Raw genomic sequence first — 144,179 nt, 5'->3', positions numbered from 1 at the left:
TTTAGGCAGCGGCCGATCAAACAAGATAAAAGGGAGGATATCATTATAGGTACACTCAATGTACAAAATGTGAAGTCAAACGCTCTCTGTATCAAACACTTGTTAAGGGGTGTACAGGTGTTGTGCATTCAAGAACACTGGCTCTTCAATGCGGAAAAGAAAATCATAGCTGAAGTTGCTGAAAATAGCGGATACATAGCTAAAAGCGTTGACGATAATGACGACCCTGATTTCAACGTATCAATGAAAAGAGGATATGGTGGAGTAGCCATAATCTGGAAAAAAGAAATTAATGAAAATATAGAGGAACTGATAGACGGTGGAAATAGAATACAAGCCATACATATTCAACAAGGAGACAAACCAATATGTCTTATAAATGTATATATGCCATCAGATAACAAAAATGCAGATATCGAATACAAAGACACTTTGGCTCAAATTGATGAAATGATAGAGAAATATAAAGATACACACGAAATTAAAGTATGTGGAGACATGAACGGGTCACTCCATAGAAGCTCTACACCTCATGATAAAATTCTACAAACTTTCTGCAAGGAAAAATGTATAGGAAATACTGAGAAATGCCCATTAAAAGAAACATTTTATCACCAGAATGGTAAATCGAAAGGACAAATTGATTACTTCCTTTTCAAAAGTAACTCGGAAATAATAAATAAAATCAGACAAATTGATGTCCTTGACACTGACCCAGTGAATACCTCGGACCATGTACCTGTTTTTCTGACAATGAATAGCCAACTGAAAAAAGTAAGGGAAAAAGCAACAACTATCATAGCAAAACCTAAATGGACTGACTGTGACCATCAAATTTATAAGGAAATCATCAATAAAGATCTACCAAACCTCATGCAAAAATCAAAAGGAATCATTGAGCAAGATATAAGAAATCTAGAAAAATTGCTACATAAAGCCGGAGAAGCGGCAATCCCAAAGTATAGAAGAAAAATCAAAATCAAATCAAAGGGAAAGGCGATATGGAATGAACAAATAGAAAAGGCATCAAAGCAATCAAAAAATGCATATAAAGTATGGAGGCAACATGGAGCACCTCAAGAAAGAAGTAACGAGCTCAAAATCAAAATGACAGCTGCAAAAAGAATACTTCGAAAAGCACAAAGACAAGCTTATGCCTCTCAGAGAGAATCAACAGCGGGAAAAATTATGAAAGCTTCAAATGCAGACACAAAACTTTTTTACAAGCTTATTAACATGCAAAGAAAAACACCACTTACTAACACCAAGATACTGAAACTGAATGAAAAGACTGCAGAAGATGGACCAAGCATAATGAACATTTGGCAAGAACATTTCCAACAACTAGCTACGCCAACATTAGAAAAAAATTTTGACACTGAAAAGCTAGAGCTTGTAGAAATACAAAACAATATAATAGAATCCATAGAACGGGAAAAAGGTCAAGGCATTGATCATGTCAATGTAAAGGAAGTTGATAAAGCTATAGAAAAACTTAAAGCAGGAAAAGCACCAGATGAGGATGGAATTTCGGCAGAACACTACAAATATGGGATGGATGAGTTAACTCCCTTTATAGTACATTTGCTTAATTTAGTTTTAACATATCTGGATGTACCAATCTTCCTAAAGACAGGGATTCTTACACCAATCCTAAAGAAAGAAAAAGACAAAACATTACCATCTAGCTATAGAGGAATAACTGTGACTAAAACCTTTGCAAAAATATTACAAAGTAAACTGAAGGATAGAGTTGACTCTGTATTTAATAACATACAAAACTCCTTGCAAAGAGGCTTTACAAAAGGAGTATCATCACTATGCGCAGCTTTCCTCACATCAGAAGCAATCGAAGAAAGTAAGAAATTAAAGATACTGATGATTTTAATAACTCTTGATGCAGAAAAAGCATTTGACAAACTAAACCATGAAATACTATTCAACAAGTTGTACCATTATGGAATAAAAGGAAAACTCTGGATACTACTGAGAAACATGTATAAAGGCATGAGCATTAAGGTCAAATGGGAAGGTCAATGTACAGAAGATGTAATGGTGTTACAAGGAATTCAACAAGGTGCAAAACTATCTATAACGCTATATAAATGCTACAACAACGTCATACTGGATAGCATTTTAAAAAGTGGACTTGGAGCATGTATTGGTAATATACAAGTCCCTGCACCCACATGTGCCGATGACATTGCTGTCCTGGCAAATAGTACTGCAGACGCACAAGGAATATTAGACATAGTACAGCACCATACAAGCAGAGATCTAGTTAAAATCAATCCAACTAAGTCTGAAGCAGTTTTATGTAATGCAAAAGGCTCAAACATAACAACACTGCAATTCGAAGACGATGACATCAATATAACCAATGAAACCAAACATCTAGGTATCAAAAGAAACGAGCAAAACCGGGCAAATATCTCTGAAAGAATAAGAACCGGCAGGGCAACAATATACAGCCTTCTCGGAGCCGGTTTACATGTCAGAAGGGGATTCTCACCCATGGTCGCATACAAGCTATGGAGAACATATGCAGTTCCAAGAAGCATCTACGGACTTGAGGTGATGAACTTACTTGCAAAAGAAAAGGATATGCTAGAACTGGCAGAGAGAAAAATCCTCCGACAAATTCAAGGGCTTCCAAATATAATACAGCAAATATGGCTGTCTATACCCTGGTAGGAGCAGAACCTATTGCCATCACATTAGACAAAAATCTACTTACCTTCTTCATGAATATTGTTCGAAATTCAGGAACCATAGAATGTGAAATCCTGCGTCGACAAATAGCATTCTCAGACCAAAGAGGAAAAGACTTTATCAACAGAGTGGAAAAAACTCTATCAAAATACAATTTGAAATCTAGTAGTTACTACATAGAAAAACCACTTAAGAAAATCGAATGGAAAAGACTAGTAGGAATAAAGATCAAGGAATACTGGAAAAATGAATGTCACTATGAAAAAATGGAAAAAACATCACTTAAATACATAGAGATACAGAACAATCCATTAAATGAAGCACACAATATATGGAAAAGCGTAAAAAACAATAGTAAAGATGTAAAGGCAGGAGAAATAAAAGCAAGAATAAGTACTCAAACGTACATATTACAAGCCAAAAGAGCTAAGTTCGATCCGAAAGTTAACCCGACATGTACAATCTGTGAACAGGAAAATGAAGATCTGGAACATTTTATTCTACGCTGCAAAGAATTGGAGCAAATAAGATCTAAATATTGCTCAAAAATAGAACAGACAATGGATGAAATCGATACCTCAACATACAAGAAGATCATACAAGAAGGGAATTTACTGCAGCTCATAATGGACTGTACTAGCAAGGACATAAACTGTTACTCAACTGTGTATGAAAGCATTGAAACTCTGGCTAGAAATATGTGCTACGAGATGCACATGCTGCGCACAAAAAGGATTAAAAACTTGAACACAAGTACAGTATAAGTAAACTTTTTTAAAATAAAATAGTTCCCTACTTTACCATCTTACTATTTTATGACGTATTAGGACCTAAATTAAATAAAAAAATTTGCAAAGTTTTAAGATATCCAGTTACCTTTAAAGAATAATGATAAGATCCGAAATAAGGTAACTTTAAACTGTGAAGGTAAACTTATGTATATATGATGAATTGTTCTAAACCCCAACCCTTTTACATAAGTCCTATAAAATAACCTTCTCATTATAAATTCTGATGTACGTATAGCACCTTTAACTAACAATTATAAGAAAGTTTAATTTAAGACCACTTAAATTCTAAATTCTTATTTGTAAATATATCCAGTTCTTACTTAACTTATTCTTACACTTCAGCACATTATGAATATTATTTTTAAAATTTTATGATGACAATCCTATGAATTAGTTATAATATTAATTTTTAGTAATTATTATTGCCTAAATTCAGCCATCTGTACATAATTAAATGCTTCCTTATGTTCTAAGGTGTATATAGTTGCTACAATTATACCCTATGGGTAGTGCTCCACAATTAATGGAGGAATATACAAGAAACTGAACTGAACTGTAGAAGAAGAAGACACTAGACTGAATTTTCAACAAAGACCCCACCTCAATATTATCAATATAAACTGTATTGAGCACCTTTATTATCACAGAGTTTATAACTTCGCAGACAGTGTGTAGGCAAGACACTGCCAGATGTTTTGAAGTTAGCTATGTACATGTTCAAACTACACTTTCCCTCAATTTCAAAGCTGCATCATGCAAGGTCAGTTTTTAGACATGCCAAAACAACAAAAATTCTAGATTTTTATTCACATAAAGACTTGAAAGACTTAAAATTAAGTGTAACTGTATGCTGATTGATTTTTTATTCTTTGGCTACCGCAGGCCAGATTTTTATTTTCTAAAGAAAATTTTGCATAGTACGTATACCTATTTGTCTGTAGTGTACAAAAAAATGTAGTACTTACTAAATAGAAATTCTTATATATACATATGTATATACATGTACCGTTATTTTATTCTGTATGCTACTTTGTACATCTGTAGGTACATGTTGTAGTTCTTTAAGGGAGCTATCATTTGATTTTTATGGGGGGGGGGGGGGGGGGGGGGGGGGCTAGGATGAAATTTGAAAAAAATAGGCAGGACAGGAGTTTTGAGTAAAAAAAAAGGCAGGATGAGATTATTTGCCAAAAAAAAGGCAGGATGACAGTTTATGTAAAAAAAAGTCAGGATAAACTAAAAAAAAAAAGGCAGGACCGAATAGAGTGAAAAATAAAAAGGCAGGACCGAATAGAGGGAAAAATAAAAAGGCAGGACAAATTTTTTCATGCTAGCCCCCCCATAAAAATCAAATGGTAGCTCCATAATATGTATATGAATAAAAGGAGATGTAGGGTAGGGTGTACATTGTTCATTGTTCATTGTTTGGGGGGGGGGGGGGGGGGGGGAGGGTCCTGGGCCCACCTTTTCTGGGGAAAATTTGGTTGTTTATATATATAGGAAATCACTGAAGCATGACTTGAGCGGGCCCCTTCTTAGGCAGTCTGTGCAGTGGGCCCCAACTTATGAAAATTTCTGGATCCGCCACTGAGATAGCATCACGTTCAAGAAATAAAGCATCACATGATGCTGAAAGACCCTCGGGATCGCGAACACTGGGTTGCTGTATGGCGTTTAATGCTAATTTGGTATAGGGGCCCCCTTTTGTTGGAAAAATTTGGTTGATTATATTGGGAATCACAGAAGCATGACTGGAGTGCCCCCCCCCCCCCCCCCCCTTATGTAAAGTTCTGGATCCGCCACAGGTCCTATATATAGATTCCAAAAAGGCGAATTACCTACCTAAAACCTTTTTGTTTCAATTTGGAGGCTGGAAACAAGCATTTAATTTAAATTTGTTTTGGCCTGAAGAAAATTAAATTAACAAACAATTTTTTTTTTTGCAAAAACTTGTTATATTGATTGTTAGGGACTGTTTTACAAAAATGTTAGGTGGATAGTGTTCAGTTTTTAACACACCATTTTTTCACAGAATTATTGCATGTATACTTGGAATACAATATAAATCATAAATGTTTATATATGAAAAATATTTGTATCTGTAATACTGCTTACTGGATGGGTTCTTTTTTTTTTGTGTACACAATTGTAAATTGTTTCTTTTTTATTATTACAGGTTCAAGATGACAATGATGCGAACAAAGATAAGCCTAACACGTACATTGCAATAAGTGACTGCAGAATGTATGAACAGATGGTAATCCACAAGCTTTGTGTCAAAATACGTCTTTTTCAACACATATTCTATCGTCATCCAGAAAACATGGAAAACAATGTGTTCAGGGCAATATAACTTTTTGAAATGGAATAAAGTTAACTTTCCAACCAGATATTCCACAGTGTGATCATGGTGATGTCAAACAGCATGTTAAAAATGGTTAAAAAAAATCTAGTAACATTCAGCTTAAAGGTTTAAGGAGGAACCAGTTATTGACACCCACCATTTCTTGCCTGTTTTTCTAGAGAGAAAGAAAACCCTCCATTAACACATGATTAATAGAATGCAGAAAGTGAAAGATATGGCTAATTGACTGTTTAATTTTAAAATTAATTGAACCTACAGATGGAAACGTGTGTAAAGCAAAAACTTCATTCAATCTATAAAGTAATTCAACATCTTGTAGCAGCCTCGTGGAGATCGTTCCACAGCCGTACAGGTTGATCTAAAGTGAACAGTTCTAACTTTCAACACAGAGATTAATCTAAACAAGTACGATTTGATCAAAAAAGAATTTGTACACATATACATATAGTGGAAAAATTACATGTGCAATTAATTACAAACCAAGACCAACATAAAAGGGCTAAAAGTTATAGATAACTGTAAATTTACAAAAGAACAGCAGTATCAACATTTGAACAGTAACTTCATCCATTAATTTTTTGTCAAGCATGTGTATCAAAACATTAATTTGATTAAATATTTCTTTTTATGCACTGTATTTACAATTTCATGAGTAAGTAGGTCAGATCAATTTCAGATTTTTATGAAAGTTATTGGTCTTTCATCACAATTATTTATAGGTCACTGTACAGCTTTCAACAATGAGTAAAACTCTTATCATGTGCATTTATACATATAATTACCTGAGTTATGCTACATTAAATACACAAATTAAAAATAAAGACAGACAGCAACCAAAAAAGAACAACATCAGCTTTAGCTTGAGAGACTGGCATATAAAATGTGACAGTTAACATGTTTTTGAGAGTTTTACTGTGACATTAACATGATTAAGAAAGGGCATTAAATATCATGTACATGTATGGGTACATATAAAAATAAGAAAATGTGGTTTCATTGCTAAAAAGACAACTCTCCGCAACATGGACAATCAACTAAATGATGTAGAAGTCAACAACTAAAGGTCATTGTAAGGCCTACAACTATGAGCAAAATTAAAACAACATAGCCATTTAGCTTAAATGCTCATCTTGTAAATCGTATAGCTGCCTTTAACAATTGAGGGTGTTACAGTACAAAATTCAATAAAAAGAAACCAGAAAAAAAGTTCAACCCTGAGAAATCCTAAGAAAATTAGTGTAAATAATGACACATGAAACATGCAGTGATGGATCCAGGTTTAAAGTTTGAGATTCAGGTTGTTCAATAGGAGGCGGTACCCCGTACTTTTAATTCCCATGTTACAGAAAGTTTCATGTACATTCACCAGCTAAATTTAGGATTTTTGTCGAGCCTGTGACCTTTGTCGCAGAAAGCTTGACAAAGGGATAGTGAGGCGGCGGCGGCAGCGTTAGCTAACTTTTTAAAAGCTTTATATTTTAGAAGGTGGAAGACCTGGACGCTTCATACTTTGTATATGGATGCCTCATGTTACGAAGTTTCTGTCAGTCACATGTCCAATGTCCTTGACCTCATTTTCATGGTTCAGTGACTACTTGAAAAAAAAGTTGATTTTTTGTAATATTAAATTTTCTCTTATTATAAGTTATAGGATAACTATATTTGGTATGTGCGTACCTTGCAAGGTCCTCATGCCCGTCAGACAGTTTTCACTTGACCTCGACCTCATTTCATGGATCAGTGAACAAGGTTAAGTTTTGGTGGTCAAGCCCATATCTCAGATACAATAAACAATAGGTCTAGTATATTTGGTATATGGAAGCACTGTTAGGTGTACATGTCCAACTGGCAGGTGTCATCTGATCTTGACCTCATTTTCATGGTTCAGTGGTTATAGTTAAGTTTTTGTGTTTTGGTCTGTTTTTCTTGTACTGTATGCAATAGGTCTACTATATTTGGTGTAATGAATGATTGTAAGGTGTACATGTCTAGCTGTCAGGTGTCATCTGACCTTGAACTCATTTTCATGGTTTAGTGGTCAAAATTAAGTTTTTGAGTTTTTTTTTTCTTTTTTCTAATACTATATGCAATAGGTCAACTATATTTGGTGTATAGAAATATTTTATGATCTATATGTCAGTCGCCCAGGTTTTATTTGACCTTGACCTCATTTTCACGGTTCATTGCTCAGTGTTAAGTTTATGTGTTTTGGTCTGTTTTCTTAAACTATAAGCAATAGGTCAACTATATTTGTTGTATGGAAGAATTGTTAGCTGTACATGCCTGTCTGGCATGGTTCATCTGACCTTGACCTCATTTTCATGGTTCATTGCTCAATGTTTAGTTTTCTTGGTACATGTTAAGTTTATGTGACAGTTGTAATAAAGCTTTATTTTTAGGACTATCAACATAATATCAAAGTAAATTAGTAGTAAAGAAGGCGAGACATTTCAGCGTGTGCACTCTTGTTTATATTTTTGTAATATATTTAAAAGAATCTACTATAAGGTGAAAAATGTCAGTCAAAATGAGAGATAATAAAAACCCTGGTGACTAGCTTAAGTATAGATATCAATGAATACCAGCAATTGACAAGTTCAAATTCCATGGACAATGCAGAAAAATAAAATAAATATATCAATAGCTCAATCAAAATTGATGTCAAACACACAAAATGTGCAAAAGGACATCAGTTATGGAAAAAGAAATAATTAAAGAAGTTAAACATAAAAGCAACGATTTGGTATTAAACATGAATCACAGGAAAAGTTGAACTTGTGCACGTATGTTCCATTAGATTGTATTTGGACAGAAAACATACTTTCAGTAGTGTTAAATTTACAGATACATGTAATAATACAGTATTGCCAATTCAAAAATCAAAATTAGATATAGGAAGATGTGGTATGAGTGCCAATGAGACAACTCTCCATCCAAGTTACAATTTATAAAAGTAAACCATTATAGGTCAAGGTACGGCCTTCAACACGGAGCATTGGCTCAACAGATGAGACTTCTATGCTTATATATTTTTCTTCCGTAAAGTTCCATTACACAGATTGCCCTTTTGCATACATTATATATATATGTACCACTCAAACTTTATATACTGTAAATTCAGAAATTATTGAATGCGAATAATGTGACTAGGTTAGTATCGCAATAATAATAACTTGCATTCTTATAACTGAAACATACACATTTATGCAGAATTATTTGAAATCACAATCAATAAACATTTTTTGGTAAAACTGAGAATGGAAATTGGGGAATATGCACGTCAAAGAGACAACCCAACCAAAGAGCAGATAACAGCCAAGGCAACCATTCTTGAATAATTGCAATAATAAATGCATGCAAAAATTTCAGTATTGACAGTTTTGAAAAATTGCTGGGTATCCTGATTTTACATGTTTTATAAACTGTTTTTATTTTAAATAATAAATCATTTTTTTTATAATAAAAAGTTGAAAATTGACATATAAATATATATATGTGAAATCCCATTTTAAATAATTCTAGTGTTGGTTATTATTATATATAAGTTTATCCAGATTTTTTTTAAAGAGGGGTAAACAAGAAATCTGTAAGAAATACATGGTCACACAAAGACTTTAATGCCATTTGTCTGTTTTTATATCAAAATTAGGAGATGTAGTATGATCGCCATTGAGACAACTATCCACCAAAGTTCAAAGGAAGTAGAATTTAGCAATTATACTTTATAGGCAACTACCGCCTTTGACAATGAGAAAATCCATAACGTACAGTGGGCTAAAAATGACTTAGACATAAAAAAAAAATTGAGAAATTTAACAGCCTAATTTATAACAAAACAAATATGACAGACATGAACCAATTTAAAGGAAGCCACTGAACAAATGGTCCCTTTAATACTGTAACACAACAACACAAATTCATTATTTTTGTCACAAAATGAAATGTGATGCTTGATAACACTTTATACATGATGTAGATAAAATGTATGCGAGTACTGACTGGGACATCAATTTTGAAAATGGTAAGAACTGGAAAAACACAAAATTAAAGAAAAAAAGTGAAAATAATTTTTCACACAGCAACCCCCAGAAAAAAATTTGTCTGTGTAGCACTTGTCTGATTGAACTTGTCATACTCATTTCCAAACATATTCTGCAACTGAATATGTCAGAACTGCTTCTTTTCTTTTATTCTTCTGTTATATAATTTTTAATGCATACCATTAGCATAAATTTGAAAACCCATATTTAATAAAGGATGTATATAGTTAGAGATCAAGGATTTCATTTATATAGTAAGAGATCAGTGATTTATATAGCAAGATCTTGCTATACACAAAATAAATAGTCTTATATGAATACACCTTATCGCTATTTGTCCGCCATTACTGGACATCACACAAGTTCCCGTAAAATTTTGACGTCATAATAGAAAATGTCTGACGCCACAATGGAAAAGTGATTATTGTATGACGTCAAAATTTCGAGCGGGACAGATTCTCGGGTCAAGCGGGAATAGCGATAAGGTGTACATAAACCACCTGGGGCTGGAGGAATGTAAATGGTTGATAAAAAGAACCAAGGACAACACATAACAGAACTCATATTACCAAACTATACACCAGGAGACTACTCTTCAAAGTTGAAGCGACCAAATTTGCATAGAGATTGGTAAAACAATTTATATTTATGTTGAAGGTGGAACTGCACATATTTTGTCAGTCCTTTTTTGAAGAAAATTCAACATTCTACATACAATTGAAGCCTAAAGAGGGGCATCAAACACAGACAACTTGTTTAACTATCGTCGGTTACTGCAAAGGTCAAACGATTTCGACATATATTGTCAATAAGACCAATTTATGTTGAGGTTTAATAATGTCAATATTCCCGCATCGTCAACTGTGACAACAGAGTTGCGGTTCTTTGATGACTGTACGAGTCCTTAGTGCGCTTTATTTTATCGAAACCATAGTTACCAATTCTAAATTCACAAAAAGCGGGTTACCAGAGACAATATTTCTCAAAAAAATAAACTGAAATAGAAAGCTATAGATATAACCTAATAGAAAAGTGCTGCGCGCTTATTGAATATGAAACTGTATTCAAAATAGGAACGAAACTATGTACAAATTTAACGTTATATGCTGCCGGGTAAACTAAAGATATTATTTTTATTTAATATGTTCACTTCTGGAAAATCGCGCAGCACTTTTAATTAACGGGAAAGCACAAGGATTCGTTTAAAAAAAAGTTTGTTGTCATAATTTTTATTCAGTGTAGTAACCCGTTTTTTGCCAATTTGGTTAAGGCATTTTACCCCTGTAGAAGGCACGTGACCTAGGCGATCATGACCAAAAATTCGGTTTACTGAATCCTTACTACACGAATATATAATTTCAACAACTTAGATTCCTGAATTTTGGTTTAAACAATTTTTATTCTTGATGTATCATAATTTTGCCACTATTTACGTTTCAAAGTTCCTTAACCTACCTTAAATTTAACAATTGTTTTCCAGAAAAGCAATCATTATATCTTCTTTTCCGCATCCCTGGCTTTCAAATGTTTACGTGTGAGTGTGCCTAATGAAACCAAATCCAGAAATGCGCTTCGAACAAACGAAACTTATATGTTATTTTTTTATTTGTAGACGGAGAGCAGCGATTATCTGTAGTACTAGTTATAATCAAAAGTACCCATGAAGCTGTGGAAAACCATATTTAAAGTCAGGTAAGGTTAAATTCTTCTTATTTTCATTATATTCTACGTTTTGCTGACAAGTGAAGTTTTGTGGTAGTGATTCCTAATAGTCATAGGGTTTTAATTGCATTTCATGCAATTTTTACTAAAACATAATCAATATATAGACCGTTTACAGTTCCATACATTCCAGTAACTAAAGACCTACCTAGTCTACTTGTTTTGAACTCTGGTGTATAGTTTTCCCATTTGCAATCATACCACATCTACTTATTTTTACACTTGTCCCGCAAAATTGAATTTGGTCAATGAACGATGCAATTAAGGTCAACAACAAAAGACCCTGCTAGAACATGCATCTTACAAATAATCTATAGACCACTATATATTGACTTCTGTACATTTTTGTTTAACGGATATTGTCCAAATAGTATCCAGTATATCACTGAGTGTACATAGCTTTTTGAGTAATTAAATTATAATTAAGGAATGTTTATGAAGAAATAACATCAGAAATGTGGGGCACACTGAACACTGGTTATTTAAAAATGTGCACCACATTTTTTGAGTTTTTTTTTAATACACAGAAAAAATATTATAGTCATTCCTGATAATTTCATTATAAATTCCATTTTTAAGGAGTGAATCATAAAAAACGTTGATGAAGTCACGGTCACATGGCAAAATCATGTCTATATATATATGAGCTACCGATAGACAAAAAACTTTCAGCCAATGAGATTACGTGTATCATCCAAAATTAGATTAAGTCGACAAAGACAACACTATAAACAAAATAAAACGGAAGAAAAGACCAACAACATTTTTACTAAATCTCACAGCACCATCAAGACATATTCGGCGAATGGAAGATAAAAAAGGAATAACTGGAATCGATCAGAAGAACCAGCACACACCTATATCCTGGTGCTATGGACAAGTCTTCATTCCCTGTAAAGTATTTGACTTTTGAAAGCAAAACTCTTTTGCATGTTTAATACCAGTACTGTATCAAGATTAGAAATAAGGGCCAAAAGAAATATATGCTTGTTTCCTGTCTCAGACCCTCCGACCTAATATTTAGTGCATTTGCAGAAATTTGCGGAAAAGTTGTCCGAATCTGTCAAGCAAAATGCAAGGGGTCGTCTCAAATATGAATTGTACGGTGCACTTGATTCATAAGATGTTTTTGAGCAAATTAAACCAGTCATTGAACGGAGCGTATAATCGCTCCACCGTCAAAAAGCAGCAAACTTTGAATTCACAGTTCCCTTAGGATGTGTTTCCTATCATCATTTCCTTGATAGAGGGTTGCTGCTCACAAGGAAGCTATTAAACCAAAAGTTACACATTTCAATTGGATGTATTGTCAAGTTCATAAACATAATACACATAATATTTGAAGCTAGATACGTACGTATGAATGATTTGTTTATCTACATAATGATGTAGTGTACACATAAAAAATAATCCGGTTTTCTGATAGAAATATTTTTCTGTTCCACAGGTACGAAAATAAAGGGAGGTTTAGTTAACCAGGGGTGGGAGGAGCGAGAACAGATAATCAGTGCTGATAACAAATTCTTGTGCCAACCAATTAGAGTCTGTTGCGGCCATTCTGGCAACCCAAGAAAATTTTCATTAAGTTTGGTTCGAATGGGCCAACAAGTCTTTGGCGAAAGTATGTCAACCAATCACAGGACATGGTGGCCACAGTATTAAATTTATCGTAATAATCAGTCGCAGATTTGGCGGAGGATCATTCCAGAAACATTTCTTCCGTCTAATTTCAAACATAGTAGATTTCGACGAGAAGTCAACTGCTCAAAGGCTGGGGTGGCAATTTTGAAAATTGGATAGGGCTGTAAGACATAGTTTTTGTAGTAAACCATCGAAAGAGCATGGTTATAAGGGTCATTTAAAAAAATGTCGAAATAAGCAAAATTGAATAAAATTTTTTTTTGAAACCATTCTCTTTATGTTGTCTATCCTGTTACTTAAACTATAGTAACAGGATATGTAGTAACACTATGATAGACAACTTTCTATATTTATGAATGCTGTTGTGAAATAACTTCTCCCTTTTTTGCAGTGATAATGTTTTTCTTCTGTGGTTTTGGTTTCCAACACGTAATCATATTTTACAAGTATAATATTGTTGTCATTTATAGAGTTATTGGTAACAGCATAGGCATGACAGAAGGGTACGCACTTAGTTTTTTTCAATTAAGTTCTTTTCACTACACTGATATGTGAGAAACGTGCCGTGTAAAAGTTTTAGAATGCTTTGTGCTTTTTATCACTGAGTAGTTGCTTATTTTAAAAGGAGAAATAATTTATCGGTTGATGTAGTATCAGAAACAGGATAGTCATGCATTTCATTTACGCCAATTGAAATTAGTTATTTTAAAAAATGTTACATAGAATAATAGAAACTGTCATTTTTCGTTAGTTGTTCTAAAATAGTTCATTTTGCATAATTCAAGGCAATCAGAAAACATTGGGGAACAATCTAAATTTGTTATTCTGACACTGTACGCACATAAATTACGCAAACATCCGACTTAAATATATTTAAATCTAATTAAAATATATCTTAATGGTGTTTGTTATTGATTTAAAAAAATCATAAATGCTACATACTTTCATTTAAACACTTACAGTTTCTCATTAACCATAAAGATTTAGCATAGGTGTCCGGAAATTCGACATTTTTTATACCAAGTTTTGTTCAAATACTATTTAAGCCTGCAAAACAACCGGTCAACGAAGGTTGCCAAGTGGTCATGGCAATAGTTCACATCTAACTTTGGTCCAAGTGAGCTGTTTCCATTCTCAATTTTAACAAGAGGGTGGGGTAAGATTTGTTAAATTTTATATGACAGTTTATTGTTTCATTCTAACAATTATTTACCTTTCAATGCTAAAAGTTTAGTACTTTGTTTTATTTTGAGACGACCCCCTCTCATGTCAGAGTAGGTGTAAACAGTCGGTACCGAGACTTTCTGTGAAATTCTAGTAGGCTAAATGTCAATCAGACAATTACCTAATAAAAATGATGGATTATATCTTTCTTCTCTCCTAAATTGTGCCGAAATGCTTATTTCGTTTTGAGTATTATCTGTCACAGTCTGAAATTTATCTGTATTTCAGCTAAAAAAAAAATAAGAACAAGAAATAAAATTATTTCCCTGCCTACCCCATTTTGTCAGCTTAGAGGCGGGAAACAAGCATATATATATTTCTTTTTGGTCTAACTTGATAAACATACTTGTTGTGATATTTTGTTGTATGTTCCTTTGTTAATCAGTTGAAGTAGTGGTGAATGTGTTCTATTTCCTGTAATTTTATGCCATATTACTTCCGGTCGGTAAAGAGGTTGTCCTATATCCATCCATTTCAACATTATTCCAGCAATTCCTTTACCAGCGTATTCTTTGGAGACTCTAACTGCCCTAGTAACTATACTTCTCCCATCATCTACAGTTGTCATTAAAGTAAATCCTACCTAAAGTATGAAATATCTTTTTAATATCAACACAAAATATGTTGTACCTTATAATTTCAGGCTCCTAAATTGACCTTTTTTCATATTTATATAAAAAAACAACCAATTGATAAAAATACTTAAGAAGCCCAATCAAAAACTATCAGTTTAAGAAAAAGACAAACAAAAGTCAACCATTAAACAGAGAACGAAAGATAAGCCACACGGCCCCCATAAAAACTGTAATGGTCTCGTCCATAGACGAAGATTCAGCAGTTTCTGTTCCACAAGTGACATACGACATGTAATTCCTATTTAGATTCGTTGAACATATCTGGTTTGAATAAATTACCAAAATTTATAATCTGAAATATTGGGATTTATCAGGACAAGAAAATAATTATTGTTAGGCACTGATAACCAAACCAAAGGTCATCAGTAATGAGATAAGAGAAGAGAGAATATTTGTAAATTATGATAGTTTATACACTAATTTTTTAAAGACATATAAAGGTTTTAAAAATGCATTTTTAATTGTTTGAAGTGTTTACAAACATTCAATTGTCATAAAATAGACCTTATCGACATGTATTCAAATCCGGATAAGTTATAAATTACACAAATTTGTCATGACGTCATAAACCAGTTGGAGCTTACAGAAAAATGTAAAATTCCTTTCTTAAATAAGTATGGCGCAAGATTTGCTTACCCTTCCGGAGTACCTTAGATAACCCCGGTTTTTTTGTGGGATTCGTGTTGCTCAGTCTTTAGTTTTTGATGTAGTGTTTGTCTTTATGTCGTTTTTCGTTTTTTGCCATGATTTTTTTCTGTTGCTCTTCGATTTTTTGGATTCTCCCTTTAATATCTTCCGCCTCTTTTCTAAATCATGCATTGTTTATGATTGAATAAATAGAAGAATGAACATAAGTTTTGACGAAGTTAAAAGATCAAACGGATAAAAGTAATGACAAACAATAAAACATCACGTGGAACGCATATACTGGGTTCATGACTTTTATCTTTTTTAGAAGACTGGTCTTAATATCTAAATATTTTGGTTCTCAAAATTAAATATGATCATACAAATTTATCTCCGATGACAGCAGCATACATCTCGTTGTTTGGTAAATCAATTAACATATGGAAATAATCAGGAAGAGAATCACCGCCGTTATATATCTCAGATGGGGGAAATATAGCCATCACTTTCTCATAGTCTTCTTTTGTCACCCTTTTACATCTTATCAGGTTACTGTCCATTGTGTTAACTTATACAGTTAAAGTTATCAAGTTCGTCTTTTATATCTGTCAAGATAAAGTAAGACTCCAATCATTGTGATCTTAGACAATTGAATACATCATGAATAGCTTACTTGATTCTTTGTTCCTGTGGCTTCACACAGAGAAGTATAAACAAGAATGAAAAGCAGATAGCATTATCCTTTAATTTTTCATTCCAAACAATCCTTTTTTTGTGTATCCATAACAATGCTCTAAATCTATAGATTCTAACCAAGAAACAAAAATCCGTGATAGATTGGGGATAAATGTACATTGTCATTGGTATTTTAAAATAGTAGCAACGAGTTCCATTGTGTTCAGTGACCATTTGATTTTCTGGGAACGGGGCAGGAGGAATTTAAAAAATGGATAACTTGCCCTGTTAAGAACTAAAAATGAGTCACTTTGCACATTAGATAGGATGGAATTGAATATTCTGCAACACAAAATTCAGGAAACTAATGTGTACAAAAGTTAGAATAAACGACCAATCCTCCTGCCTCCCCCCTTTTCCATCCCCCAATATCAAATGATCGTTCCCTAGATGCGTCAATTGTATTGTATACTATAATATATACATATATATATAAGGCGTATATTTAATTTATTCATTATGCACAGTATCGTTTTTCATTATACCGATCAGACGTCTTCGTAAGAAAGATCGTCTTATTATCTAGACATTTTATATTATACAAATAACACCAAACACACACAATCATTTCGTCGCTGTGCTGCTGTTTCATTGACTGCACCATTACATCTCATGATACTACTTACACGTGTTACTTTGTTTACGTATCTGACTATATTGTATGATAAGTACATGTATACATATAAATACAAGATTTTGAATGAGTGATCGTACCCTTTCGACTGTCTTTTAACTGGCAGTGAAATTAGAATTCATAATTGTTACACATTAAATCAGCAAATGCAACCACAATTTTCCGGAGAAGTACATTTTTAATAATTACTTACTTTGAGTCTGAAGTCCGCTGGGTAGAATTTCTTATAGATTATCGATCGTTACCTGGATTGTGTTGTGAAGAAATATGACCGTAAAGTATATCACCTGATATTTAATGGGAAAGATCAAAAATAGTTTTTGTATTTGTTTGTTTGTGGTAACTAAGTATGGTAATTATAGTGTGTGTCTGTTTCATTTATATGGTCTTTAACAAAAATTTGGAGAAATTCAAACATTAAAAAACTCAAATAGTATATTCTAACTTTCGCAAATATCCTCAAATATGATTATAACAAAAGGAAAGATTTCACTTTCGAGAATATTTTTGGTTTTGGTTTGTAGTGACATTCAATTAAGTTCTTATTTAATTGTTTGATAAATACTCGAAAGAAGGAGCCATGCTATTGTCGGTTCTTGAAATTCTAATATTTATTTAACAATCTTTATGCGGTTTTTATTTAATTTTTTTTTGTTCAACTAGTAAAACGGAGAGGGTTGAGATCTAAAATAAAACTAGTTTAAGCAGGCCATAATAATAAGCTGACCCTCTCCCTTGCAACATACGGGTATCTCAGACACCCCATAAAGGACAGGGAACCAGTCTAGCCATAATAATTGTATTTTCAAGTTCATGTTAGAACATGATTATTTAATGGTTGAATATTGGTTTTGTTAAACGTCCAGTGATAAATATTTCATTGATGTTCAGGACGATTTTTTTAAACATGGATTGCTTCCTATGTTTTGTTTTGAGACCATGTTAATTGATTAATTTGTGTTTGCTTAACGTTCAGTGCAAATATTTCTTGCATATTCAGGACAAAAACAAATTAGAAATTAAAAAAGAATGTTGTGCAGAGTTAGTTGACCAATATTAATTATGGAAGTTTGAACAACCACGTACTGGAGAGATAAAATCATACATCGAGGAAAAAACTACAATACCATGGCAAAACAGAAAAGGCGAAGAGTCAAACACTGGGCGTTTCTGGATATATGTGTAAAAATAAATGTCTATGTATGTGTGGATAAATTGTGTTAAAAAATGAATATTTGTTCGTTTTAGTCACTGGTCAAAATGATCTCATAATTCATCAAATTTGTCCTGGTCACATTGATGATTAACAACCACGTGTCCAGTACTCGTGTACGGGGTCACATTTTCAGAAATAAAATTAATTGTGTCTTGAAATCTGCACAGATATTTCTCAAAATTTTGTACATTTCTTCTTAAAAGCTTTTAAGGGTCTTTCCACCATGTGACGATATTGGCCTCGGACACTAGCTCATAAAACACGTCTTAGCTGAACGACATTTATCATCAAAGAGAGAGTAAACTAAAAAGGCGTTTTCAGACAACACTTGTACAATTCCGTATAAACATATGAAACTGATTACACACATAATAAATATATATCTAAATTCATGTATAGAACAATTCCCCTCTGTCAAATTGATTGGAAGGCAGAATCAAGTAATGTGCTCGTTACTACAGGAAACGTACGAAGGTAGCCATATATGATGATTTGATACTGCTGCCCATGAAAAACTTATATAAATAGAAACTACACAAAAAGCTGTATCCGATTACCTTTTTTTATTACAGTTTGTGTTTTATTCTTCTTCTGACACTTACTACACTTGTTCCATAAGATCTCGTTCTTTTAAATCCAAATTCTTCGACGGCGCAGTCCAAAAACGTCCAACTAGTTCCTTTGCTTGATATACCACTAAGTACTATATATTCACTCATTGACCGACAAAGAAACGTAGCAAAGTGTAAAATGAGGTGCTCTTTGATATTCTCAGACAAACAGCCATAAACGTTGAAAATAAGAACCATTCCAATTGGTGCTTGAAAGCAATTACTTATTGAAAGTAAAGTTCTTTGTGGACAACCTAAATCAGACACCACAACCGCAGTTCGTTTTGAAACGATCAGATGAGCATTAGATTTGATAGCCCTGTATGGTACGTAGTCAGCAACTTTTTCATCATCAGGGAATAAGTACTGCTTATGGTCAGTCGATGCTAACACTTGACCAAGCAGATTGACATCAATATATTCAGCTTTTAAAGATTGATTTTCATTCTCTATGACATTGTTCTTTATCTCTAGGGTTCTTTTATGCGTGTCGTAAACTAGAAAATCCTGTTGAAAAGAATAGATATTTTTAAATCATTTATAGCATATAATTATTTAACATTCCCAGTTCATCAAGCGAGAAGTTATTAAATAAACTGTTGACACAAAGATATGTTTCGCCTATCGGTATAAAATTCAGAAAAAAAACCTCAATCTGATGGACAGCAACATTGCTGATTAGTTCAGTCACTGGACCATGATCTAGTTGGCAGGACCTCAAAATCGTCGACAAACTGAGATGTACAGACAGTAGTGTAACTTTGTAGAAAATATCGATGTCTATTGTAAGTAATTCGTATCAAACTGACTTATGCAGAAAACTTAACATTGAAAATTGCTAATTAATTCAAATTCACTGGACCATGCCCTAGGGGGCAGAGCCTCAAAATAGTCGATAAACTGATATGTACTGATAGTAATGCAACTTTAAACAAAATAATATTGATCTGTCGCAAGTAGTTCTTATCAAACTGACTTAAGCAGACAACTTCATCATTGAAAATTGCTAATTAATTCAAAGTCACTGGACCATGCCCTAAGGGGCAGGGCCTAAAAATAGTCGTCAAACTGATATGCAGGACAAGGCCTCAAAGTTAGTCACCAAACTGATACGAACTGATAGTAATGCAACTTTATACAAAATATTATTGATCTATCACAAGTAGATCCTATCAAACTAAATTAAGCAGAAAACTAAACATTGAAAATTGCTAATTAATTAATAGTCACTCGACCATGCCCTAAGGGACAAGGCCTTACATTAGTCGTCAAACTAATATGTACTGATAGTAAGCCAACTTTATATAAAATATCATTGATCTATCACAAGTTGTTCCTATCAGACTAACTTAAGCAGAAAACGTAACAATTGTTGCCAGAAAAGCAATCATTATATCTTGTTTTCCGCATCCCTGGCTTTCAAATGTTTACGTGTGAGAAATGCGCTTCGAACAAACGAAATTTACATGGTATTATTTCATTTGTAGACGGAGAGCAGCGATTATCTGTAGTACTAGTTATAATCAAAAGTACCCATGAAGCTGTGGAAAACAATATTTGAAGTCAGGTAAGGTTAAATTCTTCTTATTTTCATTATATTCTACGTTTTGCTGACAAGTGAAGTTTTGTGGTAGTGATTCCTAATAGCCATATGGTTTTAATTGCATTTCATGCAATTTTTACTACTTAAAAATAATCAATATATAACTGAGAATTAATTTACAGTTCCATACATTCCAGTAACTAAAGACCTACCTAGTCCACTTGTTTTGAACTCTGGTGTATAATTTTTCCATTTGCAATCATACCACATCTACTTATTTTTACACTTGTCCCGCAAAATTGAATTTGGTCAATGAACGATGCAATTAAGGTCAACGACAAAAGACCCTGCAAGAACATGCATCTTACAAATATTCTATAGACCACTATATATTGACTTCTGTACATTTTTATTTAACGGATATTGTCCAAATAGAATCCAGTATATCACCGATTGTACATAGCTTTTTGAGTAATTAAAGTTATAATTAAGGAATGTTTATGAAGAAATAACATCAGAAATTCTATGTAGGCAGAATGCGGTAAATGTTTTGCACATTTTTGGATATCTTGCTTATTTCTAAGATTTGTTTCAATAATCCAATTTTTTTAAGTGCAGTGTTTTAGAGCATTGTAAATCTAAATTGTTATGCAATCATACATGTACAATTGCTAAATAAAAACCCTAAGGGGACATTTCAAGAACACTTTTATAAATGAAAAGGCTGATTATTGTTATATAAACAAATCTGTGTTATAATCTGAATAATTACACTGTACTTATTAATCATAGTGATGTACATATTAGTGTGCTAAAATTTAGTAAACCTCTTTTTAGCAATGACTCAATTATTGATAAAAAATTGTTAAAAAAAAGTCAATTTCCTTACACATAATTAGTTGTTTTTTCTTGATTTTAGTTATATATATTAAAAAAAAACACATACCAAATTCTTTGGCTTCGTGTTCACAGTTAGACCAATTGAGACAAAATGGCAAGTTAATAGATATTTAGGAATATCATCTATAAATCTCATTGAGAAAGCCCTATGTGTCTTCATGTGTGTTTTAGAGTTGAATTGCTGGATTGATACTTTCTCAGATTTACACACTGTATACTAAGAATCTCAAACAATCTTAAGTGAACTTATAAATTAAAAAACTATGTCTAATTTATTTCTTTAATGTATTGCTTTAGTGATTTATCACTGAATCCTCTAAGATTCCAGTCAGTATTTCATATTACCCAGTATTGCCAAGTATTACCCATTAAAATCCAGTAAAACCCGGGTTTTCCCAGTATTTCCCACTGGGCTGGGCAGTACTCATAAAGCCCGGGTTTTTGCCAACCCTGTTGAAAATACAATTTGAAATCGAGATGTCTTCAAATTTTCATGTGTGAGATTTCCAATTTAATGTAGCAATATATCAGCAGCACCTGCGCTATATTCCAGGGCTTTTTTCTTATGAAATTTCCTTAAAAATGGGATGCTGCTGAGAAGAAAGCTATTTAGTCAGGTGTTTTCATTCTCATTTATTAGAACAAATTTGGGAATTAAATTAAAATTGACTCATATATGTAACCATTTTCTAAACAATAAGGGTAATTATTCATTTAAGATTGAACTACTTAATGAAAATAGTTTATTTATTTGATTTTCAATAGTTTATGCTGACAAACATAATTCCTAAGCATGGGGGTCGAGTGTTATAAGACGTTCGTCTACTGTATCACTAGCCTATCATCAACGAGGTTTTTTATTTTAATTTTTTTCGGCTTGGAGCGTTCCTGATGAAGGTAAATCCAGAAAATGCTTCGCACCCATGAAATTTATAACGTATTGTTTTCATATTTAAGTTCGAACCTCAGAAGTGGCAGGCGCCTTCGACTCCAATCTAAATTGATTAGGGTTGCCACTTTTAATGCCAGCTTCCTCTACAATATAAAACTATCCGCCACGAAATAGCCTATAGTGCCGAAAGTGGCGTGTTAAACACCAAATATCAATAAATCAAACAATCCTTTTTTGTGTATCCATATCAACGCTCTGAATTAAAAGATACTAACCAAGAAACAACAAACCCTGTATAGACAGGGGATAATTGTCTGATAATCATACCATATTCCCTTGTTTTATTTTTATGTACATTGGTACTTTAAAGTAGCAGGAGCGAGTCCCACTGTGTTCAGTTACCATTTGATTTTCTGGGAAGGGGACTTCAAGGTTTTTGAAAATGGATAACTTGCCCTGGTAAGAACTAAACATAAGTAACTTTGCTCAAGGCAGTATAGAAATAAACATTCTGCAACACAAAATGCAGGAAACAAATGTGTACCAAAGTTAAAATAAACGATCAATCTGTAAAAATCCCCCTGCTCCTCCTTCATCCCCACATATAAAATGGTCGTTCCCTAGATACGTCAATTGTATTGTATATTATGATATATACATGAAAACTGGGGGTGATCTAAGGTGCTCCGGAAGGGTAAGTAGATCCTGCTCCACATGTTGCACTTTCGTGTTGCTCATGTTAGTACAAACACGGTAATAAATCTAATTCGGTAGGTCACATTCGGGGAAAAGGGGACAGGATTGTATTGATATTCCATAACGGTTAACCAACTCGTGATGGCGTCCGTAAAATTTACGAAGAGATCGTTTCAACTTCACCTCTTGGAACTCTTCGTTTGATAGCTTTCTTGTGAATAGAAACCCTGTATCAAGGAAATCATGATAAGAAATACAAGCCCTGGAATATCGTATCAATTGGAAGATATATACTCCGTATGCATTTATTTGTTTACAGGTTCAACTATTCGTTTTTCATTATAACGATCAGACATCCTCGTAAGAAAGATCGTCCTATTATCTAGACATTTTATATTATTCAAATAACACCAAACACACACAAGTATTTGCGTCGTTGTTCTGCTGAAATAGTGAATTGTAAATCTGTGTTATCTTTGAATAAATAGCTGTCTGTGACACAATTTTTTGATACAGTTATAGCTTGTAACTTTCCGTTTGACAAACAATGCACCAGGTGTATAAAATTATGTTCTTTTGAATCCTAATTCTCCGACTGCGCTGTCCAAAAATGTCTATCTAGTTCCTGTGCTTGACATTCCACTAAATAATATATATTCACTGATTGGTTCACAAAGAAATTTAGCAAAGTATAAAATGAGGTGATTTTTGATTTTTTCAGACAAGCATCTATATATATTGAGACTAAACTTCATTCCTACTGGTGCTTGGAAGAAATTATCTACTGAATGTAAAGTTTTTCGTGGACATGTAACATCAGACACAACAACATAAGTTCGTTTAGAAAAAAATGATCGTGGCATTGGATTTGACAGCACTGTATGGTACAAAGTCAGCAACGATTTCGTCTCCTTGGAATAAGTACTGTCCTTAGTCAGTTGATTCTAGAAATTCACCAAGCACATTGATATCTATATATTCAGATAGAAAACATTGATTTACATTTCTCAACATGCTGTATTTATAATGTAATGTTTCTTTGTGTCCGTCGTAAAAATGATAATCCTGAAAAAAAAAGAATAATGGAGCAGTAGTTTATAATCGGTGGGAATCAGCAAATGATAGCAGTTATATTAAGATACATAAATATGAAAATTACAATGACACTTTATAAATGTTTAGTTTTTGAAGGGCAACCAACATTTTGCAACACTTCATCTAAAATACGACTATAGTAAGGTGCTATGGAAAGGGTCACTTTCTGTAAGTGTATCCCTTTGGTTTTTATCAAAATACAAAGTATGACATAAATGCAGCTTAGAAGTAACTACATATACATTTTAGTTCTAAGAGTTTGTTGTGAGTTCCTTTCTCGATCTTTTGAAGTAACGGTGAGTGTATTCTACTTCCAGCAGATTAATAATATACGACTTCAGGTCTGTAAGGAGGTTCCTCTTTGTCCATCCACTGTAACATTATTCCAGCGATACCTTTACCAGCGTATTCTTTGGAGACTTTCACTGCCCTAGTCACTACACTACACTTATTTCGTCATCTAAGGTGGTTATTTAAGTAAATCCTACCTGAAACATGCAATCGGTGGTTTGATTGAACTACTTAAACGTTGAGTTTCCGGTACGGATGTGAACATGCATGATAAAAAAGCCCTAACCACAATTTAAGAACTATTCTTAAGGGAATCTGTACAGGTGGCCAGCTGCAAGGCTGAATTTTGTTCCTATCAAAATACCCATATTCCAGTGTCATTCTAAATTTCCCAACCTTCATCATTTGTTCATCCCGGTCGACCACCTATTGCAGGATCTACCTATCGTATTAATTGTAAATTTGAATTTTCCATGATTGAAATATTTGCCACTGGACGTTAAAAAAACCAATCAATCATTCCTTTTTCTATTATGGTACAATAATCGTGCACACATTTCAATATGCATACCAGATGAGGAAATGGTATAAATAAATGAACTCGAACAGTAAAGCAAAACAATAACACAAAATCTATCAAGCAGTAAAAACACATGCAGATATAGAAATTAGAAGATGTGGTATGATTGCCAATGAGACAGTCACATACAAAATGTGGCGGGATTACACTAGTTTGAAGGCGCCAACCCTCCCCTTACCTGGGACATTGATATAACAGAACAACATATGAACAAACTATAAAAATCAGTTTAAAAGGACTTTACTCATCAGATCGATACAAAGCAGAAATACATCTAACAAAACCAAAGACCGGAAGTGGCATGTACATATTAGAAAACGAAACAAAAATGCATAGAAAAATTTGAGAAGATGTAAAAAAGATTGACGGGCGGGAATTTCGACTGCCACTTGAAAAGATAGGTATTTTGGACTGGGGCTAACTCGTCCAAAGTATTAATAAGTGGTGAATAAATATATCAGAGACTTTCAAACATGTCAATGATCCGCCACTAAAAACAAATTAAAAAACCGACAAAAAAATCTGCCTTGCAATCAGTACATTTTTGGGGGGAAATTTACCTTTTTATGTTTTCAATAGACGACAAAATGTTCGGAAAAAAGAAAAATTTTCCCCTAAATTGCACCGATTATATGTTTTATTTTACTTCTTTTGGTTGCTCTTGCTTGACTGAGTACCAGGAGGTTCGACTATAGAGTAGGTAACCTGTTGAAAAAATGTTAAATCTGGAGTGAAAAGTCGGTAATATGAAAATAGTCGGTGCCTTTATGTCCAATCATTGTTCATTTGCCATTTTATCATGTTTACTGGTATTCGCATTTGTAAACTTAGTTTTGGATTTTTAAATATTTTGGCCTCGAGCATCATTGAAGAGACATTAATTGTAGAAATGCGCATTTGGTGCAAAAAAACTGGTACCATTAATGTTATTACAGTTTCAAATGTCCAAATTAAGCTAAGCATCATTAACAGTTTGTTACAAATATGCATAGGTAGATGTTTAAAGAAGTTCGCTACTCCTTGTTTTTGACCTTTGTCAGATAACCGGAATCCTCTAGATTTATCAATGTATTACCAATAAAAAAATTGCCTGATAACCCCTACTTTTTCTTTCATAATTTTATAACATATAGTCTAAAAGCCATTTTCCAAAATCATATTTAAAAATCCTTTTTTTCCATTTTTTTTTAGATAAAAAAGATGACCGTGTTAAATGTATGAAAAAAATAGAGAGAATCATTTCCCCCCAAATTTTCAATTGATTATATTTCAAAAACTCGGACAGGGACCTATTATTTTTCTGCTTTTTAAGTTCCTTTATATATAAACTATCAATTTATTACAGTTTTTTTTTAAAAAGCTTGTTATTTTGAAACAGAGAAGCGAACATCCTAAAGGACGAAGTCTAATGTTAAATGATACTGTTTTTACTGTAACGTTTGGCCACCCCCCCCCCCCCCCCTTCTTTAAAAATATACTTATATTAAAATAAAAAGATGTGGTATGATAAAACATCTGTATAACATATAGTCTCTATAATGTAGAAGTTAGCTTTTGGTTATTGTTCTGCCTTCATCAATAATCAAAACCCATACAGCATAGCAAGCTATAAAAGGCTAAGACGTGACAAATTCAAAAAAGAAAATTAATGGCATGATTAACGTACAAAGCAATAAACGAAAAACAAATAGGATATACAACAATAAACAACAACAACTTCATAAATTACAGACTCCCGACTTGGGACAGGAACATACAGAATGTTAGCTCAGTAACACGGATTATGTCATCTCGGTTGAAACTGGTTATTACAAATCTGAGTATCCGTTGAAATGAATAAGTGATTGTAAAATACAAGCGTTAGAATGACAGATTTTTCTTGAACACTTTTGATTCTTCCTTTGGTTTCTTTTGCCTTTAATTGTCCTTTTGGTGGCTCCTTATACTGTTTATCATGTAGCTACAATGTAATTTAAGGAAGTAATTAGGGAAATCAGCAAAAATTGTGATTTGAAGACAGCTGAATTGTGTATTTGCTTGGTCTACGTAAAACGTATCTGTAGGTTTTAGTTTTGCAAATTAAGTTTACCTATCACCTAAATAGTAAAACTAATATTGACATTGGCTGAGCTTCAGAGTATACGTATGCGACAACGTTTTTACAACATTGGCGTTTATATCTAAAACTTGAGAGTTATCAATCCGAAAATAACATATGAGTAAAAGTTCGACTTTCTTTAGATTTCAATGTTGAATTCCGTCAAAAATATCACATATATAAGAAGATGTGGTATAAGGGGCAAATGAGACAACTCTTCATCCAAGTCACAATGTGTAAAAAAGTATTCAATTATAGGTCAAAGTACAGCCTTCAATACGGAGCCTTGGCTCATACCGAACAGCAAGCTATAAAGGGCCTCAAACCGCAGACTGCTTTAATGATTATGTTTTGCTTGTTTGCATTTAGATTCTGAACACAGCGATTATTGTCAAAAAATTCTACTCCAACCTAGAGTTAAATCCCTAATGCAAAGTTACTTCAATGAAAATAAGACTTAATATAATTTTGGTGTGGTGCTTCCGAAGATCTTTTGTGGATTTCCTTCAACAGGAAGGCTTGACCAGTAAAAAATAAAAGCAAAGATGTATATAATAGAAAAACGAAGGATATGGGGTATCTATCCATGACACAAAAACAGTACATGCACAGCAAACAGCACACAAAAAGCAAAAAAGAGCGATTTATTGCTGTTCTTCATTTCACAGTCACAGTGGGCCACTGCAAGTTTAAGACGGCCCTTAGCACCGGGGATAGCATGAAAGTATGTAGAATATATATTGGTAATTTAGATATCAAATGTAAAATGAATGACTGGTGATCCTTGTAGAAAACATTTTGACTGATAATTTTGAATAATACAAAATGTATGAATGAATTTTGAAATTTAGGGCATACCGGGTATATTGCCTGTTTCTCAGATATGAAGTACCTGGTTTGGTATATCCAAAGTTCCGGTACCAAGTACGGTCTGATGTGTAAATAACGGTATATTGATTTCCGCCTCCTCCCAATAAATGATTGAAAGTGAAAAATTTAACGTGAACAGGAATTGGGGCTAAGAATAGGTGGTGTGCGTCTTATTAAAATTTTAGAACACAAACTGGCCTGAAATTTAGTGAATGATGTGGTACACATAAGAGAAGTTATCTCAAGAATAAATACACCATTACTTTGAATAAACATAAGAGAATATACCTCAAGCACGGGGAAACTCCACACAGCACGAGAGACAAACTCCGTTAATATAATATGCATACTTGAATACTAGAGGGCTTTATGCTAAAAAGGGACAAAAAAGAAAAGCAAATACCACCTAAGGTCAACATTGCCTAAGTGACTTGAAACCTTAGTCAAAACATTTTAAAACAGAGATTTTGAGAAAGATATGTTATAAATAATCCAAGCTCCAAGCACCGACTAATGTTTTAATGATACCCTTAGGGACGAATAGCATTCGACTAACGGAGGCAGAAGTACCAGTAAATTAAAATATCATTGTGATTTTTGTCTAATATAAAAGGCTCCGTTTATAATTTTAATTTTTAGAAATATATATCGTTAATTATGAGACCCTATAAATTTTTACCTAGTAGTTCATCTTTATCTGACACAGATAAACCAGACAACATGCAACTTTAATTAATGCAAGAATAAATTTGATTTATTATAATGTTTGATTGATGGATGAATTGTTGTTTAACTGATTAACTGCCATAGCTCTAGATTGCAAAAAAAAAACAATAAATTTCATCAAAGGCGACAATAGTAGCCCTTTTCGAGATACAGACTTTAGAAAGTTTGATTTTATGAACGAAACCTTGCTAGAATTTAAGAAAAATTAATAGGACAGTATTTTGTAGTAAAAAAAGATATGTTCTCGTTGCTTTTCTTAACGTACTTTGTACTTATCTCCCTTGCCTATCAATTTTGCACTCAAACACACGTGTCTTATCACAGCGTAGAAAAGACTACTCAGTTCTGTTAGGGCTAAGAAAAATATTATTTTACCTGTTGTATAACGTAGAGTTACGAAAGCAGGGTTATTGTCATGGTGTAGTTTTTATTTTTAAGTCGTTATAACGACTTAGCTTACTTTACTCGTTATAACGACTTAGCTTACTTTACTCGTTATAACGATTTATTAGCTAAGTCGTTATAACGACTTTAAAAAAAACTACACCCTGTCACTAACCGGCTTCCGTACAGAGTGCACGAAGAGTCTAGTAAAAAAAATACCAGCTGCACACATCGACCAATCAAGATTAGCCATACTCTTAATTCTGAATGCCATGTTATCTTATCTTCATAAAATGGCTGCGCCTATAACATTTAATGGTTGATTGAAACCCGTACGTTCCTTGTTCAGCAATTAATATTGAAAGTATATGCAGGACAATAACATGCATACTATTTCCATTCGTTCAGTTGGTTGATATTGTCGAAAGTTCGGTATTATTATTAATACCTTTATGTGCATGTAAAATGTAATGAGATAAAGATCTATGCTGGTTTGTACTAGACAGACACGGTAAGATAACATCCCACAATAAAACATATTACTGTACTCAGAAATATGTAAATATATATATATACATATATATAGCGATGGACATAGTGCAGGCGGTGTTGTCTCGATATCCCAAAAGCATGAGTGCGAATCCCGGCGAGGGAAAAACAAAAATTTGTTTCCGCAAATTTACAGATTTAACATTGTTGTGCTGATATTTAGAGTAGTTATGAATATAAAATGTGTTTTCAGCCGTGTGTCACCTTCACTAGTGATCCAATGGATGGATCTGTCGTAGAGTTGTCACTTGTTTAGACATACTTATCAAAATAATTTTTGTGTCACTTTATCATATGATCCATTACGATAAATATTGAGCTAATCTGCAATCAATCCCATCTTCATGCCTACTATATCATGTACTGTGTTACAACTCTAGATTCTACTGACCAGGATAGGTAACACTAGGCCACCGAAAGCTAAATTATTAGTTTAGTCTAGGTGGCTGAGTGGTCTAGAGCGATGGACACAGAGCAGGCGGTGTTGTCTCGATATCTCAAAAGCATGAGTTCGAATCCCGGCGAGGGAAGAACAAAAATTTGCTTCCGCAAATTTGCAGATTTAACATTGTTGTGCTAATATTTAGAGCAGTTATGAATAAAAAATGTGTTTTCAGCCGTGTATCACCTTCACTAGTGATCCAATGGATGGATCTGTCGTAGAGTTGTCACTTGTTTTGACGTACTTATACATATATATATATATATGTTGGATTTGCAAATTTGCCTTGGCAAATTTTTCTCCCCTCAGTGGGTACGAATCTTTGCTCCTATGACATTGTGGCAACTTGCACTGTGTCTAGCGCCATAGATCCAACGCCCTAGACTACTCGACCAACTAGGCTTGTACATAAAGAGGAGATACTAGCAAACATGATAAATATCATACGGTAAAACATTCAACCTCCACCATCAACAATTCGCTCTTCCGAAAAGTGGACATACAAAAACTAACAACAACAAAAAAAAACATGGACCAGATAGACTAACTTCGTACAGGCACAAACTATTGTGTGGTTCAACCCAGTTTTACGTGTGCGGCACTGTGCAGAAACCACCCATTTTCTTTTCTAGACCATTTGTCTTAAAACTAAAACACACAATAAAAAACATACACATTGCGACTATTAAAATGATGATCACAAAATAGACTATTTTCATATAACCGACTTTTGACTGCGGATTATAATTTTTTCGACAGGTTACCTACTCTGCAGTGTTTTATACGTACAAAATGTTTTATTTTACTTCTTTTCGTTGCTCTTATTTGACCGAATACCAGATGTCCTACCACAGAGTACGTAATCTGTCGAAAAATTATATAATACGGAGTCAAAAGTCTGCAGTATGAAAATGGCATATTGAACAAGGAGATAAACAAGAGGAACATCTGTGCCTGTATTGCTCACCTTTTAGAAACTTGCTGCTAATTAGGACCTTTATATGGATATACCTGTTATTCTTTGAGTAGCTGATCAGTTATACGTTTAATCTTGCTCTTGTAGTGTTTGAGAGCAGAAGCCAAACTGCATAAAACAGTAAAAATCAACATTTCAGGGGCAACAACTCCAAAACAGATTGTCAAATTTTCAGAAATTTTCAGAGTATATAGATCTTGTCATGCTGATCAGTTTTGCATTTACATTTTTAACGTTGACTAGCTCCTATGGGTCTTCGAGATGACAGCAAATAATTTAAAAAAGTGCTTATTTCCGGGGAGAATAACTCAAAAAAAAGAAAACAGATTTTTCAGGGTACATAGATCTTGTTGTGTTGATCATTTTTTTTCAATTTATAATTTAACCTACTTTTAAGATTAAAGCAATAAAAAACTGGGAAAATTGGAAAATAATGGTTTTTCCGGGGCAGTTTCTCAAAACAATTAGTTGGGATTGTCTCCAGTTTAAGCATTGATTTATTATGTCATTCAAACCATCATTGCAATTTACCCTTTCAACCTAGATCTTACAGTTATTATATAGCATAACAGTCCAAAAACTGTGATAATTGGTAAATACTACTTACATTTCGGGGCAATAACTCATTTAGGAGCTCGGATTTTTCTAAAACTTTTCAGATAGATAGAACTTGCCATGTGAATAATTTTTGAATTTTTCAGATTAGCTTGGCTACGAAAGTTTTCGAAACAGTAGCAAAGAACTGTCAACATATCAAACTATCAACATTGTAGGGCCAATAACACCAAAACATGTAAATAGATTATTCATAAATGTTCAAGGTAGATAATACATGTAGCTTGTTGTGCCATTTTCCCCAGTAAGTTTTCTATTATTCCTATACTTTTCGAGATATCAATCAAACTACAATTTTACCCCTATGTTCAATTCTTGGCCACGGTGGCCATGTTGTTTAATCAACCTGGACGAAAATCACACATTTCATAGTGGATAAAGTGGATGAAACAGACAAACTTTGATGTCAGTCCATTGAACAGTTTCGGTACTGAAGAGTTTTAAAGAAAAAATCCGGACAACAGATCTAGACGGAGGGATGACGGACGCCAAGGGATGGCAGAAGCTGACATTGCCTTTGTCAAATTGATTGAAAAGCAGGGTCATTATATGTTCGCTACTACAAGAAGCTTACATTGTGTGACGATATGGACCTCATCTTTTAACTTTAGTTTTTTGTTTGGGAACTAGCTCATAAAAACACGTCTTACATGAACGACATTTATTATCAAAAGTAAACAAAAAGGCGTTTCTGGACATATGTGTAAAAATAAATGTCTATGTATGTGTGGAAAAATTGTGTTATAAAGTGAATATTTGTCCGTATAAGTCATTGGTCTTAATGATCTCATAATTCATCAAATTTGTACAGTCACATTGACGAATAACAACCACGTATCCAGTACTCGTGTACTCAGAAAAAAAATTAATTGTGTCTTAAAACCTTCACAGATACTTCTCAAAATTTTGTACATTTCTTCTTAAAAGCTTTATAAGGTTTCTCCACCATGTGACGATATGGGCTTCGTCATTCAACTTAAAGTTTCGGTTTTTGAACTAGCTCATTAAACCCACACGTCTTAAATGAACGACATTTATTATCAGAGAGAGAGAGTAAACAACAAGGCGTTCTCAGACATCACTTGTACAATTCCGTATAAACATATGAAACAGAATTACACATATAATATATATATATATATCTAAATTCATGTATAGAACAATTCCTCTCTGTCAAATTGATTGTAAAGCAGAATCAAGTAATGTGCTCGTTACTACAGGAAACGTACGAAGGTAGCCATATATGATGATTTGATACTGCTGCTCATGAAAAACTTATATAAATAGAAACTACACAAAAAGGTGTATCCGATTACCTTTTTTCATTACAGTTTGTGTTTATTCTTCTTCTGACACTTACTACACTTATGTCATAAGATACCGTTCTTTTAAATCCAAATTCTTCGATGGCGCTGTCCAAAAACGTCCAACTAGTTCCTTTGCTTGATATACCTTGAAGTACTATATATTCACTCATTGACCGACAAAGAAACTTAGCAAAGTGTAAAATGAGGTGCTCTTTGATATTCTCAGACAAACAGCCATAAACGTTGAAAATAAGAACCATTCCAATTGGTGCTTGAAAGCAATTTCTTTTTGAAAGTAAAGTTCTTTGTGGAAAACCTAAATCAGACACCACAACCGCAGTTCGTTTTGAAACGATCAGATGAGCATTAGATTTGATAGCCCTGTATGGTACGTAGTCAGCAACTATTTCATCATCAGGGAATAAGTACTGCTTATGGTCAGTCGATGCTAATACTTGACCAAGCAGATTGACATCAATATATTCAGCTTTTAAAGATTGATTTTCATTCTCTATGACATTGTACTTTATCTCTAGGGTTCTTTTAAGCGTGTCGTAAAATACAAAATCCTGTTGAAAAGAATAGATATTTTTAAATCATTTATAGCATATAATTATTTAACATTCCCAGTTCATCAAGCGAGAAGTTATTAAATAAACTGTTGACACAAAGATAGTTTCGCCTATCGGTATACAATTCAGAAAAGAAACCCCAATCTGATGGACAGCAACATTGCTGATTAGTTCAGTAACTGGACCATGATCTAGTTGGCAGGACCTCAAAATCGTCGACAAACTGAGATGTACAGACAGTAGTGTAACTTTGTAGAAAATATCGTTGTCTATTGTAAGTAATTCCTATCAAACTGACTTATGCAGAAAACTTAACATTGAAAATTGCTAATTAATTCAAATTTACTGGACCATGCCCTAGGGGGCAGAGCCTCAAAATAGTCGATAAACTGATATGTACTTATAGTGATGCAACTTTAAACAAAATATCATTGATCTGTCACAAGTAGTTCTTATCAAACTGACTTAAGCAGACAACTTCATCATTGAAAATTGCTAATTAATTCAAAGTCACTGGACCATGCCCTAAGGAGCAGGGCCTAAAAATAGTCGTCAAACTGATATGTACTGACAGTAATGCAACTTTATAGAAAATATCATTGATCTGTCACAAAGAGTTCTTATCAAAATGTCTTAGCAGAAAACTTCCTTATTAATTGAAAGTTGCTGGACCATGACCAAGAGGACAGGGTCTCGAAATAGTCATCAAACTGATACGAACTGATAGTTATGCAACTTCATACAAAATATCATTGATCTATCACAAGCAGATCCTATCAAACTAACTTAAGCAGAAAACGTAACATTGAAAATTGCTGATTAATTCAATGTCAGTGGGCCATGCCCTAAGAGGACAGGGCCTCGAAATACTCATCAAACTGATACGAACTGATAGTAATGCAACTTCATACAAAATATCATTGATCTATCACAAGTAGATCCTATCAAACTAACTTAGGCAGAAAACGTAGCATTGAAAATAGCTAATTATTTCAAAGTCACTGGACCATGCCCTAGGAGGACAGAGCCTAAAATTAGTTAACAAACTGATATGTACTGATAGTAATGCAACTTTTTACAAAATATTATTGATCTATCACAAGTAGATCCTATCAAACTAAATTAAGCAGAAAACTTTACTTTGAAAATTGCTAATTAATTAATAGTCACTGGACCATGCCCTAAGGGACAAGGCCTTAAATTAGTCGTCAAACTAATATGCCAACTTTATATAAAATATCATTGATCTATCACAAGTAGTTCCTATCAGACTAACTTAAGCAGAAAACTTAACAATTGTTGCCAAAAAGCAATCATTATATTTTGTTTTCTGCATCCCTGGCTTTCAAATGTTTACGTGTGAGTGTGCCTAATGAAACCAAATCCAGAAATGCGCTTCGAAAAAACGAAATTTACATGGTATTATTACATTTGTAGACGGAGAGCAGCGATTATCTGTAGTACTAGTTATAATCAAAAGTACCCACGGAACTTAGGAAAACCATATTTGTCGGGTAAGGTTAAATTCTTCTTATGTTCATTATATTCTACGTTTTGCTGACAAGTGAAGTTTTGTGGTAGTGATTCCTAATAGCCATAGGGTTTGAATTGCATTTCATGCAATTTTTACAAAAAAAATCAATATATAGACCGTTTACAGTTCCATACATCCCAGTAACAAAAGACCTACCTAGTCCACTTGTTTTGAACTCTGGTGTATAGTCTCCGATTTGCAATCATACCACGTCTACTTATTTTTACACTTGTCCCGCAAAATTGAATTTGGTCAATGAACGATGCAATTAAGGTCAACGACAAAAGACCGTGCCAGAACATGCATCTTACAAATATTCTATAGACCACTATATATTGACTTCTGTACATTTTTGTTTAACGGATATTGTCTAAATAGAATCCAGTATATCACCGAGTGTACATAGCTTTTTGAGTAATTTAAATTATAATTAAGGAATGTTTATGAAGAAATAACATCAGAAATGTGGCGCACACTGAACGCTGGTTATTAAAAAATGTGCACCACATTTTTGAGTTTTTTTTTAATACACAGAAAAAATATTATAGTCATTCCTGATAATTTGATTATAAATTCCATTTTTAAGGAGTGAATCATAAAAAACGTTGATGATGTCACGGTCACATGGCAAAATCATGTCTATGAGCATTGTCGTCATTTATAGAGTTATTGGTAACAGCATAGGCGTGACAGAAGGGTACGCACTTAGTTTTTTTTTTTCAATTAAGTTCTTTTCACTACACTGATATGTGAGAAACGTGCCGTGTAAAATTTTTAGAATGCTTTGTGCTTTTTATCACTGAGTAGTTTCTTATTTAAAAAGGAGAAATAATTTAACGGTTGATGTAGTATCAGAAACAGGATAGTCATGCATTTCATTTACGCCAATTGAAATTAGTTATTTTAAAAAATGTTACATAGAATAATAGAAACTGTCATTTTTCGTTAGTTATTCTAAAATAGTTCATTTTGCATATTTCAAGGCAATCAGAAAACAGGGGGGAAAAATCTAAATTTGTTATTCTGACACTGTACGCACATAAATTACGCAAACATTCGACTAAAATATATTTAAATCTAATAAAAATAGATCGTAATCGTGTTTGTTATTGATTTAAAGAATCATAAATGTTACATACTTTCATTTAAACACTTACAGTTTCTCATTAACCATAAAAATTTAGCATAGATGTACCGGAAATTCGACATTTTTTATACCAAGTTTTGTTCAAATACTATTTAAGCCTGCAAAACAACCGGTCAACGAAGGTTGCCAAGTGGTCATGGCAATAGTTCACATCTAACTTTGGTCCAAGTGAGCTGTTTCCATTCTCAATTTTAACAAGAGGGTGGGGTAAGATTTGTTAAATTTTATATGAGAGTTTATTGTTTCATTCTAACAATTATTTACCTTTCAATGCTAAAAGTTTAGTACTTTGTTTTATTTGAGACGACCCCCTCTCATGTCAGAGTAGGTGTAAACAGTCGGTACCGAGACTTTCTGTGAAATTCTAGTAGGCTAAATGTCAATCAGACAATTACCAAATAAAAATGATGGATTATATCTTTCTTCTCTCCTCAATTGTGCCGAAATGCTTTTTGGTTTTGAGTATCATCTGTCACAGTCTGAAATTTACCTGTATTTTAGCTAAAAAAAAATAAGAACAAGAAATCAAATTATTTCCCTGCCTACCCCATTTTGTCAGCATGGAGGTGGGAAACAAGCATATATATTTCTTTTTGGTCTAACTTGATAAACATACTTGTTGTGATATTTTGTTGTATGTTCCTTTGTTAATCAGTTGAAGTAGTGGTGAGTGTGTTCTATTTCCTGTAATTTTATGCCATATTACTTACGGTCGGTAAAGAGGTTCTCCTATATCCATCCATTTCAACATTATTTCAGCAATTCCTTTACCAGCGTATTCTTTGGAGTCTCTAACTGCCCTAGTAACTATACTTCTCCCATCATCTACAGTTGTCATTAAAGTAAATCCTACCTAAAGTATGAAATATCTTTTTAATATCAACACAAAATATGTTATACCTTATAATTTCAGGATCCTAATTTGACACTTTTTCATATTTTTATATCAAAAACAACCAATTGATAAAAATACTTAAGAAGCCCAATCAAAAACTATCAGTTTAAGAAAAATACAAACAAAAGTCAACCATTAAACAGAGAACGAAAGATAAGCCACACGGTCCCCATAAAAACTGTAATGGTCTCGTCCATTGACGAAGAGTCAGCAGTTTCTGTTCCACAAGTGACATACGACAGGTAATTCCTATTTAGATTCGTTGAACATATCTGGTTTGAATAAATTACCAAAATTTATAATCTGAAATATTGGGATTTATCAGGACAAGAAAATAATTATTGTTAGGCACTGATAACCAAACCAAAGGTCATCAGTAATGAGATAAGAGAAGAGAGAATATTTGTAAATTATGATAGTTTATACACCAATTTTTTAAAGACATATAAAGGTTTTAAAAATGCATTTTTAATTGTTTGAAGTGTTTACAAACATTCAATTGTCATAAAATAGACCTTATCGACATGTATTCAAATCCGGATAAGTTATAAATTACACAAATTTGTCATGACGTCATAAACCAGTTGGAGCTTACAGAAAAATGTAAAATTCCTTTCTTAAATAAGTATGGCGTAAGATTTGCTTACCCTTCCGGAGTACCTTAGATAACCCCGGTTTTTGTGTGGGATTCGTGTTGCTCAGTCTTTAGTTTTTGATGTAGTGTTTGTCTTTATGTCGATTTTCGTTTTTTGCCATGATTTTTTTTCTGTTGCTCTTCGATTTTTTGGATTCTCCCTTTAATATCTTCCGCTTCTTTTCTAAATCATGCATTGTTTATGATTGAATAAATAGAAGAATGAACATAAGTTTTGACGAAGTTAAAAGATCAAACGGATAAAAGTAATGACAAACAATAAAACATCACGTGGAACGCATATACTGGGTTCATGACTTTTATCTTTTTTAGAAGACTGGTCTTAATATCTAAATATTTTGGTTCTTGAAATTAAAATATGATCATACAAATTTATCTCCGATGACAGCAGCATACATCTCGTTGTTTGGTAGATCAATTAACATATGGAAATAATCAGGAAGACAATCACTGCCTTTATATATCTCAGATGGGGGAAATATAGCCATCACTTTCTCATAGTCTTCTTTTGTCACCCTTTTAAATCTTATCAGGTTGCTGTCCATTGTGTTAACTTATACAGTTAAAGTTATGAAGTTCGTCTTTTATATCTGTCAAGATAAAGTAAGACTCCAATCATTGTGATTTTAGACAATTGAATACATCATGAATAGCTTACTTGTTCCTTTATTCCTATGGCTTCACACAGAGAATTATAAACAAGAATGAAAAGTAGCTAGCATTATCCCTTAATTTCTCATTCCGCTTCAAATATGACTATTTCTCGCGTAAATATAATTACTAATCTGTAACCGATTGCGTCCTATGTCCGATTGTGACGGTGGATGATGCATGCAGAAGACGCTTACCCTGTCGACGCACCCGGTCGACGCACCCGGTCGCGGTCCTTTTGAAGTCAATGCCCTTTCCTCCGGTTTTTGTTTGTTATCTTGATTCTTCTCTTTTTAATCGATTGACGAGATTTGACCATCGGTAAACTACTGTCGCCTTGGGGAATACAGGACTCCACGGTAGTTGGGTCTACTTCATACTTCGACTTACTCAGGACATAACACTGTCGGTCTGTATCGTTTGGAAATGCAATTTGAACTCGAGATATCTTTTAATATCCCTGTGTGAGATTTTCACTTTTATGTAGCAATATTCCAGCAGCACCTGTGCTATATTCCATTGTGTTAACTTATGCAGTTACAGTTATCAAGTTCGTCTTTTATATCTGTCAAGATAAAGTAAGACTCCAATCATTGTGATTTTAGACAATTGAATACATCATGAATAGCTTACTTGTTCCTTTATTCCTATGGCTTCACACAGAGAATTATAAACAAGAATGAAAAGTAGCTAGCATTATCCCTTAATTTCTCATTCCGCTTCAAACATGGCAATTTCTCACGTAAATATAATTACTAATCTGTAACCGATTGCGTCCTATGTCCGATTGTGACGGTGGATGATGCATGCATAACAGAGGACGCTTACCCTGTCGACGCACCCTGTCGACGCATCCTGTCGACGCACCCGGTCGCGGTCCTTTTGAAGTTGATGCGCTTCCTTCGGTTTTTGTTTGTTACCTTGATTCGTCTCTGTTCAATCGATTGACGAGATTTGACCATTGGTAAACTACTGTCGCCATGGAGAATACAGGACTCCACGGTAGTTGGGTCTACTTCATACTTCGACTTACTCAGGACATAACACTGTCGGTCTGTATCGTTTGGAAATGCAATTTGAAATCATCGAGATGACCTTAATTTTTCCTGTGTGAGATTTCCACTTTTATGTAGCAATATATTCCAGGGCTTTTTTTTTCTAATGAAATTTCCTTGAGAAGGGGTTGCTGTTGACAAGAAAGCTATTTGTTCAAGTGTTTTATTTGTCATTTCTCAGAACTCTTGTCGAACGCTTTCGTGATAAGGTTGACCGGATTTGAATATCTCTGCCCCAAATGACCACTGTTATGGTTGTCGAATTTAGAAGATTAAATCAAAAGTGACACATATATGTAACCATTTTCTAACAAATAAAGGATTTATTCACTAGCCTGTCAACACTGAGGTTTTTTGTTCGAACCTCACATGTGGCTAGTGCATTCGACTCCAATCTTAATTGACTAGGATCACTAGTCTTCCAGAGGAAGGTCGGTGGTTCTCTCCGAGCACTCAAGTATCCTCCACAAAAAAACTAGCCACAACAAAATAGCCTTTAGTACCGAAAGTGGCGTTTAACGCCAAATACCAATCAATCAAACAATCAATCCTTTTCATGTATCCATAGCAACTCTTTGAGTATACAGATACTAACCAAGAAGACAAAAAAGCCGCGATAGACGGCGAAAATACGCTCTAGAACTTTGTTGTTTATATGCACAATCATTATTTTATTCTGATTTGATTTTTTATGATATATTTTGTGTATAGTTTCTGGAAAGATTGGAAAAATTTTATATCTACCTACATGTTTCTGAGATAAAGCTAACAAATGTTAATCGTTCTCTTCATTTTACTTAAAACAAAATCTTCGAATCGCGTTTTGTCGGGCCCGTTATTACTGACTTTGGCCCATATAAATCATATAATTTGTCGGAGAAATGTCTCTGATAATCATACCATATCTTCTAATTTTATGTGTATATATGCACAAGACAGGATGGAAATGAACACAATGATGCAATACGAAATGCAGAAAACTAATGTGTACAAAAGTTAAAATAAACTCATCAACCCTGAAAAATCTACCCCTACCCCCCCCCCCCCCCCCCCCATATCAGATCGTTGTCCCCTAGAAACGTCAACTGTATTTGTATACTATCATACATACATGTATATATATAAGGCGCATATCTTATTTATTCAATGTGCACAGTATCGTTTTACATTATTATGATCATACGTCCTATAAGAAAGATCGTCCTTTATCTAGACATGTTATGTTCTCATATCTGAGGGGCGTTGGTCCCTCAGATATGAGACATTTACAACCAAATCGTTCTGATCAAACAGGAAAAGTGTCATTATCTCAAATGTTCCAGAAGATGTTTAGTAGTTATGGATTTGAAATAAATTCTTAATTGCGTCAAAATTGATACATTATCACTGCTTTTGTATGGTAATATCAATCGCTGTATAACCTTGTCTTTTTTCTGGTTTACTTGCTAAAATCTGAACATTTTGCTGATAAATGATAACACTTCTATGTGAACATACAAACAACATCAAACACATACAATTATTTGCGTGGTTGTGCTGCTGTTCCTGTTCCCCTACATGTCATGATGCTACTTACAATGTTTACGTATCTATCTATAGTGTATGATAGGTACATGTATGTAATATATATTAAACTTTAAATGAGTGATCCAACCTTTTGACTTGTTAAATGTTTTGTCTTTTAATCGACAGTGGCATTGGATTTGACAGGACTATATGGTACAAAGTAAGCAACGATGTCGTCTTCTGGGAATAATTGAAAGCCAATGCTATATAACTACCTAAAATGATATATTAGGTACGCTATAAATTTACAAATGTACATAATTGAGACAAAACCCCAACAGCAAAACAAGTGAGCACACGCTAAAATGTCTCGCCTGCTTTACTGACTATGACTAAATGACTAAATCGGTTATGTTGAAAGTATATCTGTTCTGATCAGGGACTTGCTATAGGTTTAAACATCAAGAACGCCATCAAACAAAAATGTACCAATTACAATAAGTATATATACATCAACTTAAATACTAATTTAATTTTGAAATAAGTACAAAGATAACATAACTTTGATCAATTAACAATGTAAACGAACCTTTACGGACAAGCATGTGCACCAAACAATTATTCAAATTGTTGTTAAATCATTTCTTACTCAATATTCCGAAAATGATATAAAAATGATAGGTAGATGATTGTGTCAACGATAGATAATTCTTTTTGGAAGGGGATATACACCTTACAACAGTTATACATGCAAAAAACAGATAGCTTATTACTTTTTAATAGACCTGATCTGTTTAAGGAAACATAACAAAAAAGGGCTGAAGATTCCAAATTGAGATTCAAACTCATATGTCGAAGAAATACGTACAACGCCATTGCAAAAAAACGATTAACGACGAAAAGACGTACAAGTCTACAAATTCAGGTGCTCCGGAAGGGTAAGCTGTTCTTCCATGAAAACGAGATCAAAAATGTAATCCTGCTCGACTGATATTTATAAAAAAAATACTATTGTTTTTCTTTTATTTATGCTTACTGTGCAACAATGTCAGTCGTCTGTTTTTCTTACACTCATCTTATCTCCACCCGGAGGTTAAGAAATATAACAAGTTACCGAATGAATGACATGACCCCTATTTTATGTGACGTTTGTTTTCCTGTTCAGAATGGATTAATACGAAACCATGTCAGATTGGAAAAGGGGAATTAAATCAAATGCCTAGTGAAGAAATTAAAGCGCCACGCTATCTCAACGGTACAGAACCCTTGTATAAACTCTTTGATGGGTCCTTCGGTAGTCTAGTAAATTACAAAATGCCTGCTCCTATTCAACATATACTCTTTTCCAGAGATTTTGCCCTCAGCTGGTACGATAAAATTGTAGAACCTACTTATTATACTGGTTATTAATTTGACCGTGTCCTAAAATGTATGGAATATTTGCCACTGGACGTTAAGTTAATTTTTTTGGTCAATTTTTGCTTGGTATTGCAATCGTTTTGTTATGATATTTATGGAGGGTTTGTATATAAACGGTTGTAGCATGGCATTGATATTATCAGATTTTTATACCACAACCTGCCAGTAAATTTGTTTCTATACTTTCTATTTGATTATGAACCAAGAACTTGAAATATTGATTATGAAACATATTTTATAAGTGTAAAGCTTTCTTGATTTTTTTTTACATCGTGAAGTGCAGAATATGAAGCATGCATGACAAGACAAAAAATAAAAGTAACTCTGAAATAAATTCAAATCTTGTTGTAGTAAAATCAGTTCAAAGAAATTGTAATTAAGTATAGTAGGAGTGTACCACTGTAGGAGATTTGTCAAATAGAAGAGGAAGATACCAATGGGACATTCAAAACTTATAACTCGAAGTAAAGCCTACAATTCCATGGCACGAAAGACAACGAAAAGATGAACAAGTCCACAAAACATTACATAGAAAGTTAAAGGCTGAGCAATACGAACCCTATTAAAACGGAGAAGGGGGATCATTGGTTAATTCATGATAGAAAAGTCTTGAAAAGTTAAAAAAAAAAAAAGGGCGGGTGTAGCGAAAATTTTGAATTTAATAAATTTAATAACACTTTAGCAAACATAAAAATGACGAGTCGACAACCACATTTTACGACACTTTATCTAAAATGGGAATGCAGTCAGGTTCTACGGAAGAGCCATTTCCTGTAAAGTGTATGCATTTTTTTTTATTATCAAAATACAAAGTCTGAAATATAATTAATAAGTTTGCAAGTAACTACATATAAGTACTTGTTCTTATATTTTATTGTGAGTTCCTCTCTCGATCTTTTGAAGTAACTGTGAGTGTATTCTTCTTTCGGCAGATTTAAGATATACGACTTCTCCCTTCATCTGAAACATGAAATCAGTAATTTGATTTAACTATTAAAATGTAGCATTTCTATTTCATAATTTTGCAAAAATAATTTCAGGCTCATCAATTCTTTAATTCTTTTAATATTTAAGCTGTTCTTCAAACATTATATGAAGAAGTGTTTCATAAGTATAGCTGGCTTTTACAAGAGTTTGCACAATTTTTGAAAAGTTTTGATTTAAAATTTTCGGCCTTCGAACTATTTTGTTTCAGGCGGCACTGGTATATCTAGTGTAGACGCACTGTGCAAATGGCCTACACGATCATCAGTTAGTATCTTTGATGACTTTAGTGTTTTCTAAGTTTAGAGGTTAGTGTTTTCTAAGTTTAGAGGTTAGTGTTTTCTAAGTTTAGAGGTTGGTTAATGATATGTTTAAATTCACATTGCGATCATAAATTAAGGTAATATGTCAATTTGTATAATCTGATGAAACTGATCAAGAGAACAAGAGAACAAACAATTCAATGATATAATGTTTACCAATTGAAAATGAAAACAAAAATGGAAGGGTTATCATATGTCTGTTTTACGATTTAGAGTTTAAAAGATAGTAACTATGTTCAGTTGCATATAACTACTTGTTGATGTATTCTTGTTTATTTAAGTTATAAGTTGCAGTCTCAATAACGAAGTCTTATATGTCCCCTAATAGTTTCCATAAATATCACATGGTCTCATCGTTAAATACATGAAAGTGCAAAAGCACTGCACCTTAACTAAAAAATTAACCGAAAAAGTATATCATTGTCATAGTCAGCTAAATATACGATTTTCCAAGCTCTATATTATATAACGGGCATTCGATCTACATAATGTGCCCATCCTTTACTGCGGCAAACCGGACGTCAGGATATCTGCAAGCATACGTTAGGAACCCTTAGAACAACTCTTTGCGACGTCCGCAGGTGGACTATTTCATGGCTGAATTTCTGTGTCAGTGGCATTCTAAGTTTTCCGACCTTCATCAATGTCGATCACCTATTGTAGAATCTTCCTTGATTTAAGAGATTGATATTTATATTAAATGTTATCTAGGTCTCCGATAGGATATATACCAGACTGTTTTCGGAATATATACTCACATCTCTGTGAAGTTATCCAATCACAAAACTCGGCCCATTCGTAATGCGTAACATAATTATTTGCTTATGTTTTAGGATCAATTAAATGTATGGGTTTGATTGGGATATGGAATAGGGATAATTATAAACAGTCATGTGCAACGCTGTTTTGTCTAATAGTGCAGTATTCAAACTTAAATCATAATAATACAAATCTATCTCCAATAACAGCAGCATACATCTCGTTGTTTGGTGTATCAAGCAGAAAAAGTAAATAATCATTCGACAAAAAACTTCACATTTTGATTGAAATTTTACAATATCTATATACAGACAACCTGATAATCGGTACTTACCTACAAGATGTTTTTATTTGGGGGTAGGGTGGGGTGGGGGTGGGGGTCGGAGTTGGGGGGGGGGGGGGGGCGTGGGCGATCTAAAACTTTTTTTTATGTCCTCGTTCTGCCACCATAGACAAGTTATATAGCTTTTCTCAAAAAGGAGCTTGCCGTTTTATCTCTGTTTATATTGAAAATTTGGCAATGTAATTTCAACAAAGTTATGTCAAATCTTCATATTTTGATGGTTGGATTATAGACACGGCTCTCAGCCATGGGGTGTACTTTTTAATGGAAATAAGTATAATGACTTGCAACAGAAAAGTGTAATATATTCATGTATAAATTGTACTACTAGATTTACATAATAATTATATCAGACCTAAAGTACACAGTATAACTCTGCTTTTGCATCAAAATCTGCACATTATGATAGATGGAAATTTCTCATTTGAATTGTTTACATTTGTCATGTCTAGCATTGTATAGCTTGCTATACGGTATGGATTTTCATCATTGTTAAAGTCCGTACTGTGACCTCTGGTCTATGGTGGAAAAATCTCATTCGCAATCATACCACATCTTATTTTTTTTTATATTTTTTAAAAATATAATTCACATTTTTTTCAATAAATTGAGTAAACATGCTAAACCACACATCTCCTTATTTTTCTATTAAGAGTGCCGTTATACTGTTGGAGATTTATCAAAATGTGACATTTGTCAGAACGTAGTCACTGTAGGTATAGTGTCCGGCTGAGATCGTGTTTTTTTTTCGAGTGAATCGGTCTACTTTATTCGAGTGTAACGAGTGTAGATCAGGTATTTTTTCGAGTGATTTTACATGCGATTACATCGATTTACTGCTATTTCGCGAGTATAATAGTTTTATTCGTGACTATTTATCTTATTCTGAATGCTATGCATGTCGTCAGCACGAACGACACACAATTTCCTTGTAATTCACTTAAAATTCAGTGTTTTATATTGTACCGTCCGTGTTTTTCAACAAATGGTCCATTTTTTTAAAATTAAGATTAAGAAAGGAAATTCTTGGTCTTAAACTTTTTTTCTAGTTTTTATCTGTAATTTAGCGAAGGACAATATTATATATTCTTAATATATCCCAGAAACATATTACTTTGTTGATCAAATGTAATCCTTTTCACTTTAATGACAACTTTCTGTTTTTTCACCATAAATCTTTCACTATTACGATATATAAGAAATCACTGTGTCCCTTTTAAAACGGTCTTTAGAACCGAGCACAGAGCCTCGTAATAAAAAAAGGGAGCAAGAAATCTAAGGAAAAGGAGTAAAAAATCTGAAAAATTCAATATAAACCCAAATATTGTATTAAAAGAGCCTATCTAGAGTCAACTTTGTCTGATGGAGTCGAAACCTAAGTTTTTTTTTATCAAATAATTTATAAATGGACAATTGTTTGAATGGTTGATTATTGGTTGCTTATCGTCCAGTGGAAAATAGTCCATGCATGTTCAGGATGAGAACAAATTTACATTAAGTCCAATAGGTAGGTCCTGTAGCAGGGGAAGTGTGACAGTGATATTTTCCATTTACTTCTAATGTGAAAATATAGAAAGTTTTAGATTCATTTATTTCATTTAATTTATCTTTCAGACAATTCTTTCGTTTTTTATTATGTTAGTCATGTTAATCTTAAAAAAATTTTACTACACGTATGTGCTAAATACGCCATTTTTGACATTACGTACTTTATAATCCGTTTGTCATTGTCCGTTGTCTAAATACTTTAACGATCAATTTATTATCTTTACACTTAGGGTGCTTTTGCCTTTTGTTGGTTTATAGCTAATGATGTAATATTACATCTAGTAGATAGTTCAAATACGATTAAGTATGAGCTTTAGTTGGGAACCCGAAAGACTAAGGCACAGACGATGAATGTATACGTATACAGAAACCCGTAGTGAACAAAACATTTATACTGGACTTTGTCGTGTATTTACATGTATGATTTACACTGTGTTTAACAATAGTTGTGGCTGTATTTGAAATTGAATTAATATAATATTTGGTATCCGAATTGATGTTTTATTTACTTATACTGTGAGCTACTTCCCAGAACATTTGTTAAAGCAGGGTCGCCCGAAACCCCTGTTATAGAATTCTGGATGAAGGTTGGGAAATTTAGACCATCACTGAAAATGAGGGTATATTGGATATCGACAGAAATTTGGCTTGCAACATGCCACCTACGGATCCATTAACGTGCAGTGATTGTGACACTCTCTCTACACGCCCCATTCTGACCGCGAATGAGGCTGTGTACTTGAACATCCCGTATAACCAAACGAGAGAGCACTTTTGCAAGGGTTTTACAGCCGGTCTGAAGAGGATCTAAGTGACCATTTTTCTATTCACTAGTACCCGTTGGAGGTAAACAATTTTAGAAAATCATGTAAGTACCGAAGTACTGACTACTGAGATGATGATAAACTCGGGGGACTTATCCAATGTATTTAATAAACAACAAAATAATATGTAACCTTTATTTAATACGATCGTTTTGAAAAAAAAAAGAAAAATTGAAATGTGTATATAATATGTGTACACCTCGAGAATTTACACATTGTTCTCGATATCCATTTCTTGAACGATAAAACGTATAACCATCAAAACAAATAGTAAATGAAACATTTAGGTTGTATTTTCTGTTACAAATAAAAAAAAACACATATTTATCCGCATTACACACTATATGTACGTACGTCTCAATCCAAAATGTCTGAGATCACATAAAGATTGTTTACATCACGAAATATTTACTGTATGAAATCCATTTCGGAACAATAACCCTGAAGATTTTTAAATACAAATGAACGATACCTTTTATGAAATGTACGTGTTAATACAGTATTAGCACACTTGTTTTAATGCATTATTTCGTGGTTTGAAAAGTACTTTATTTGAACCTTTTCATTGTTTTTTAAACGTAAATGCACTGACATATTACATTTTAAGCCATAAGATTTTTGTTTAATTCACTGATAAAACAAGGACACACTCGAAAAAACACGGACGTAAAAATTAATTAACTATCCAAAATACACTTTTCAATGCAAAAACAATTTTTTAAGGTGTCTGTATATCTAAGTGTGTACATATTCCATGTATGCTTTTCTGTTGACATTTGCATTGGTATGTGTATAAAAATGGCTTTAATATATATTTTAGAATAAAGCATTGTAAGGCTTAATTAAACGTGTTTAAAACAAAATAATGAAGGATTGATATCTTTTTATCACAAATACTAGTTTAACTTCTATGATCTTGTATATAAGGTTCTAGCATCTTTTTTGACGTCCTACCAGAAAGGAAGTCTGTTTGTTTACTTTTTTGATGATATTCACTCGAAAAAATGTGATCACACTCGAATAAACCCGATCAAATCACTCGAAAAAACACGATCCCAGCCGGACACTATACCTAATGTGGTAGTAATATGCAATAGAAAAATTCCGAAAAAAGATTGCATTTCAAATTGTTATGAACATGTGCGTTATCGATATGAAATTCTACATTTTATATGAATACCATTTAAGATATATACACTTGATTTTGTGTTTTTTCTCAATGTCTTGTGTTAAAAATATTTCATACATTGTCACGGCTTAAGACATGTAAGACAATTAAAAAATAAATCAGAAAATAAGTTTTTAAATGGTACGGTAGTCTGACCGTATTGAAGGGCTAGAAACTCTGACAAAGTGCATATTAGAGGGTCTGGATCGGTGCTCCTTCATTTCTATATTCTTTATTTTTTATGCCATTCTTCTCTATTCTTTATACTGTTTGCCCATTATTCTCTATTCTTTATATTTAAACACTTCATTATTCTCTATTCTTTTTTTTTTGTCCATTTTTTCTCAATTCTTTATATTTTTTGCCCTTTATTTTCTAATCTGTAAACACCCATCAACACCCTCAAACTAAGTAGGCTTAGGACTTTTGCCTTGCAAATGGGTTACCGCTCAAAAGAACTATTGAAAGAGGTCTTTTAATTTGTTATGAACGTTACTTTCTTCACAAACATTACCATTTAATGTCATATTCAATCCGAGCGTGTATGTGTCCTAACACGTCATCTAAATTTTGTACGGCAAAACGAATGATCTTAACCGTGGTTCTTGCGGTAGACTAGGCGTTGTCGTCATAAAACAATTTGAGTACAATTATCGAACCAAGTGTCAGAACCCAACCGATCAAAATACTGAATTCGGTGAAAAAGCTTGCCGTTTCATTGCTAATTAAAGAGAGAAAAAATGTGTTTTTTTCGGCATTATTGTAATTTCTACGATGTTGATTAGTTCTACAGTATGTTTATGCAAATACATATACCTGGGCAAAATGAAAGGCCAGTTCAATTTGCCAGGTTAAAAATTTTCTTTTTGTGGTGATGTTTAAACACTAAAAGGCGGTTAAGTTCTAAATCAAATGCGTTTTAACTTTTCGTTATGTCCATAAAGATGTGTATGTTTTATGCTTTTTTTATGGATCTATTTTTTTCTTCAGTAGACAAGTAATTTATTTAATTTTGTCTGTTTTCTTGTTTGACAGACAAGAAAGGAAATGGGGTATACATCCATGACACAAAATCAGTACATGCACAGTAAAACACACAAAAAGAAAAGGAACAGCGCTTTTATTGTTGTTCTTCATCTCAAAGTCACAACGAGGCCTTCAGCACGGAGCAAAAACTCTCTACTCACTGCAAGTTTAAGTTGTTTGTTTGACTTTTTATGTTTATTTGTTTTGTTTGTGTAAGCTTAATATAATAAAAGACCAGAGTTCAAACGACCCACGCGTTGCACATATTTTATCTATCCAATGGCAAAACTAAAAAAATCTTCTTTTTTTTTTGTTCTTTTAAACAATCAATGCATCGCGATTTCTGTTATAATTAACTTTTCAAAGGGACATAACTCGTTAAAAATATTTGACCAGAACTTATTTTAGAAAGTATCAAAGACATTGATGATATAAACCTATAATATAAGTTTCATAATATTCTGGCAAGAATTGTACACATGAGTGTGCTAACAACGCAATTTTCATATAATCTATATTCCCAAGGGACATAACTCTTTTAAAAATAATTGATCGGCACCAATTTTCAAATTTGTCTGAGAAATTGATGATATAAACCTAAAATATAAGTTTCATAAAAATCTGGCAAGAATTGTACACATGAGAGTGATCACAATGCAATTTTCCATAAAATGAATATTTCCAAGGGGCATAAATCTTTCAAAAATAATTGATCGGCACTGATTTTCGAACTCGTCCAAGACATTGCTGATAAAAACCTATGATATAAGTTTCATAAAAATCTGACAAGAACTGTACACCTGGGAGCGCTAACAATACCGGACGGACGGACGCATAGGCGGACGGACGCCCGGTATTTCCATTTCCCCCGCAACGCGTTTCGCGGGGGACAAAAATAAGGAGACGTGACATGATTGCCAATTAGACAACTATCCAACAAAGTCTAAGTATGACCATTTTATTCTGTAACTGTTTCATTCATGGAGTCTTATCGCGGAAAGTTGGTGCAATTAAAACATTACAGATTTCAAATGATATATTTCAACTTCAACAAATATCCTCAAATATATTATAAATGAAATGAAAGTATTTAAAGATCTCTTTCGATAATATTTTTGTTTTTGGTTTGTAGTGGCATGCAGTCAAACACTTATTCATTTTTTTGACAAATAGTCGAAAGGAGGAGGTATGCTATTGTTGGTTCTTTTGTGTAGTTTCTATATTTCTTGTTGTTATTCAACTGGTAAAACGGGGAGGATTGAGATCAAACATAAAATAAGCTAAAACACACCATAATAATTGTATTTTTAGGTTAATTTTATAGCATGGATTCCTTTGTTTTGTTTGATCAAGTTGATTGGTTGAATTTTGTTTGCTTAATGTTCAGTGGCAAATATTTCTCAAATATTCAGGCCCAAAACAAATTGAAATTAAAATAAGAATTTTGTACAGAGTGGGTCGACCTGGAAAGATTATCAAAATTTGACTTACCACGTACAGGAGCAAATAAATCATACGTCAAAGAAAAACCGACAATACCATAGCAACAAAAGAAAAAAAGGCACAACGTCAAATACTAGTCTAAAAAATAATTCATAGAAAAAAAAGTAAAGACTGATCATGAGCTTTACGAACTCCACCAAAACCTTGGTGTTCTCGTGTGCTCCGAAATAAATCATCTTCGACGACAAAAAATGTCCGTCGTGACAGTTATGTTCCTTCCATGGTACATTGTATAAACACTATACACAGAAATATGGTGGATCAAACTGGTTTATCCAATGAAATGGCAGCAAACTTTACACTTATCTGTTTGTTTTTGATACCTTCAGGAAACATTTCTGTTTTGTGTCCAGAGTTTAACTGATATATTGACTTCCTGGAGTATCAAGTTGTTAACTCAGGGTAAGATTTAACTTGTTGTTCCGGTATACATCATAATACATGTATTCTCATGTAATCACAGTTTACTTCAAATCTTTACAAAATAAGTGCCACATATTTGCAATTGAATCTTGGGTAGGTGGCAAAAAGTATAATTGCAAAAATACCGAACTCCAAGGAAAATTCAAAACGGAAAGTCCTATGGAATACAACTATTATATTCCTGACTTGGTACAGGCATTTCCTTATATAAAAAATGATGTATTAAACCGGGTTTTACAGTTAGCTAAACCTCTCACTTGTATGACAGTCGCGTATAATTCCATTATATTGGCAACAATATTCCCCATGCTCATCTGAAAGATCGACTTCACCATCTCATTAAACAGAGCTTTTTCTATAAGAATGGGAATCGTAGATACAAATTTATGGTTTTGGGTTACAATAATTCATATTTTGTGAAGAACCACACTGAATCTACCAGAAAATATACTGAAGATGATATTATCAAAATATTGGACTTTTTGATCGACAATATATTTGTTGAGTTTGGAAGATTTATATTTCAACAGACAGTCGGTATTCCAATGGGTACTAATTGTGCACCCCTACTGGCCGATTTGTTTTTGTACTCGTATGAAGCAGAATTCATTCAGAACCTTCTAAAAGACAAAAAGAAAAAGCACCTTGCGAAATTCTTTAATTTTACTTTCCGATATATTGATGATGTCCTATCATTGAATAACCCATATTTAAGCCAATACTTACATCTCATATATCCCAGCGAACTTGAAATTAAGGATACTACTGATACTAGAAGGACTGCTTCATTCCTTGATCTTTTCCTCAATATTGACACAGATGGACGACTTCACACGAACATCTATGATAAACGGGACGATTTCAACTTCCCAATTATCAATTTCCCATTTCTCAGCAGTAACATACCCTCTGCCCCTTTGTATGGTGTTTACATATCTCAGTTGAAACGTTATGCTCGTGCATATTCACACTTTACGGACTTCATATACAGGAGTGTGCTCCTAACGCAGAAACTACTCCAACAAAGTTATGAGGAGGACAGATTGAAAATGACACTGTAAATTTTACGGACACCATCACGAATTGGTCGATCCATGCGATGTGTCTTTGTCCAAACTAACTAAGGACATTTTTACCACGTGTTAGATTGTGGTTTGACATTACGTCGTCTGATCTTTTAATGACCGAACGTGACTTATTCCCGATTGTGACTGTTTTGCTGAGTGTGAACTCGCATTACTATAAGACGTGTCACGGTACCTTTCTATCAAAAATTCATGTATTTAGTTTTGATGTTATATTTGTTATTCTCATCGGATTTTGTCAAATGTCTTATCGTTTGTAGTTGTAAATCTTATTTTTTTCTGTTGTATTCGTGTGTTATGGTAAAGATTATTAATCACCCAGTTCGTTAATTAGATTTTAGTTTGAGTCAACTAAATTTATACGATATATTTGGTTTACAGTTTGATTTAGAAGAAACACCGACATAGCTAGATACAACTATTAGTTATCTTATTACTAACACATTTTATATTAATTAGTATTGTAATTTTCATTGTTATTGATAAATGTTATATGAGTATTATAAACCAAATCTTGAATTCTATCCTATTTTGGGGAAATTTCAGAAATTCAAATGTGACGTCACCTTTTTTTAGCGTTGATCTCTTTGGCTAACTCGGCTGTGAATTTTTTATGTGCTGGTTTATGTTGTTTTATGTATCCGTTTTTATTCTGTAGTAAGTCACCACTTCGGTGTTATCATGTATATCTATTATATAGTTATTTTTATAAATTTACTGTTTGCAAAAGTATGAATTATTCTAAATACTAAGGATTTTCTTATCCCAGACATATAACCTTAGCCGTATTTGGCACAACTTTTTGGAACTTTTGGTCCTCAATGCTCTTCAACTTTGTACTTGTTTTGGCTTTCGCACTTTTTTGATCTGAGCGTCACTGGTTAGTCTTGTGTGGACGAAACGCGCGTCCTGCGTATTAAATTTTAAACCTGGTACCTTTTGTTAGCTATTATTCGTATGTTTCTCTGTTGCCTTTATCGATGGAATACAACTATTATATTCCTGACTTGGTACAGGCATTTCCTTATATAGAAAATGATGTATTAAACCGGGGTTTACAGTTAGCTAAACCTCTCTTTTGTATGACAGTCGCGTAGAATTCCATTGTATTGGCAACAATATGTGAGCAAAACAAACAGACATAATAGGTAAAATTGTCATTGTATTATAATCTTAATCACTATAAAAACAAATCGCTTTTTCAACAAAGAAAAACATAATGGCATATAGACAGTCTATAGACAAAGTACATAAGCAAAAACAAGTTGCTTTCTTCAAAAAAAAAGAAAAACAACTCGTGAACCCAAGACAGTCGACTGGTAACCAAAAATATGATGTTGAATTTGTTTGGCTTATGATTTGAAATAATTGACTGAATAGAATAAGATACTGATGATGTTTAAACACCTTTATTTAAAATATGTAATTGTGTGTAGGTTCTAACACAATTCAGTCAATTAAAAGCGATGTTGTACTTTAGTTGGAAATAGAAAAAATGTATGCAGCCACTATATGAATTTACCTTTAAAGGCTTGACTATTTTATTCATTATTTGGGAGTGTACATCAGTTTTTCTTCGTATTTAATTTACATACAAAGTCCCAATCCTATTGCAAGTCTTAGTTTCTGCAATCCGAATGTATAAAGCAAATTGGACAGACCAATCGAAATATAAAATTAAGCACTCAATTTGCTAAAATAATCTGGATGAATTTACTTTGTCTGTCATATCTTCATATTTTGTTTCCTTGATGGCTTCAATCATTTCTTATACTCATTATTGAAGCTGTCGTCTGTACTCACGGTAGATGTTGTATAGAGAAATTAAAGTCCAATTTCCATGTGAAGTGTAACTCTGTGGCAATAACTTATAACAATGTTTCGTATTTTGTTTTTAAGAGTAACACACCAGCTACATTGGGACCTCTTATAAACTGACAATTATTTCGGTCTATAAAAACATCTCAAATTTTAAGGATTTCTTGAAGTTACTCAAAAAGAACTAATTAATATAAAGAAAGATATGTACCCAATGTAGATGTATAGATACCAGGATTTAAATGCTGTACGCCTAACGCGGATTTCGTCTACAAAAAATTTCATCAGTGACGCTTGAATAAAACATGTTAAAAAGGCCAAATAAAGTACAAAGTTGCAGAGCATTGAATACCCAAAATTTCGAAACAAAGGTTCTACCAAATACATCTTTAGAAGGTAATCTTTTTATTCCTTGGGGAGAAAATCCTTAGTATTTCAAAAATTTCAAAGTTTATAATAGGACAGTGACTCAAACAAAAAGAAAAAGAAAAGAGAAACAGCTAGATGTTAGAATATCTTAACTTATGATGACCATGATTCAACGTCACATGTCAAGCTTTAACTGCCGTGTCTTGAATTTAGATAAGAAATGCGAAAATTCACAGTCCGCGAGTGAAATTAATATCTTTGCATGCTCGTGGTTTTCTTGCGCAGCGCAAGAAATAGTAAATGGAAAGCATACGCAATGATACTCTGGATTATAATACGCATGTGCGTCATCTCGTATTTTCATTCTAGTAGGCTCAAGTCTAATGCTGTTGAAATCGAATGTCAAACTACCTACCTCAAGTGTTTTGAATCCGGATTCATGGCCTTTTAATCCGAAATTTATGTACTGCAAGCTATAAAGGGCCCCAAAATGACTAATGTAAAACAATTCAAACAGGAAAACCAACGGTCTAATCTATATAAAAAATTGAGAAACGAGAAACACTTATGAACCACATCAACAAACGACAACCACTGGACAACAAGTTCTTAACTTAGGACAGGTGCAAACAAATGCAGCGGGTTTAAACGTTCTAACAGGCACCAATCTTCACCCTAACCTTAAACAGTAGTGTAACATTACAACATTGTAGCATGCAATGACATTAAAAAGAATATGAGTCCCTGTACTCTGTTCTTAAGACCGTTTTTAAAAAGGAACAATTGATTTCTTATAATATCGTAATACTGCAGGGTTATGGTAAAATGTTTTCAGAACAGAAAGTTATCATTAAATTGAAAATGGTTAAGTTTGATCAACAGAGTGATCTGTTTTTGTGACTTATTAAGAATATATAATATTGTCCTTTGCTAAATTACAGTTTCAAACTAGAAAAAGTCAGTTTTTAAGCCAAAGAATGTCTTCTTTCTTATTCACACTTTCTTAAAAAAAAACCCGGACCATTTGTTGAAAAAACCTGGACGTTTTAAATGTTGCTCTCGAAAAAACACGGACAATATAAAAAACTATATTGTAAGAGACCGGAAGTACTGACTACTGAGATGATGGTTTGCGGGCCGTATGGGGGGGGCACCATGAAACTAAAATTAAACAGTTGTTTTTGTATGTATATATGGGAATGTGTGTGGCGGTGATGGTGGGGGTAGCTTGTGTTGGGATGGTGGGGGTGGGGGGTTGTTTTCATTTCTATATCTTTTCATTTTGTTGGACCATTTCTTTTTACTCTTTGATTTTCTGCCAATTTTTCTCTATTCTGTATATTTCATCACACCTTTAATCTGGTTTTTTTTTATATTTTGGGGGTGCATTTTTTTCTAATCTTTACTTTTTGACCATTATTCTTTAATATGTAAACTCCATTCATATACCCTCATTCACGGTAACTCATTCATACCCTCAAACATGGTAATCGAAACAAGAAAAAATATACATATATTACTGTATTATGTTAAAAAGAAGGTCTTCTAAAAATACAATAGCATTTTTTATTAAAGATAATATATAAGGCATTGCATGACCATTCATGATTTGTGGAGGGGAAGGTTTTTTTTAAACTAAAAAATTGAAAACAACACGTTTAATCATTTCATGCGTCCGAAGCGCTTTTCTGGATTTACCTTCATCAGGAACGCTCAAAGCCAAACATTTGAAATCCGAGGATGTATAAGTACCGAAACAGTTGAAGAGCTATATGACAAAAATACCTTAAAAAATTGCCAAATTCATCTAAGGTCACATTTGCCTGAGGGAGTTGAAACCATTGTTAGTTTCCATTAAAAATAAGGAGAAAAAAAACTCAACATTCAGTTTTCTAAAAAATGTTCCGGTCTGTTATTAAAAATGTCGTTTTTATAATAACGTCCGAAATGTATATTCCCCAGAAACTGTATACAATGTGAGTGTTTGTTAATAAAGACGTATCTCATATCGATATTAAAATTCTTGACACTTAACATCTATTCGCACCTATATTCTTTAAGGTGGTACATAATACTACAGGGAGATAACTCTGTAAAAACCAGCTCAACGTTTTAATCACGTTCTATTGTTAAGGAAATATTAAGCTTCTCAATGATCAAAATTAGTGTTTGTCAAACTGCTATATATCCAATGAAATTTTTCCAATAAAGTGTGTGGTTCAAGTTTTTTGAAATTTGTATATTTTTGTCAAAGGGTCAAAGTAAATATTCTGTCAAAGTTTTATGAAAATTAGTGTCAAGGTGTTTGGTACTACCTTAAAGACCGATTTTTTTGTGGAAATTTCTTACTAAAAGATTTCACTTGTTAATCTTAATCCTGTAATATTGTATTAGAAACCAATAAAAATATTCGTATTCCAATCAGCATGTTCATGTCATAAATCACGCATGTTGAAGCTGGGGTTAATTAACAGCCGGTTTAGGAAGTCAAATCAAGCTGTGACTTTATTTTTGATCCAGATAAGCCGATTCAGTAGCAATATAATTATGTTAGAATTTTTTTATGAACCCGACCTTGAGGGGGAGGGGGCACATGCCCCTGTGCCCCCCGGTAAATCAGCCACTGTATTCACTACCAAACAGGAAAGTCTTGCTTTTCTTCTGATTTCTAAAGCTCGTGCAAATGAATAGGTTATGCTCCTACAATGTTATTATATTGTATAGGTATTGACGTGACATGTACGTACACTAATAGATATATGATGATTATACAATACTGAAAAGTACACCGTGTTTATAAATTGTCTTTTGCGTTGATACATGCACCGTTATTACATAATAAATGCGATTTAATATCATTCATCTTCACGACGATCATGCTTAAGAATAATTTGACATAAAATGGATAGAAATGGCTAACCAATAGTAAAATATTTGGTGACATCCTGGTTTGCCCACATTTAATTGCAGGTTTATAAAAACATAGGGTGTTTTGTTGATTTAACAATTATAGTTCATTTCTGAATTATAGTCATATTTTTTACCATTATTTTACCTGTTGATTTTATAAAAGAAACATAATTCTACTATCAAATCAAAGAAAATGTGCACAAATATTTAAAAATTTACCAGGAAAATGTATTGAATTTTGCATATATTTTTAAAAAAATATTCCAAAATGTTTATCATTTTGACAAATTATTGACAAAATTTTTAAATTGTTGGTACATTTTAGTAAAAAAAATGTATAAAGTAAAACAATGAAACATTTAAAATTTCTTTTTATTCTTCACCTTATTTATTTTTTTAATCTTAATTAATACTTTTTGTTACAAAATTTAATATAAAAAATCAATTAATTCTAAAAACTAAAATATAAATGCAACTGTTCAAAAGCCAATCTTTACAAATGCCATAATTTGAACAGTAATCTGCATCCAAGCTAGCACTTTCTGCTTTCAATTTATAATAAGTTCTATATTCCCACTAGTGTATGTTCTACTGCCAGGAATAAATAGACGAGCTCATCTATTCGCGCTTCTTCAGCAACATACGTTACATTGTTGAATTTCATCAGTTACAACTTCAACAAGAAACAGTAGTTATCGATTACGAGGCAAAAACCAACAACACAACAGGGACAGTGTTCCCTGGGGTAACCGTGAAAGGCTGCTTCTTCCCCTTTACCCAGTGTATTTGGCAAAAGGCACAGAAATGTGGACTACAGTCATACTATATAAAGAAAATGAAGACATTACTCCACTTATAGGACAAGCCGCAGTATTATCTCTCGTTGTTGAGGATGTTTGGCTTACAACTGTAGAAGTCATTGGTGAAGCTGACAACGTACCCGCTACAACATCATTTACTTATTATATAACAGAGTCTTGGGTTGAAGGATACCGCTTTTGTATGGAATCACTACTTAGCAGAAGGACCCGCATCATCAATCCCCTGGAAGGTCGGCACAACAAAATTAAGAAGAGACTTCAAATATTTCTCACGAATAGAAAATTGCATTTTAAATAATTACAGATATCACTTACTCGACACTAGATTATTTTTTTTCCTTGGTTCGTTCATTTTTTCAATCGTTTAACAACTATATAATGATTTTGCGATTTTCGTCTGATATTAGCAGAAAATCTCATACTATATCCACGTACAAATCCGTTTCCTTTATAGGTACACTCTGGAATACTTCCTTCTAAAAATAAGGAGATTTGATGTGATTGCTAATGAGACAACTATCCACCAAAGTTCAAATGAAGTGGATGTAAGCATTTATCGGCAACCGTAGATCGTCAAAAACGAGAAAAAATCCATACCGTATAGTTGGCTTTAAAAGGCACCGAAATAAAAAAAATATGAAACAATTCAGTTGAGAAAACTAACGGCCTCTTTTTCAACAAAACAATTTACGAAAAACAAATATGACAGACATGAACCAACGATAACCACTGAACTACAAGCTCCTAAATTGGGACAGGCACATAAAGAAATTGGCAGGGTTATACATGTTTGAAGGCGCCAAACCTGCAATAAACCTGGGAAAGTGGTGTAACGACACAGCACAAGAACAAACGTTATATAACAATAAACGAAAATCAAATATAAGAAACAACAATAAACGATAACCACTAAATTACAGGCTCCTGACTTGGGACAGGCACAATCTATAATTATTTAAAATTTGATGGGTTCACCGAGTAATTAAATCATGATGTTTTTTACTGCTTTCTGGGCTTTCGGTCATAAAACTTTATTTAGTGTTCGGAGTACAAAATTTGTGCACGTTACACTAAATCCAGTATTTTGAATGTTTAAATTTGGAAGATGAAAACGAAAATCTTACTCTAAATTTTTATGACCGCATTTGATGTGTTGTGTGGTTGCTGTTTCGTTGACAAATACTCCATATCTACTTTGATCCGAATTGTCTGCATGATGTTATGCTATATCTTTTTTCTTCGTTGTTTAATGTGTTATGGATCGTGAAATAGTTGGTACATGTACATGCACATGTTAGCTCGGTTATGTAATACACATTCAGTGCATGATATAAATATTCCTAAGACAATTATCTGCGTAATGCTTTACAAATTATTTTTTCATTATGTAATAGTTTGCCGATCTTGAAAGAAGTAATGTGCACCGGTTAGCGGGGTTACGTCGCGTGACAAAAATATTTTTGAAACAATTGTATTCATATGATCAGTCAGTTGTACTAAGGTAAACTGTCACGAAACAGTAGATGAATTGTACGAGCTTGCATTAATTCACATGGACGGCAAGTACTTTTGCTCAGTCCGCAATGTATAACTCATTCTACATTCATATCGTTCGTTTATATAAACATCATACCACAACTGGTCAATAAACGTGAGTTCGTTTTAACAGTACTAACTGTTACAGTATATATACATAAATAAAGGCAACAGTAGTATACCGGTGTTCAAAAGTCATAAATCAACTTTATAAGTCAAAAGTCATAAAGAGATACTAAAAAGGATATTCAACCCCAGAATCTGATAACGCCATGGCAAAACACGAACAAAAGTCGTCTTCACAAAACACTACATAAAAAATTAAAGACAAAGCAACATGAACCCTATAAATCCCGTAGGTGATATCGGTTACTCAGGAATGATAAGCAGATCCTGCTCCACATATGGCACCGTCGTGTTACTTCTGTAAGTAAAAATTCAATGATAGGTCTAGATATATATAAAACAAAAGCTACACCACTGATATTTATATCTATACCGTCCCAGACATAAGTAAAATTATTACAACATTATTACATGTTTGATCCAGTAATTTTGTGTCTTTAATTGACTAATGGCTGACAGAATATACCAACAGATCCAAGAATCAGACCGGAACCCATTAGAAAAAACGACCCTGCATATGATCCGGTTGTATCACGGATAAAACCTGAAAAAAAGAAATCAATGGTTTACCGGCTTGATTTTTATAATAGTAAACTATTATGATAATACGTTATCGGACAGCACCCGAACTACTCAATTGTCTTCGATGAAAGACATATGTTTCTACAATATATAGATATAAGAAGACGTGGTATGAGTGCCAACGAGGCAACTCTCCATCCAAGTCACAATGTGTAAAAAGTCAACAATTATAGGTCAAAGTACGGCCTTCAACACGGAGCCTTGGCTCACACCGAATAGCAAGCTATAAAGGACCCCAAAATGACTAGTGTAAAACAATTCAAACAGGAAACCAACCGTCTAATCTATATAAGAAACGGGAAACGAGAAACACTTAAAAACCAAATCAACAAACGACAACCACTGGTAAACAGGCTCCTGAATTAGGACAGGTACATACAAATGCAGCGGGTTTAAACGTTTTAACAGTTTATAAGTTAAGCAATGTATGCATAGACTTTAAAGTAATCCTCAATTATAGAACGATGTTTTGCAGATATGTTTATATCAAAGTAATCATGTATGATTTTTTATTCGCACTACAAGGCATAATTTGTGGTCAAAATAACATCAGTATTTTACTTTATCACTAAGTTTCTGATTTAGGACAGGTGCAAACAAATGCAGCGGGTTTAAACGTTTTAACAGGCGCCAACCGTCACTCTAACCTGAAATATACCTACTTCAATTCGTCCAAAAATCTAGACAATGCAAATATAACAAGTTATTTAATTAGTGCGTCCAAAGAGCTTTTCTGGATATACTTTCATCGAACACGCCCAAACCCAAAAATGTGAAAGCCAAGAATCCATAATTAGTACTTGAATACACACGGAGATAATATATGGCCTAAAGAGGTTTAACAAGAATAGCCATTTTCATCTAATGTCAATCTTGCTCGAGGGAGATGGTACCTTAATCTAAAATTTACAACAACACCAAACTCTAGAATCGATCTTCATTTTTTTTATGTTGTACGGTTACACCACTGATTAGTGGAGGATTACACGCCCACAAATATGTTCAATCCCGCCACATTTTTAAAATGTATTTCCCAATTATGTCAGGAGCCTGCAATTCAGTGGTTGTTCGTGGGTGCTGTCCATTATATTTGATTTTCATTTGTTGTTTTGTTATAAATCAGCTGCCGTTATTTTCTCGTTTGAACAGTTTCACATTTTGTGATATTGTGGCATTCTAAAGCCGACCTCATGATATTGGGTTTGCTCATTGTTTAAGGCCGTGTGGTGACCTATAGCTTACATCCATGTCATTTGGTGGGCAGTTGCCTAATATGAAATTATACTAATCTCCCTTTTTATGTTAAAAAACGTTAACAATGGAACAGCTTTAAAGGTAAAAAAACAAACGATTGTTGTATGTTTGCCTAACTTCCAATGAGTAGGTTTTGTATGTGTGAAGGATAAAAAAAGTTTGGCGACCACTGGAAATAGGGTACTTTCAAAAATGACAGATATTTAGCCTTACAAAAAGTTGTTGCAATGCTTCCAACAAGTGGTATCGGATTGATAAGCCCATTCCATATGGACGTGGGCACATATTTATATATCCTTACTAGACAAGCGGGCGCCATCGTAGATTCGATATAAGAGCTGGACAGCAAGTTCGTGTGTCTACATTTCTACTCATATAAAACGTACAATAAAAATCATATGACGGGGCAAGTTCATGTGACTATATTTTTTTACCCCCTAAAACATACAATAAATATCATAGGACGGGCCCTAGCAAATTCATGGGATTGTTCAAAGGACGGAACAAATTCAGGTGACTACATTTCTACCCTAAAAACATACAATAAACACCATAATGAAAAGTAGTTCAATTGGCTAGTATATATAATCTCGGTACAAGACAAACAACAGGTGCATGCGAATCAATATCAAGTGATACCTTGACATTTTAGGGCATATGAACTTATTTTGGCTGTTGTCAGAGAAAATTCATGGGAATTAAAAAGAAAGACTGCGAATGACATGTCATGTCAATAGGCGACACGATAATGTTTGTTTGCATGTAGTACACTAAAACGGTTAATATACTGTTATTGCAATGCAATATACATTTCTGTTGCTTTCTTTTACGCAGATCATTATATTCTATGTATATATATTATTCCGGATTTCTTTTTTCACTGAACCACCACAATTTTTCCTTCGCTTTGAAGTTACATTTTTATTTTGAGGCTAAATATGCAATTTATTGATATTTACAACCCATGGCACCCAATTAAGATAACGACAGTATTTTATTATCTCTTGGAAATATAAGGTGTTGTGATCCATGTATAAATATCAGAATCTGCCTTTCCTTTTTTGGCAAAATTGGCAAATTTAAGGATCCACAAATGAATCACAGCATCTTCTGAGCAATTGGACACACCAGATATTGGAATCCACGAATAATACATGATATACAAAATCTTCAATTTTAACAGTTGCATGTGCGAGTTTTTCTCAGATTGGTTGTATTTTCCTTTTTTATATTTTATTTTTTTATGTTTTCTTTTTCTGAAACTTTTTTCGTTTTTTCTTTTCGCTTATTTTGGCGTTTTTTGTTGTATTTTTTTATCCTACAGATTTTTCTTCATACTGCAATCGAGCATGTGCTTTCGACGTCAATCTAAATTGACTAGGAATGTCAGTGTCCCTGCCGTTGGTCGATAGTTATCTCTGGCCATTTCGGCTTCCTCTACCAATAAAATTTGACCGGTACGATATAGCCAATAGTACTGAAAGTGGTGTTAAACGCCATTAATCAATTATACTCAGATTTCTACTTTCCTCATACAATTCTAGACTATATGTACTTACCAACTGAAGGTGCAATTATTATCGATGACAAACCCTGAATTGTAATCATTAAAGATATAGCTGCTGAAATATTCTCAGCACCTACACAGTCCCTGAGTACTAGAATTGACATAGAAAAATAAATGCTTCCAAACAGTCCATAAATAACAGAATATCCTATGAAAGCTGTAAAATTTGTATACAACGGATTTAACATGGAAGCAACACCAGTAATTCCTAAACAAAATCCCATTATATGGTGACGTCTAATTTTTTGTGAATCGGTTATCCAAGCTAATGTAAATCGTGCAAAAAGGTCACACCCACCAATTATTGTAATTAAAATTGTTATTCTGTCATTAGATATACCATTATCTCTGGCAAAAGGTGGAATGAATGTTATAATCATGCCACTTCCGCAAAATGAAAAAAATGACACAAACAGAAAAAGCTGTAATTTACGATTCCGAAGAACGGTCATATCTATGATATATTGATTGAAACAAAATTCAGACTTGTTTTTATTACTTTCAGTAGAACTTTCCTCTGGTGTATGTTGTGGCAAAGATCTCAAGCTACATATGTGTGTAGTCCAAAATGTCTCAGGTGTTCCCAAACTACCATCAATATTAATGTTGCTACCCGTAAAACGCTCGACCAAATAGTCTGATTTCTCAGGTATTTTAATTTTAGTCTTTTCATTTTCTTTTTTATCCAAAAAGAAGTTGTACGAAAGGCTTCTCTTAATGTCCACTCTTTTATCAATTAGGTCCATAAAGGGTTCTTGGTCCTCAACCTGATATTTTTGTCTGGAAAAGTATCCTGGGACATTATCGAGTGAAATGGAAATTTCGTCTTTTAACCAATTCCTTTTGGTTATTATTATGTCAGCCTCACTTTCAGAATCGACATCCTGTTTTTCAACGACAGGTTCCGATAAAAAAGGACGCATCAAAGCTCCAACGATTATATTGTTTAAAATAAGACCAGATACAACTAACAAAGCTCCTTGTAAACCATAATTATCTAAAAGTTTCCTTATAATCACAGGCCATGCAAGACTCCCAACACTCCCTCCCACGTAGGCAAAACTATTAGCAAATCCTAGATGTTTCTCGAAGTAGTAGTTCAGTACAACAAACACTGGTCCTGTTGTGCATGCGCATCCAACACCTGAAATATTCATTCACTGGACAGGTATAAAAAAAATAAAATGGAAATCAGATCGTTTTCTCTCTTTAGTGTTATAGTATTTTTGAATTATTAATTTTTTCAATATTTTTTATAAGGTTCTCCACGACGATTGTATCAAGCCATATAATTATCTTTCGGCGTGTGCGTGTTTTTTTTTAACTCATCACCGTCATTCGTTAGCAAATACTAATGTTGGTTTCTTCGAGTACACGTTAAATTATTTTATTAAGCTTTTTATTCGATATTGCTGTGTTAGTACGTATTTTTTTCCCTTATTTTTTTTTTTTTATTTCTTTTTGTCTGTTATCAACTTATAATTACATTACATGTATGTTTCATTATAATACGTTATTTTGATTGGCTAACAGCAATCTCGCGTCATCCTGAAATCAACCTTCATTGTAACATTCATGATCACACGCGCTTCCACAATAAAGTGCACAGGTAAATAAAAGAAAAACTTGATGGAAATCGTGTTTTCAAAAGAAATGTAATTATAAGTATTGAATGCTTCATTTAGTAATTTTATAGGGTTTTAACAGCGTTGACCGTGCGCACATTTATAGAATGAAGCGCTTGCGCGCTTCATACAAAATGTACTTTGGACAACGCTTTTACACCGTAATAAATTTTCAAAAAGAAGCATTCAATTCTTAAATAAACATGATAAAGGGTATTTCTGAATGTATCGCTGCTCCGTGCAATCAAATCGATAAAAAATTTAAGAACGTCAATTTGTTTAAATCGTACGCTAAAAATTCATCGTGTATCTAATACATGTATATACACTGTCGAAAAACATAAAATGTATACAAACTTTAGAAACAGGACGAAAAGCAAGGCTTGTCGAACTTTTCTCCGGTTTCGTAGCGAGTACAAATACAATTGATTATTTGTTACTTGACTGATATATAAGCATGTTCACTGGTCATCTTAACTAATTGGGTTTTATCATTTTGATATCCTCTTTATTCTGATTTTTGAACTGTAACCATCTGCGTTTTATTTTTATCATTTCATTTAAAGAGTTCTTAACCTAAATCCTTGCAAAATCTACCAAAATCCTTGTTATTTTGGAACAGATTTTGACAGTGACAATGTGTCTATGTGAAAGATATGAACAATCAAGAAAACTCCTGTTACCAGTCTATTTAAAACAAAAACCCAACTTATATCTTTAAGAAAGAAGTGCATGGACATGCATCTTTTATTCAACTTCATGACGGGTGCCACATGTAGAGCAGGATCTGCTTACCCTTCTGAAGCAACTGAGACCACTTCTAATTTTTGGTTGAGTTTGAGTCGCTCAGTCTGTGATTTTATATGGTGTGTTTTATATTCTATTGCTTGTATTTTTATCGTTTTAAGTTTTTAACTAACGAGTTAACATGTTTCTTTCGTATCTTTCCCCTATCTTTTATTATTTTACTAATTTCATTTCATTTGTTTAGCATTTCTTTTGTTTTGCTAACCAGCAAGCACCCGTTTAGTTAATCAAAGTAATATTTTAAAGATTTAAAGACATACAAAATTAATATTATTATTAAACATTTAGCAAATTTACCATATAGTACGCTTTGTGACAACACCAACACCGCAATGTTTGGAGAGAAAGCACTCAGCAGATAGCCCGAGAAAGATATAAAACCTCCAATTATTATCAACTTCCTATTTCCTAGAAGCTTAGAACCAATGTTTAACACAAATAATGCTGAAATAAACAAACAAAAGATATAGTTGTAATTTGATATAACAATAACAAATTGGTTTAATCATATGGTTATATAGGACCTACGACAGAAAGTTTTCTAAGAGTTGAACTGACGTTCTAATGCCATGTGCATGTTCTTGTGTGTGTTCGAAGTCTGAAATCCTATTACAGTTCAGTGGCGGATCCAGAAATATTCAGAAGGGGGATCCACTGACTACCATAAGAGGGGGCCCGCTTAGTCATGCTTCAGTGATTCCCTTAATAATCAATCAAATTTTTCTTTTCCCACAAAGGGGATGGGGAGGGGGGCAGGCACCCCGCCCCCTCCCCCAAATCCGCCTCTGAAGTTCGTCATTTCGTTGTACTGCTATTATTGGTGGTTCCTGACATATACACAAAATGTATAGGCTGTTTAATAAATTTCTCATTACAGAAGAAATCGATGTACATTCATATGAGCATTACAATAACTCATGTCTTCCTGTACTGTGCAAGGCGTTGCTATATGAAATTTTCTAAGAAGTTCAGTGACTGACATACAGTTACAGGGGAGGTAATGACGTCGCTAACGTAAAAAGTTATTTTTCGCGAAGTCAAATTGTGACACATCGGGAATAGATCTATTTTTCGACTGATTTTTATCATTCAGACTGATTTAACTTAAAAACGAGTTCATGAACCCCTCTTTTTTTAAAAATGGTATTTGGCTTGATAAATTATGAAGATTATTTGTGCCAATTTTCAAAAACAACTCACCGATGCAATTCTATAAGTTAGATAAAAATACAGCAACAAATTTCGTTTTTTTACTAAAACCAGGAAAATGTTATAAAAATGAATTATTTCCAAAGAATTATTACAAAAATTCAAAGCAAACTTATGTAAAGAAGATATTTCAAATGTGTTTACAAAAATCCGCTAGCGTTTATCTTTTAAAATAAAACAAAAGTTAGGTGCATGCGTCTTTCCAAAGGATAGAAATGTCCATGAAACTAAAATTTTCAGTAAATTCGACCCCATTTGTCTCTAAAAGTATAACATGAAGGTATATTTGTTATTACATATTTGAATTGACTAGGTGGGAAATAGCTTGTATGCAAACTTTCGTCATGCTTTGTTGTGGTATATTTTATTGATTGTTTTGTAATAGAAAAACAAAGGATGTGGGGTATCAATCCATGACACAAAATCATTTTATGCGTCTTTCTTAATCTCTTTGAGACCGTTATTTTTCAGAAATATTATTTAAATAAGAATTGAGTGTTTTTCTTGTACTGATTCAATTTTTTTTTTTTTTTTTTACTTTTTCAGTTAGTGTTCTGATCGTGATTAAAAAGGGAAAGGTAAAAAATTCCCAAAACATGTTTAAAACATATTCATGTGCCTGTCCCCAAAGCCAAGGACACCGACGGTGCTTTTCTTATGTCATACCTTAATGTTGCTATTTTATTTGAGAAGGTTGGTTTTGAAAGTAGATCTTTAATTGCTTTTAATTTATTCACAATTTTTATAGACAATTAAAACTTGACGCTTTATAAAGACGCATACCTATTGTTTGAGACTGTATGTTCTCTCTATGTTTATTGGGAATATTTGTCGTTTGATTGCTGTCTTCTTTTAGTTTGATTATTATCCGTTATTCCGTTATTATCTGTTCCGGTCTTCTTCTTTTTTTAAATATGTCCTTGTTTGCAGTTTATTTATGACATTTCTTTCTATTTGTATTACAGCTAAGAATGAGGACAGCAAATTCATATCACGATTATACTGTTGCATGAAAAAAGGGTTGATTGATAGCTGTTTCACGTCCAGTGGTAAATTAAATGCATATTCAGGACGAGAACCTGTTTAATGTGATATGGATAAACATCCGACTCTTGTACTCAACCGACACGCTGAGACGGATTTGTTCAACGTGATAAGTCACAACGTAACAGTCCGCAGGAAGACATATTACCCTATCCAGATACATTATGTTGACTCCGAGACGACCAGTCTTTGCTCTTACTTCTAAATGCTGCATGTTTAGCCGAGAAGCAGCAAATTCCAATATTCAAGTAATTGGCTTGACCCGGCCTTGAATCAAACCCAATACCTCCCGTATTCGAGGTGAGAACGAAATCACAGGCTCTAATGCGGTTGTATGAAAAGAGGCATTCAGATTAATATCTGATTCACGGAGCCCCTATCATGCCTATTTAGGTATGGAAATTGATTATACTTTGCATTGTAAACAATAGAAAATAATTGTAGTCTGCATACTTACATGACAAGCTTACTGTGAGCGTTTGTGCAGCCAGCATTCCAGACAAAATTGACGAGTTGGTGTCGTAGAACCATAGAAATTCAACAAAAAATAACCCAAGTGATTTTGCTGTACCAAGAAGAATAAAAACGTGTAATGTCGCTCCTAAAATAAGATCGTACAACTAAATTAAACTGTTTTAAATTATTTAGAAACAGGTTCTGATGATGACAACGACGATTTCATCTCGTAAGGGATATTAATGTATTGGACGTCAAGGTGGCATATCGATAGGTAGTCCGAGATTACTCTGACGTCCAACGACTGTTTTGCCAGACAAGGTTGGGACGTGGGACGTCAGAGCTCGTCCCATATCAAAAAGTGGATATTTGCCCGTCCAAAATGGATGCTCCGCTTTGTTGCTTCTGGAGCCGACTGGCGGCCTTGGATCCATATAAATCGGGCCTCAATTTGTTTTTCATTTATCTCTTTATTTGTGTAAAATTCACCTACTTGCCACCTTTTATTGTCTCATATTTGGACAGTTTTCACAGTGACCCATCAATTCCTGTATTTTAACTTTCATTTTGAAAGATTGTCACGTGACCAACGAGAAAACGTAAGCCGCAATGCATTAATGGAGCTAATTTATGCAAATGACCCTGGGTCAATATGAATTCATTATCTAACACATCGTTCATTTACGATGCAAATAAGCTGAATGGCCGAGCGTATTCTGATTGTTATCATGGTTGTTACTAAAAGTTTATTGCCGAAATAAGCATAAATTTTGCATACTTCAGTCTCAAAGCCGCGAAGTCTCTGGTAACTTGACGTCCATTTGAAAATAAGAGTTAAAATGCAGGAATCGATGGGTCACTGTGAAAACTGTCCAAATATGAGAAAATAAAAGGGAACAGGTAGGTGAAACTTACATAAATAAAGAGATAAATAAAAAATGAACAAATTGAGGCCCCACGTATATGGACCAAAGGCCGCCAGTCGGCTCCAGAAGCAACGAAGCGATTTTGGACGGGCAAATGTCCACTTTTTGTTATGGGACGAGCTCTGACGTCCCACGGCCCAGCTTGTCTGGCAAAACAGCCGTTAGATGTCAAAGTAATCACAGACGGTAGGTTAAGAACATGAACTTTGAGTTTGTTTTCAGATACTGCGACCAAATATATATATTTTTAATACGGTAAAGTTAATGTCTGTACTTTGTTTTTTAAAGGTATTTTATCTATTTTACTGTTGTTTTTGAAATAAAGCGCCTTTCCTGTTCTTGATTTTAGTTGTACGTTCTTATATGTACATTGAAATATTCTGCTGACCGACGTTAAAAGATGAGAGCAAAAACTTCACGTGCCTGTCCAAAGTCATGAGCATTGCAATGGTTGTATTTTGTTTTATTGTGAAGTGTTCATCATATGTAAAATTACAACGAAAGTAATGATGGTAGATCATTGATAATCGTTGTTAATTTCAATCACAACGTTTAGACTCGCATTGAGAGCTCAGCATATTGTTAGGATACCTGTCTATGGTTGAAGATCGTATGTTGACCTCGGATTTGCTGTCTCATTGACGTATAGAAAACATCTCCTAGTACAATGTAGAACTAATGACATATTTGATTCATTTGATTTTGAAAAGTATATAGTTATGAAAATAATAATTATATGTTATTCCGTTATTATCTGTTCCGGCCTTTAAGTATGTGTATATATTATAAACACGTAAAAACAAAGGCAAATCAATAAAATAATCATATAATAAACAGCAGAAACATGCCGACAGCGCATGTTTTTTATTTAAATTGTGTTTGTGTTGCTAGGTTGTCGTCTTATAGTCGATTACCTGGTAACCCCCATCCATCTATTATATAGTATTACACATATTGAGAAATAAAAATCAACAAAAAATAAACAAATGCAATGAGTAGAAAGACAAAAAAAACCCTTTCCAGAAAAAAAAGAAAGAGTGGAAAAAAATACATATAAAAAATCTTGTCCTTACCAAGTGATATAATCCATGCCCATCCTGTATCTTTTTCACTTCGTCTTGGGATAGAGTTTAAAGCTTCCTTCATATTCATTTATCAACTTGTGTAACAAATCTATAGAGGAATAAATATTATCCTTGGAGTGAACTTCCCCACATGATAATGAATTAACTTTATTATGATTCAGTCAGCTATCTCATTGGCTGTAATCTGTTCATTCATTAAAAAAAAATAATGCTTCTATACTGGATGAGTGACTCGATAGTATATCTTAATGACATTTCATACAACTATATTAAGTATATTACTATCCATTAGATACACTTGTATATGCTTCATTAAAAACTGTTAAAGATTCACAGTTCGGATAATAAAATTGTTACTTTAAAAAAGTTTTAAAAAATCAAAAATAAATTAGGAAGTAAAACAAATGACAGAATAACAGAAGCACAATATTATATTAGCCGATTTGTGGTTTTTGTCGCTTTGTAGTAGATAAGACAGATTTTGGACTTCGGATGGTCTCTTTTAAACAACCTACCTATTGTATTTATTATTAACTTGTTCTGATCCTGAATATGCATGGAATATAGTCCACTGGACGGTAAGCAACCAACAATCAATCAATACTTTTTTTTAATTTTCGTTACGTAAAGTCTGTTGACAATCTATGTTAAATGATGTAAAAACAAAACAAAAAAAATGCCCAAAAACTGCAATCTATGGAATGTAGCTGTAACTTTTGAGCAGGTGACCTCAAGTCAACTGAAGCCACACAATCAAGCATGGTTGATACATTGTAACTATCTGATATATGTCTTTAAATATATTGTCTAGAAATAGATTTTTTTCCGCAAACTGAGACGGTGTAATTAGAAAAAAAACTAATTATTTTCAACTCCAAGAATAGATTCATTTACCTCAGCTGTATTTGGCAAAACCTTTCAGAAATTTGATTCCTCAATGCTCGTCAACTTCGTACTTTATTTTTCCTTTTAACTGTTTTGATTCGATCGTCACTGATGAGTTTTGTAGACGAAACGCAAGTCTTGCGTATAAAATTTAAAGTCTAATGAATGATGAATTTATTGACCTACTGACGCCAAAAATCAAAAGAGATATTTTTCTCTCCAAGGGCCATTATCATTTTTTTTTCATTTAATGTTCGAAATTCAGAAGATATCATCCGGTAACAAACGTTATGTCCCCATTTCAGTGTAAAATCTTCTTATATAACTTTGACCTTCGACTAATTGATCTGAAAACCATCTCATGCGGGCATTATTAAACCAAGTTTGGTTAAAGTAAGTCATGTGGTTCTAAAGTTAACATCCGGAAACTAAACTATTGTACAAATCACAGTCAAGCAATGACTGTTGTGACCTTGACCTTTCACCTATTGAAATTCAGTAGATGTGTCCTGAAACCTGAATATTTAAGTCAGGACACCCGGACGACATTCATCATTCCATGAGTCGAGTTCGATTTCGTTCCTAAAAAAATTCAAATAACCCCTCCCCCCCAAAAAAAATATAAATGAAAAGTTTTACTTTATCCGACTTGACCTATCGTACAACATATATGTATTACCTGATATACACGGTTTTCTTTAGCTTTAGACACTTTGATATAGTTGCTCGTCAAATTATCAAATGATCCAGAGGGTCTTCGTATTCGTTAATATGACCGTACGAATGGTGATCCTAATAAATTATACTTATTTTGAATTATCTAATTCGTATGTACTTACCACGTTAACGTTTTAGTTCATACTTGTATGCATATTAGCCCGAAGTAGTATTTTACATTCATGTTACTTCATAAATTAAATATACATCCTAATCCCGACTAAATAACTTTTAATGTCAATACAAGATTAGATTTTATAATATTTATAATAAATATGTCTGTCTGCAGGTACCGGAGTCAAATTGTCGTTTATTTTTACTGACTATGCAATTCACGTACAGTGCAAAAAATGTTATTAAGGTCATTTCAAATTGAATATTGTACTGGCTTGTTTGTACAAAATTTAGAGCGATCGGGCAAATTTTGTTTCTTTTCTTTTCCTTAATGAACATTTCAGTAAGCGATATCTTAAATTTGGTGTAAGATTTATTCTACATAACTTATGTTTTCAGGAGCGAGTAATAATGTAATAATATTTAACACCAAACCAATTGTAATATTCTGTGAATTGTGAGCGAGTGGTGACATTTTATGAACAAAACTTAGAGCGATCGAGCAAATTATGTTTCTTTTCTTTTCCTTAATGAACATTTTAGTAAGCGATATTTTAAATTTGGTGTAAGATTTTATTCTACATAACTTATGTTTTCAGGAGCGAGTAATAATGTAATAATGTTTAACACCAAACCAATTGTAATATTCTATGAATTGTGGGGCGAGTGGTGACATTTTATGTACGAAAAGACAATCATGTGCACAAAAACATACTCAAAAACCAGAGACATGTTTCTGAAAAACTAAAGATATCTAGTAACAATAACAATATTTTTCTCTGAACTTCCGGTCCAACTGGGTGAATTGGCTACACTGAAATAGGAAGTGTGTTTGAACTTCCGGTCTAACTGGATGAATTGACTATAATGTAATAGGAAGTGTGTCTGAACTTCCGGTCAAACTGCATGAATTGGCAATAATGAAATAGGAAGTGTGTCTGAACGCCCGGTCCAACTGGATGAATTGGCTATAATGAAATAGGAAGTGTGTCTGAACTTCCGGTCCAACTGGATGAATTGGCTATAATGAAATAGGAAGTGTGTCTGAACTTCAGGTCCAATTGGAAGGATTGACTATATCTGTATCTGTAATTAATCTCCACCTCCAATATAGGAGATCGAGGAAATCCTTATTTAAACCCAAACCCAAATAACATCACACAATACTGTACATGTAACTTTAAAATATTTACAGTTCAACATAGATGTTGAAATTCATCAGACTGAGTGTTTCTACTCCCGTGAGAATTTTGGTAAGGATTATTTCAAACTTTACACAACTACAGAATAGGATGCATAGGATACAAGGACTAACAAACTCATGATACATCTCATCGTCTCTGTTTACATGGGCAAGAGAAAAAATAAAAAAATAAGAAATACATAAAAACATTAAAACGGTTGAAGAGGGAAAATAGGAAAAATGCACCAATTTCTATAATGACATAGGAAGTGTGTCTGAACTTCCGGTCCAACTGATTGAATTGGCTATAATGAAATAGATAGTGTGTCTGAACTTCCGGTCCAACTGGATTAATCCTATAATGAAATAATATGAAGTGTGGAGATACAAAATCATAGCAGTTGGATTTGTCATTAGGAAGCAGATCATTGCAATTGGACCTCTAAAATGAAGATATCGTTATGCTGCAGCGGGGGCATTTAGTGATATCCTTGTCTGTCTGAACATCCGTCCGTCCGTACGTACGTCCCGAAATTGGTTTCCGTTCTCTTACTTTAGTTTGTCTCAATCAAATGTTATAATCACCTGATCAGCATTAAATTAGAATAGATTGTTGCGGTTTTCCCAATCATCTGCTACTAATGGCAATGCTTTCCAACCGATGGGAGTTAAGGAAATGCAAGGTGGTTTCAGAGGAGATAATGAAAATGCAAATGATCTCCGCTTTGTAAAAATCTGAGGAAAAATATAAATAAAAGAAGAATGTGTTTGAGGACACGAATGCCCCGCTCAAGCTTTGCAATTTTAAAAAGTTAAATAAGGACATAACTCTAGAACGGTGAGTGACTCACTGCCCAAATTCAAACTCTGTCTGCTCGTTTTGGTTCTTAGCATTGCGTATGAGTTTCATAAAATTTGGATGAGGAAAACTAAAGTTAGAGTGCGGAAACGAAAATGGGACGGACGAACGGAGGAAAGGACGGTCAAGGGTAACACTTAATGCCCACATGTCTACGATGAGGGCATAACAATAAGCATTAACACTGCCGCGTGTCTGATAGAGGACGGAAGTCTGAAGATCCCAGACTGGTGCAGTGGTAAAGTTTGAAGGAATATAATCATGCTCAATAATTGTAAACTGCATTCCTTATATTTTGAATAAGGAATGCAGTTTAGAATTTTCTCTGTATATATATTTTAAATCATTACTTTAAACGATCATTATTTGTTATTGCGACTTTAAAATATTTCGAGACTATTAATTAGACACTATAATATCTTGTACCTTTAATTGAAAATTAGATAAATCGTAAGTCATTAACTAGACATATTGGTTCCATGATCAACCTATAGCGGACTTATAAATATATGCAAGCTTACCTTGTGTGTACTTTAAAAACATGAAGGACAGTGCATATTAGGATCCAAATTAACTATAATACTTCATACACATATTAAAAGCAAAGAAGATTGAGTTCCAAAGAGAGCGTCTTAATTATTCAATTCACATGATTGATGGAGCCCGGGTATCAGTTGAAGATGTTAAGCTATTAGTAAAATTCACTGATCGATAATTGGTAAAATTGTAACTTGATTTGATTAACAGCAAAACGAATAAAAAAATACTGAAAGATCAAAGCATTGATAAAAAGTTAATTATGTGTCAGTGACGTTCAAATATTTTTGTACTTTTGTGGTATTTTCAGAATTATCTAAAACGATGTATGATCTAATGTCTTGTTCTAACAATCTTACGACACACATGCATGCACAAATAAAAAGGCCGACAAAAATAAATATTTAATGTCTAATGACATTTTAAACTTAAAAAAAAAGGTTAAATATGTTTCATATATTTGCATAGTTAAGTTTTACTATAAAGCACGTGTACATGAACTTTCTTATAAAAGAAAATCCTTTATCTTACCAAATCTTCAGAGAATTGTTGTCTTTCCGTACTCTAATTGGTCCATAGCTTGCTGTATGAAGTGTCCTAAACCACAAGATCTCTCGTAAGTACTTCTGCAACCACACTGCAACCACATATCACTAATGCGAGGGAAAACCGTAATGAAAGAAAAGGTAAACAAATATGAAAGTTAAATAGCGTGACTAGTACTTTAGTCATTGATTCTCAAAGAAAAAAAAATACACAAAATCATTAAACGACAGTTATGACAACTGTTTGATTAACAAATAGAAACGCATGGAAAATTTGAAAAGAAAAAGAAAAAAAGAATTCAACATCGCTCTTTTACATGTCTATAATCTCACTTATTTTTCACGTGCTCCATGATTTTGTGTTGATTGTTTATTTAGGACACGTTTGATAAACTTCTAAAATGAAACACGACAGTTAATTCCTGACAAAGTTTCCACTGAAGGAAATATGGTTTTGCTCTTATATGTTATGGATTCGTAATAAATATAACAAATCGTGCATAGTGCACATTGGGGATATAGTTTAATATGTATATATACACATTGATCCATGATACTTTCCATAGCATTATAATTTCAAGAAACTCGTATTTTATAACTTTGAATTAAAAATTTATAAGGAACGAAGAGAGGAGGAGAGACGGAATTGGGCAAGACAAAGTATCAATGGGGTATCACGACCATCATTACCTTAGGGGACGGCTATTTCATTTCCTTGAAGAAGAAAATTTGGAAATGAATATCATGACCTGGTAAGAACTAAAAATTGATAATCTGGCACACGACAGGGTGGAAATAAATATTCTGCAACTCAAACTGTAAAAAATTAGAAATAAAGTTTTCGCAAAAGAAATACGCATACATAGCAACAATTGAAAATTAATATTCAATCCCGAAAAAATCCTCCTGGCCCCCTCGCATTATATTACATTATCGTTCCCTTATACCGTTTTCATTAAAGTTGAATACCCAAGGGCTTGAATTTGGGTTTCTTCATTTCTATATTCTTTAATTTTTTGGGTCATTTTTCTTTATCTTTAAAAATAATGCTTATTCTGTAAAATTCTCATAATAACCATTTTACTATTAAATGTATTTTGTTATTTCATGATTTCTTTAGTCATTTTTGTTTATTCTTCTGCACCCCACTATTCTCTATTACGTATTTGTTTTGGCTCAATATTGTCCATTCATTAATTGTTTGGCCATTATTCTCTATTCTGTAAAGCCCATCCAGGATAGTAACTATGTTCAGTTGCTTATAACTACATGTTGATGTATTCTGGTTTATTTAAGTTATAAGTTGCAGTCTCAATAACGAAGTCTTATGTGTCCCTTTATATTTTCCACAAACATCACATGGTCTCGTCGTTAAATACATAAAAGTGCAAAAGCACTGCATCTTAACTTAAAAATTAACCGAAAAAGGATATCATTGTCATAGCCAGATAAATATACGATCTTCCAAGCTCTATATTATATAACGGGCATTCGATCTACATAATGTGTCCATCCTTTTAATTTCACATTTTGATTCGCAGCTGATATTTTACAATATCTATATACAGACAACCTGATAATCGGTACTTACCTACAAGATGTTTTTTTTTTTGGAGGGGAAGGGACGATCTAAAACTTTTTTTTGGATGTCCTCATTCTGCCATCGTAGAAAATAGTACGTACGGGATACATGAGATAGTACACTAACTTTACGATGGTCATAAGTCAAGCAATGACAATGTATGCATAAACTTTAAGGTTTATATCAGAGTAATCCGTATGGATTTTTTGCGGACTATAAAGCATAGTTTGTTGAAAAAAATAACATCAATATTTTACTTTATCACCATTAATAGATCACACAGTTATTTTTAGAATGATATCATTTTTAGACAAGTTATATAGCTTTTCTCAAAAAGGAGCTTGCCGTTTTATCGCTGTTAATATTGAAAATTTGGCAATGTACTTTCATCCATTTTGAGTAGTTCTTCGCATATATATATATATATATATCATATTATAGTCCGGTAACAAAACCTTTCAAGCATTTCTTTTAAAACACTGAATTTCTAAACAAACTGCGTGTTTACCTTTTCGTTATGCTGATAAAGATGTGTAATTTAGGCAATGGGCTAAACGCGAGAAAGAAGACGTAGATACTCTTTCCGAATGGATTAAGGCTGTGAGGTCGTTGATACAAATCCGAATTAAGAAACTAAATGGGCATATCAATACCCACGCTACATCAATTTTTAAAGACCCAAATGTTGCAAAACACTTGTCCTACCTCCATGACAAATATGTTGTTGTCCCCGCAGATTAAGCCCCAAACAACATCGTTTTTGTGTGTAAATACTATTACATAAACTGCTTGATAAATGAATTAGGTATTGACAATTCACTTGGAAACTCAACATATACCCTCACGACACTTACCAAAGAGGAAATCCTGGATAATCATAGGTCTGTTCTATGTTCCTTTGGAATTTCAACCAAAGATGAAGAACTGGATCTTCCATCACTGTATTGGATACCTAAACTACATAAGTGTCCTTACAAACAACGGTATATTGCTGGGTCTTCCAAGTGCTCCACGAAACCTCTCTCTAAATTATTAACATCTATTTTATCAGCAATCAAAGCCGGGCTCCAAAGTTATTGTGAAACTGCCTATTCTAGAGGTTGCGTGAATCAGATGTGGATACTAAAAAATTCCAAAGATCTTTTAGAGTACATACAATCTAAGACTCTCTCATCTTGCAATAGTATTAAAACATTTGACTTTTCTACACTTTACACAAGTATTCCCTATTCCAAACTAAAAGACAAATTGAAAGAGTTGGTATTACTTTGTTTCATTAAAAAGAATGGCGAACGTAGATACACGTATCTTGTCTTGGGGAGGGATAAATCCTACTTTGTAAAGAATCACTCTGATTCAAACGAAAAATTCTCTGAAACTGACATTAGCAAGATGCTTGATTTCTTGATTGACAACATATTTGTTACGTTTGGAGGACGTGTTTTTCAACAGACTGTCGGAATTCTAGTAGGAACCAATTGTGCCCCTCTTCTTGCCGACTTGTTTCTTTATTAATATGAGGCTGACTTCATACAGGAACTTCTTAGGAAGTAAGATAAGAAGTTAGCAATTTCCTTTAACTCTACGTTCCGCTATATAGATGATGTTCTCTCACTAAATAATACAAAATTTGGTGACTATGTTGAACGAATCTATCCCATCGAACTAGAGATAAAGGATACTACAGATACAGTTAAGTCTGCCTCATATCTTGCCTTACATCTAGAAATGGACAATGAGGGTCGGTTGAAAACAAAACTTTACGACAAAAGAGATGATTTCAGCTTCCCAATTGTGAACTTTCCATTTCTATGTATCAACATTCCAGCAGCGCCTACATACGGAGTATATATCTCCCAATTGATACGATATTCCCGGGCTTGTGTTTCCTATCATGATTTCCTTGATAGAGGATTGCTGCTCACAAGGAAGCTATTAAGCCAAGAGTTTCAAATGGTGAAGTTGAAATCATCCCTTCGTAAATTTTATGGACGCCATCACGAGTTGGTTGACCGTTATGGAATAACCGTTTCACAGATGATATCGGATATGTTCCTTATGTCGTAACTACAATACCCTTCCCTTTTCACGAATGTGACTTACCGAATTAAACTATTTACCGGATTTGTAATAACATAAGCAACACGACGGGTGCCACATGTGGAGCAGGATCTGCTTACCCTTCCGGAGCACCTGAGATCACCCCCAGTTTTTGGTGGGGTTCGTGTTGCTTAGTCTTTAGTTTTCTATGTTGTGTCATCTTTACTATTATTTGTCTGTTTGTCTTTTTATTTTTGGCCATGGCGTTGTCAGATTGTTTTCGATCTATGAGTTTGACTATCCCTCTGGTATCTTTCGTCCCTCTTTTATAACCACTGGGTCGATGTCTCTGCTGGTGGACATTTTGTCCCCGAGGACATCATCCGCCCAGCAAAATTGCATGAATTTACGAAGATCTAACAGGATATTGGCTCGGACGTCGCCCAGTATAAAAAGGTCCGAAACAGACGTAACCATGGACACGGTGTCGTTTGATAAGGCAGGTGTCCCCTCATCACTAGACATGACAAATATTCAGATCATCATACTAGTGACAATAGCAATAGTACACATACACAGCCATGTTCCGTTCTCCTTAAAGACGTTTTGGATTTTGATGACTCTGAACAACACTGTCTCATTTCGAAATGTGGAACTAATGGCTGCAAAACTTGTGAAATTTTAATAACAGACGCTCAATTCACTAGCAATTTAACTAAACAGTCTTACTTTACTAGAAGTTACGATGATCTGAATTGTAAATCTATATAAATGTCGTCTACGGATTAGAGTGTAACCTTTGTGGATTGGTTTACGTCGGCGGTGAAACGAAAGGAAGACTAAACAAACGTATGTGCGGCCATAGATCAGATATCAACCTCAATGCAAACGACATTCTGTACCAGCATTTTAATCAGCCTGATCATTCCATCGTTTCTATGACAGTTCGTATAATCGAAAAAATATACCACAAGACTAACAATCCTCAACTTGCTATGCCTCTCCGTAGACAAAAAGAGGACTACTGGATTCGACAATTAGGAACTGCGACACCATATGGTTGCAATGACAAAATTGATGGTATAGGTATTCTATCTAGTCCTTCCTGTAGCTCGGTGAATGTAATGAATATTTTCAACTCTACTCCTCGACGTAGACGCAGTCATAGTCATCGTCATTATACATCACCTACTTTGCATGATGTCTCTATTAATGACTTGCTGCCATTTATACAACAGCCGTTAGGTATTCATCACATTCGCACGGAACTGTATTCATTACTCCTTTCAAAACTTCATTCTCTGTTCAATTTATGTTTGGAAACCCTTGTTACAAACCCTCATTCAAACCAATACAAACTTACAACTATCATTTCGGATATTGCAAGTCACAGACTTTTCAAACCAGTTCGCATTGGAAAAGATGAAAAAGAGAAAAGACCTTTTCTTAAACTTTCCTTTGCCAACAAAGGTCTCGATGGCGTCAACTTAGGCAATATCCTTCATCATAAATTAGTTCATTCGAAAATACCTACTTATTTTAAAGATCAGTCTGAACCAATAATTTTTTATACCTATACCAAACCAATCGCAACTAAAATTTTCAATTACAAACACGTTTTGCAGAATCTCAACATTGACGACTTCAAGTCTAAACCTCCTGATTGCACCTGTGCTAGTTACCAATTTACATATAATCCGGCTGGCCACGTTATTACCGGAGACCTCAACATTGTCAATAACACTTCCCTGTGAAATTTGTTATCCATAGGTCCGAAATATCGTGAGCCTAAATCCATCAATTGGAAATACAACTTCAAAATACTGATGGATTCAGTCGAGGATTATGCCAGGCAATGGGCTAAACGCGAGAAAGAAGACGTAGATACTCTTTCCGAATGGATTGAGTCTGCCTCATATCTTGACTTACATCTAGAAATTGACAATGAGGGTCGGTTGAAAACAAAACTTTACGACAAAAGAGATGATTTCAGCTTCCCAATTGTGAACTTTCCATTTCTATGTATCAACATTCCAGCAGCGCCTACATACGGAGTATATATCTCCCAATTGATACGATATTCCCGGGCTTGTGTTTCCTATCATGATTTCCTTGATAGAGGATTATGGACGCCATCACGAGTTGGTTGACCGTTATGGAATAACCGTTTCACAGATGATATCGGATATGTTCCTTATGTCGTAACTCTAATACCCTTCCCTTTTCACGAATGTGACTTACCGAATTAAACTATTTACCGGATTTGCAATAACATAAGCAACACGACGGGTGCCACATGTGGAGCAGGATCTGCTTACCCTTCCGGAGCACCTGAGATCACCCCCAGTTTTTGGTGGGGTTCGTGTTGCTTAGTCTTTAGTTTTCTATGTTGTGTCATCTTTACTATTATTTGTCTGTTTGTCTTTTTATTTTTGGCCATGGCGTTGTCAGTTTGTTTTCGATCTATGAGTTTGACTATCCCTCTGGTATCTTTCGTCCCTCTTTTATAACCACTGGGTCGATGTCTCTGCTGGTGGACATTTTGTCCCCGAGGACATCATCCGCCCAGTAGCAAAATTGCATGAATTTACGAAGATCTAACAGGATATCGATCTATGAGTTTGACTATCCCTCTGGTATCTTTCGTCCCTCTTTTATCTATTTTTGTGTTTTTGTTTGGTAAAACTTTGTTATGTGTATGTATTGGTTTGTGTAAGCTTAGTATAGTCATGTTATTTTGTATCTGTTTCATTCATAGAGTTTATTAACGGAAAGTAACATTACTGATATCAAATAAAATATTTCAACTTCAGCAAATATCCTCAAATATATCATAAATGGAAGTATTTCACTTTGGAAAATATTTTTGTTTTTGATTTGTAATGACACATGCAATCAAAAACGTTAAAACCCGCTGCATTTGTTTGCACCTTGTCCTAAGTCAGGAATCTGATGTTCAGTAGTTGTCGTTTGTTGATGTGGTTCATAAGTGTTTCTCGTTTCTCGTTTTTTATATAGATTAGACTGTTGGTTTTCCCGTTTGAATGGTTTAACACTAGTCATTTTTGGGGCTTTTTATAGATTGCTGTTCGGTGTGAGCCAAGGCTCCGTGCTGAAGACCGTTCTTTGACCTATAATGGTTTACTTTTACAAATTGTGACTTGGATGGAGAGTTGTCTCATTTGCACTCATACCACATCTTCTTATATCTACTTATTCATTTGTATGGCAAACAAACGAAAGGACATGGAGCAGGAGCTATGATTTTGTCAAACAACTGGTTATATTTTGTCTGTTAAACAACTGGTAAAACGGGAAGGGTTGAGATCTTAAGTAAAACTAGCTTAAGCAGGCCATAACATATTATTTTTATGTTTATTTTATAACATGATTGATTGATTGTTTGTTTGTTTTGCTTAGAGTACAGCCAGTGACAAATATTTCATGCATGTTAAGGACAATTTTTACAACATGGATTGCTTCTCTTGTTTTGTTTCGATTGATCATGTTGATTGATTTATGTTTGTTTTTTTACACGTAGCAAATATGTATTACATATTCAAGACAAAAACGATTAAAGGTTAAAGATTGTTGTGCAGAGTATCAGTCCGGAGTGATTATGGAAATTTAAACAACCACGTACTGGAGAAAAAAAATCATAAGTAGAAGAAAAACCGACATTGGGAAAAAGAAGCAAAAATAATTAAGGCGAAAGGACAAAAACAAGTCTAAATAACTCTACATAGAAAAACTAAAGAATGATCATGAACATAACGAACCCTACCAACACCGTGGTTGTCTCAGGTGCTCCGAAATAAATCATCACCGATGTCAAAAAATGTCCGTCGTAACTGTTATGTTTCCTACATGGTACATTGTACAAGCACTCTACACAAACATATGGTAGATTAAACAGGATTATACCATGACAACAAACTTTACACTTGTCAGTTTGTGTTGGTACCATTAGGGAACATTTCTGTTTTGTGTCCAGATGTTAGCTGATATATTGACTTCCTATAATATCAAGCTGTTAACTCAGTTTAAGATTTAACTTGTTGTTCTGGTAGAAATCATGATACATCGTACAATGTATATTCGTGTAATCACATGTAGTGTACTTCAAATATATATTTTACAAAATAAGTGCCAAATAATCGCAACTGAATCTTGGGTAGGTGGCAATGCTTTGGACAAAGTTCTGCCAAATCTTCCTATTTTAATTGTAGTATTATAGACACGGCTATCAGCCATGAGGTGTACTTTTTAATGGAAACTAGTATAATGACTTGCAACAGAAAAGTGTAATATATTCATGTATAAATTGTACTACTGGATTTACATAATAATTATAAAAGTACGCAGTATTACTCTGCTTTTGCATCAAAATCTGCACATTATGATAAATGGATATTTCTCATTTGAATAGATTACATTTGTCATGTCTGGCCTCGTCTAGCTTGCTATGCGGTTTGGGTTTTCATCATTGTTAAAGTCCATTTTGTGACCTCTGGTCTATGGTGGACAAATCTCATTCGCAATCATTCCACATCTTATTATATTTTATATTTAAATATAATTCACCTTTTTAAAATAAATTGAGTAAACATGCTAAACCACACCATATTTTTATATAAAGAGTGCTGTTACACTGTTGAAGATTTATCAAAATGTGACATTTGTCAGAACGTAGTCACTGTAGGTATAGTGTCCGGCTGAGATCGTGTTTTTTCGAGTGTAGATCAGGTTTTTTTCGAGTGATATTACATGCGATCAAATCGATTTACTGCTATTTCGCGAGTATACCAGTTTTATTCTTGATTATTCATCTTATTCTGAATGCTATACATGTCGTGAGGACGAACGACGCACTATTTCCTTGTCGTTCACTTACAATTCAGTGTTTTATATTGTCCGTGTTTTTCAACAAATGGTCTGGGTTGTTTTATAATGTGAATAAGAAAGGAAATTATTGGGCTTAAAACTGATTTTTTTCTAATTTGTATCTGTAATTTAGCGAAAGACAATATTATATATTCTTAATATGTCCCAGAAACATATTACTTTGTTGATCAAATCTAACCCTTTTCACTTTAGTGATAACTTTTTGTTCTTAAATTTTTTTACCATAAACCTTTCACTATTACGATATATAAGAAATCACTGTGTTCCTTTTAAAACGGTCTTTAACAACCGAGTACAGAGCCTTGTAAACTTTTCAATTTCATTTCATGCTACCTTTGTTTTATGATTGATTTATATATTACAGTGACGAAAAAACATAGGACCAAGAAAACTAAGGAAAAGCAGTGAAAAATCTAAAAAATTCAATATAAACCCAACTGTTGTCCTAAAATAGCCGCCTCCCCCCTCCCCAAAAATTAAAAAAAAAAAGAAAAAAAAAGGAAAAAAAAGAAAAAAATATCAAAAACATTTGAAATGAAAGGAATATGTAATGAAAAAATAAACAACACTAGTCTATGACTGTTTGAAAATTGAGTTGTTATAAGATCCATTCAAAACAGACAAATATTCATCTTTTATTTTGTATTTTAATGCTCCAAAACAATCAAAGTCTTATACATGTACATATATATGTGCACTTGCATAAGGTCGATTTCTACCCGACGCAGCTTAGTCTTTATAAATTTCATGCGTTCGAAGCGTTTTTCTGTATTTACCTTCAGTTGGAATATTTGAAAGCAAATGATGTAGACGAACCGAAACATTTAAAGAGCTATATGACCAAAAAGATCAAAAAGATGGCCGAATCTTTGTCTGATGGAGTTGAAACTTAGTTTCTTTAAAAAAATAAATTATAAACGGACAATAAAATGATTGCTTATCGTCCAGTGGAAAATATTTCATGCATGTTTCAGGACGAGAACAAATTCACATTAAGTCTAATAGGTAGGTCCTGTAGCAGGGGAATTTTGGGATGAAGGTTGGGAAATTTAGACCGTCACTGAAAATGAGGGTATATTGGATATGGAAAGAAATTTGGCAAACAGATTTAGAAAATATGTCATATTTACATCTCGGTACTCTTTAGTGTGAACGGTTTCTAGTATTATAATTATCGTCTGCATAATCTGAGATACAATCCATAAGATATTCTGGAACATTATTAGGTCTTTCCACTTTTCCGTGGAAAGACCTATTGGTTTTCTTCTGATTATGATTATTATTATTTTTTTTTCTTCCGCCTAATTTTTTTCCTTCGCTGTTTTTTTATTTCGCAAGATGTCGCTTAGATATTTGGAATATAACACCATATATTCTGTTTTTTTGAGGATTAAAATCTACAAGCCATTGTTTTGACCAATTATTTCAAGTTTTTAGATCCATATTTAATCTCCTTTCTATATCTATAGCATTAATCGAAGAATACATAAGTGAACTATAATCAGCAAAAAGTCTAACTAAACATTGAATTTCATCTGCTATGGTTTTATAAGCATAAGAAATAATAAAGGCCCAAGTACTGAGCCTTGGGGCACACCTGCTTTTAATGTTCCAAATGTGGATTCTGAATTTTGCAGAAGCACTTTCTGTTTCCTATTACTTAATTTATTTCCAATCCAACCCAATAATTTACCTTTTATGCCATAAGTTTTAGGTTTTGCCAATAGACCTTTATGCCAAAGTCAGTCAATAGCCATTGAAATATCACAAACAATCATACAAATAATTTTTTTATCTTCCATAGCTTAACAAATTCTGTGATAAATCTCAATCATTTTGAATTTATTCAAAAGCGTGTGTTCAAAAATGAAATTAAAAATATGTTTATAAACTATCCTTTCAAAAACTTTACCAACACAGCTTAACAATGCAATAGGACGATAGTTTGAAACCATCGATTTATCACCTTTTTTTAAAAAAAGCTAAAACATTAGCAACTTTCCAGCAACTTGGAAATTTTGAAGTTCACATTAAACAATAGAATATATATAATAAAGGTACACACACATACACTATTATCAGTACATTTCAATATTTGATGACTAATACAATCTTCACCGGATGTTTTACCAATTTTCAAAGATTTTAGTACGTCTTTAATTTCTTCCTCCGTTATTTCATCAATATCTGAGCTATGTTGGGTACGAAGTGGTAGATCTGGAGGTGAATCTCCATTATCCGAAGATGTAAACATATTACAAAAATGTGAGTTAAGCAAATCTGCTTTTTCTTTTTCACCAACAGAAATTTCATAAGTATTTGGATTTAATAAAGGAGGAATCAATGTGGAACGACAATTACCCAAAACTGTTTTAAGGAGAGACCAGAACGCTTTCGGGTTTGTGTTTGACTTTTCATCTAAAAGACCATTAGCGTTTAAATAGAGCTGTTCCTTTGCATAAATAATCATGTTATTTACTTTGCTACGTTAAACTTTAAATTTGTTAGTATTTTGCACAGTTCTCGTAATTTTTTATGAAGTCTATCACGTAGTCTAATCTCTTTTCGAATTTTCGAGTTAAACCACGGTTTATCTGATGATCGAATAGTGACGGTTTTGGTAGGTATAGAATTATTTGCCATGTCTATATATTTTTCTGTGAAAAAAAAAACTTCCATTCCGTTTACGTCATCCTCAAAGCGGCTAAAGAAGTTTGACAATCCAAATTTTGAATATCATTATTAAATATCTAGTAGGGATGTCAATTCGGTGAAGATTTACTAATCGAGTACTCGTTAGATTTACCCTAGCGATACTCGAGTACTTGCTCGGAAAAAAAACATCTACAAAATGGATACACAAAATTATACCCATCGTAAGTATTGTGGGTCGTTGTCTTAAGGACGTAAAACCTTCGACATTATTACCTAATTATGGAATAGTCTCAGGAATACTTACCATAATTAATAGATCATATACTACATGCACTAATTGTGTAAACTGGCAATAATCTAATCAATTAATTAATAAACATCTATAGAAAAGTGTTTACTCAAACAACAGTATTTGTGAATCGTAAAAAAAACACATTTAATGACCAACAAAGCGGTGATGATTAGAACTTACTGATGTAAATAACCATATTCTGAGGGTCAACACAGGGTGCAACGAATTTGTTCTTATTTAGAAATATTATTTTTACAACTTTTTCTGGGACGAGTCGACTTCTCAACTTTGTTACGTAACTAACAGTCCTGCTGATGAAAATATTTGCTTTCACGGTACAGAGGTGTTGGAATGACTATAAGATTAGCTAAAAGTGTAAACCTTGGAAAGGTGCTCTTGTTCATAGCCTACATCAGTTCGAGGGAACTTAATATGACAATTAAACGAAAACATCGAAGCGTATTCTAATTTGGATTAATTTTGATTAATATTAATTTCCCGGAAGTCGCTCTGAATAAAATATTTTTTTTTGTTTAAGGAGGCAACACCATTCTAACAGAAACCGATTAGTCGAGTATCATTTTGGTATTCGATACTCGGTACTACCGAGCGATACTCGAGTACCCTAAAATTTAGTAATATCTACATGTTTCTATAACCAAATAGTTCGTTTAAAAGTTTTTTCGCTAAAATTCGGATTTTTTTAGTTTTACCTTGGCAGCACTATGATCACTAATTTCTCTATTTATCTTTATCAATAACTTCAGTAAAGGTAGCACAACAATCTACAGAAATTAAAATTGGATCTAATAAAGTAGCTCTTCCAGATCTTTGATCAAATCTGGTCGCTTCTTTTACAACATTTTGTAAACAAAAAATATTCATAAAATCATTTAATACATGATTGTGTTCAGTAAATAAACCAACATTCAAATCACCTGTAATTACAATTTTAGTTGTATAATTATATGCTTGTTCTATAAATTTTTAAATTTTTGCCAGAAGAGATGACTTGAACCTGAGGAAAGATAAACAGCACAGAGTAACATTTTGTGGTGAGGAAAATCAATTTCTAGTCATATTAGTTCTCCGTTTTCAAAATTCTAAATCAAATCGTCTCTTAGCTTTTAGTATTTCAGATACATAAACCAAGACACCTCCGTCAAAGAAGTACCGATCATTTCTACATAATTCATTATGGTACCCATCTATATGTATATCTTGACTTAAAATATTGTCATCAAGATGACTTTCTGTGATACAAACTATGAAAGAGCCTAAGGCTAGAGTTTCAATGTATCCAAGTTTTGTTCGTACACTTCTGGCATTCAAATGAAATATCGAAATTTCGTTTTCATAGGGGCCGGGGTTTTCAGTTACATCATAACAAAGCAGTATTAAAAGTAACATGATGGAGGTAAAACTAATATCTACGCAAAAATTACAAAAAGCAAACTTATAGAGATAATCTAAACTTATTTTAAGAATATATAAAACTGTGAAAACAGTGAATATGTTTTCATATAATAACACATTTTCATTTTCAGAACTGAATAACATTTATAATAAAATGTGCCTATTGAGATCCTGAATTGAATTAAATCATTACCCATTGTCTATAATAAACACATCTTCTATTGGTGTATATGAAGGATCTCTAATAGGTCATAGCCACATATGGTAACATGTAAATGAACAAGTATGTGTAATAATACACTGTAAATACATGATTCTATAATCATGATAATTAATCAAATTTGTACTCAAAAAAGAAAGAAAAAAGAACAAAACAAACAAGCAGAAGCAAAACTTGTATTTACATAAAGAAATTGCAAAAACGTATGAGCAAATTGGTATCTGGCGTGTCTTTTTCAAGAAAAAACATCTTTAATAAATTGATCCTATCACATAACAGATGTGTTGTTTTCAAAAACATTTGATCGAAAACATTGGTGGTACAGAAATCAAAAACAAAAAGAAACATTAAATTATCACACCAATCGAGTAGACCGTAACACAAAGACCCAATGACCTAGTTATAAGTAAAACAAACAAACTGTGTATTAGATACGATGTAAACTGGATTAAGTATTTCAATTTTAACTCATTTAAGGTAAGTCTTTTTACTTGTTGGTATTGCAATATATGTATTAAAAGTATGTTTTAATCTGAAACATAACAACAAATGCATATATCTAATAATCTGGATTTCAATTTATAATATGGGAAGTACAAACATTAGTTTTTAATCATGAATACTTTATTAGTTAGGAAAACAAAATTCACTCTCAAGTCCTTCATTCCTCCAATCCTCTAATAAACTTTTTGCTAGATTCGGATGTCTTTTTGGCAAATAAACGTCCATCCATCGTCGAGAACGAGTCAATTTCGTGTCTTTTTCTGGCATCATTTAACTTTTCATCAAGTACTGCCGATATTGGGTCAGGTCTTCAGTAATAACTGAAATATAGTGTTCTTAATTTTCCAATTTCTAAATCGACAGATTAACTGGGCATTGCCATATTTGTTTATAGGCCCTATTATGTGGGACCTGTCGATATCATCAACTGTTATATTTACATCAAGAAGACATTTGCATAAACCAACTATCTAATCATCTGTTTGCCCAAGCTCGCTTTTCTTTAAGGGAACATTATGGAAACGCAGAAAATTCCGCCTCTCATATTGCTGAAGTTCCTCTATATATAGATCAATATCAATTGATTCAACTCTACCATCCATTTGCTTATTGCTTTCTTTAAGTTCTAAATGTTTAACCATTAAATCTGAAATTATTTGCTCTTGTTTCTCTACTTCGACTTCGGGATTGGAAACATATTTGGACAAAGCATTGTCTACACTAGCTTTAACAACATTAGCAATCAATGGACCGATACAATTAACAAAATCTGGACTAGCAATAGTATGTTTTATCACTTCTGATAAATTGACTGACTGGCCATCAATTGTTGTGAAAATTATAGGAGGTTGAGATGGCAGTCTATGTGAAATACTCGGCGATGTGCTTCTTTGTACTACTGGGTCAGTGTTGGACTGAGAGCCATCATGATGAGTTAAATTTTTTCCATGATAATGTTATTTTGTAAATTATGATCATCGGATTCAGAGTCAGATGTGTATTTGCAGAATCGTTTTGGTTCTGGTGTGACTTTCTCAAAATATAATATACTAACATTAGTTTGGTCCGCCATTATACATGTTAACATGTTGTGAGTACATTTATAGTTAAGATTCATGTTAACACTTTGATTCCAAAATGGCTACCACAATTCAATACATTTTGAGGCAATATTTACATTGTAATAGGCATAACATAAAGATATAATTTTGCATTTCTGCAGTTTGAAACAAAAATTAACCAAAATTTTATTGTTTATTCAAATCCTTTCCCGATTTCGTGTAAACTTTGTGAAGGTAAATCTAGAAAAGTTCTTCCGACACATGAAATTTATAAAGTGTTGTTTTCATTTATTCTATACATGCATATTGTTCAACAATCATATTTTCTATACCATCATAAATAAGAAAAATATGTCAATGAGACAAATCTTCATCCAACATACAATGTGTAAGCAATAAAATGAAACCATACAGCCTTTAATACAGGGCAAAAACCTAAACCACAAGGAAAGCTATAAAGTAAAATTGAGAATGGAAATGGGGAATGTGTCAAAGAGACAACAACCCGACCATAGAGCAGACAACAGCCGAAGGCCACCAATGGGTCTTCAATGCAGCGAGAAACTCCCGAACCCGGAGGCGTCCTTCAGCTGGCCCCTAAACAAATATGTATACTAGCCCAGTGATAATGGACGTCACACCAAACTCCAAATTATACACAAGAAACTAAATTTAAAATGATACAAGACTAACAAAGGCCAGAGGCTCCTGACTTGGGACAGGCGCAAAAATGCGGCGGGGTTAAACATGTTTTTTGAGATCTCAACCCTCCCTCTATACCTCCAGCCAATGTAGAAAAAACAAACGTACAACAGTACGCACAGCAAAACTCAGTTCAAGAGAAGTCCGAGTCCGATGTCAGAACAGGAAACAAAAGAAAACAAACAAAATGACAATAATACATAAATAACAACAGACTACCAGCAGCTACTGACATGCCAGCTCCAGACCTCAATTAAACTGTCTGAAAGATTATGTCCTCCTCATCATATGAATATCAGGCACAATCCCTCCCAGTAACATACCAGGGGTCCAGTATCATACCTTCATAAAACACATGAGAAGAACACAACCCGCGTCATGCCAACAACTGGTCCCAGAACAAATATGTTTAATTCCGACGCAAAGACCCTATAAGTGAATCAATATCAAAGCCAAAACATGCAATCCCCAATGACCCGAAAACAGTATCGCAACTACATCCCTTCTCAATAAGTCTGTCTAAAGGTTTTGTTAGCTCCCGATGTGAATACTGACACTTCTCTGCCCCGTAAAGAAAATCACCATAAAAGATTGGATGTGAAACACCCGAACGCATAAGATGTCTGCATGCTGAGCCATATCTACGAACGATGTCCCTACACCGATGATAAAACTCAGCAAATGTCCTTACTAGCTTATGATATCGAAAACCCTGGTGTAATAATTTTTCAGTAATATACAAATTTCTCTGGCTAAAATCTAATAAAGGCCTAAAAAAATACCAACATGATTTACTTGTATATACAAAACAATACAAAACAATAAACGAAAGAACAAATATGAAATATAGCAATAAAAGACAATTCTTTTTATTTTGTATTTAATCAATCTACCATCATCCAAACAAACACAATATTTGGACTTTTAAATAAAAAAATGAAAATGAAGTGTAAACAAATAGACCTGTTAAGTAGAGCTCGAGGTTACAAATTATTTAAAATAATTCATCATGTATATTTACATCTGTGTTGATTTAATCATTCATTTGTAACAGTCTTCATATATGTCATAAGCATAACATAGCCAGGCTATCACGACATGATATTTTAATTAGATTGAAAACTTTAGAACAAGAATAATTATGTTTTTGCGAACCACTGTAATCAGTTTTACCATGTCATGTCAAAAAATTTAATACCAAATTATGAAAATCTGAAAAAATTGTTTAAACAATAGATATAGTTGAGCTGTATTTTTGTATTGAACTGATTATGGTTGATGAAATCATTAATTATGGGTTTTTTTATTGACATTTATTTAATTATGACCTATATATTAAAATTTTAAGTTGTTATATTTCAGTTGTATGAGAAGTGCAAAGCAAAAGTTTGTTGGCCGGCACATTATGCATGAATGGTTTGATGCGGAGACAAATAGCAACAAATGGTATAAAGGTGTTGTAATTACAGTGTTAATAAAGTTGGATGGTGATGAAGATGCAGTTTACGAAGTTTTATATGAAGGATGTGACGATTCATATGAAATAGACCATCTTTCTGAGGATTTCAGGAATTCTTCCATGAAATTCACTTACATTTAAATGTAACTATTATTATTTATACAATTATTACCAACTTCTGATACTTTCTTTATATAAAACCATTTTACTGAAAAATGTTTTCACAAAATCATTAATTGAATGAAAAGTACATGATTAAATTTTATATATTTTTTTAAAAATATGTTGTAATAAATACTTTTGTCCTATGGCTGTAACATCTTGTCAACTTTCAAAGGAATGCTTTCGGAATGCATTTTCCGTGTGACTTTATTGTCACATTAGTCATATGAGTATGATAAAGCAAATTTTAGTCAAGACACCTATTTCATCTGACCGATTACTCAGTGCATTTTTCACATATTAAATTTTTTTCTACATAATTTTGGATGTTCCTACTAAAAATTGCTTATTTGTTAGCCATGTGAATTTTTAAAATGCTTCCTAGTAAGGAGTAAATCAGTAACGTTTAAAAGTTATAGACACTTTTCTCTATTATGTCACTGTTTTTTCAATGTTGTTTATATGAATTGATTTACAGTAAAAGGGAGACAATTCAAAAATTGTCCTTTAATGCACACCATACATTTTGAAAAAGTAGTTCCTGTACAAGTGAACTAAGAAAAAATATATGAAATGAATATTGCCATAAAATGCTTTTATTAGAAAAAAAGTAAGAAAGGAAGCCTGGCAACAACTAGCTATGAACTTAATGAACATCTTAACATATATTTTTCAGATTTTGAAGATTGCATTTTTTAAAGACATTTTCTTTGATGTGGCGCACATAAACGGACCTCATTCTTGGAAACAGCTAGATATTTATTTCATTGATGATGATATTTTGATACTACAGACTATGACAATTACAACGGTATATAGAAACTATATTTTTTGCATTGAAATTTTTTTTCATTTTTTTTAATGTAATGAAAAGTAGTCATGATGAACCTTAAGATAGTCATTGTATTTAAATGTAATAATTGACCACCAAATGTTCCAGTTTCACATATTTCAGCATTGAAACACTTTTATACGGCATTATACAGACGATCTTTGAATGATAAAACACACACCCATGATATTTTCGAAAAAGATCGTCTCTGACTTGACTAACCATCTTAAATTGCCGCCATCTATTTCATTCATTCACATATGAACAAGTGCGTTGTCGATATGAAATTCTACATTTAATTTGAGTATTATTTAAGATATATACACTTGATTTTGTGTTTTCTCAATGTCAAGTGTTAAAAATATTTCATACATTGGCAGGTCTTTAGACATTTAAACAATAAATCATAAAATAAGTTTTTAAAAGTAGGCCGACCGTATTGTAGGGCTAGAAACTCTTACCTTACGGGACAAAGTGCATATTAGAGGGTCTGGATGGGGTACTTCATTTCTACTTTCTTTAATTTTTATGCCATATTTCTCTATTCTTTATACTTTTTGCCCATTAGTCTCTATTCTTTATATTTGAACACCTCATTATTATCTATTTTTTTTATTTTTTGGTCCATGTTTCTCTATTCTTTATATTTTTTGCCTCTTATTCTCTATTCTGTAAACACCAATCCACACCCTCGTATTCAGTAGGTTTATGACTTTTGCCTTGCAAATGGGTTACTGCTCGCAGGAACTATAGAAAGAGGTCTTTTAATTTGTTATAAACGTTACTTTCTTCACAAACATTACCATATGATGTCATATTCAATTCGAGCGTGTATGTGTCCTAACACGTCATCTACAACAAAACGGATGATCGTAACCGTGGTTCTTGTGGTAGACTAGGCGCAGACGTCATAAAATAATTTGAGTACAATTATCGAACCAAGTGTCAGAAATCAACCAATCAAAATGCTGAATTCGGTGAAAAAGCTTGCCGTTTCATTGCTAATAATAGAGAATATTTTGGGTTTTTATTCGGCATTATTGAAATTTCTACCATTTTGAGTAGTTCTTTGCATACATATTACAAAACTATTATTTATATAAAGACCTGGGCAAAATGAAAGGCCAGTTCAATTTGTCACGTTTAAAATTTTCTTTTTGTGGTGATGTTTAAACACTAAAAGTGAGTTGATTTCTAAATCAAGTTCGTTTTTATATTTCGTTATGTCCATAAAAATGTGTATGTATTATGTTTTTTTATGGATCTATTTTGTTTTTCTTCATTAGACAAGTAATTTATTTAATTCTGTCTGTTTTCTTGTTTGACAGACAAGAAAGGATATGGGGTATACATCCATGACACAAAATCAGTACATGCACTGAAAAACACACAAAAAAGAAAAGGAACAGCGCTTTCATTGTTGTTCTTCATCTCAAAGTCACAATGAGGCCTTCAGCACGGAGCAAAAACTCTCACCTCACTGCAAGTTTCAGTTGGTTATTTGGCTTTTTATGTTTATTTGTTTGTTTGTGTAAGCTAAATATAATAAAAGAACATAGTTCTAATGTCCCCTGCGTTGAACATATTTTATCTATCCAATGGCCATAACTAAAAAAATCCTTTTTTTTTTGTTCTTTAAAACAATTGATAAATATCTTACAGAAATGAAGGCTTCAGAGCAAATGCATCGCGATTTCCGTTATAATTAATTTTTCGAAGGGGCATAACTCGTTAAAAATTTTTGATCCGCATTTATTTTAGAAACTGTCAAAGACATTGCTGATATAAACCTATGATATAAGTTTCATAAAATTCTGCCAAGAATTGTACACATGAGAGCGCTAGCAATGCAATCTTCATATAATCAATATTTCCAAGGTACATAATAGATATAAGAATATGTAGAGTATGAATCACAATGAAACAAGTCTCCATCCAAGTCACAATGTATAAAAAGTTAACCATTATAGGTCAAAGTACGGACTTCAACACGGAGCCTTAGCTCACGTCGAACAGCAAGCTATAAAGGACCCCAAAAATGACTAGTGTAAAACCATTCAAACAGAAAACCAACGGTATAATCTATACAAAAAACGAAAAACACTTATGAACCATATCAACAAACGATAACTCTTTTAAAGATAATTGATCGGCACCAATTTTCAAATTTGTCTGAGAAATTGATAATATAAACCTAATATATAAATTTCATTAAAATCTGGCAAGACTTGTACATGAGAGAGTGCTAACAATGCAATTTTCCATATAATCAATATTTCCAAGGGGCATAACTCTTTTAAAAATGATTGATCATTACTAATTTTCTAACTCATCAAAAACATTGATAAAATAAACCTATGATATAAACTTTGTACACATCTGACAAGAATTGTACACATAAGAGCGTTCATAAGGCAATTTTTCATTTAATTGATATTTCCAAGGGGCATAACTCTTTTAGAAATAATTGATCGGCACTAATTTTTGAACTCATCAAAGACATTGCTGATATAAACATATGATATAAGTTTCATACAATTCTGGCAAGAATTGTACACATGAGAGAGCTAACGATACAATTTTCCATATAATTTATGTTTCCAAGAGGCATAACTCATTTACGAATAATTGATTGGAACTTATTTTCAAACTCGCCAAAGACATTGCTGATATAAACCTATGATATAAGTTTCATAAAAATCTGGCAAGAACTGTATACATTGGAGCGCTAACAAGACCGGACGGACGTATGTCATGTAGGTATGGCAATTTTATTCCGTAAATGTTTCATTCATAGAGTCAATAACGGAAAGTTGGTGCATTTAAAACATTATAGATTTCAAATGATATATTTCAACTTCAGCAAATATCCTAAAGTATATTATTATATGAAATGAATGTATTTAAAGATCTCTTTCGATAATATTTTTGTTTTTGATTTGAACTGGCATGCAATCAAACACTAATTCATTTTTTTGACAAATACTCGATTGGAGGAGGTATGCAATTGTTGGTTCTTTTGTGTAGTTTCTATATTTCTTGTTTTTTTTTCAACTGGTAAAACGGGGAGGATTGATATCAAACATAAAATAAGCTAAAGCACACCACAATAATTGTATCTTTAGATTAATTTTATAGCATGGATTCCTTTGTTTTGTTTGATCATGTTGTTTGGTTGAATTTGTTTCCTTAACGTTCAGTGGCAAATATTTTTTACATATTCAGGCCCAAAACAAATTAAAATTAAAATAAGAATTTTGTACAGAGTGGGTCGACCTGGAAAGATTATCAAAATTTGAATTACCACGTACAGGAGCAAATAAATCATACGTCAAAGAAAAACCGACAATACCATAGCAAAAAAGAAATAAAGGCTCAACGTCAAACACTAGTCTAAAAAATAATACATAGAAAAAGTGAAGAATGATTAGGAGCTTTACGAACTCCACCAAAACCTTGGTGGTCTCGTGTGCTCCGAAATAAATTATCATCGATGACAAAAAATGTCCGTCGTAAAAGTTATGTTCCTTCCATGGTACATTGTATAAACCCTCTACACAGAAATATGGTGGATCAAACAGGTTTATCCCATGACATGGCAGCCATCTTTACACTTATCTGTTTGTTTTGGTACCATCAGGAAACATTTCTGTTTTGTGTCCAGAGTTTAACTGATATATTGACTTCCTGGAGTATCAAGTTGTTAACTCAGGGTAAGATTTAACTTGTTGTTCCGGTATACATCATAATACATATATTATCATGCAGTCGCAGTTTACTTCAACTCTTTACAAAATAAGTGCCACATATTTGCAATTTGGGTAGGTGGCAATAAGTAAAATTACCGAACTCCAAGGAAAATTGAAAACGGAAAGTCCTATGGAATACAACTATCTTATTCCTGACTTGGTATAGGCATTTCCTTATATAGAAAATGATGAGTTAGCTAAACCTCTCACTTGTATGACAGTCGCGTAAAACTCCATTATATTGGCAACAATATGTGAGCAAAAATAAACAGACATAATAGGTAAAATTGTCACAAATTGGGGTGCAGTAGTCAACTTTGTGTTATAATCTTAATCACTATAAAACAAAACACTTTTTCAACAAAGAAAAACAAAATGGCATATGGACACTCTACAGACAAAGTACATAAGCAAAAACAAGTTGCTTTCTTTAAAAAAAAGAAAAGCAGCTCGTGAACCCAAGACAGCCGACTGGTAACCAAACAAATGTTGTTGAATTTTTTTGGCTTTGGATTTGAAATAATTGACTGAATAGAATGAAATACTGCTGATGTTTAATCACCTTTATTGACAATATGTAATTGTGTGTAGGTTCTTACACAGGTCAGTCAATTAAAAGCGATCTTGTACTTTAGTTGGAAAAAGAAAAATGTATACAGCTACTATATGAATTTACCTTTTAACAATGTTTAAGGCTTGACTATTTAATTCATTACTTGGGCGTGTACATCAGTTTTTCTTCGTGTTTAATTTACATACAAAGTCCCAATCCTATTACAATTCTTAGTTTCTGCAATCCGTATGTATAAAGCAAATTGCACAGACCAATCGCAATATAATATTAAGCACTCAATTTGCTAAAATAATCTGGATACATTTATTTTGTCTGTCATATCTTCATATTTTGTTTCCTTGGTGGCTTCAATCATTTCTTATACTCATTATTGAAGCTGTCGTCTGTACTCACGGTATATGTTGTATAGAGAATTTCAAGTCCAATTTCCATGTGGAGTGTAAATCTGTGGCATGTAACTTATAACAATGTTTCGTATTTTGTTTCTAAGAGTAACACACCAGCTACATTGGGACCTCTTATAAACTGACAATTATTTCGGTCTATAAAAACATCTCAAATGTTAAGGATTTCTTGAAGTTACTCAAAAAGAACTAATTAATATATAAAAAAAAAAGATATGTACCCTATGTAGATATATAAAAATGTATAGATACCAGGATTAAATGTTGTACGCCAGACGCGCATTTCGTTTACAAAAGACTCATCAGTGACGCTTGAATAAAACATGTTAAAAAGGCCAAATAAAGTTCAAAGTTGAAGAGCATTGAATACCCCAAATTTCGAAACAAAGGTTTTACCAAATACATCTGTAGAAGGTAATCTTTTTATTCCTTGGGGAGAAAGTCTAAGTATTTCGAAAATTTCAAAGTTTATAATAGGACAGTGACTCAAACAAAAAGAAAAAGAAAAGAGAAACAACTAGAGGTCAGAATACCTTAACTTATGATGACCATGATTCAACGTCCCATGTCCAGCTCTAACTGCCGTGTCCTGAATTTAGATAAGAAATGCGAAAATTCAGTCTGCGAGTGAAATTAATATCTATGCATGCACGTGGTTTTCTTGCGCAGCGCGATAAATAGTAAATTAAAAACATAATCTATGATACTCTGGATTATAATACGCATTTGCGTCATCACGTATATTCATTCTAGTAGGCTCAAGTCTAATGATGTTGAATTCGAATGTCAAACTACCTACCTCAAGTGTTTTAAATCCGGATTCATGGCCATTTAATCCGAAATTTATGTAAACGCAAACCGATGTTGTGTCTTGTGAATAGCGCGTAATCATAGATGTAATACCCATAATGTATATGGGTCTATATATCTATGGTGTAATATAATGTAAATAAACCAAGACGGGTGTATGATAGCTGGTCAGCATAATGAATACACAATTTTCGAAATCGCACCATATTGAAAAGATTAAGATGCAATGAGGTTAAACTATAAAAAAACAAAACAAAAAGAATTGAAATTTAATAAACATTTATTCCTGGTAATGAATCATTTCCAAAAATTTAAAAATATATTATTAATAAAAACAAATATCAAGTATTTACTGATGGACTATCTATTTATTAAATCAATCTCTTCTTCATTTCTAAATTTCCATTATATGAATATTATATTGATATACAAAATATAATCAAAGACTTATAAAACCATACTAAAACGTAAATATAAATCAAATGTTTTGTAAACAATTATTAGCGGCGATCTTTCCCCTCTAAAACATAACTGATTGATTGATCGATTGATGGATGGATGGGTTGGTTGGTTGGTTGGTTGGTTGGTTAGTTGATTGGTTCGTTGGTTTGCCAAACTAACATATTAGACCTAGACTGTAGACACATGCTAAAAACAAAAGGAGATCCCTCATCCTCTATTAAACACATGGACCAGACACCTGCATTAGTGATAAGTTGGTTGGTTGGTTGGTTGGTCGGTCGGTCGATTGATTGATTGATTGATTGATTGATTGATTGCCTGCATGGCACTTTCTCTGTGCGACGCAGCTAACTTAAATAACGTCTATTTGCTGACCAAACGTGACTGCGTACTTATACATCCCGCACAGCCAAACGGACGCCTGAGAAATGTCCTCATAAAAATTGATTCTAGCATCATTCGTTTATAAATTTTCTCTAGTTTCTATGTTACCTCGGACTTCCATTTTTCATCTATATGTTGTGTATGCACTTTGTTTGAATTTGTAGGGAAACGGAGTAAATTTTATCTTGGAAGTTTCGTTTTCCTAATTTGGATATGGAATGTTTTATTCTAAATTTAGGTCCGCGCGCGAGATGGTGTTGTGAAGTCACGTGACCCTCGAATATATATGTCTGGAGTATTAATATCTTTTCAAGGGAGACCTTTGAACAGAGCACATGTGTATTGATCAGAGTAACACGATCACTATTGGTTTTATTATTTACAGGTCCTGGATGTCCGATCATGCATGCATTTTACGTACACATGTTTACTCGAGCACAAATTTGTATTTTAATCCATGTTTAGAAATTTTGATTGTAGGATTTCAGTAATATTTTCGAACTTGGGAGCGATTTCTACGTCATTGAATTTAATTTCCCAATCAAGCGGACCGCGCCTAACGGCAAAAATAATGCTGTTGTTATATTATTTTAACCAAACGTTTATCGATTAAGTTCAGAAAATACATGAATTGGAGCAGATTTTTGCAGGGATGAATTTCTATTTAAGAAGTTTGCACATAAGAAGGATTGCATGTTTACAGTAAAATGTACAGGACTGAACTTCAAGGCGAAATGGGATTCCTCCAAAAAAAAGGGGGGCTGTGTGGAGGATTGTGGACCTTGGTTGATTTATTAAGATAAGATGCATGTATACATCATGATAGCTGCAAAGTATGAGGCTATAATTAGTTGATTTTGTTCATTTTATCGTTTCAGTTGCATCGAACCCCAAAGACAATGTGATACGTGCCATTTCGACAAAAACTTTCCAGTTATATATTATGTCGCGACTAACATTTTGGTCAATTTTTTTGATACGGCTTACGGTTGATGAATTACAAAAACAAAACGACAAATTTATTTGGTAAAGGCAGATAACTCCTACATAATGTATAAGATCTCACTGGATCGCTTCAATCCAAATTAGCCAAAAGTTCCTGAGGATGTAACAAACAATTTAGAAACAGAATTTTGTCGTTATCTTTTTGTGTAACGAAGGACATGCACACACTTGATAAAGCGTGAATTGGGAGATAACTCTTACTAAGGAAATTATTCGGTTTAGCAGGGTGAAATTTAAAAGCACATACACTGTACCATACAACATAAGAAATATCTAAGCGACATATTGCGTAAAACAAAAATTTATCGCAAGAACAAAGTTTGGCGGAAGAACAAAAAAAATAATAATAATGAATTCAAATAGAATAGGTCTTTCCACAGAAAAGTGGAAAGACCTGATTAAATATTTAACGTAGTAATTAAATGATTATTGTAAAATATTAGATACGTTTTTTTTGTGAGATGCAATGATTTAAAATCGTTGTGAAGTATTGTTTCATTCACTACAGTTTGAATTTAACTAACTTATGGGTACGCATCCCTGATTGTTGGTGCTAATATGTTGCATATAATTTTCATAAAAATATTCACTGTTCAGACAGGTGGGACATATAAATATAACATTATACATTATATTCTGTCTCTGTTTAAACTTAATAATGTTAATGAATATTTTCTTGGTCTTGACATGATTTATAACAAACCTTTCTAAAATTATTTACCTTCAAAGAGGACAGGGGAATAAAAATATAGTCCCTTAAGTCCTCTTCCGACCGACACTTGCCAAAATGGAACGTCCGATTGGCTGTATGGGATTTGTAAGTCCTGTTGGTCATATAGCATAAAATTATAAAGTGTTGTTTTCATTTTTTATTAGATTCTCCGTTCAATTCAAATGTTATTACATTTGTTTTTATTAAGGGGGTGAGGGGGCTCTATTAGTAGAATATTTTGGTTTATATTGAATTTTTCTGATTGTTTATTCCTTTTCCTTAGTTTTCCTGCTTCTATGTTTTTTCGTCAGTCACTGTAATATATAACAATCATAAAATGTTATTGACTGTAAAAACAAAGGTAGAAATAAGAAGATGTGGTATGAGTGCCAATGAGACAACACTCCATCCAAGTCACATTGTGTAAAAAGTTAACCATTATACATTTGTAGGTAAAAGTACGGCCTTCAACACGGGGCCTTGCCTCACACCGAACAGCAAGCTATAAAGGGCACCAAAATGACTAGTGTAAAACAATTCAAACAGGAAAACCAACGGTCTAATCTATATAAAAAAAAAACGAGAAACACTTATGAACCACATCAACAAACGACAACCACTGAACAACAAGTTCCTGACTTAGGAAAGGTGCAAACAAATGCAGCGGGTTTCAACGTTTTAACAGGCGCCAACCTTCACCCTAACCTGAAACAGTAGTGTAACATTACAACATTGTAGCATCCAATGACATTTAAAAAGATCATGAGTCCTTGTACTCTATTCTTAAGACCGTTTTTAAAAGGACCCGTTGATTTCTTATAATATCGTAATACTGCAGGGTTATAGTAAAATGTTTTCAGAACAGAAAGTTATCATTAAATTGAAAATGGTTAAATTTGATCAACAAAGTAATCTGTTTTTGTGACTTATTAAGAACATATAATATTGTCCTTCGCTAAATTACAGTTACAAACTAGAAAAGTCAGTTTTTAAGCCAAAGAATGTCTTCTTTCTTATTCACACTTTCTAAAAAAAAAACGGACCATTTGTTGAAAAAACCCGGACGTTTTAAATCTTGCTCGACAATATAAAAAACTATATTGTAAGTGATCTGAAAGGAAATTCTGCGTCGTTTGTGTTGAAAACATGTATAGCATTCAGGATAAGATGAACAGTCACGAATAAAACTATAATAATACTCGCGAAATAGCAGTAAACCGATGGATCGCATGATTCTTCATTTGAAAAATCTGATCTACATTCGAAAAATGTGAAACGTTTCACTCGAGCAAAAAAAAACGACACTATACATTCCCTGTAATAGTACGCTGTATAAATCTGCCTTATCATTTTCATCTATACTCGTATTAAATTAAATTCAAATTGTTGACAATTAGATTGGGGTTCACATGTTTAAAAGTGTGTTACACTTTTCGAGATATTGTGAGTCGGTATTAAACACGGGGTATGGGGAAAAGGGGGGGGGGGGGGCATCTCAAACATACAAGTTTAATACAGACCCCAGACCCCCGCCAATCCTATATTTATTTTTTTCATTCTAAAATCTCTACCCATACATATATTTCATAGGAAAATCGTAACCCATTTATATATTTCATAGCTATCATATGCGATATCCTATTTAGATGTTAATCACATGGGATCAGTACACAGTTTTACAGACATCTTAATTGATTTGATTTGATTTGATGTTTTAACGCCACTTTCAAGCACCGCTTTTGGACTATTTCGTGGCGGCCAGTTTTTATTGGTGGAGGAAGCCGGAGTGCCCGGAGAAAACCACCGACCTTCGATAGGAAAACTGACAATCCTAGTCAATTAAGATTGGAATCGAGTGCACCCGCACGAGCGGGGTTCGAACTCTCAACCCCAGTGTTGACTGGCTAGTGATTACAGTAGTATCTACTTAGACCACTCGGCCACCGAGGCCCCATCTTAATAGAAATGGAACATTTATGATCCATTGACAGATGTATATTTTTATTATACTTCATGTCAAAATGCCAGATTTTGATGGATTAATACGAGGGAGACAATTTACTCTATCCCATGGCAAGTACTCTATTACCCTTCACGGAGACGCTTGATCGAGTGTGCGCTTTAATAAAAACGGTTGATTGTTATTTACAAGATGTCATAGTTTAATACTTTGAATTTGAAATTTAATAGACAGTAATAACAGAACATTCAGTATAATAAATTAAATAACACTTATCTGAGAGGATTATAGAGCAGATTGTTACCCCTCGAAAAGACATTGTCAACCTTGGCTTCGCCTCAGTTGACAATGTTTTCTCGGGGTAACAATCTCGGCTCTATCACCCTCTCAGCTATGCGTTATTTATAATTATACTACCCATTGTTATGTTGCCTCCATGCAATTGCAACTCATTGATATATTTTTAAATAGGATATCGCATATGGTAGCTATGAAATATATAAAGGAGCAACCATTTAACTTCAAGGAGGGGGGAAGGGTTATGTTTTTTTTTTTCATGGACAGAAAATGTGTTACTATATATTATTTAGTTTTTCGACGCTATAAATCAAATTATTTTTTTCAAAATATAACACTATAAGGCATGGGGAACATCTGGATTCAGAAATTTGTTTTTGTCATCTGCTTGAACAGAATATTTTATAGCCCCCCTCCCTCCCTCCCCCCCCCCCCCCCCCCCCCCCCCTCTTGAAGTAAAATGGTGGTTCCCTAAATGGGTTACGATTTTCTTATAATTTATATGACGACTTTGTGTTTTCTCAATGTCCAGTGTCAAATAATTCACACATTATTAGGGCTTAAAACAATATATCATCAGATAAGTTTTTAAAAGTAGGTTGATTGTATTATAGGGCTGCACCGAGAAAAAAGTGCATGCTAAGTAGGTTTAAAATTTTGTCCTTGCAATGGGTTACCGCTCACAAGAGGCCTTTTAATTCGAAATGGACCGGAAATCCTCCATATAAAACATAAATATAACATCCATTTGTATTCCAGGGGCGGATCCAGAACCTCGATGTCTGGGGGCACCATGAAACCAAAAAACCAAAATTAAACATTTGTTTTGATATATGTATATGGGAATGTGTGTGGCGGTGGTGATGGTGGTAGCGTGTGTTGGGGATATTGTTTTTTGTTGTTTTTTTTTTTGGGGGGGGGAAGGGGGGATGTCGGTTTTTCATTTCTATATTTTTCTCATTTTGTTGGACTATTTCTTTTTACTCTTTGATTTTCTGCCAATTTTTTCTCTATTCTTTATATTTCATCACACCTTTAATCTGTTTTTTTTTTTATATTTTGGGGGATCATTTTTTCTAATCTTCACTTTTTGACCATTATTCTCTAATATGTAAACTCCATTCATATACCCTCACTCACGGTAACTCATTCATACCCTCAAACATGGTAATCGAAACAAGAAAAAAATATACATATATCACTGTATTATGTTAAAAAGTAGGTCTTCTAAAAATACAATAGAATTTTTTTTAAAGAACATATAGAAGGAGCTGCATGACCATTCATGATTTGTGGAGGGAAAGGTTTTTTTTAAAACTAATTGTTAGTTTCCATTAAAAATAAGGGGAAAAAAACTCGACGTTCAGTTTTTAAAAAAAAGTTCCGGTCTGTTATTAAAAATGTCGTTTGTATTTAATAACGTCCGAAATATATATTCCCCAGAAACTGTATACAATGTGAGTGTGTGTTAATAAAGACGTATCTCATATCGCTACTAATATTCTTGACACTAAACATCTATTCGTACCTATGATGATGATGGGGGTTATTAACGACCTTGACTGGCTATACAGCTCTCGCACGGTCGCCTCGTGCACGGAGGCGATTGTTGAGCATTAAATATTTTCTGTTGCAGTTGGTCAGGAACAGGTGGAAGGCGCCATTTTGGTAGGCGGCCATCTTGGTTTACGTGAGTTGTTTTGATTTTAGCTTTTTACTATTTTGATGTTTCTTTGAAGTATGGACTCCACAACGGCTGCTTTCAGGGACAGGTTTGTTGGTGGAGGAACCCGGAGTGCCCGGAGAAAACCACCGACGGTCGATAGGAAAACTGACGATCCTAGTCAATTAAGATTTGAGTCGAGTGCACCCGCACGAGCGGGGTTCGAACTCACAACCTCAGTGTTGACTGGCTAGTGATTACAGTAGTAACTACTTAGACCACTCGGCCACCGAGGCCCCCATCTTAATAGAAATGGAACATTTATGATCCATTGACAGATGTATATTTTTATTATACTTCATGTCAAAATGCCAGATTTTGATGGATTAATACGAGGGAGACAATTTACTCTATCCCATGGCAAGTACTCTATTACCCTTCACGGAGACGCTTGATCGAGTGTGCGCTTTAATAAAAACGGTTGATTGTTATTTACAAGACGTCATAGTTTATTACTTTGAATTTGAAATTTAATAGACAGTAATAACAGAACATTCAGTATAATAAATTAAATAACACTTATCTGAGAGGATTATAGAGCAGATTGTTACCCCTCGAAAAGACATTGTCAACCTTGGCTTTGCCTCAGTTGACAATGTTTTCTCGGGGTAACAATCTCGGCTCTATCACCCTCTCAGCTATGCATTATTTATAATTATACTACCCATTGTTATGTTGCCTCCGTGCAATTGCAACTCATTGATATATTTTTAAATAGGATATCGCATATGGTAGCTATGAAATATATAAAGGAGCAACCATTTAACTTCAAGGAGGGGGGAAGGGTTATGTGTTTTTTTTCATGGACAGAAAATGTGTTACTATATATTATTTAGTTTTTCGACGCTATCAATCAAATTATTTTTTTCAAAATATAACACTATAAGGCATGGGGAAAATCTGGATTCAGAAATTTGTTTTTGTCATCTGCTTGAACAGAATATTTTAAAGCCCCCCCCCCCCCCCTCCTCTTGAAGTTAAATGGTCGTTCCCTAAATGGGTTACGATTTTCTTATAAAATATATGACGACTTAGTGTTTTCTCAATGTCCAGTGTCAAATAATTCACACATTATTAGGGCTTAAAACAATATATCATCAGATAAGCTTTTAAAAGTAGGTTGATTGTATTATAGGGCTGCACCGGGAAAAAGTGCATGCTAAGTAGGTTTAAAATTTTGTCCTTGCAATGGGTTACCGCTCACAAGAGGCCTTTTAATTCGAAATGGACCGGAAATCCTCCATATTAAACATAAATATAACATCCATTTGTATTCCAGGGGCGGATCCAGAACCTCGATGTCTGGGGCACCATGAAATCAAAAAACCAAAATTAAACATTTGTTTAGATATGTATATATGGGAATGTGTGTGGCGGTGGTGATGGTGGTAGCGTGTGTTAAGGATAGTGTTTTTTGTTGTTTTTTTTTTGTTTTTTTTGGGGGGGGGGGGGATGTCGGTTTTTCATTTATATATTTTTCTCATTTTGTTGGACTATTTCTTTTTACTCTTTGATTTTCTGCCAATTTTTTCTCTATTCTTTATATTTCATCACACCTTTAATCTGTTTTTTTTTATATTATTGGGGTTCATTTTTTTCTAATCTTTACTTTTTGACCATTATTCTCTAATATGTAAACTCCATTCATATACCCTCACTCACGGTAACTCATTCATACCCTCAAACATGGTAATCGAAACAAGAAAAAAAATATACATATATCACTGTATTATGTTAAAAAGTAGGTCTTCTAAAAATACAATAGAATTTTTTAAAGAACATATAGAAGGAACTGCATGACCATTCATGATTTGTGGAGGAAAAGGTTTTTTTTAAACTAATTGTTGGTTTCTATTAAAAATAAGGGAATAAAAACTCGACATTCAGTTTTTAAAAAAAAGTTCCGGTCTGTTATTAAAAATGTCGTTTGTATAATAACGTCCGAAATATATATTCCCCAGAAACTGTATACAATGTGAGTGTGTGTTAATAAAGACGTATCTCATATGATAATCGCTACTAATATTCTTGACACTAAACATCTATTCGTACCTATGATGATGATGGGGGTTATAAACGACCTTGACTGGCTATACAGCCCTCGCACGGTCGCCTCGTGCACGGAGGCGATTGTTGAGCATTAAATATTTTCTGTTGCAGTTGGTCAGGAACAGGTGGAAGGCGCCATTTTGGTAGGCGGCCATCTTGGTTTACGTGAGTTGTTTTGATTTTAGTTTTTTACTATTTTGATGTTTCTTTGCAGTATGGACTCCACAACGGCTGCTTTCAGGGCTAGGTTGATCAGCTTGGCAGCCCGCTAACTACGACGATGATGAGTTGCTGGTCGATGAATCATTGACTCCGTTGTAGATGACTGCAAATTGCACTAAAACTACGATACACATAGCCCTCAGACGTCTGGGCAGCATGTGACACTCACCAATCTACAATGGGCGCGGGTTTACTGTACGGGAGCCTCATAAACTAGTTTGTCTTTGAACCATCTGAGCAGCGTAACATGTTGAAGCTAACGGATAATCAGGAGCTGATCCTGCACGTCCTTTCAGCTGTACGGACTGAGACGTGACGGGGATTCGTAACTATATTTTTTAAGGTGGTATAACACTACAGGGAGATAACTCTGTAAAAATCAGTTCAACGTTTTGATCACGTTCTATTGTTAAGGAAATATTAAGCTTCTCAATGATCAAAATTAGTGTTTGTCAAACTGCTATATATCCAATGAAATTTTTCAGACAAAGTGTGTGGTTCAATTTTTTTGAAATTTTTATATTTTTGTCAAAGGGTCAAAGTAAATATTTTGCCAAAATTTCATAAAAATCAAACAAGCCAAATTAATTTTAGTCAAGGTGTTTGGTACCACCTTATATAAAGACCGATTTTTGTTGGTAATTTTTTACTAAAAGATTTTACTTGTTAATCTTAATCCTGTAATATTGTATTAGAAACCAATAAAAATATTCGTATTCCAATCAGCATGTACATGTAATTTACATAAAATGCATTTGGATTTAGATATTACACATTGTGTCAATATTTACATACCCATCGATAAATTGTCATAAATCACGCATGTTGAAGCTTGGGTTAATTAACAGCAAGTTTAGGAAGTCAAATCAAGCTGTGACTTTATTTTTGATTCTTATAATCCGATTCAGTAGCAATAAAATTATGTTAGAAATTTTTTGGTGAACACAACTGGAGGGTGGGGGCACATGCCCCCTGTGCACCCTGTGCCCCCGGGAAATCCGCCACTGTATTCACTACCAAACTGATTTCTAAAGATTTCTAAAGCTCATTTGTACGAGCTTTAGAAATCACTACCAAACAGTGATTTCTAAAGCTCGTACAAATGAATTGTTTATGCTCCTACAATGTGATTATATTATAAAGGTATTGACGTAACATGTACGTATATTAATAGATATATGATGATTATACAATAGTGTTTATAAATTGTCTTTTGCGTTGATACATGTATCGTTATTACATAATAAATGCGATTTAATATCATTCATCTATACGACGATCATGCTTAAGAATAATTTGACATGAAATGACTAAAAATGGCTAACAAATAGTCAAATATCTACTTTTATCCGAATTGTCTGCATGATGTTATACTATATCTTTTTTCTTCGTTGTTTAATAGGTTATGGATCGTGAAATAGTTGGTACATGTACATGTATATGCACTTGTTAGCTCGGTTATGTAATACACATTCAGTGCATGATATAAATATTCCTAAGACAATTATCTGCGTAATGCTTTACAAATTATTTTTTCATTATGTAATAGTTTGTGGATCTTGAAAGAAGTAATGTGCACCTGTTAGCGCGGTTACGTAAAAGAATTTGTCGCGTGACAAAAATATTTTTAAAACAATTGTATTCATATGATATAAATACAGGTCAGTCAGTTGTACTAAGGTAAACTGTTACGAAACAGTAGATGAATTGTACGAGCTTCCATTAATTCACACGGACAGCAAGTACTTTTGCTCCGTCCGCAATGTATAACTCATTCTACATTCATATCGTTCATTTATATAAACATCATACCACAACTGGTCAATAAACGTGAGTGCGTTTTAACAGTACTATTAAACTGTTGCATTATATTTGCATAAAGAGATACTAAAAAGGATGTTTAACTCCGCCGCATTTTTGCGCCTGTCCCAAGTCAGGAGCCTTTGGCCTTTGTTAGTCTTGTATGTTTTTATTTATTTAAGTTCATTTATATGTTTCGGAGTTTAGTGTGACGTCCATTTTCACTGAACTAGTACACATTTTTGTTTAGGAGCCATCTGAAGTCCGCCTCCGGGTGTGGGATTTTCTCGCCTTGTTGAAGACCCATTGGTGGCCTTGGTCTGTATTCTACTCTTTGGTCAGGTTGTTGTCTCTTTGACACATTCTTCATTTACATTCTCAATTTTATTCAACCCCAGAAGTCGATGACAAACTGATAACACCACGATGAAACACGAACAAAAGTCATCTTCACAAAACACTACATAGAAAAGTAAAAACTGAGTAACAAGAACCCCACAAATCCCGTCAGTGATGTCGTTTGCTCAGGAATGATAAGCAGATCCTGCTCCACATATGGCACCCGTCGTGTTACTCCTGTTAGTGCAAATTTGATGATAGGTCTAGATATTAAAAAAAATACACCACTGATATTTATATCCATACCGTCCCAGACATAAGTAATATAATCATAACATTATTACATGTCTAATCCAGTAATTTTGTGTCTTTACTTGACTAATGGCTGACAGAATATACCAACAGATCCAAGAATCAGACCGGAACCCATTAGAAAAAACGACCCTGCATATGATCCGGTTGTATCACGGATAAAACCTGAAAAACAAATAAATGGTTTACCGGCTATATTTTTATAAGAGTAAACAATTATGGTAATGCGTTATCGGACAGCACCCCAACTAGTCAACAGTCTTCGATGAGAGACAGATGTTTCTACTATATATAACTAAATATAACTACTTTAATTCGCCAAAAATCTAGACAATAAAAATCTATAAAATTGGTGCGTCCAAAGAGCTTTTCTGGATATACTTTCATCGAACACGTCCAAACCAAAAAATGTGAAAGCCAAGAAAGCATAATTAGTACTTTAATACACACGGAGATAATATATGCCCTTATGGTCCAAAGAGGTTTAGCAAGAATGGCCATTTTTAGCTAATGTCAATCTTGCCCGAGAGAGATGGTACCTTAATCTAAAATTTATAACAACACCAAAATCTAGAATAGATTTTCATTTTTTTTTTAAGTTGTACTGTTACACCACTAATTAGGGGAGGGTTACATGCCCAAAAATATGTAAAAGCCCGCCACATTTCTAATATGTATGTCCCAATTATGCAAGAAGCCTGCAATTCAGTGGTTGTTCGTGGGTGCTGTCTATCATATTTGATTTTCAATTGTTGATTTGTTAGAAATCAGGTGCCATTATTTTCTCGTTTGAACTGTTTCACATTTTGTGATATTGTGGCATTTTAAAGCTGACCTCATGATATTGAGTTTGCTCATTGCATGTTTAAGGCCAGGTGGTGACCTATAGCTTACATCCATGTCATTTGGTGGGCAGTTGCCTAAAAGGAAATCATAGTAATCTCCCTTTTTAAAAAACGTTAACAGTAGAACAGCTTTAAAGGTACAAAAATAAATGATTGTTTTATGTTTTCCTTACTTCCAATGAGTAGGTTTTGTATGGACTGGTGTGAAGGATAAAAAAAGTTTGGCGCCCACTGGAAATAGAGTATACTTTCAATAATGACAGACATTTAGCCTTACAAAAATATTGTTGCAATGCTTCCAACACGTGGTATCGGATTGATAAGCCCATTCCATGTGGATGTGAGCACATATTTATATATCCTTACTAGACAAGCGGGCGCCCTCTTAGATTCGATATTAGAGTTGGACAGCACAAGTTCGTGTGTCTACATTTCTATCCATATAAAACGTACAATAAAAATCGGGGCAAGTTCATGTGACTATATTTTTTTACCCCCTAAAAACATACAATAAATATCATAGGACGGGGCTGGGTAAATTCATGGGAATGTTCATAGGACGGAACAAGTTTAGGTGACTACATTTCTACCCTCAAAAAACATATTATAAACATCATTATGATAATGAAAAGTAATTCAATTGGCATTATATAACCTCGGTACAAGACAAAAAACAGGTGCATGTGAATCAATATCAAGTGATACCTTGACATTTTAGGGCATATGAACTTATTTTGGCTGTTGTTCAGAGAAAATTTATGGGAATTAAAAAAAAAAAGATTGCGAATGACATGTCATGTCAATAGGCGACACGATAATGTTTGTTTTAGTACACTAAAACGGTTAATATACTGTTAGTGCAATGCAATATACATTTCTATTGCTTTCTTATACGCAGATCATTATATTCTATGTATATATATTATTCCGGATTTCTTTTTTCACTGAACAACCACAATTTTTTTTTGCCTTGAAGTTAAATTTTTATTTTGAGGCTAAATACGCAATTTATACAGTATATTATTATCTCTTGGAAACATAAGGTGTCGTGATCCGTGGATACATATCAGAATCTACCTTTTCTTTTTTGGCAAATTTGGCAAATTTAAGGATCTTAAAATGAATCACAGCATCTTCTGATCAATTGGACACACCAGATATTGGAATCCACGAATAATACATGATATACCAAAGCTTCAATGTTGATAGTTACATGTGCGAGTTTTTTCTCAGATTGGTTGAATTTTCTTTTTTTATAGTTTATTTTTTCTTTTATGTTTTCCTATTCTGAACTTTTTTTTTCTTTTCGCTTATTTTTGGCGTTTTTTGTTGTATTTTTTTTTGTCCTACAGACTTTTCTTCATACTGCAATCTGGCATATGCTTTCGACTTCAATCTAAATTGACTAGGGTTGTCAGTGTCCATGTCGGTGGTTATCTCCGGGCATTTCGGCTTCCTCTACCAATAAAATTTGACCGGTACGATATAGCCAATAGTTCTGAACGTGGTGTTAAACGCCATTAATCAATCATACTCAGATTTCTACTTTCCTCATACAATTCTAGACTATATGTACTTACCAACTGACGGTGCAATTATTATCGATGACAAACCATGAATTGTAATCATTAAAGATAAAGCTGCTGAAATATTCTCAGCACCTACACAGTCCCTGAGTACTAGAATTGACATAGAAAAATAAATGCTTCCAAAAAGTCCATAAATAACAGAATATCCTATGAAAGCTGTAAAATTTGTATACAACGGATTTAACATGGAAGCAACACCAGTAATTCCTAAACAAAATCCCATTATATGGTGACGTCTAATTTTTTGTGAATCGGTTATCCAAGCTAATGTAAATCGTGCAAAAAGGTCACACCCACCAATTATTGTAATTAAAATTGTTATTTTGTCATTAGAAATACCATTATCTCTGGCAAAAGGTGGAATGAATGTTATAATCATGCCACTTCCACAGAATGAAAAAAATGCCACTAACAGAAAAAGCTGTAATTTACGATTCCGAAGAACTGTCATATCTATGATGTATTGATTGAAACAAAATTCAGACTTGCTTTTATTGCTTTCATTAGAACTTTCCTCCGATGTATGTTGTGGCAAAGATCTCAAGCTACATGTGTGTGTAGTCCAAAATGTCTCAGGTGTTCCCAAACTACCGTCAATATTAATGTTGCTACCCGTAAAACGCTCGACCAAATAGTCTGATTTCTCAGGTATTTCAATTTTAGTCTTTTCATTTTCTTTTTTATCCAAAAAGAAGTTGTACGAAAGACTTCTCTTAATGTCTACTTTTTTATCAATTAGGTCCATAAAGGGTTCTTGGTCCTCAACCTGATACTTTTGTCTGGAAAAGTATCCTGGGACATTATCGAGTGAAATGGAAATTTCATCTTTTAACCAATTCCTTTTGGCTATTATTATGTCAGCCTCACTTTCAGAATCTGCATCCTGTTTTTCAACGACAGGTTCCGATAAAAAAGGACGCATCAAAGCTCCAACGATTATATTGTTTAAAATAAGACCAGATACAACTAACAAAGCTCCTTGTAAACCATAATTATCTAAAAGTTTCCTTATAATCACAGGCCATGCAAGACTCCCAACACTCCCTCCCACGTAGGCAAAACTATTAGCAAATCCTAGATGTTTCTCGAAGTAGTAGTTCAGTACAACAAACACTGGTCCTGTTGTGCATGCGCATCCAACACCTGAAATATTCATTCACTGGTATAGAAAAATGAAATGGAAATCAGATCGTTTTCTCTCTTTAGTGTTATAGTATTTTTGAATCATTAAATTTTCAATATTTTTATAAGGTTCTTTTCCGTGGAAAGACCTATTGATTTTGTTCTGATTATTTTTTTTTTCTTCCGCCTAATTTTTTTTTTCTTTCGCTGTTTGGTTGTTTCGCAAGATGTCGATTTGATATTTGGTATATGATATCGAACAGTTTATGCGCTTTCAAAACTGACCCTGCTTAACCGAATACTTTTCTTTGTAAGAGTTATCTCCCCGAACAGTGTTTTTATTGTGTTTGCTACTTCTTCGCAACCGTGAAAGATTACGACAAATTTATTTTACCAAATTGCTCGCTATATCTTCAGGATGTTGAGTTTGGTTTTCACCGAAGCGTTCCGGAGACTCCATATCAGAGTTATTTCCCCTTATGCATTTGATTTAAGTGATATGCATCTCTAACTGGTAAACCATAAGTGATAGAGACCTAGGGTCTTTTGATTTGAGGTCCTTGATCCAAAAAAAAAAAAAAAAGAAAATCACATTCTAAATTTTGATTTTGGCTTATTTTCACTTCTTTTCAAAAACCTTATAAGATAACGACAACATATCTTTACTAAATTGTTAGTTGCGACATGTTCTAACACATAAATTTTAGTTGAAAGTGTACGTAGACATAAAATGGCAGTTTTCTCCCATTTTATATGTAAAATTATGTGTATGGTGATATAACTCGTTAACCATATCTAATAGAGACCTAAGGTATTTTGATTTGAGGTCCTTGGTTTGTGACCTTGATTTTGAGGTCAAGGTCAAAGTTGAATTTGGTGTTCTAGATTTTGACCTTTGCCTTAAATTCATATTTATACATGCTAAAGCCATAGGAGTTTTTGAATTAGCTTGCAAGCCATATGACCTTGAAAAATCCAACTGGAAATGACCTTGTGTAAACCGGAAGTAGCTATTTTTTGTACTTTTTTAATGTAAAAGTATATAGAACCATATATTTTTGGAATCAGTGTCAAGTAAACTATCAAAAAATACCAGAAGTGACATTTTTTAACCGGAAGTAACAAATTATATCCCTTATGTCAAACAAAAGTGTATAGAAACCATATATTTTTTAAATCAGCATACAATAAGCTATCATTGACCCTGGAAATTGCATTTTAAACTGGATTTTAATATTCTCGTCTCAAGATATATCATTTGAGGTGGAAAGACCTTCAATTGTTTTCTGAACAATTGGTTTTTAATTTCTTTATATATTTTTTTATTTCTTTTTGTCTGTTATCAACTTATAATTGCATTACATGTATGTTTCATTATAATACGTTATTTTGATTGGCTAACAGCAATCTCGCGTCTTTTTGAAATCAACCTTCATTGTAACATTCATGATCACACGAGCTCCCACAATAAAGTGCACAGGTTAAAAAAAGAAAAACTTGATAGAAATCGTGTTTTCAAAAAAAATGTAATTATAAGTATTGAATGCTTCTTTTAGTAATTTTATAGGGTTGTAAAAACGTTGACCGTGCGCACATTTATAGAATAAAGCGCTTCCGCGCTTCATATAAAATGTACTTCGGTCAACGCTTTTACACCCCTATGAATTTACAAAAAGAAGCATTCAATTCTTAAATAAACATGATAAAGGGATTTCTAAATATATCGCTGTCCCGTGCAATCAAATCGATAAAAAAAATTTAAGAACGTCAATTTGTTTAAATTGTACGCTAAAAATTAATCGTGTATCTATATACACTGTCGAAAAACATAAAATGTATACGAACTTTAGAAACAGGACGAAAAGCGAGGCTCTTCTGTTTCGTAGCGAGTACAAATACATTTGATTATTTGTTACTTGACTGATATATAAGCATGTTCACTGGTCATCTGAACTAATTGGGTTTCATCATTTTGAGAATCCTCTTTATTCTGATTTTTGAACTGTAACCATCTGCGTTTTCTTTTTATTATTTCATTTAAAGAGTTCTTAAACTAAATCCCTGCAAAATCTGCTTAAATCGTGGTTAATTTGAAACAGATTTTGACAGTGACAACGTGTCTATGTGAATGATATGAAAAATCAAGAAAACTTCTGTTACCAGTCTATTTAAAAAAAAACCCAACTCATATCTTTAAGAAAGAAGTGCATGGACATGCCTCTTTTATTCAATTAAATGACGGGTGCCACATGTGGAGCAGGATCTGCTTACCCTTCCGAAGCACATGAGACCACCACCAATTTTTGGTTGGGTTCGAGTCGCTCAGTCCTTGGTTTTATATGGTGTGTTTTGTATTCTATTGTTTGTCTTTTTATCGTTTTAAGTTTGTTTGACATTGCATTGTCAGTTTGTGTTCGACTAACGGGTTTAAATGTTTCTTTGGTATCTTTCCCCTATCTTTTATTATTTTACTAATTTCATTTCATTTTTTTAGCATTTCTATTGTTTTGCTAACCAGCAAACAACTGTTTAGTTAATCAAAGTAATATTCAAAGACATACAAAATTAATATTATTATTAAAAATTTAGCAAATTTACCATATAGTACGCTTTGTGACAACACCAACACCCCAATGTTTGGAGAGAAAGCACTCAGCAGATAGCCCGAGAAAGATATAAAACCTCCAATTATTATCAACTTCCTATTTCCTAGAAGTTTAGAACCAATGTTTAACACAAACAATGCTGAAATAAACAAACAAAAGATATAGTTGTAATTTGATATAACAATAACAAGTTGGTTTAATCATATGGTTATAAATTTTGAGGACCTATGACACAAAGTTTTCTAAGAGTTGAACTGATGTTCTAATGCCATGTGCTTGTGTGTGTCCGGAGTCTGAAATCCTATTAAAGTTCTGTGGCGGATCCAGAAATTTTCATAAGGGGGGTCCACTGACTGCCATAAGAGGGGCCAGGATGAAATTTGAAAAAAGGCAGGATGAGACACTTTGCATTTTCTAAGAAGTACAGTGACTGACATTAAGGGCATACGATACAGTTACAGGGGAGGTAATGACGTCGCTAACGCAAAAAGTTATTTTTCGCGAAGTCAAATTGTGACACATCGGGAAAAGATTTATTTTTCGACCGATTTTTTTCTTCCAGACTGATTTAACTTGAAAACGAGTTCATGAACCCCTCTTTTTAAAAATGGCATTTGACTTGATTATGTATGAAGATTATTTGTGCTAATTTTCATAAAAAAACTCACTGATGAAATTTTTTAAGTTAGATAAAAATACAGCAAGAAATTCCGTTTTTGACTAAAACCAGGAAAGTTTGATAAATATGAATTATTTCCAAAGAATTATTACACAAATTCAAAGTAAATTTATGTAGAGAAGATAATTCAAATGTTATTACAAAAATCCGCTAGCGTTTATCTTTCAAGATAAAAAAGTTAGGTGTGGTCTTTCCAAAGGATAGAAATGTCCAAGAAACTAAAATTTCCAGTAAATATCCAAAATTTCGACCCCATTTATCATGTTTATCTCTAAAAGTAGCACATGGAGGTATATTTTTTATTACATATCTGAATTGACTAGTAGGAAAATAGCTTGTATGCAAACTTTCTTCAAAAAATCACCGTGGGATCAAAACTGTATCGTATGCCCTTAAGTATAGGACGGCATAATGGCAATACGTTAAGCTGCATTCTTTGTTGTGGTATATTTTATTGATTGTTTTGTTATAGAAAAAAAACAAAGGATGTGAGGTATCAATCCATGACACAAAATCATTTTATGTGTCTTTATTAATCTCTATGATACCGTTATTTTTTAGAAATATTATTTAAATATTAACGAGTCCAGTGTCTTTTCCTCTACTGATTCCAATTTTTTATTTTTGCTTTTTCAGTTAGTTCTTTGATCATGATTAAAAGCGGAAACTTTAAGGTAAAAAATTCCAAAAACATGTTTAACCCTGCCACATATTCATGTGCCTGTTCCAATGCAAAGGAGACCGACAGTGCTTTTCTTATGTCAAAGCTTAATGTTGCTTTTTTATTTGAGGAGGTTGGTTTTGAAAGTAGATCTTTGATTGCTTCTGTTTAATTTATTCACAACTTTTATAGACAATTAAAACTTGACGGTTTATAAAGACACATATCTATTGTTTTGAGACTGTATGTTTCCCTCTATGCTTATTGGGAATATTTTTCGTTTGATTGCTGTCTTCTTTTAGTTCGATTATTATCCGTTATTCCGTTATTATCTGTTCCGGTCTTTTTCTTTTTATAAGTATGTCCTTGTTTGCAGTTTATTTATGATACAAAGTTGAACATTTCTTTCTATCTGTATTACAGTTAAGAATGAGGACAGCGAATTCATATCACGATTATACTGTTGCATGAAAAGAGGATGGATATGGATAGCTGTTTCACGTCCATTAGTAAATTAAATGCATATTCAGGACGAGAACCTGTTTAATGTGATATGGATAAAGATCCGACTCTTGTACTCAACCGTTCACAACGTAAAAGTCCACAGGAAGACATATTACCCTATCCAGATACATTATGTTGACTCCGAGACGACCAGTCTTTGCTCTTACTTCTGAATGTTGCATGTTTAGCCGAGAAGAAGCAAATTCAAATTTTCAAGTAATTGGCTTGACCCTGCCTTGAATCGAACCCACGACCTCCCGTACTCGAGGTGAGCACGAGATCACAGACACTGATGCGGTTGTATGAAAAGAGGCATTTAGATTAATATCTGATTCACGAAGCCCCTATGTAGGTATGGAAATTGAATATAATTTGCATTGTAAACAATAAAAAATAATTGTTGTCTGCATACTTACATGACAAGCTTACTGTAAGCGTTTGTGCAGCCAGCATTCCAGACAAAATTGACGAGTTGGTGTCGTAGAACCATAGAAATTCAACAAAAAATAACCCAAATGATTTTGCTGTACCAATAAGAATAAAAACGTGTAATGTCGCTCCTAAAATAAGATCGTATAATTGAATTAAACTGTTTTAAATTATTTAGAAAACAGCTGCTGGTGATGACGACGACGATTTCATCTCGTAAGGGATATTAATGTATAGTATTGGACGTCAAGATGGCATATCGGTAGGTTAAGTACATGAACTTTGAGTTTGTTTTCAGATACTGCGACCAAGTATATATTTTTAATACGGTAAAGTTAATGCCTGTACTTTGTTTTTTAAATTTTATCTATTTTACTGTTGTTATTGAAATAAAGCGCCTTTCATGTTCTTGATTTTAGTTGTACGTTCTTGTATGTACATTGTACTATTCTGCTGGCCGACGTTATAAGATGAGAGCAAACACTTCACGTGCCTGTCCAAAGTCATGAGCATTGCCAATGGTTGTATTTTGTTTTATTGTAATGTGTTCATCATGTGTAAAATTACAATGAAAGTAATGATGGTAGATCATTGATAATCGTTGTTAATTTCAATCACAGCGTTTAGACTCGCCTTGAGAGCTCGACATATTGTTAGGATACCTGTCTATGGTTGAAGATCGTATGTTGACCTCGGATTTGCTGTCTCATTGACGTATAGAAAACATCTCCTAGTACTAATGACATATTTGATTCATTTGCTTTTGAAAAGTATATAGTTATGAAAATAATAATTATATGTTAATAAGTATGTGTATATATTATAAACACGTAAAAACAAAGGCAAATCAATCAAATAATCATAATAAACAGCTGAAACATGCCGACAGCGCATGTTTTTTTTTTAAATTGTGTTTGTGTTGTTAGGTTGTCGTCTTATAGTCGTTTACCTGGTACCCCACATCCATCTATTATATAGTATTACACATATTGAGAAATAAAAATAAACAAAAAATAAACAAATGCAATGAGTAGAAAGACAAAAAAAATCCCTTTCCAGAAAAAAGAAAGAGTGGAAAAAACAAGTACATATAAAAAATCTTGTCCTTACCAAGTGATATAATCCATGCCCATCCTGTATCTTTTTCACTTCGTCTTGGGATAGAGTTCGAAGCTTCCTCCATGTTCATTTATCAACTTGTGTAACAAATCTATTAGAGGAATAAATATTAACCTTAGAGTGAACTTCCCCACATGATAATGCATTAACTTTATTATGATTCAGTCAGCTATCTCATTTACTGTAATCTGTTCATTCATAAAAAAATAATGCTTCTATATTGGATGAGTGACTCGATAGTATATTTAAATGACATTTCATACAACTATATTAAGTATACTGTCCATTAGATACACTTGCATATTCTTTATTAAAAATTGTTAAGGTTTCACAACTCGGATAAATCGTAACTTCAAAAAATCAAAAATAAGTTAAAAAGTAAAACAAATGACACAAAGAGGAGCACACTTACACTAGAAGTAGGTTATCCGATTTGTGATTTTTGTGGCTTTGTAATATATTAAACCGATTTTGGATTTCGGTACTACATTTTGTTTGGCCGTTAACCCCGGATTGTCTCTTTTAAAGGACCTACCTATTGTATTTTATGTTAACTTTTTCTGATCCTGAATATGAATGAAATAGTTTCCACTGGACGGTAAGCAACCAATATTCAATCAATACTTTTTGTTCATTTTCGTGATGTAAAGTCTGTTGACAATTTATGTTAAATGATGTAAAAACAAATACAAAAATGCCCAAAAACTGCAATCTATGGAATGTAGCTGTAACTTTTGAGCAGGTGACCTCAAGTCAACTGAAGCCACACTATCAATCATGGTTGATACATTGTAACTATCTGATATATGTCTAAAATATATTGTCTAGAAATAGAATTTTTTCCGCAAACTGAGACGTTGTACAGTTGAAAAAAATTTTATTTTCTACTCCAGGAATAGATTCATTTACCTCAGCTGTATTTGGCAAAACCTGTAGGAATTTTGGTTCCTCAATGCTCGTCAACTTCGTACTTTATTTTTCCTTTTAACTGTTTTGATTCGATCGTCACTGATGAGTTTTGTAGACGAAACGCGTGTCTTGCGTATAAAATTTAAAGCCTGATGAAGGATGAGTTTATTGACCTACTGACGCACAAAATCATTAGAGATGTTTTTTCTCTCCATGGGGCATTATCATTTTTTTTTTTTCATTTAATATCGACGTATGGTTCAGAAGATATCATCTGGTAACAAAAATTATGTCCCTATTTCAGTCTAAAATTTCTATTATATCTTTGACCTTCGACCTATTGATCTGAGAACCAGTAAGGGTTATCTCATCTCATGCGGGCACTATTAAACCAAGTTTGGTTAAAGTAAGTAAGTGGCTCTAGAGTTAACATCCGGAAACTAAACTATTGTACAAATCACAGTCAAGTAATAACAGTTGTGACCTTGACCTGTCACCTATTCAAATTCAGTAGAATTTTCCTCACCTCATGTGACTTTATCAATCCAAGTTTGGTAAAGATATTCATTATGACTAAACATATTTGTCCTGAAACCTGAATATTTAAGTCAGGACACCCGGACGACATTCATCATTCCATGAGTTAAGTTCAATTTCGTTCCTTAAAAAATTCAAATAACCCCTTCCCCCCCCCCCCCCCCCAAAAAAAAAATATAAATGAAAAGCTTTACTTTATCCGACTTGACCTATCGTACAACATATATGTATTACCTGATATACGCGGTTTTCTTTCGCTTTAGACACTTTGATATCTAGTTGCTCGTCAAATTATCAAATGGTGTAGAACTTCTTAGTATTCAATTAAAATAACCGTACGAATGGTGATCATAATAAATTATCGTTATTTTGAATTATCTAATTCGTATGTACTTACCACGTTAACTTCTCAGTTCATACTTGTGTGCATATTAGCCCGAAGTAGTATTTAACATTCATGTTACTTTATAAATTAAATATACATCCTAATCCCGACTAAATAACTTTTAATGTCAATACAAGATTAGATTTTATGTTAGTTATAATAAATATGTCTGTCAGCATGTACCGGAGTCAAATTGCCGTATGTTTTTAATGAATACGCAATTCATGTACAGTGCAAAAAAATGTTATTTAGGTCATTTCAAATTGAATACTAGTTCTGGCTTGTTTGTACAAAATTTAGAGCGATCGAGCAAATTTTGTTTCTTTTCTTTTCCTTAATGAACTTTTCAGTAAGCGATACTTTAAATTTGATGTAAGATTTAATTCTACATAACTTATGCTTTCAGGAGCGAGTAATAATGTTTAACACCAAACCAATTGTAATATACTGTTAATTGTGGGGGGAGTGATGGCATTTTATGTACGAAAAGCCAATCATGTGCACAAAAACATTCTTAAAAACCAAAGACATATAATACAACATAACTTTATTATATGTTTCTGAAAAACTAAAGATATCTAGTAACAATAACAATATTTTTCTCTGAACTTCCGGTCCAACTGGGTGAATTGGCTACACTGAAATAGGAAGTGTGTCTGAACTTGCGGTCCAACTTGGTGAATTGGCTACACTGAAATAGGAAGTGTGTCTTAACTTCCGGTCCAACTGGATAAATTGGCTACACTGAAATAGGAAGTGTGTCTGAACTTCCGGTCCAACTGGATAAATTGGCTATAATGAAATAGGAATTGTGTCTGAACTTCAGGTCCAACTAGAGGAATTGACTTTATCTGTATCTGTAATAAATCTCCACCTCCAATATAGGAGATCGAGGAAATCCTCATCTAAACCATAAACCAAATAAATCACACAATACTGTACATGTAACTTTAAAGTATTTACAGTTAAACATAGATGTTGAAGTTCATCAGTGTTTCTAGTCCTGTGTGAATTTTGGTAAGGAGTATTTCAAACTTTAAACAACTACAGCATAGGATGCATTGGACACAAGGACTGACGAACACATTATACATCTCATCGTCTTAAATGGGCAAGAGAAAGAATAAAAAATAAAAAAATAAGTAAACATAAAACGGTTGAATAGGAAAAATGCACTAATTTCTGTAATGACATAGGAAGTGTGTCTGAACTTCCGGTCCAACTGGATGAATTGGCTATTATGAAATAGATAGTGTGTCTGAACTTCCGGTCCAACTGGATGAATCCTAAAATGAAATAATAGGAAGTGTGGAGATACAAAATCATAGCAGTTGGATTTGAAGAACGTTGAAATCTCGTATTTGTCATTAGGAAGTAGATTATTACAATTGGATCTCTAAAATGAAGATGTCGTTATTATGCCCCCGCTGCAGCGAAGGGGCATTAAGTGTTACCCTTGTCTGTCTGTACGTCCGTCCGTCCGTACGTACGTCCCGAAATTGGTTTCCGTTCTCTTACTTTTAGTTTGTCTGAATCAAATGTTATGAAACTTATACACAATGCTTATTATCATAAAACACAGATCAAATTCGAATTTTGATGGTGTCACTTTTACCGTTCTTGCGTTATGTCCATTTATAAAATTATATGCAAGCGGGGGAATTATCTATGTCCCATGGACACATTCTCCGTTTATTTTCAAATATAAGTCTTGAAAAGTAGACAAAGATCACTATAAGATAAGATTCACATAACGATTTCTTGTTAAAATCAAATGACAACTATTTGATTTTAATAACTGAAAAACACTTTAATCAAACAAACTTAATCATGTTAATACTAGTATACTACGAGATAAGAACACCAATTGAGATTTAAAATACATGTTACCTGATTCATCATTCAGCTTGGAAAAATGTGTTCAGTAGATACTGTATTTTTGTCCAATCACAGTGTCCAGGCATATTGAGATAAGTAGGGTACACAAAAAGAGCAACACAGCGCCCAGAAGGTAAATATAACCATTCCACCTTTACTGCTTCATAGGCTGTATGCAAAATAAAATAATTTCCATTGTCAAACATACCTGTTCGAATGTAATACTTTCGTTTTATGAATATCTGTTAAAATGGAGTACACATTTCTTTGAAATACAAACATTTTGATGACTGGGCGAAAATATAGACATGCAAATTATTTAGCCTACTGTTATATCTACATGGTATATCTATGACAAGAAATTAAATATGTTATAAATTAAGTGACATTACCTTTTATGTTACAGCCAAGAATAGTTTTTCGTAGTGCATCAACCTTCTGTTTACATGCTATTTATATCGGAAAACCTAAACCGTAAGACACTTAACTTCCTTTCTTGATGGGTTCACAAGTCATGTAGATTTCCTTCTCGTTCGAGCTGTTTGTATTCTTTGAACCATTTGACCTCAGAAATGAACGCATGGCAATTCAAGGAAATTATCTCAATTCAAATTCCAATCTCCTTTCCAGGAATAGTCTGTTTATATGTTTGAATACCATTTACATCGTCAGACATATCAATTCACCGAATATTCGTTCATATGGGGTACACAGATGAGTTTTTTAATTATATAGCCGTATTTATTCTAAACATTTAACCGCAGAAGTTTAAAGGCATGACACGACTTGTATCCTGCAACAAGAATGGTTTACAAAGTTATAAACTAATTTAAGTAAATAGAATTATTCATTGAGAAAATTTAAACTTTTTAAACAGTTAATTTTCTGCTTTGTAATTTAGGATAGGTAAAATGGCGTTTACTTAAGCTAGTTAAAAAAAATACACAAAACACAAAATAGAAAACTAAAGACTGGCAAATACGAACCACACTAAAGACCCGGGAGGGGTAAGGGTGATCTCAGATACTCCGTAGGGTAACAGATCCTGTACCACATGTGGCACCTGCTCATGTTAGTCTCATTAGGAAATATTACTATCTAGGACGGGATTGTGGCTAAGACAATTGGAACATATTCGTGGTCAACTGTGACACATTTATTCCACAACGGTCAAGCTACGCATGGTTAGGTCCGTCAAACTGTGGAATAGATGACTTCAACGTTACAACTTGGGATCACTTGGAACCCTTGATTTAATAGCTTTCTTGTAAACAGTAACCTCCACCAAGAAAATCATGGTAGCAAACGCAAGCTCTGTAAATATCGTATTATCTCGGAGGTATGTATACACTATATATGCAGGCACTTCCGGAAATTGTGTTTATCCGTTAATAGTTTTTTAGCACGTAGGTTTGAATTTACCGCGCTTTCTCTCATAAAATTGAGAATGGAAATGGGGAATGTGTCAAAGAGACAACAACCCGACCATGGAACAGACAACATGCATTTTTCCCCAATTTTTCAAGCCTAGTTTGAGTGGACCATGCTTTCAAACATTGAGTGGACCATGCTTTCAAACAGTACTTTGCTCATAGCTGCACGCTAAAAAATTTTGCTAGCTTTCCCACCCACCCTCCCAGTAGCATTATTAATGGTGTTGTGTTTGCGTGATAACTGCTGCTATTTTTAGCCATATCATAGACTTTTGTTACACATATATTAATTACTACCATTTGGACTTTTTGTTACATGTACTTGCTTGTTATATGATGAGGATATGAATGTTATGGGGGGGGGGGGGGGGGGGGGGGGAGGGGGTATTTGCCTAGGGGTACTAAGCTCAAATAAATATTGCCATACGTAGTTTTGTTTATTATACCAAGTAAGGTAAATGACCAAATATGAAATGATAGTCTATTTAAAAAATGAAAAAAATAATCATTGGGAAGCTGAAATCGTCTCGTTTGTCACAAAGAGTTGTGAATCCCCATTGTTTATCAATTTTCTACAAGTAAGTCAAGATGTGAATCAGACTGAACTGCATCTGTGGTATCCTTTAGTTTAAGCTCGATAGGTTATATGAGTTTAATATAGTCACCAAACTTTGGATTATTTAGTGAGAAGACATATTTGTGTCCGTTTGTTTACTTTTGCTTTGTTTTCCCTATGATCTGTCAGGAGTTACATTGTACGGTCCTTACTTATTGATAAATTCCGTTTATATCATTTCCGTTTTATTATCGTTAAATTGATCTATTTCAAATCTGAATTTTAGTCACGACAAAAAAAAGTAATATTCGATCTTGCCGATTTTCACATTTGCCATTCAGCTGCTCTGGTCATTGATTGGTTCGAACTATTATAAAACCGCTGAACGCTATTGTACAATGTCCGATGTTGACCCAAGGGGAGGAGTTGAGGTGCATGGAAATTATGTTTTAAGGTCATTCAGTCTGATTTGGTACTGTCGCCCCACTCTCTTTCACCCCTATATTTTTCGATTGACCCAGTATCCTTGAACCGTCACTGCATGTTATACAAGTAAAACGTGTTATTATCAGTGTAAATATACGTGGTCGTTAAGTCGGATATGAACGTTATAACAAAATCTGACGATTGTTAAATGATTATCTTAAAATTATAATTGCATCTAAAGTTTAAAAAGTATTCATTATTGAAAAAAGAGATAATTACAATATAATAGCATGATAATTATACATAGAAGTCAAAAATGGGATTCAGAAACGCGTTTTGAAAAACTAATATAAATCTGTCCCCGAGCATCTTCAGTTTAATGTTTAATCGTATTACTGTACACATTATTTTAACGATTTGGCCATGTAAGGATTAACAAAATTGATACTGCAAGGTCAAGCACTAAATAATATAAAAAAAACAGGAAATTAAAAGGGAAATTAAGAGGGATAAAAGCTCCACATTTGAGATTTTGAATAGCAAAATATATCACACGGCAAAAACAACACCAGCACTATATAATGTGCATACATCTTGTGTTGCTGCTTCTTTATGCATATTATATATACTTAGTATGTGAATAAAATGAGATCCGCGGTATACGTTGATGAAAAAACAAACCAACGAAAATAAATAGCCAACGACATCTAGAGGTCAACTTAGTTATTAACAAACCATAGATGTCTACTGAATAGATTCTAAATCGCACAGTCTAAACGATAGACTCCCAAGAGCCTGAACATGCATGAAATATTTGCCACTGGATGTAAGGCAACCATTAATCAATCAATCCTAAGAGCTTGAATCGCTCACCTTTCCGAACGATATCTGGTCTAGCATGTCTAGTATTGCTGATAATATTTGCTTTTAACAGATTCTATCTCTCTATTATAGTTTCAAGATAATTGGTAATAATTCCTATAAAGAGTCAACCAATAGATTAGATCACATTAGCATTTTTGTAAATTTTGTATTATTGCTGATAATTTTTTTATGTTGACCATGTATACATTTTCTACCTCTCTATAAGAAGTAGGGTACAAAAATGTAGATCTTTACATTCCGCTTATTTTGGCCTATTTTTGGCACTCGGATTATCTCTATCTATCATGTTTTTCAAGATATTCGACAAGTATTGCATTATGTTTTTTTTTTTTATTTTAAAAAGCTATTTTTATAGCAAAAAAGACAATCACACACTTTATAATAAAAACCCACCTTTTAACCCTACGAATTGTTTAGAAATTGGACCATGGTTTCAGAGGAAAATATTCTTACGACGGACAACGACAGACGCCAAGTGAGGGTAATAGCTCACATGCCTCATAGGTTCAGGTAAGATAACAAAATTGCGAATAAACAGAATATCAAAATATCTCCAAATAAAAACTGGACAAACATTATGATATGACAAAGACAACCGCGTATATGAGGGTCTGAATGGGGTTTATAGTATAGAGAAGAATACTGGACCAAAAGTGGAGAATAATGGTCAAGAATAATAAAGAAGAGAATAACGGGGAAAACAAATACCTTTTTTTTTTTAGAAAACTGGTGTAAAAATATTTAAGAATAAAGAAATTAAGGATATCCCCCCCCCCCCCCCCCCCAATTCCACACCCTCATATATATATTGTATTGTGCTGATAGTGTGGAAATACGAATATAAATAAGAAATATAGTATATTACACATAAAGCCAATTAAAATAACAGTTCCATAAATTATTCATTCAACTAATTATGACTGAATTCCGTTAACCAATAATAAAAAAAAAACCCATAAGAACGATATAATCTTACCTCTGTATTGTATATATACCGTTTGATAAACATATCTTCCTATTTTTATATTTATAATTTCCATGCGGATAGCACGTGTTCTTCACGTTGTATTTATGTACACTGTTCTTTACAAACCAAGTCTCGAGCTTGTGTATGTGCAATATATAATGATACTTATCATGTCATATATGTAGGATTCGGAGGTGCGATGGGGACGCTGAAGTGCGATGGTCACGCTGAAGTGCGATGGTCTTCGCCAAAGTGCGATGGTCTGTTCGCCGAAGTCCGATGATCTATATACATTTGTATGTCCTTAGTTATAGTTTCACACTAAATGAGAGCTCGTTAAGTTTGCTTTAACAGTTTATCTTTACTTTGTTCCCCTCATCTGAGATTACTATATGTGTTATGTAGTTAGAGATTTCCAAGCACTATCGTATGTAAAAAACAAAACTTCTGTAAATTTCGAAAAAGTATCTGCTACAGAGAGGCTAAATTACCCCTGTTTACTAATCATTTCCCTGTACCGTTAGTATTAAGAATTTATTTACTTGTATTCATGTTGGATATACAAAAACATTCCATATTTTCTCTAGTTGCACTAAAAACCACATACGGTGATAAGTTCATTAGGCACTTACTATATTGCGTTTTAAACAGCTATCACATTTTCAGTCATTGAAATAATCCGGGAAATCGTGATGACGTCGTGAAAATGAAGAAAATCACGAAAATGCACGTGCTTCATGACGTCGCAATGAATTTTGGGATGTTGGATATACAAAAATAAAATATCGTAAAACTCTTGAAATTTATCATGATAGTTAACTTTGTTACTTATTACGTTTACACATACATATGAATAAGCTACACGAGGTAAGGGCTGAGTGTACATGTATATTACGTTTACACAAACATATGAATAAGCTACAAGAGGTAAGGGCTGAGTGTATATTACGTTTACACATACATATGAATAAGCTACACGAGGTGAGGGCTGAGTGTATATTACGTTTACACATACATATGAATAAGCTACACGAGGTGAGGGCTGAGTGTATATTACGTTTACACATACATATGAATAAGCTACACGAGGTGAGGGCTGAGTGTATATTACGTTTACACATACATATGAATAAGCTACACGAGGTGAGGGCTGAGTGTATATCACGTTTACACATACATATGAATAAGCTACACGAGGTGAGGGCTGAGTGTATATTACGTTTACACATACATATGAATAAGCTACACGAGGTGAGGGCTGAGTGTATATTACGTTTACACATACATATGAATAAGCTACACGAGGTAAGGACTGAGTGTATATTACGTTTACACATACATATGAATAAGCTACACGAGGTAAGGGCTGAGTGTATATTACGTTTACACATACATATGAATAAGCTACACGAGGTAAGGGCTGAGTGTATATTACGTTTACACATACATATGAATAAGCTACACGAGGTAAGGGCTGAGTGTATATTACGTTTACACATACATATGAATAAGCTACACGAGGTAAGGGCTGAGTGTATATTACGTTTACACATGCATATGAATAAGCTACACGAGGTAAGGGCTGAGTGTATATTACGTTTACACATACATATGAATAGCTACACGAGGTAAGGGCTGAGTGTATATTACGTTTACACATACATATGAATAAGCTATACGAGGTAAGGGCTGAGTGTATATTACGTTTACACATACATATGAATAAGCTACACGAGGTAAGGACTGAGTGTATATTACGTTTACACATACATATGAATAAGCTACACGAGGTAAGGACTGAGTGTATATTACGTTTACACATACATATGAATAAGCTACACGAGGTAAGGGCTGAGTGTATATTACGTTTACACATACATATGAATAAGCTACACGAGGTAAGGGCTGAGTGTATATTACGTTTACACATACATATGAATAAGCTACACGAGGTAAGGGCTGAGTGTATATTACGTTTACACATACATATGAATAAGCTACACGAGGTAAGGGCTGAGTGTATATTACGTTTACACATACATATGAATAAGCTACACGAGGTAAGGGCTGAGTGTATATTACGTTTACACATACATATGAATAAGCTACACGAGGTAAGGGCTGAGTGTATATTACGTTTACACATACATATGGATAAGCTACACGAGGTAAGGGCTGAGTGTATATTACGTTTACACATACATATGAATAGCTACACGAGGTAAGGGCTGAGTGTATATTACGTTTACACATACATATGAATAGCTACACGAGGTAAGGGCTGAGTGTATATTACGTTTACACATACATATGAATAAGCTACACGAGGTAAGGGCTGAGTGTATATTACGTTTACACATACATATAAATAAGCTACACGAGGTAAGGACAGTGTATATTACGTTTACACATACATATGAATAAGCTACACGAGGTAAGGGCTGAGTGTATATTACGTTTACACATACATATGAATAAGCTACACGAGGTAAGGGCTGAGTGTATTATACGTTTACACATACATATAAATAAGCTTCACGAGGTAAGGGCTGAGTGTATATTACGTTTACACATACATATGAATAACCTACACGAGGTAAGGGCTGAGTGTATATTACGTTTACACATACATATGAATAGCTACACGAGGTAAGGGCTGAGTGTATATTACGTTTACACATACATATGAATAAGCTACACGAGGTAAGGGCTGAGTGTATATTTCGTTTACACATACATATGAATAAGCTACACGAGGTAAGGACTGAGTGTATATTACGTTTACACATACATATGAATAAGCTACACGAGGTAAGGGCTGAGTGTATATTACGTTCACACATACATATGAATAAGCTACACGAGGTAAGGGCTGAGTGTATATTACGTTTACACATACATATGAATAAGCTTCACGAGGAAAGGACTGAGTGTATATTACGTTTACACATACATATGAATAAGCTACACGAGGTAAGCACGAGGTAAGGGCTGAGTGTATATTCTCATGTCGGGGAATGCATGCATAGCAGGAGAAGATTATACTGTCGACGCATTCTGTTTCGCTCATTTTGGAGTACATGCGATTCCCTCAGATTCTGTTTTTTACCTTGGTTTATTTGTCTTTTCTTAAGGGTGTTCGCTACTCTTGTTTTTGGCTTTTTGTCAGATATTCGGAATCCTCTAGATTTATCCATGTAGTGCCAATACAAAAATTTGCCTGCAAACCCCTACTTTTCTTTCCATAATTTAAGTATCGGTTGACCAAAAGCTATCTTGCTGTTAGGGCACCACGCCGTATCATTTCCTTTATAGCGGTCATCTCCCCTAACACCGAAAACCTTATTTATCTATCATTCAAACACCGTAACCATAATAGGTAGAAAAAAACGAAGGGTGGAATTTGTTCAGGACCAGACCCTGGTTCTTCGTTACATTTGGATCGAAAAAATTCAACGACTCATTGGTAGGGTTATGCCCCTTTGAAAATTAACCGATGTCGGTTGGCCACTAAAACTCAGAAACCGTAAGTCGTACATTTGTAGCCACCTAGGATCTTCATCAATGACCATCAATTCATGTGACCATGAAAATGCCTCAAGGTCAAAGGTCAAGGTCATGACCTAGATTTTGACCTTAGCTTGTTATTGGATTTATTCAATAACCGTTAAAGATGGCTGATAAAATGTAATAGAGAAAATGTGTGTCTTATCGAGATCTGCATTTGTTATGTGGTTCCAAAATTACTGGACCAACTATAATGGACCTAGGGCACCAAAACTGTTTTTCGGGGTCCGAAATGAAAATGTTTTGCTTATAACTCAAACGAAGTTAGAGTTAGAAAGAAATTTTAAAATGATAAAATGTTCAGCATAATATGATCTACAAAGTTATGGCAAGGTCAGTGGTCAAGGTTCCTAGCAACGACATTAAAAAAACCTTAACAACCATATATTTTTGAACTTAGAAGGCTATGAATAATATAAATATGACATTTTTAATACTGGAAATAACATTTTTGTCCCTAGCAATGACATATAAGTCCTTAGCAACCACTTATTTATTTTTTAACTTTAAAGGCTATGAATAGTAGATATGACATTTTTAATACTGGAAGTAATATTTCTAACCTTAGCAACGAATTGTGTCCTTAGCAACCACTTGTTATGAACATAAAAGTCCTTAGCAACCATATATGTTTGAACTAAGAAGGCTATCAATAAAAGGAAAAAGGAAAGACCTTTCAATTGTTCATGAACAATTGAGTTTTAATTCTAAACTGCATTCCTTATATTTTAAATAAGGAATGCAGTTTAGAATTTTCACTGTATTTATATTTTAAATCATTTTTTTTAAACGATCATAATTTATTATTGCGACTTTAAAATATTTTGAGATTATTAATAAGATATTATAATATCTTGTACCTTAAATTCAAAATGAGTTAAATCGTAAGTCCTTAACTAGACATAATGGTTCCATGATTAACCTATAGCGGACTTATAAATATATGCAAGCTTTCCTTGTGTGTACTTTAAAAACATGAAAAACAGTTCATATTTGAATCCAAATGAACTATAATACTTCATACACATATTAAAAGCAAAGAAGATTGAGTTCCAAAGAGAGCGTCCTAATTATTCAATTCACACGATTGACGGAGCCCATGTATCACTTGAAGATGTTAAGCTATTAGTAAAATTTACTGATCGATAAGTGGTAAAAGTGTACCTTGATTTGATTAACAGCAAAAAATATAAAAAGTTACTTAAAGATGAAAGCATTGATGAAAAGTTCATTAAAGATCAAAGCATGGATAAAAAGTTCATTATGTGTCAGTGACGTTCAAATATTTTTGTACTTTAATTTGTGGTATTTTTAGAATTATTTAAAACGATGTATGACTTATGTCTAATTCTAACAACCTTACGACACACATGCATGCACAAATAAAAAGGCAGAACAAAAATAAATATTAAATGTTTAATGACATTTTAAATTTAAAAAAAAAGTTGAATATGTTTCACATATTTGCATAGTTAAGTTTTACTATAAAACACGTGTACATGGACTTTCTTATAAAAAAAACAATCCTTTATCTTACCAAATCTTCAGAGAATTATTGTCATCCCGTACTCTAATTCGTCCATAGCTTGCCGTATGAAGTGTCCTTAACCACAAGACCTCTCGTAAGTACTACTGCAACCACACTGCAATCACATATCACTAATGTGAGGGAAAACCCGTGATGAAAGAAAAAGTAAACAACCATGAAAGTTAAATAGCGTTACTAGTACTTTAGTAATTGATTCTTATAAAGAAAAAAATAATACACAAAATCATTAAACGACAGTTATGACAACTGTTTGAATAACAAATAGAAAATCATGAAAAATTTAAAAAGAAAAAGAAAAAAAGAATTAAACATTGCTCTATCACATGTCTATAATCTCACTTATTTTTCACTTGCTCCATGATTATGTGTTGATTGTTTATTTAGGACACGTTCGGTAAACTTCTAAAATAAAACACGATAGTTAATTCCTGACAAAGTTTCCACTGAAGGAAATATATTTTTACTCTTATATGTTATGGATTGGTAATAAATATAACAAATCGTGCATAGTGGACATAGTTTAATATGCATATATATACATTGATCCATGATACTTTCCATAGCATTATAATTTCAAGAAACTCGTATTTTATAACTTTGAATTAGAAATTTATAAGGAACGAAGAGATGAGGAGAGACGGAATAGAGTATCAATGGGGGTATCACGACCATCATTACCTTAGGGGACGACTATTTGATTTTCTTGAAGAAGTTGATTTTGAAAATGAATATCATGACATGGTTAAAACTAAAAACTGATAATCTGGCACACGAAAGGGTGGAAATAAATATTCTGCAACTCAAACTGTAAAAAATTGAGAATAAAGTTTTTCGCGAAAGAAATACGCATGCATAGCAACAATTGAAAATGAATATTCAATCAAAAAAAAAATCCTCCTGGCCCCTTCGCATTATATTACACTAGAAAACACCCGCGAAATCGCGGGTATTTAGAGATTGGTTGAAAGTATGTAAACTGTTATAGGGTGAATTTTTGTAAAAGGTTTTATGTCTGGAGAAATTCAGAAAAGGTATCAAACTGAGTCATAGGCACTTGGAGACAGGACAATTATTTTAAGCCCTCTCCCTTTTTTCCGAAGTCCGTTATTTTTTTGCTCTCTGTTAAATTGCGTGATTTTCGCGTTTCTGTATACTATGAACATAGATCTACATATAATATAAATAAAGTGTATTTGCTATTAACTATCAATTCCATCCACGGCGATCACTGCTATATTATATAGAGAGTCTCTATATATTATAGGATTATAATCATAGTATACATGCAGAATAACGCGAAAATAATTGTCCTGTCCCCGAGTAATTACGAAAATCATGTTTTAAGAGGGGAGTAAAGAGAGGTATCTGCACGAAAGAACGCGAAATAAAATTGCCATTTCACGATGAGCGAACAATTAATGGCACGTTGATCTTTTTATCGATTTCAAGAAACACGGTGAATAACGAACCTTTTCACGGCTGCACGTGAAATAAAAAGTGGCAAAACACGTTGCTCGAAAAAAAACCTTTACCCACTCTTGTAAAATTTAAAATCGGAAGTCTTGGGTATGACTTAAAAGTCGGTCTGATGGCGGAAACAATATCCGGACACCTTTTTCTTCGTTTTTCTCCCAAAATAACCCAAACTGAATATTCATAAGAATGGATAACAAATGCGACTATGCATGGTACCTATAGGACACAGAGGCATGATGATGAATTTATTAGGGAAGAAAGAGAAGCGACACACAAAATGAGGTCTTCTCGTTTAATAGTATAGATTATCGTTCCCTTATACCGTTTTCATTAAAGTTGAATACCCGAGGGCTTGAATTGGGGTTTCTTCATTTCTATATTCTTTAATTTTTTGGGTCATTTTTCTTTATCTTTAAAAATAATGCTTATTCTGTAAAATTCTCACAATAACCATATTACTATTAAATGTATTTTGTTATTACATGATTTCTTTAGTCATTTTTGTTTTTTTCTTCTGCACCCCGCTATTCTCTATTACTTATTTGTTTTGGCTCAATTTTGTCCATTCATTATTTGTTTGGCCATTATTCTCTATTCTGTAAAGCCCATCCAGACCCTCATCCCCGTTACCCATTTGAATATGGATAGAGCAGCAGCATCGTGTCAACAAGTTAAATTGGTGTCTTTTTAGGTGAAGAAATTCGATGAAATAAGATGTATCAGAAGCTGATAGTAAGACGATATGCGTTCCATACTATTGCGATATTGTAAGAGACGACCATAGGTGCAAGCTATGTTAGATGCGTTCCATACTAATGCGATATTGTAAGAGACGACCATAGGTGCAAGCTATGTTAGATGCGTTCCATACTATTGCGATATTGTAAGAGACGACCATAGGTGCAAGCTATGTTAGATGCGTTCCATACTAATGCGATATTGTAAGAGACGACCATAGGTGCAAGCTATGTTAGATGCGTTTCAAACTGTTAAGCACTCGTCTGGCGTTTATCTGGCTAAACATAGGATAAACATTAGTGTTAATCATATTAGAAAATTGTGACGTGATTGTCAGTTAACCTTTAATGTATTAATATCAAATATTAGTGTCATTATATTTTTCATATTAATGATATAGTAGAAAAGATAGGCCGGCATACATGTAGACTGGTACCCGGCCGTTATTGAAATTCTTGACAATACCGTCCGGTATGGGCTAATTTTACTTTTTGAAATGAACGATCTCGAGCATGCGCAGTTACATGTAGGCATTGTTGTTCCTCTACGCCGCTTCGAAGATGGTAGTGTGTCACAGAAAGCCACGGTACAGGTGAGTAGAGTAATTTCAAGTTGCCCAAATTGAAAGTTAGATAACCGAAACTCGCCCGACTCTTGTGGCATAAATTTTATGGACGACACTTAATCGCCCACAAATGGACAGGCTTTTGAAGTGGCCGCTGGGCCCTTGTTTTTGTGTCAAACTCACAACTCTTAGCCAAAACAATTGAAAAAGCAACTTAGCAAGCTGTTAACGTGAACAATAAACATGCTGCTCGTTTGCTGTCGGTATTTAAGATAAAAGTAAAGTAATTTACTCTATAAAATAGGTTTGTACAAAGTGTGTTTTTATGATGTGAAACTCAAGGGGAACTGAAACTCCCTTGCCAGGGGGGCTCAAAAAGTCGTACAAAATAGCATTTTGAGGCAGTGATCCTCAAAACACGTCCACAACAGAAGACCTTGGTGTATCTTGGTCCCAGTTTCTCTATGTTAGGAACAATCCTCTCCCCCCCCCCCCCCAAAAAAAAAGGGGATAAAGTGTCATTTAAATAGAGGCATGCACAGCTACATCAAGTGGAAGTTGGGACGATAAATTCCATATGTTTGGAAAAAAGTATTGCAGCAAGTTAATATACCCATTGAACAACAGTCTTATTTAGGGTTCTCAGGCTGAATGCCCATTGCAGTCTGTTCAAGAAATTTTAACATTTTTCCTTCATACATGCACGACCCTAAAAATAATTTCACTAAATTTTTATCAATTTTTACCAGACTCTGATATTGGGCCAGTGGCTTAAGCAAAGACTTTTGCAAGGCAAAATATGTACCCCTATGGAACATGTAAACATTTTCCTGTGCCAGTTAAATATCTGGCCTTTTATTTTTGTAAAACAACAGAAGATGTGGTATGATTTCCATTGAGACAACTCTCCACAAGAAACCAAATGACACAGAAATAAACAGCTATATGTTAATATTTGTATATTCCGAAGTCATACTGGATATTTTACGGAGGGAACCAACCTAAACTTACGACGGCTGTGTGAAACGGCTGTAAAACCTACGATTTATTTACGATAAACGTACGATGACACGTAGACTTACGAAGGCTTTGTGAAACGGTACCCTGGACCTTTTTCAACAAATTTTTACTTTAAGTTCTGACTTCGGTCTTATCCCATGTGTACAGTTTCAGTTTAAGGTATGGTTTGGCACTAGACCTTTTTTAAGCCCCTTCCAAAAATGCATGTGCCTTCCTCCGTCATGACATATTGTCATAGCCAGAAATTAGTAGTACTTTTGTTAATTTTAAAATATTCATAATATGTAAATGAGAATTGTACCACGTGATAATAGTTTGAACTGGACTGGCTTGATATCATTAAAATCTTTAAAACACGGATATTATAAGTTGCCTGTCACAGAGTCCTTGTTTATAATCACTCTGATATTTCCGTAAAGTTGTCAGGCGGTCAAAATCAAAACAATGAACGCGAATTTAGTGAATTTTTCGTGTTTTCGTGAGTTTATTCTTCTTGAAATAGGGGTATTTTAATTTTACGTGGGACCTAGAGTTCAACGACTACACATACAAGGTTTGGACTTGCTTATTCTTTGGACATTCAAGTTTCAAGTTTCATCCCCGCAACCTGTTTTTGTAATGACTTTGTTAGCCAATTTTCAACACGAAGTTTGCAAATTTGACTTTTCAGCCATTTTAGCCTGTATTTTATACTGCAATGTTAAAAGCCTCTCGCTTCGATTTTTAAAATAGCTCAGGAACCTTGATTTTTGCAACGACAGTCATTATGTTTCGTTTAAATGGTGTATATTGTTGTGTATATTTATTTTCTGTCCCCGCAACCTGTCTATCACTTAAATTAAAGTTAAAACAGACATTTTTTTTCAAAATTCCCTATCATTTCAATATAATTTCCGTGACCCGTATCCGATTTCTTTAGTATAATATTCAAATAAGCAGAGTGGCGTTGATTTCTGGATATGGTGTCATTGAGTCTTTCTTCCTGTATTTCATTTTGTTTTTGTTGTAAATATAAATCAGGCTGTATGTTTGCATATTTGCTTTTTTTTTACACTCGTCGTTTTGGAAATTAAAAAGATGTGGTATGATTGCCAATGAGACAACTACATGTATCCACAAGAGACCAAATGACACAGAAATTGACAACAATAGGAGAAGACGTTACTAAGTTGAAAAACTTGTGTCTAATCCATTTGTCATTTTTGAACAATAAAATGTGTTTAAACTAACAACCATAGGTCACCGTACGGCCTTCGAAGCTAGAATACAGTGTTGCTATTTACTGAAGTTACTCTTAGACTAGTAGCTCTGTACTGTTTTGTTGATGTTGGAGGTCCATAATATTTTTTTGAAGGTGTTGTCCATGTACCATTTTGTAGATCGTACTTCTTGGGCATGTGTTTTATAGCGACAAGCAACTAGAACTTTGGCTATTTTTCAGTTTAAGTTGTCGTCAGCTAGCAATTTATCTATGCTCTTTTCGGGCTGATTACAGATGTTGTTCAATAGTCCAAGTACTCGGATATGTAGTTGGGCTTCAACTGGTAGTATTCCGTTTAGGATGTTGATAGTAACATCTGCTACATAAGTTGGTAATGAGAGTATAAGCTTATTAGTAGATTTTTCTGGAAGTTTTCGATTAATTCCGGTGAACTTGTTTTTGGTAGTTTTAGCTCTTATCCATAGAGAAGTACTGGAGATACGTAACACGAATGACCGAATGACACTTGGAATGACCGTATGACATAGGAAATTTTAATCTTAGTTTAAACAGTATTTATTAATGAAAAATTTTACAAGAATAAAGTATTGAAATATTACATAAAGTTTTAATCTTAGCACATATATGTGAATTTTAAACATTGATTTATAAATAATAGTACATTAAAAGTGTATGTTATAACTAAAACATGATTTATTTAAGCAGGCAAGTTCATAAAATGTTAATATAATTTCGTGGATACATCTGTTCCTGATTGCATATATACGATCGCTCAATGTGTTCAAGTTGGACTACCAAAGTGGGGCCCTCATTTGTAAAATATATTATAACTCACTGACACTCCATGTATTTCATTTAACAGTCAACAAAAATTGTTTTAAGTAATAATTTTGCGGTACGTTTTAAAACCGCTCAGGGTCTCCTGAGTGCACTCAGGACATGTAATAGATATTTAAGTGGGCGTTGAGGGTATGCGTCCGATAAATTATTTATTTGTTTATCTTTAATATTTTTGTTTGAATAAAATTAATTGAATATTTCAGAAGTTATTGACGTGTTTATTAACACGCGCCGTTATTTGGAATATGTCATGCATGACCGATGATCATATTCGATACCAATTGTCATGTTGATTAGGTCTATACAAATCCTTAATTAGGTCGTCTGATCTTTAGTAATTAGTGAAGGTAATCAACACATACTAGTTAACCAAGCAAGAAAGGTTTTCTTAGAACAAAAATAAAGATAAAAGTTGCTAAAAATGTTAAATAAACGTTTCGTTTTGTTTGTAATAATATTAAAGCCATTTGAGAATTTTACGAAATCCATTCAGTTTATTTAATTTGAAAACGTTAACAAATATAGATCTAATTCATTGCAAAGTGTGGCGTCCTTTAGGGATCAAAACCCCGTTTTAACAGCGATTGTTTAAAGGTTAATTATGCATTGGCCACGTGTCGCTAAAAACAAACTGATTAACAATATAATAGAGTTGTAAGGTAATAAATATTTCAGTTATTGGGCATTTGTCATTATCATGATTAGATTATCTAATTGACAAAAAAAAAAAAACACTTTATACAACTTACCAAGTAAGTACTAAAATGTAACACTTTGCAATAAATGGATGATAAATTCCTGCACCATATTTTACTCTTTAAATAGAGAAATTAAGGAAAGAAAAACGGCGCGTGATATCTTTTTTTAAAAGATTATAACTTTTTAAAAGGTAACTCATTAGAACTTCGAAATGGTGTATTTCAACTTTGCTTAACTTATTTCAACATTTTAGTTATTTGTCCTAGTTAATTGTGCGGATGCCAGATTTATGTAACATATTTCACTATCTTCATAAAGACAAATACGGATACAACATTCAAATTCTCTTAAAAAACCTCTTAAGATAAACTTCTAAATTCTAGATCCCTCTGATCTTCATTATTATCGATACACTTGTCATACATGTACATCCTGAATAAATCAATTGTTATTTTTATCAAATTTGGAAATTTAAAACTTCTAACACCTTTGCCGTAAGAGCGTAATCTTTCATTCTTCTCTATCTGTATAGATGCACCATTGTATCTATATCTTATCCCTTATGACCATGAAATTTTCCTCCAATGTGTCGTGGCTTTCTATTGGCTACTTTTTTTCAGTTAATCGATTTTCTCAAAATTCTCAGATAATCCCGGATTATCTCAGAATTTTCAGATAATCCCGGATTTTCTCCAGTTAATTATTTATCTAATTTTGTGAGGAATATAATGAATTATCTCAAATATGCATTAAGCTGAGAAAATCCCGGTTTATCTTAAAATTCTGAGATAAACCGGGATTATCTGAAAAAAATCGAGAGAATCCCGGTTCATCTGAGCTTAATGTAAAATAGTGAGATAATCATAGTTTATTTGAGATAATCCTAGTTTATCTGAGATAATCAAGGATAATCTATAAAAGTGGTTCAGGCGTGCCATACATATAATACGTTATTGAAATTAATTATGGTTAGTTTGTTTCTTCTATCAAGCTATAGAATATGTTATTCTAGTTTACAATTATGGTTTTGAATTGTCCTTACAAAGCTTTAGAATGTGTCGTAGAATTTGATATTCTATGCGAGTTTCTTCTATAAAAACTATAGAATGCAGCATTGGAGTCACAATTGTAAGATTACTTCTTCTAGAATTCTTTATGTTATTCAAGAATTAGCAATCATGAAAACTTTTTTTTTCTTTACGCAGCTTTAGCATATTTTATATAAGTTATTCAATGTCCAACAACAGTGTAAAGATTCTAATCACCATTATTGATGTAGCTATGTAAAACTTTTATGATATGTTCCTCTGCATAGAATAGAAATAAATCGTTTACCAGTAGTTCATTTTCGACAGTCCAACCTACCAAATGAGCCAACAATTGTGTATGTAGTGAAATAAGTATTTTAAGCTGGTATTTTTTTTTAATAGAAAACGTCGTTGGTTCCTTATTATTGTACAGAAATAATTCCTATAATCCAGTTGTTACCAGTTGAACTTTTGCTCATACAATTATAACACAGAAATTGAGGTAATACATTACTTTGTATTGATATGCTTACGTCTATACGAATGCAATCCATTCACACGAATAACCAAAGTCATCTAGAGGTCAACATACAGTCTTCATCAATATACAACTGTAATTATGATATATCAAGCTCTATACATCGCAATAAGTCTTGGATTCATGCAATAGACCCTAACACAGATCTGCGATGAACACTAAATGTCTTTAATGTTGGAAAGTTATAAAAGCAAACACCGACGGGGTTCATCCACATATGTTGTCTGAATGTTAAAAGTTCATTTGTCTTTTCTTCAGGATCCATAGTCGGTGTTGACTTGCAGATAGAACTCAACCAGTTGATTGCTAATTCAATTAAAATGGTAAAAATACATAACTTATCTGTATTGTGTGTAGAATGGTTTTTAGGATATCATAATAAATAGAAATGTATTTATATTGACCACTTTGTATTTTTTATTCAAAATCATCCAATGTTCAACAGACGAAACCGCAAGGCATTTTCACTCACTTTGACAGCTATCATTTCGGATATTGCAAGTCACAGACTTGTCAACTCAGTTCGCATTGGAAAAGATGAAAAGGAGAAAAGATCCTTTCTTTAACTTTCCTTTGTCAACAAAGGTCTCGTTGCCATCAAATTGGGCAATATCCTTCATCATAACTCGAAAATACCTCCCTATTTTAAAGATCAGTCTGTACCTATCATTTCTTATACCTATACCAAATCAATTGCAACTAAAACTTTCAATTACAAACACGTGTTGCAGGATCTCAATATTGACGACTTCAAGTCTACCTGTTCTAGCTCCCCATTTATATATAATCCGGCTGGCCACGTTATTACTGGTGACCAAAACATTGTCTATAACACTTCCCTGCGAAATGTGTTATCCAAAGGCCCAAAATATCGTGAGCCTAATTCCATCAATTGGAAACACAACTTCAAAATACTGATGGATTCAGTCGAGGATTATGCAAGATAATGGGTTAAACGTAAGAAAGAAGACGTAGACACTCTTTCCAAATGGATTAAGGATGTGAGGTCGTTGATACAAATAAGAATTAAGAAACGGAATGGGTCTATGAATACCCATGCTACATCAATCTTTAAAGACCCAAAATGTTGCAAAACACTTGTCCTACCTCCATGACAAATATGTTATTGTCCCCGCAGATAAAGCCCCAAACAACATCGTTTTTGTGTATAAATCACATTACATAAACTGCTTTATAAATGAATTACGTATAGACAATTCACTTGGAAGTTCAACATATAACCCCTAGTCACTTACCAAAGAGGAAATTCTGGACAATGAAGAAGTGGATCTTCCATCACTGTATTGGATACCTAAACTACATAAGTGTCCTTACAAACAACGTTATATTGCTTGGTCTTCCAAGTGTTCCACGAAACTTCTTTCAAAATCATTTACATCAATTTTATCAGCAAAGTTATTGTGAAACTACCCATTCTAGAGGTGGCGTGAATCAGACGTAGATACTAAAAAATTCGAAAGATCTTTGAGAGTTCATATATCTAAGACTCTTTCATCTTGCAATAGTATAAAACGTTTTACTTTTCTACACTTTACACAAGTATTCTCCATTCCAAACTAAAAGACAAATTGAAAGAGTTGGTCCTACTTTGTTTCATTAAAAAGAATGGCCAACATGGATACAAGTAGCTTGTCTTAGGGAGGGATAAATCCTACTTTGTAAAAAATCACTCTGATTCAAACAAAAAATTCTCTGAAACGGACATTATCAAGATACTTGATTTCTTGATTGACAACATATTTGTTACGTTTGGAGGACGTGTTTTTCAACAAACAATCGACATTTCCATGGGAACCTACTGTGCCCCTCTTCTTGCCGATTTGTTCCTTTATTCATATGAGGCTGACTTCATACGGGAACTTCTTAGGAAGAAAGAAAAGAAATTAGTAGTATCCTTTAACTTCACTTTCCGCTATATAGATGATGTTCTCTCACTAAAAAAATCAAAATTTAGTGACTATGTTGAACGCATCTATCCCATCGAACTTGAAATAAAGGATACAACAGATACAGTTAAGTCTGTCTCATATCCTGACTAACATCTAGAAATTGACAATGAGGGTCGGTTAAAAACAAAACTTTACGACAAAAGAGATGATTTCAGCTTCCCAATTGTGAACGTTCTATTTCTATGTAGCAACATTCCAGCCGCGCCCGCATATGGAGTATATATCTCCCAGATTATTCGATATTCCGGGGCTTGTTTTTTCCTATCATGATTTCCTTGATAGAGGGTTGCTGCCCACAAGGAAGCAATTAAACCAGGAGTTCGAAGTGGTGAAATTGAAATCATCCCTTCGTCAATTTTACGGACGCCATCACGATTTGATTGACCGTTATGGAATATCGGTTTCACAGATGATAGCAGATATATTCCAAATGTCGTAACTTTAATCCCGTCCCCTTTTTCCAGAATGTGACCTACCGGATTAGACTTATTACCGGGTTTGTAATTACATGAATTACATGAGCAACACGTCAGGTGCCACATGTGGAGCAGGATCTGCGTACCCTTCCGGAGAACCTGAGATAACCCTCAGTTTTTGGTGGGGTTCGTGTTGCTTAGTCTCTAGTTTTCTATGTTGTGTTTTGTGTACTGTTGTTTGTCTGTTGGTCTTTTTTTCTGTTTTAGCCATGGCGTTGTCAGTATATTTCCGACTTATGAGTTTGAATGTCACTTTGGTATCTTTCGCCTCTCTTTTTTTTGACCAGTTGAAAGAGTTAAATTATTTAACGGTTAATATATATGTAGATCTCGGAGGTGCGGTGGGAACGCTGGAGTGCGATGGCTCAAATTATGTCTGTAACGAAGAACTGACTTCTGAGCTAATGATACCCTCAGGGACTAACAAACCACCAGCAGTGGTATCGACCCAGTGCTATTTAATGAAAAATAACACTTCATAAAATTAGTGCGTCCAGGAAGACTCAAACCCAACGATTTTAAAGCTAAGAGGTGTATAATTACATAGAAACGTTAGGAGCTATATATGACCAAAAGGGACCTTAAATGAATAATAAAATTTACCAAAATTCAACTTTACCTGAAAAAGGTTGAACAGCAGTTTCTTAATAATTTCTAAATTTATTAACGGGAAATTTTAAATCCGTCAGGATATAAACATTCAGATATATAACCAGACAATTATCGATAAGATTACTTATTGAGACAAGCACACGACATGTTTCCGGATTAAACTAATTTTATCAACTCTTGACTATACAAATGCATGAACAAAACAATGAACAAAAATACTTGGTTTCTTTTATACAATTAATTGTAGCATTGATATGTTAAAGAGAAATTTTCATTCATGCGATTCGAGAAGAGAGGCGTGAGATATCTAAGGGATATTCAAGCTCATAAGTCGAAGAAAAACTGACAACGCCATGGCCAACGAGGTGTTCATTTGATTTGTCTTTGTGGTTTGGGCGTTCTATT

General features: G+C 33.5%; 2 protein-coding genes and 1 long non-coding RNA gene across 8 annotated transcripts in view; all 3 read right to left on the bottom strand.

Moving 5' to 3' along the window:
- The window catches only part of LOC127723927 (uncharacterized), a 31,293-nt gene extending 13,892 nt beyond the window's left edge, over nucleotides 1-17,401 (bottom strand). The window contains exons 1-3 of the mRNA XM_052230644.1: nucleotides 17,320-17,401; nucleotides 16,141-16,362; nucleotides 14,842-15,078 (exon numbers count right to left, since the gene is read on the bottom strand). Of these exons, the coding sequence (XP_052086604.1) occupies nucleotides 14,842-15,078; nucleotides 16,141-16,317 (414 nt within the window). The 5' untranslated portion in view covers nucleotides 16,318-16,362; nucleotides 17,320-17,401. The remainder of the gene's footprint in view (nucleotides 1-14,841; nucleotides 15,079-16,140; nucleotides 16,363-17,319) is intronic.
- Nucleotides 17,402-19,354: 1,953 nt separating this feature from the next.
- On the bottom strand, nucleotides 19,355-38,161 carry LOC127723569 (uncharacterized). Its single transcript, XR_007992132.1, has 3 exons — nucleotides 38,089-38,161; nucleotides 36,787-37,023; nucleotides 19,355-19,460 (listed from the first exon to the last, which is right to left on the bottom strand). It is a non-coding gene; the product is annotated as an uncharacterized LOC127723569 (long non-coding RNA).
- Nucleotides 38,162-60,264: 22,103 nt separating this feature from the next.
- LOC127723545 (monocarboxylate transporter 5-like) lies at nucleotides 60,265-123,989 on the bottom strand. Of its 6 annotated transcripts, none has more exons than XM_052230200.1 (7): nucleotides 123,600-123,989; nucleotides 123,220-123,376; nucleotides 119,490-119,589; nucleotides 118,367-118,510; nucleotides 116,099-116,245; nucleotides 63,313-64,464; nucleotides 60,265-60,461 (listed from the first exon to the last, which is right to left on the bottom strand). In XM_052230200.1, exons 3-7 carry the CDS (start codon nucleotides 119,566-119,568, stop codon nucleotides 60,355-60,357), a joined length of 1,629 nt encoding a protein of 542 aa, XP_052086160.1. In that variant the 5' UTR covers nucleotides 119,569-119,589; nucleotides 123,220-123,376; nucleotides 123,600-123,989; the 3' UTR covers nucleotides 60,265-60,354. The 6 variants fall into 6 exon arrangements, with proteins under 6 accessions (XP_052086160.1, XP_052086161.1, XP_052086162.1 ...); XM_052230201.1 differs by lacking the exon at nucleotides 116,099-116,245 and adding an exon at nucleotides 66,050-66,196; XM_052230202.1 differs by lacking the exons at nucleotides 116,099-116,245; nucleotides 118,367-118,510 and adding exons at nucleotides 66,050-66,196; nucleotides 68,463-68,606.
- Nucleotides 123,990-144,179: the final 20,190 nt, after the last annotated feature.

The sequence above is a fragment of the Mytilus californianus genome, unplaced genomic scaffold (genome assembly GCF_021869535.1).
Source record: "Mytilus californianus isolate M0D057914Y unplaced genomic scaffold, xbMytCali1.0.p SCAF_13, whole genome shotgun sequence".
NCBI lineage: Eukaryota > Metazoa > Mollusca > Bivalvia > Mytilida > Mytilidae > Mytilus > Mytilus californianus.
The sequence above is the reverse complement of the archived record's forward strand: the minus strand, read 5'-3'. Positions and strand labels throughout refer to the sequence as shown.

Coding starts and splice junctions, on each gene's coding strand:
- LOC127723545 (XM_052230200.1), bottom strand. CDS start 119,568: ATGAACATGGAGGAAGCTTCGAACTCTATCCCAAGACGAAGTGAAAAA. Junction 116,246..118,366: donor GCTTACAGTAAGCTTGTCAT/GTAAGTATGCAG, acceptor TGTTTATTTCAG/CATTGTTTGTGTTAAACATT. Junction 60,462..63,312: donor AATAATTGCACCTTCAGTTG/GTAAGTACATAT, acceptor TCTTTTTTTCAG/GTTTTATCCGTGATACAACC.